This window comes from Sarcophilus harrisii, chromosome 4, assembly GCF_902635505.1.
Source record: "Sarcophilus harrisii chromosome 4, mSarHar1.11, whole genome shotgun sequence".
NCBI classification, from domain to species: domain Eukaryota; kingdom Metazoa; phylum Chordata; class Mammalia; order Dasyuromorphia; family Dasyuridae; genus Sarcophilus; species Sarcophilus harrisii.
Window position 1 is genome coordinate 331794475 of NC_045429.1, and position 139726 is coordinate 331934200.

General features: G+C 43.8%; 9 protein-coding genes, 1 long non-coding RNA gene, 1 other non-coding gene and 1 pseudogene across 14 annotated transcripts; 10 read left to right on the forward strand and 2 right to left on the reverse strand.

Moving 5' to 3' along the window:
* Positions 1-8885: 8885 nt before the first annotated feature.
* Positions 8886-14731, forward strand: HOXB9 (homeobox B9). The gene is made up of 2 exons (XM_003768337.2): positions 8886-9510; positions 12655-14731. The coding sequence occupies exons 1-2, from the start codon at positions 9000-9002 to the stop codon at positions 12888-12890; spliced, it is 747 nt and encodes a 248-aa protein (XP_003768385.1). The 5' UTR covers positions 8886-8999; the 3' UTR covers positions 12891-14731.
* Positions 14732-21576: 6845 nt separating this feature from the next.
* On the forward strand, positions 21577-24679 carry HOXB8 (homeobox B8). 2 transcript variants are annotated; one of them, XM_003768335.2, is made up of 2 exons: positions 21577-22552; positions 23356-24679. In XM_003768335.2, the coding sequence occupies exons 1-2, from the start codon at positions 22129-22131 to the stop codon at positions 23661-23663; spliced, it is 732 nt and encodes a 243-aa protein (XP_003768383.1). In that variant the 5' UTR covers positions 21577-22128; the 3' UTR covers positions 23664-24679. The 2 variants fall into 2 exon arrangements, with proteins under 2 accessions (XP_003768383.1, XP_031821964.1); XM_031966104.1 differs by having other exon boundaries at positions 23359-24679.
* A 1335-nt stretch (positions 24680-26014) lies between these two features.
* Positions 26015-29553, forward strand: HOXB7 (homeobox B7). The gene is made up of 2 exons (XM_003768336.4): positions 26015-26600; positions 29158-29553. The coding sequence occupies exons 1-2, from the start codon at positions 26201-26203 to the stop codon at positions 29409-29411; spliced, it is 654 nt and encodes a 217-aa protein (XP_003768384.1). The 5' UTR covers positions 26015-26200; the 3' UTR covers positions 29412-29553.
* Positions 29554-30605: 1052 nt separating this feature from the next.
* Positions 30606-49237, reverse strand: LOC116423300. The gene is made up of 3 exons (XR_004233852.1): positions 48884-49237; positions 33208-33408; positions 30606-31113 (listed from the first exon to the last, which is right to left on the reverse strand). It is a non-coding gene; the product is annotated as an uncharacterized LOC116423300 (long non-coding RNA).
* HOXB6 (homeobox B6) lies at positions 40092-44028 on the forward strand. The gene is made up of 2 exons (XM_003768358.3): positions 40092-40833; positions 41967-44028. Exons 1-2 carry the CDS (start codon positions 40422-40424, stop codon positions 42224-42226), a joined length of 672 nt encoding a protein of 223 aa, XP_003768406.1. The 5' UTR covers positions 40092-40421; the 3' UTR covers positions 42227-44028.
* On the forward strand, positions 44120-48110 carry HOXB5 (homeobox B5). Its single transcript, XM_003768334.2, has 2 exons — positions 44120-46058; positions 46795-48110. Exons 1-2 carry the CDS (start codon positions 45503-45505, stop codon positions 47040-47042), a joined length of 804 nt encoding a protein of 267 aa, XP_003768382.1. The 5' UTR covers positions 44120-45502; the 3' UTR covers positions 47043-48110.
* A 4591-nt stretch (positions 49238-53828) lies between the features above and the next one.
* HOXB3 (homeobox B3) lies at positions 53829-95326 on the forward strand. 3 transcript variants are annotated; one of them, XM_031966101.1, is made up of 4 exons: positions 53829-58252; positions 67428-67605; positions 91209-91797; positions 92771-95326. In XM_031966101.1, exons 3-4 carry the CDS (start codon positions 91353-91355, stop codon positions 93601-93603), a joined length of 1278 nt encoding a protein of 425 aa, XP_031821961.1. In that variant the 5' UTR covers positions 53829-58252; positions 67428-67605; positions 91209-91352; the 3' UTR covers positions 93604-95326. The 3 variants fall into 3 exon arrangements, with proteins under 3 accessions (XP_031821961.1, XP_031821960.1, XP_031821962.1); XM_031966100.1 differs by lacking the exon at positions 53829-58252 and having other exon boundaries at positions 65100-67605; XM_031966102.1 differs by lacking the exons at positions 53829-58252; positions 67428-67605 and adding an exon at positions 88010-88098.
* On the forward strand, positions 58252-65088 carry HOXB4 (homeobox B4). Its single transcript, XM_003768357.3, has 2 exons — positions 58252-63288; positions 64139-65088. The coding sequence occupies exons 1-2, from the start codon at positions 62862-62864 to the stop codon at positions 64432-64434; spliced, it is 723 nt and encodes a 240-aa protein (XP_003768405.1). The 5' UTR covers positions 58252-62861; the 3' UTR covers positions 64435-65088.
* On the forward strand, positions 61060-61209 carry MIR10A (microRNA mir-10a). Its single transcript, NR_105725.1, has one exon. It is a non-coding gene; the product is annotated as a microRNA mir-10a (primary transcript).
* Positions 82772-90342, reverse strand: LOC111720527 (annotated as a pseudogene).
* Positions 95327-98201: 2875 nt separating the features above from the next.
* Positions 98202-101832, forward strand: HOXB2 (homeobox B2). The gene is made up of 2 exons (XM_003768355.3): positions 98202-99926; positions 100913-101832. Exons 1-2 carry the CDS (start codon positions 99530-99532, stop codon positions 101608-101610), a joined length of 1095 nt encoding a protein of 364 aa, XP_003768403.1. The 5' UTR covers positions 98202-99529; the 3' UTR covers positions 101611-101832.
* A 12437-nt stretch (positions 101833-114269) lies between these two features.
* On the forward strand, positions 114270-115944 carry HOXB1 (homeobox B1). Its single transcript, XM_003768354.4, has 2 exons — positions 114270-114849; positions 115557-115944. The coding sequence occupies exons 1-2, from the start codon at positions 114285-114287 to the stop codon at positions 115886-115888; spliced, it is 897 nt and encodes a 298-aa protein (XP_003768402.1). The 5' UTR covers positions 114270-114284; the 3' UTR covers positions 115889-115944.
* Positions 115945-139726: the final 23782 nt, after the last annotated feature.

A 139726-nucleotide genomic window follows, 5' to 3' on the forward strand; every position in this document is an offset into this window, starting at 1 on the left:
CCTAATTGGTCTCCGGCTGGAGTTTGACTCAGGAGTTTGGCCCGGAATTGACGGTTTTCTCCTGTTTTCCCCATTATTTCACTAACCAAAGATCTAGCCCTAAAGTTCCATCGATCTGTCTCCTATTTCTTCCTCCTCTCATTCCCTGCATCTCTGGTCAGGACTGAGTCAAACCTCTTTTGGAAACATTTAGCAGAGCCAAAAAGGTGGGGGCGGTGGGGGACGTAAAGTCAATATTCTAAAAGGGGCCAGAGCTGGTTTTCTCTCTCAGTACAAAGTACTATCTTCAGAGAAGAAAGGGACCTAGGCTGGTCCTTCTATTTCCCGCTCGTAAATTTGTTTCCCCTTCTTTTTAGCTTGCCCTACCCCCCCAACTCCCAACCCCCAGTTGCTTTTCTTTTCTCCGCTCGAGGGGATGTAAACTGTTGGAAGTTCATCAACACGGTGAACTTTTATTGTATTTCCGGTACCTTAGATTTATACTTCGGCCCCACCCGGGCAGGGGGAGTTGAGGGGGAAGATTGAGACGTTAAGTTAGGCCCGGCCATGTCTCCCTGTGGACTTCCTTGACTAGGCATTGCCCTTCACTCCCTCAGAGTGCTACCCTTTCTCAAAAACTTGAGTTTGGAGGTGGAGAGCTGGGAGGTGGATTTAATTCCTATACTCTTAGTCATTTTTTAATAACTCGACCCCTCCTCTCCCCAACTCTCCACCAACGAATCAGCTTCTCAGGTAAGTCGAGTACTTTCTTGAGCAGAGTTTAGCTACCCAATTTGTGTTGTGTTTGGGTGGAGGAGGGAAGATAAGTCTATGTGAGAATGCATTGTGAGTTTGGAGAGAGGATCAGTGGGAGAGCAGTGTCTGAAAATTGAGATCAGGAAGCAAATGGACGTTATTTTCGATGTCCCATTTTCCAAAGTCCAAAGATCCTGTTGGAGATGTTGCTTTTAATATTCGACCCCAGTTGTCCTTCCTCCCCTAAAAGAAACTGCTACCTCATCCCGTCCCTAATCCAAGCTAGCTCACTAAACTTCATTCCTTTACATGTTTTTTAATCCACCCTCTCTCTCTCCTTGTGAATCTTCTCTCTGTACCTGTCTCTCTCTTTGTGTGTTTCTCGGTCTTTTGACTTAACCTGACTGATCTCATTGAAGAAGACGGGCTGGAGATTTGGGGGATTGGGCTGTCTCCACATGGATTTTCATCATTTAAAACGGATTGTCCTTATAGCTCAGAAACTTGGGGCAAAAGTTAAGCCAGATGGCAAGTGCAGACACCTTCTCTCGCGTTCACCTAAAAATTTTTTTTGAAAGTCCTTTTATCTGTTGAGATCAAAAGCCGCTAGTTGGGAAGAGTGGATGCGAAGACAATGTGGGGAACCATCATACTGAAGGGAAAATAAGGGATCCCTCTCTCTGCCAAGTTGCTTCTGCTGTTTCACTTCAATCTAGCTGAGAATCTTTGAGAGAAAGAAGGGCGGAGGGTGATGCCCCCGGCAAATATGAAATCATTTCGCTTCTGATTTCCTGTCTCAAAATCGATTCTTTTGTTGCTTTTGTTTCCTAGCAACTGTTTTCTATTAAGAAAGAGGACTGAGGGGGAAAAGTTTTAACTCGCAACTGATGTCAGACAAAATGGCCCCGGAGGCCTCGCCTTGGATCAGTCAAGTCCCTGACCCAGAGCGCGGATGAGACTGCTCAGTGGGTTAGGTAGTTTCCTGTTGTTGGGCCTAGATTTCTAAACGCAAGAACATTAAACCACCTGATTCACTGCAGTTACTGCTCCTCGGTCAGCCTGGCAGGGTCTGGGAGCCGGCAGGCACAAGGCGAAAGAGGGAAAGAACAGAGAACTCTGGAACCAGTCAAAGTTGGGGGAAGAACATGCTGGAAGAGAGCAGAATTAAGCACAAACTCCCTCTGATTTCTCTCTGTCTCTTGTCTCTCTGTCTCTCTCTTTCTCTCTGTCTTTCTCTCCTTCAAGTGGAGCTGGAGGTGGTGTCAAGAAAGAACAGTGGTGGCTCTTGGACTTGTCAAGCCCCAATAATGAAATTCTTAACGGATTCGGACTCACCAAACTATATCGCTATGTTGCTGGAGATGATATCGATATATCTCGACCCTCAGGGAGTTGGTGACTGAAGAACTCGTTTGGGGCATCAGTGAAAGTTCTCGTTCTCTCTTAGCCTTCCAAAAGCTACATAAGCCCCAAATCTCCAAATTTCAGGGTCAAGTATGCTGAAGAAATGTGATTCCCCAATTTTCAAATCCATTATTGATCCTCCTGAAGAAGCCCCAAATACTTTAGGCCGATAGGCTGGACTCAGAGTCCAGAAGGTGCTCTTTTCCCTTCCTAGGGGGTTACTTTATCCTAAACTCGTAGCTAGTCAATCTAGTTGTTCTGTCTCTTTGGCAAGCAGGGAACCCATGTCTCTACCTTTGCAAATGGGGGAAGGGAAGAGTTTTCAGAGCTACCCCAAGGTGAAGCAGGATGACTGGGACTCTGAAAATTTTAGTATTGTGAGATATTCTGGGATTCCCAATAGAGGAGAAACATGGAAGGCTTCTGACTTTTCCTTTCCTAAGGAGCAACCCACATTTTCGGATTAATCCCTTGCTATGGGCAGTGGGATACAAAACTTTCGAACTGGTCAACTATTGCAGGAATTCATCAGTTATAAGTTATAACTCATTTTCATAAGTTATATCGAAAACTTGGTTACAAAATGTATCTCAGAGAAGGGAAACTACTAAGAGAGACGGATAGTTTCTTAAAAGACTGTTGCATGGGGCTCAGCCCACTTCTGGATGAGAGATTTCAGATGGCAAGGCAGAGAATCGCGCTTAAATTTGTAAATTTGTAAGGCACTCACAAATTTTAGGATTTTTCAAGTTACTGTAGCTCTCTGCCTATGGGGTTGTTAAATTGTAAGGTGCTGAACTAATGGGGATGGAAGAAGAGATAGAGGAAGTAAGAAAGCATAAGGGACTTTTGTTTCCAGCACTTAGTCTTCAACTGCCCCAGGCGGGGAGATCAAGCTAAGAGAGTAGGCAGTTCGGACAAACAACTAATAGAGATCTCCAGCCCAGGGTGCGACATGTGGGAATTTCTGATCTCTAGTTAAAGAACCCCAACAATTAAAAAAAATCAAACCCGCCCTTTTCAGAAGGTACGAGATAAATCTTCCCCTAGATTTCTCCAAAGACCAATTCTCTTCCAGCTTTGAGACTCAAGGATTGGGAAAAGCGGTCAGAGTTTTTCATTTTCTTAGACCTTATCTGACTTTTCTTTTGCACCATTTCAGCTCGTGTAAAGTTTTAGTTTGGCTCAGTGATTGCCTTCCACCCTCAACGGCCTTCGCCCCTCCACCCCCACACAATCCCTCCTGGAAAAGCATTGAAAGGAAAAAAAAAAAAAAAAGGGGGTGGGGAGGGAGAGAAATAAAGAATCTTTGGAAAGCAGAGAGGTTTACGACAGCCACAGGTTTTATGGAAGTCATTCTGTAACAACCTTTTACCTGGAGCGGATCCTTCCCCGCCCAGTCTCCCGTCTTCCCTTCCCAGTCTCCGTTTGGTTCCTCTAATCCCTCACTCAAAAATACAATGGTTCACCCTTCATCTTCTCACCCAGATGCTGGTTGAGGCACAAAGTTGGTAAAAGTATCTGGAAGTCTCTGCAAAGGGATTCTACACACACCGGGGTACATTCTCTGCTACATGCAAGTATGCAATAGTCCAACTTTGGAGCATATCTCTTTGAGACCACAAAATTTTTTTGGTGTCTTTCTGTGCTTCTCTGGAGAAATGTCTTCTCTGCTTTTTGGGTCTCCCAACAATACTAGTACCGGAGCAGAGCCTAGACAGAAAAACCCGGACCATCTGAAGAAGTGTGTGCACGCGCGTAAGTGATACATCAGGAGCTTCTAGGTATAGACCTACCTAAATGACTAGTACACACACACACACACACACACACGTGTACCCATATGTATATATGTGATTGTTGATTTTAAAAAGGGCAATTAAGGTCCGTTCCTGCCCATAGATTAAAATAAATTTCTCTACTCTTTGTGTGTGCAAGAGTTGTAAAGAAGAGAAATACAAAATCCCCAGTCTCATGAGCCCATTTGTGTGTATTTCATTTATTTATAAAGGAAGGTCTGTGGATCTGAATTCTATTAAGAGCTAAGACGGATATACATAGAAACACAGTACATATGTATGCAATACATATGTGTGTGTAATATCGATTTTAGAGGCTTGCAACCAGGTCCAGACTACTGAGACTGGTTTCTGATTTTTTTTTTTTTTTTTTTGTATTCTGTAGGAATCCTCTCAGTACTTCATAATTAAACTGTAAACATAAATTTGCATCTCTTTTCACCAGCATATATTGTTTACACACGGGGAAGCTCAGAAGTTAGACACATTCAGCTACCCAGTACAGCTTTATTAAGCATCTTCTATAGGAAGGGTACAAACACATGCATATAGAATTTTATGACACGTTTATAAAATAGAATATTGGAAGACACATATAAAAAGGTACAAGTTTCATTGTTATACATACAAGTCACTATCTGTTCTATAGTTGTACTCTTATTTGCATGCACATATTTCATAGATGCATATCTATACAGAAATATAGTCAGTCAGAATATCTATCATAAGCATACACACTTCTTATATTCTCATGCATTATATATAATGTATGTATTACAGTACATACAGAAATAGGAGGCATTAGACAAATGCTTGTTGCTTATGTGACACATAAAATATATGATATGCTTGCACTTTTTGTTTCCCTTTTTCTTCCTTTCTTGTTTTACCCACCCTCCTTCCCTTTTTTCTTTTCTTTTTTTTCTTTTCCTTTCCTTTTCTATTCTATTTCTTTTTGGTCATTCTGTCTCACTGTCTCTTTCTCTCCCTGGACGTTAACAAGGGAATCTTCCAGCACTCAGTCAAGAGATCCTAGCACGAACTCACCCGAGATCCTTTGCCCCAGTATCTCAGACTCCATTCTTCTCAAGAATTCCAGTCCATGGGCCCGCAAAGGGATGGATAGAGTCAAATGGGAGGATGTTCTGGTTTCATTAGGGGCTTTCTCCTCGCTTCCAATACCAGCTGACTGTGTTCAACCATAGATTCTATGCAGAAAATAGCAAGAGGCTGAGAGAGAGATGGATCTTCTGCCTATAAAATAAAAGATATTTTGCTTTTTAGTATTCTTTTGCTATTTTGAAGGGGGGAAGGAAAGGAAATGTTTGATCACTTTCTTAGGATAATTCAGGACTCAAATTACTTTCTAGAAAAAGCCTTTCAGAGTCCATTTCTGGGCTTCTGAAGCCATATTTAACAGTAGCAAAAACAATTATGATTGATCTCATTGGAAGAGAAATAAGATTTCTGCTCTGCATCCCGGGCTCCTCAGTATTAGAATCCCTTCTTGCATAGAAATTTATAACAAATTTATAATGGTTTATAGTTATATAATATACAATTTTTTTAAGGAGCTTTCTGGGTCTAGATTTCACTTTATATTAATTTTTTTTTTTGGTCTGAACCCACTCCCCAATTTAAATGAAAATAGTGGAGGGCTTTAGAACACAGGAGTCCCTATTTGGAGAACTGGGGTTTCCATAAGATTTTGCCCTGGATTTCTCTCTCCCTTAAAAACTCTGTGGGGTGAGTTCAGTCGCAAACCTTCAGTGGGAGAAAATTTTACACACACACACACACACACACACACACACACACACACATACAAACTGAAGTGGAAGCTCCAGATCCCCTCCAAAAGGGGGAAAATGGTAGATAAGCTGCAGTCCTCCAAATAATTGCCTCCCATTGTTAGGGTTCCCATGTAGAATTTCTCTAGAACACCAGGGCAAGAGTCCCTCTAACCCACGCTGATCACCCTAACTCAGACACCAAACTAGAAAAGAAATCTTTATCTCTCGGGACTTCTTCAGATTTGCCCCAATTTTTCTGGGAGTAAGAAACACAGAGGTCCTAACCCTTACAATCCTCTTTCCTCTGCCCCCGTTAAATCCTAAATGACAACCTCCTTTTTGAGCACTTAAAAAAAAATTTAAATGAGGTTTGCCAGTTGAAATAGATTACCCGGACTCTGAGTCCTGAAAGCAGAACAGAGACTATCAACCGACTGAGAAAAGAAAGGCTAAGGAGCCTCAGGAGGAAATAGCCTAGCCGACCAGCTCGGATTCGGGTGTGTGTATATATCTATATATGTGTGTGTATTATATACATACATTTATATGTACATGTATATTTATACACATGCACACCTGGATATATATACACACATATGCATATTATATGTATGTGTGTATTATATACTTATATCTTAGCTTCCAGCCTCTACGTCCGTTTGTGTTCTAATTTATATACTACAGAAAATTATATACTCAGCTCTGCCATGGTTCATAACGCGGTTATTTATGGTAGGGGAGGAGAGCTTTTTTTTCCTTGGGAATATATTACAGGTAAGCCGACAGAAGGCTCCATCCGTCTCGCAAATAGAGAACAGGTGTTTTAAGTTTAATATTGATTCAGGGCTGCGCTTTGCTCGCTTTCTCCCCCTCTCCCTCTCTTTCTGCTCCAGCCTTGCTGCTTCTTTTCCGGGCTCTGCCAAGCATCCCCGAGCCAGTTAGGGGCAAACCACACTACCCGAAGGCGTCTGGGGAAAAACCCAGCGGATCCTGATGTTCTTGGGCCCTGGATCCATTGAACTGTTGCCCTCGGGAGAGCTAAGTTCGAGGAGAAGGAGATGGAGATGGAGATGGTGGGGCAGTACTAGATGCCAGGATTGATCTTTAAAAAATCATTTTGGAATCGCCATCATGGAAAGAAATATGGCGCTTCGCCCTCGTATTTCACATGTAATGACACAAGATGGCTTCATTTGGAAAGAAAAAGGGGGAGGAAGGGGGGAGGAAGGGAAGAGTCGCTCCCCCCAAAGATGACCCGAAGGCAGAGAAAAATCGAAAAATCATAAGTTGGAATGACCCTATATCCTTTTGTTAAGGGAGCCTGAGATAACAGGGCTACTAGAGAGTTGGAACTGGAGACAGCTTGCTCTAATCCCCCCGGCCTCCTCAAGACTCTTCTTGCTGCAGAGGGATTAAGCTTTTCAAGACATTTGCTCAGGCCACTGAGACTTTCAACACCTCACTTTGAAAACACCCCACATCAGCAACCCCGAAAAAAAAAAAAAAACCTCCATCCTGATCCAAAGTAATCATATTCCAATAAAGTTCTCTCCCTTTCTTCCACACCACACTTTCCTAGAGTGGATCCCAAACGTCTTGTGGCTCCCCAACTAAGGAGCAGACCACTGAGGGTTTTCCTAGAAGGAGGAGGAGAGGAAGCTTAGTGAGATGGGAGATGAACCAAGGTGTTGGTCGGGCCTCTCAAGTGCCCGCGAAGTTTATCTCAATTAAACCCGCGCTTCGGAAGCGCCGGCTAGGCTACCAGGGAGGTGGGAGGCCATTTCTTCAACCTTTTCTCGGCTGCCTCATGATTGCCTTCCGGAAGGAGATTGTGGTAACCTGCCTTAGAGAAGCTGATTCAGGAAGAAAAGAGAGGAGAGGACCTGTTCCTCCCTCATTCTCCATTGCAATCTCAAATTGTGAGACTGGGGGCCTCAAGGATAAGTGGGAAATTGTAAATTGCTACTTTTCCAATCCAAAGGTCCAGCACACATCGAGGGTCCATGTTCCTAGCCCTTCCCTTCTCCAACTGAAGTGATACCCAAAATACTGACCAATAGCTCTTCCTATGACGGGATCCGATTAACTTTGTGGGCTGGGGGGGGGGGGCACAGAGAGATAGAAACTACAGGAAAGTTCTCTGCATTCTCGTCTAGATCACTCAGCCTCCACTTCTTCAGGACAAAATCAGAGACATCTCGAGTTAAGTTTTTATTGAACTCTACCCGGCGCTAGTTTCCCGTGTCCTGTTTACTTATTTTACTAACCCATTAAACTCAGGATGAGCTCTGATTTCAAGCGGGGGAGCTGCTGGATTGGTCCCTCATTCTCTCCCGTTGTTGTTATTTATTTTCATTTTTTTGGTGGGGAGAGGATTTTTCTTCACTTATTAAGGAAACAAGGGAGGCCGAGCTTTGGGTACTGTCAATCCCGCTCCATCCAAAATAAGCGCAGTAAATATTTTAAAAGCCAGGTCACTCATTTTCCCCTCCCCAAACTCCTCACTTTGTATCTCTGTATATGCCTCTATCTCCTCTTTCATTAGCTCATCCAGTTTTTCTTCAATCTCAAACCATTCAGCTTTTAAACAAAAATAAATTCATATTTGAGTAGCTTGGGGAAAGGAAAGGAGGCCTTGACAGGGTGGGAGAGTGAGGAGTGGGAGTGTGAAGGAGCGGAAACCATCTATTTTTTAATTATTCCTTAGGATCTCTCCGCTGCTCTCCAGGCTGGGGTCCTTTCCCTTTGCGACCCGCCAGGGGAGAGTGCTGAGCAGTCAGAGTCCCTCCAACGAAGCTCACAGCTCTCTCCGCCCGTTCCCCCACCCCCGCCCATGTTGAGAGTTTAAACCCCCCTTCCTCCAAACGGGGGGGACCCCGGGCGGCCGGCGGCTCGGGCTGAGGTTACGTGGTCGCTGGAGCCCTGACGTGTTGCCACATTGCATAAAACAATTCATCCTTGATATGGAATGCAGCGCGGATGACAGCGGGAGCGCAGCCCCCTCGCTCGATTGATTTACGTCGAAGCTGACGCTTTATCAGGCAGTCGGAAAAACTTTGACCAATCATTTTGCAAGAAGCGCCGAGCCCGGCTGCTCAACTGTACTTTGTTGGCTGAGAAGTTGAGCAGGGGGTGGGGGTGGGTGGGTGGGGGGTTGGGGGGTCGCGTCCAAACCCTCAGACCTGTCCTGTAGCCACCTCTCCCGATATAGGGCGCCTCCGCGCTAGCGCTTCCCTTCCCTGAAAACGCTCCTGTATAATGTCTGAGAATGTCCATTTCTGGGACGCTTAGCAGTTATTATGTTGACTCGATCATAAGTCACGAGAGTGAAGACGCGCCTCCAGCCAAGTTTCCTTCCGGCCAATACACGAGTCCTCGCCAAGCCGGCCACGCGGAGCATCTCGAATTCCCCTCCTGTAGTTTCCAGCCCAAAGCTCCTGTCTTCAGCGCCTCGTGGACGCCTCTGAGCCCTCACTCGTCGGGGAGCCTCCCTTCTGTCTACCACCCGTATATTCAACACCAGAGCGTCCCGCCTTCGGAGAGCAGGTATCTCCGCACCTGGTTGGAGCCGGTGCCCAGGAGCGAGGGGGGGCCGGGGCAGCCCCTGGTGAAAGCCGAGCCGCTGCTGGGGGGCTCAGGGGAGCTCCTTAAGCAGGGCACCCCGGAGTACAATTTAGAAACTTCGTCCGGAAGGGAAGCTATCCTATCTAATCAAAGACCCGGCTACGGAGACAATAAACTTTGTGAAGGAAGCGAAGACAAAGAGAGGCCTGATCAAAGTAAGTTATAAAAAGTGAGGAAATGCCAAGGCAGCTAGAGAGCGAAGGGTGGGAGGGAAGAGGTGGGGAGTTGGGAGGGAGGTAATAAACCCCGGACAATGTAAAGTTACTACGGTGTCGGGCGGAGAGAGTGAGAAGGAAGGAGGGCGGGATACTCGGAAGTGGGGTAGGCCAACTACCCCGGGAGGCGGGTAAGGGGGTAGATGTGGCAGTCCCCTTAAAATTCTAGGAGGAGCTTTGTCCAGGCTATTAAGCACAAGCTGGACCAGTTTTCCGAGTTTTCTCTTCCCTTTCTTTTCTCTTCCCATTCTCTCCCGTGCTTGAAGGCGGGGAGCTGCTGGCTGGATTGGAGCGAAGTTGGAGGGGAGAGGGCCACTGAACTGCCAAGGAGAGAGTCAGGGACCAGGGGGAGCAAAACAAGGCGTAAGGGGAACCTGGGAAGCTTCGAAGAGATCCCTGACCCCGAGACTTAAGCTGTTAAGTTCGCTCGGATTGTGAAAGTGTGTGTATGGGAGGTTCTAGGGACAACTAGAGCGCTCGTATTTCTTAAATTAAATTCACTGTCGGTGAAATTAATATTTCTGAGCTGCGCGCAAACAGTAAAAACAAATAGCTAAGAGGGGAAGGACTGGAAGGAGGGTGGGGCGCCTCATTAGGGTTTTATTTGAGATGCAACAGCTTGGTGAATTGTTCAAACTGGATCACGCGCCGCTTCCGTCCCCTGTTTGGGGGAGGGAAGGAAGAAAAGATGAAGGAAAAGGATAAAAACACAAGCAATAATAGTCCCAAGACTTCCGCCCTCCTCTCGTTCCAGTCTTTCCACAGTCTTTCCAGCTCCGCCTCGCCAGCTCCCCCTCCGGGCCGGGAGTTAATGTGGGCACGGGCGCAGCAAGCCTGGAAAGCCAGAAAGGAAGCCTCGCGCCTCCTGGATGTCTTCCTGGTCCCTCTGCGCTTGAGCCAGTCCACATAGTCCGTGCTTCTTTTTCAGCTAAGCATGATTCACTTTATCCAGCCCTAAACTTTTCCCTCAGGGGTGCCCCCGCCCAGTGCCTCTGTGGGTTGTATCATTACGTTTTATTTGGAACGCTTTGACACCTCAGGGAGCTTTTCTAAACTTCCCGGGATCTATAGCTCCTGGTACGCAGGTCGAAATCCCAAATTTAGATTAAAGAGCTGATGGAGTTGACTGCGTGTGAAGAGGCTCAAGGGTAGCTCAACTTTTCTGAATATAACTTGTCTTGCATTGCTCTTCTTTCTCCCCCCCCCAAAAAAAAAGCCCTCCAGGAATACTCCTTTCCGAATTCTCCAGTCTTTCAGAAGTAGCAAATCCCCTGGTATTGCCTGCCTGTCCCCGTTTTTTAATCGAATAGGGGAAGTAAGGTAGGAGGTACTTGGGCAAAAACCATGCCTCTAAACAATAAACAAAGCGGAGACAAGACGTGACAAGATTCTCTCTCTCTCTCTCTCTCTCTCTCTCTCTCTCTCTCTCTCTCTCTCTCTCTCTCTCTCTCTCTCTCTCTCTCTCTCTCTCTCTCTCTCTCTCTCTCTCTCTCCCTTCCTTCCTCCTCCCTCCCTTTTCTCTCTGTCTCTGTCTTTCCGTTGGGAATAAGTATACAATTTACAGTTCTGGCTCCCCTCTGTCTGATTCCCCATGGTTTTTCCACGCCACAGTGGTCTGGAGAGGGATGGCAATAAGGGGTGGGGGCTCAGGAGGTGGCTCAGCAGGGTTAGAGTTGGGGTCAATTCTGTTGGAAAAGACGACTCCCCCCCCCCCAGCCCTCTCTACTGAACAAATGTCCCCCTCGAATTGGCGAGACTGAAAGGGAAATAGTTCGTATTTTAGGACACCCACACTGCCTCCCCCAAAGCCTCAAACTCGGCCTCGAAATCCCATTAAAGAGAGGGAGCAGCTTCGCCAGCATCAATTATTAACAGCTTTCTTCCTCTTTAATATTTAATGTTGCTCCATGTCCCAGCCCAGTCAATCACATTAAGGAAATAGCGCAGCAAATTGGTGAGACACGGTACTTATAGCGTCAGATTAACCGGATTATTTTAAAATATTCAGGGCATTCCATTTCGGGAGAGGAAACCAACCCAGATCGGCTGTTGTTCTCCACTGGTTCATCTTTAATTTTCAAAAATTCGAAAAGAATCATAGGGAGAAGGGGACAGAGAAGAGGGTTGTCGCTTAATTTTTGTTTTGTTTCTTTTCCTCCTGATTCTTCTCCCCTTCTCTCCCATCTTTGCGCACAGTATGGCCTTGGGCAAAGTAGGTGTTCATGGGGGATGGGATAGGGAGAGAGTTGAGACTAGGGCTCTGGCTTCCCCGCCCCACCCCTCCTCAATTTCCCTGAATATTTTCTCTGAACCTTGGCTTAACCAAACTCAGAGGCCTAGAGAGGCCAAGGTGAGAATATTGCAATCATAAGTTATTTCAGAGCCACCGGCAAAGTCGGGTGGGCTGGAGTTGACAAATGGTTGCAATTGGAATGTGTGTGTCCATGTACTCGTGTGCCCCTGTGCTTGTGAATTTGGGTGTTCCTGTGTATGTTTTGACACTGGCACACAAGTCCCCTGAGACTTGGCGGGGGCTCGGGGCAATTTCCATAAGTTGGTATTGAAGAGAACTCAGTCCGACCCCTTGTCAAGCATATTCCCTTTATTTCTTTCATCTTGCCATGTCCTTTTACAGTTTTCTAATCCTGAGCAATATAGAAGAGAGCTTTTTAGCTCTATCCGGTTTAGAAAAGAGCTGTACTCTCTTGGGAAGTGTTTGAGATTTGGGTTGGAGGAGGAAGAGGTGAGAGCTCCTTACCAGTCAGGAAAATCTGAACCTGATAAGTGTCATAAAGCACTATATAATCGTAGGCCTTCATTATTTATTATTAATTTCTTAGTGGTCCGTTTTAGGTGAATTCCCACTTCTAGGTGATGACTTGGAGTGAGGGGGGGAGGACAGATGAACAAAGTGGGTATTTATTGTCCCCTTGAACTACTAAGGCCCTGAATGCATGTGAAGTACTGACAGAAGTGGGACAGGCCAGGGGCCATATCCTGAAACTATAAAGGTTGGGGGATTGAGACTCTTCCTGGCCATCTTTCTCTTCCTCTCTTTTGATTCTATCGCTCCTTCTCTTTCAGCCAACCCCTCTGCCAACTGGTTGCATGCCCGCTCCTCCAGGAAAAAGCGATGCCCTTACACCAAATACCAGACGCTGGAATTAGAGAAGGAGTTTCTATTCAATATGTACCTCACGAGGGACCGTAGGCACGAGGTGGCCAGACTCCTCAACTTGAGTGAGAGACAAGTCAAAATCTGGTTTCAAAACCGACGGATGAAAATGAAGAAAATGAATAAGGAACAAGGCAAAGAATAGACAGCTCGAGCCTCTCCACCCCCTTCCCGTGCCCTCACCTAGCCCCTCACTTCCATCGAATCTTATTTATAAGAGATGGTTCGCAACACAATGTTATCAGAGTTTCAATCATGTATGCGGGGAGGGGGTTCCTTTCTATTGCAGATTTTATCTGTGCCCCAAACCTTTTTTCCTCCCTTCTCCTCCTTCTCCTTCGGGTTCTCCAGCTTCCTAGCTGAAGATGCTTTGGGGAACTCCAAGATGGAGCAGTAAAATTGGAGATAAGGAGCGTATTTGGTTTAGAAAGTAGATGTAACCAGCTCAGATATTTTTAGCAGATGGGAAAATATGTCCCAAATCAGTCTGGCCGCCTCCCTCCATCCCTGCATTGAGTTAGACCACCAATTTTGCTGGCCACACAGAAACCCTCCCTTGGAGAACCTTTAATACATAAGCCCGATAGATGCCTGTATAACACACGAGTGAACACGAATGAAAACACCGATCACATAATTCGAATTGCGGACTGCTCACAAACACACACTGTTCATACATAAAATACATAATCTACATATATAACTCAACATCCCTAAACAAGCTTCCCTCAAATTGAACAAACGTAGGCATAGGGACGCACAATTATATTTAATATCCTTGAAGGCTCTCCTTCCAGGATACAGCTCTGCAAAAAGATCTGGTGCAACCCCTGCCTTCTCGCGCCTCCCCTCCCTCCCCCAGGTACATCCTAAGAGTTGTTCTTAGAGTCGAAGACTCATTCTCTTCATACTTGTCCACAGAAGATCGTTAGTTTATTAGAACAAACACATATACCTACCAGAAAACGCTGCACAGAGCTAGAAGCTGAGGTGGGGTGTGGTAAGAGCAAAGTGGGTCTTGTTCGAATTCACTGTCTCCAGATCCTTTACCTAGATCCCTTCCTGACACACTCCTGGTATTTTTATGGTAAAGCTAGAATTATTACCCGATCCTTTCCTTCCATCTTCTTCTCCATACCTTCATTTTTGTTTTTGTTCTGTATTGCGAAATGCCAGACCCTGCCCTGCAGCCTTCTCAGTTCGGAGCACTTCCCTAGGCCTGACCCTTGGAATACTCCAGTCCCAGCCCGGACAAACCGTCTAATTAATACCTTGGAGAGTAAACTCAGCTCCCTCTAGTCACTTCACCCGGCGCTCTATTCACCAAGGCAAGGCGGGAGACTCAGATTTGTAATTTATTGTGAATCGATTCCTTCCTCTCTCCCTTCCAAGAGGAACTGTGAATAACAAAACTCAGTTGTGACTTCAGTAAGGACCTGCAAAGGTCTTCTCTTTTCCCTTCATATCGTTTTGTTTCTGGTCCAACATGCCCTCAAAAAGCCAGTGGAATCTGTGGACTCCCGAAGTTTCCTCTCGGAAGGAAATGGTTGGTCCCGCTGTGTTCCATCTCGCCCTGGAGAAAGAATCCCGAGACCCTCTGGGCGGCGCAGAGGATCCGGACTCGGTCTCAAACTTGGGACCACCCGTGTACCAAGACGACTTCCCCTGGACCTAGTCCCGAGTGGAAAGGACAAATGGAAGTCTTCATAGAGACAAACTAATGCTTTTTTCCCGTCCCTCTTCCGTCCCTCTACGTACTCGCATTCCCCAAACCGGGGTTTGGAGGAACCATCTCTCCTTGTCCCCCGGCTGCTCGAAGGGGAAACTCGCTTAGAACTTTTTGCTATGTCGGTGGGTGTTGTAATGTTGTGTCAGTGTTTGTGCTTTTTTGGGGGGTGACCATGCCTCCGGATTTCGGTTGCCACTTATTTTGGGGAGGGGGGAGGGGAAGAAGACGGGAAGGGAGGGGGTGGGTATAGCTCTCAGAGTGTTCGTTTTGGAAGAAAAAAGAGGAAAGAATCCCCCCAAAATATATATATATATCTCAAAATAAATCTCTTTTGCGTGTATCTCTTGTTTCTCCTCTCACCCGCCTAAGACACTGCCTTGTTTCCAGAAAGACTGTTTGGGAATATTATCAGATTTCTCTGAGATTGAATTCCCTTAACCGTATAGAAGAAGAGAGGGGGATCTACCTCTTCATTTCCGCTCCCACCATTCCCATTCCTAGAAACGGTGGGTTCTATGTTTGCTTTCAGGAACTGAGCTTCTAAATTGGGAAGCCCGAGTCCTAATCCAGTAAAGGAGAGAAAGGAAAAGATATGAAAGAAATGGTCATGAGTTTGGGGGAGAGTTGAGTTCTCTCTCTCTCTCTCTCTCTCTCTCTCTCTCTCTCTCTCTCTCTCTCTCTCTCTCTCTCTCATATTCTCCAAACCCACTCATATTCTGGCTCCAGGCATCCCTGCTGCTTCTTCCCAGTCTAAAACGTTTTACTGGGACTAAAACAACTGCCTAATTACTGACTTCCCTCTTTTTTCCGGTTTCCTTCTTGTCTTGAACAAATCATGCCCGCGATAAAGAATGTCACCTTAGGTAATCATAGGTAAATAATTGCGGAGTAAATACTTAGGGCCCAGTAAAATTATTACCCTTTCAATGTAGAATCCTCATCCATAGGATCAGCTGAGATCAGCTTTCCTTAACTGGTTTGCTGTAAGCGGGAATTCCTAGAGTCGGAAGAGGATTGTTTTTTCCAGATTTCCCTAGGAGGAGAACCATACTCTTCAGAAGGTCTGTGGAATTATTCCAGTGCCCCATCTCTGTTCTCTAGGGAGAAAAAAATGAGGTCCCTACCAGACCAAGGGTTTCTCATTTGGATTCATTTGGAAAAGTCCTCTCCTCGATCTGTCTTTCCTGTATCCTTTCTTCACTTAGCCGGCTTAGCCTTTTCAGAACATGGGATTTGTGGGGTGCTTTCTAAGGATACCTTCTTTAAGATTTTTATTTTCCTTTGCTTTACCTCAACCACAAGCAGCAGTCAGGAGGTGTACTCTTAGAAAGTATGAAAGACTGTGCTGGGGACTCCAAAGATCTATTTTTCTTTTCAGGACCCCTTTCGAGAACCATGAGTTTGGTTTCTTGAGGTTCTGTGTCTCCCCTTTCTGCTGGATGTAGATCATCTCTCAGCCTTGGAGCAATCACCACACCCATTCTAGCTAAAAGTTTGTAATTATTTTTGGTGTTGCTTCACTGACTGGGTTGGTCTGACTTGGGTGTACCAGAGTCTTGCATCTGACCTTAGTCCAAGCTGCTAGTCGATCTGCTGATGCCAGCTCCTTTCTTTCTTTCTTTCTTTCTTTCTTTCTTTCTTTCTTTCTTTCTTTCTTTCTTTCTTTCTTTCTTTCTTTCTTTTCTTTTCTTTTCTTTTTTTTTTTTTTAACTCTCTAAGGGTTGTAAGGGGAGAGAAATAGCCCAGGAATAAAGAGTCCAGAAAATTAAATGCCGGCCTACTCCCCTCAAAGTAAGAAAAATAAATAAATGGGAATGAGAACTATATTAAGAGAGAGAAATCTGGAAGTCTGTGTTAAGGGATTTCCTTCACACCCTGTAGATATTCTAAGTAATAGAAAATACAGGCTTTTATTATATATCGTAGAAAATATATTACATGCATAGTAATTGGCCCCGGTCCTGCTGATGCGGCTCTGTGGTCGGCAGATAGCGCTGAGCTCTTCTCCACTGCGAGAAGAGCGGACATCAGCAGGAAACAGAGCTAGGGAACCAGAGAAAAGGGACTTCTCTGCAGTGGCGCCGGGGTCTCACGGATGGGAGGTGGCTACTTTGAAGGGGAAAACAAAGAGGGGAGAGATGACTTGTGAAGAGAAGAGATTGGGAAGTCACTTGTCACTGAAGAGAAGGAAAATACAGGGAGAGAGAGAGGGACGCAAAGAGACCCCGAGAGCGAATTCAATGCAGTGTGCGCTGCAGTAAAAGAATATGACCGCTATAAAACTTTATAGCGTAGAAATTTCTGAAGGTTAAGAAACTAAATAGCAGCAAAGCAAACAGTGAGCGGAAACTTTCCGGTTCTCCCAAATTAGCGCTGGGACTGAGGCAGGGGGGTGGGGATGGGTAGGGGCAAAGACTACATCTGTGGATACCTCGAAGTTTCACACACACACATACTCAGGGTGGCGTAGGATGTAGGGTGAGAGGAGGGGGAAGGGAAAAGGGGCAACAAGGGGAAAAGAAAGGGGGGGAGGAGAGAAGGGGACTGTTGTCACAGACGCTTTAGATATAGCATTCCGGACTCATCTCTTTGTTCTTCTCCCCCCCCCCCCCCCCCCCCCCCCCCCCCCCACTCCACCTCCCACCCCTCTATCCCTTAGCAATTGCAGGCTCCTAGAATTGGGAGTCATAAACGGATACACATACACACACACACAAAGTTAAGGCGAGACGTCTGGATCGGGACAGGCTCTGATCTATTTACAGCCCCTCTCCCCTCTCGTCCTCTCCGTCCCTTCTTCCCTATAGAAAGCCCAATTGTTTAGTCTCAGGGTCCGAAACAATTGTGTGGCTTTTCAAAAGCGTTCATTCCACACCGCCCACCCCCACACCCCCAACCCTCAATCCTCGTATGGTCCATAAACGCTGCAGCACTGGATGCTTCCAGGCAGAAGGGGCGGGGGAGAGGATGAAGAGAAAATAGCTTATGTCTTCTTTTATTCTCTCTCTCTCTCTCTCTTTTTTTTTTTTTTTTTTTTGCTTATCCTCAAAACCTTATGAACCGTTTCCTGATTTCAACACTTTCTCTTCCTTTCTCATTCCTCCTCCCTTTGCTGATAACGAAAGATTGTGGGTTTGTTTGTTTGTTTGTTTTCCTCCCCTTCCTTTCCCTTCTTTCTCCCGGCAACCAGGTTGGACTGCTGCCCCAGGTCGGACCTTGTCGAGGACAGACCGCTAGATGGAGCCCTTGCTCCATGCTAAAATCCCCGGAGCGCTGGCTCTAGGGCACCGAGGCTTTACCCAATACCTTAGTCGCCCCAGAAGCTAGTAAATTGTATATTTACTGAAAGTCATGAATCATTTGAACATAATGAAAATATCAGGTTAATTGTGATCTTTCCCAATTTTGTGTGTATATGTAACATATATACATAGATATATATATATATATAATATATAATATAAATATTTGTTCCTACCTTTCGTAGAAAATAAGGAATTACAATCCCACTAAGAGGAGAAATCTATCCCTGTTCTCCAAGAAGAAGGCTTGATAGGGGTCGATCAAATGTGTTTAAAATGGGCATTAAACCACTAATAATGTGTTCAGATAAATGTGAGACAGCAGTTCTGAAGTACAGGATTTCTTAGGGGTATAAGTGAATGGTCCTTCTATATGAAGTAGAACAGGTGAAAATCAGTAGAGATAGGAGGAAGGTCCAGAGGTGTTAGAGAGAAGGCAGCTTCAGGGTAAAGCTTGCCCTCTAGGATTCGGATGTGAGGCCTCGGGGCTGGCTGCAGGAGAGACAGGCTGAGAAGGAAAAAGGCTGAGCAATGACCTTTTCTTGAGGATCAGAGCAAAGGTGTTTGTGGGATACGCTCTGGAATTTTGTTCCTCTTGCCACAATGAAATTAGAGGAATGAGTCTCTGGAATACAATGGATTTGAAATGTTTGTCTATTTTTGTACACTGTTGGGACACCTACCTACTTACCTGCCTGCCTACCCACTTATCTATATAGATATTATAAGGTTTCTGAGGGCTTCAAATGGCTTTTCTTCCTGAAGCTGAGGGGCAATCTAGACTTCTCTAATTCATATTTTGATGATGGGAACATAGGTGTTTGAAAATGTCCCTTTCCTTGTGGTGTTTCTGGTTTTCTTAAAGGTCTGAGTCTGTCAGATTTCATCAAGAAGAAATACTGAGTTACCTAGCTATTTGGGATACTTGGGAGGGATGGAGGAGAGGAAGCTATTGCTATTTGGTACTTTAAGGCGAGAGTTCTTGATTTGGAGAGATCTGGGTTGGAGATATCCTCTGGGGTTACTCTCCTCCTTGACTCCGCACGATCAGGCTTGCCCGGCAATTCTGTTGCCCTTCCCCAATTCCAGTTCTATCCTACCCTTCCCCGAGAGCGAAATGAGAAGGCTTTGACCGTACAGCATTGATTAGCACAGGAATTCCCGTGTCTCACTGCCCGAGAGAGGACACGGACTGCAAATTCAGTTTTTCCCTCAGCTTTACACCTCCCTAATAAATCTAGCCTCCATTGGGTGTTTATAAATTCTCTTCTCTCATTCTTCCTTGTTTTCTCTTATAATAGAAACATTTTCTTTTCTTCGGGAATCTCTGGTACAGTAGTGAGATGATTTAGGAGGAGCCTTCCCCGCTCATAGTGAATTCCTGCCTTGCTGGTGAGTTCACTCCATGCCATAACCATAAAAAGCTTCCGAACTTGAAAAAAAAAAAAAAAAAAACGCTAACTTCTTATAACAGCTCTACTCTCAGCCTTTGCCCCCTAGTTTTCCCTGGCTCCCTTCTTTATCTGAGCCCTCTTTGTCTCCTCTCCTTTTCTCTGCTCTTTTTTTGCCTCTCTCCCCCTTTCTCTTGTTCCTTTCTCCCATTCTCCAGAATTCACTATTGAGTTTCTTTTGGAAATTCTGCAGCAGCTGAAGTAGTAGGGGTATAGACATTTAGAATGAGATTAGCTGGGGCGGGGGGGAGGAGAAGAGAGGCTCTACTCAAAGATGAGAGTAGCACTTCTTATTTAAAACAAAGCGATAAGTCGGGAAAGGGAAGAATGTCCGAAAGGCTCTGGAAAAAATAGAGGCCTAAGCTAAGTTTGGAGAAGTGTACAAGAAGATATTTCATTTCAATTAAAACAAAAACGAAAAAGCTAATGTCTTGAATACAAATCCATTTATTTTACACCCCCCGCCCCCCACCAAGGCAAACGATCTCAAGAAAGAAATGGACCGTCTAGTGTCCAGGGCCAGGGCACCCCATGGTAGTCAGGGAGGAGGCAGAAAAAAGGCATATTGAATGCCAATAGATCCTGGCCATTAGAACTGCACCCAGGCCTCCTTATGATGCCTTTCGCAGAGCCCGGTTTTCTGGGTCAAGTGGAACCCGGCTGCAAACTTAAGATTAGAAGAATGTCCAAACTTCCTTCCTCTTTGCTTCCCAAACACACACCTTTCTTACCTCTAGGTCAGGAGGTGGCAGTGGCCTAGTTGATCTGACTATTTTCAGGCCCCCTCCTAAATAAACCATCCCCTCTGCTTTACAGTCCGAGCTCAAAGACGCCCCTAGTATTGGGTAACCGAGGTATAAGCTGGTAGCCAGCTCGACATCAAAGCTGGATGAGAAGCTAGTACCCCGAAAGATAGCTGGTCCTTTCTTGCCTTTGATATGTTGCTTTTGATTGGGGAGGGCTCCATTTCGGTTGGGGTAGGAATGTAATACGCATTATAAGAAAAGCCAAAGGTGGGGTGCATTTGAGAGAGGCAAAAACAGTTCGGGAGATATGGGTGCCGGCCCTTGGTTCTTTTAGGGACTGGTGACAGCCCGATTGTGGCATCTCAAACACGAAAAATACGTCCCCTAAAAACGCTGACTGGATCGGGGGAATCTGTACCCCCCCCCACCACGCACACCCCTCTCTCTCCCCCAGCCCATCCCCTCCTTATTTCCCCAACTCGGTGCTGAAATTGTGCAAAACTGCGGTGTCTGCAGTCGTGGGCGAACTCTGCTCCGTGCTCCAGCGTCGGTAAAGTTTCTCCTTCTTTTTCCCACCTTCCCTCTCTCTTCTACCCTCTTCCAGCCCCTCCCATAGTTTGCCCTCTCTTGAGTATTTTGTATTTTAAAAAAGAAAGAAGGAAAGAAAGAAAAAGAGAGAAAAGCTGGGGGGGGGAATCTGTGGTGTTGGGGGGAAGCGCAGTCCTGGGGCTGGAGGGAAGACCCCCCCGGCTCCTGCAACGGGAAGGGGGCAAATCCCCTGCCAAAGTTGCGGATCGTGCCGGAAAAGCCATAATCATTTTAATTTCGCCATTGACACCCCCAACATCTAGCAATAAGGCGGAGGGGGCCGATCGAACCCACGATTTTATAGCTGTAGAGGAAGGAACTCGTAAAATGCTAACAGCTTTTATGCGCTGTGGTATAAACAACAACAACAGCCTCGGCTTTATGGCGTTTTATAGTTTGTTAAAGAGTTTACAGCCGTTTTTGGGGGCCCTATTACAAAGCCAATTCCCTCCATATGATAGTTAAACCTTTATCAATAATAAGGAAATTGATCATTAAAACCTTAAATATGACGACCTCGTTTGTTTTAAAATATGTTTAGGAGAAGAAGCTGTATGATTTGATAACTTGTATTAAAATACCAATTACATTTATAGGACCTTTTAAAACTCGGCGCAATTAAACCGTGTTCTTTTACAGTTTTCCAAAGCGACCCTGACATTTAGAAAGACTCCAACTGCCTCGTTAAAATCACGAAATTAACAGCGGGCCCTGACGGCTCCCAGTTTTTTTCCCCTTTCCCTTTTCACGACTCCCCCACATCATTCTTTGGGGGTGGTCCTCGAAGGTATTTGATTTGTTGTGAGGCTAGATATATCTCATTAATGTAGGTAGTTAAACATATTTAATCCGTATTCTCTCTCTCTCTCTCTCTCTCTCTCTCTCTCTCTCTCTCTCTCTCCCTCTCTCCATCTTCTCCTTTTCTCTTCCTCTCTTTAAGTGTTTTTCCTCTCTCTCTCTCTCTCTCTCTCTCTCTCTCTCTCTCTCTCTCTCTCTCTCACCCTCCCTCCCTCCCTCCCTCTCTCTCGCTCTCGCCACCGCGCCGCGCTCGCTCGCTCGCTCAGTCCGGGAGGAGTACGGAGAAGCCAATAGGATGAGGGGTCTCTAATGGATGCAAATGATCATGAAAAGACAGTGCAAAATATGAAAGAACTCATTTGCAGGGAAGTAAATCACCGAAAACTGTTTATGAACTGCCGTCCCTTCTCCGAAATGTAAAGCGAGGAACTCTTTAAGTGGCGGTATATTTTTGTTTGGGGGGTGGGGGGGTGGGGGGGAGGGAGGGTGAGTCTTCGCTACCATGCAAGCTTAGATTTTTTTTTGACGATTATCCTGTCCTTTTATATTCCTGGAAATCACAACAAAGTGTTGCGGCTTCGAGATCTTCTTCGCCTTTTCTTTTTTTTTTTTTTTTTCCCTCTTTTCTTCCTTTCCCTCTCCTTGCCTGGTGAGGGGCACTAGAGCCGGTGATTCGTGGTTTTTTTTTCTTTCTCTCCCTCCCTTTCCCCCTCCCCACCCCCTCCCCAATAACCCCCAACACCGACGCCGCCACCAAAAATTCAATAAAATGAGCTCCTATTTCGTCAACTCACTGTTCTCCAAATACAAAACTGGGGAGTCCCTGCGCCCCAACTATTATGACTGCGGGTTCGCCCAGGATCTGGGCGGAAGACCCACCGTGGTGTATGGACCCAGTACCGGAGGCAGCTTCCAGCATCCGACGCAAATTCAGGAATTCTATCACGGGGCGTCTTCTCTCTCCACATCCCCGTATCAGCAGAACCCGTGCGCGGTGGCTTGTCATGGGGATCCGAGCAACTTCTACGGTTACGACCCGCTGCAGAGACAGACGCTCTTCGGGGCCCAGGACTCGGACCTGGTGCAGTATGCCGACTGCAAGCTCGCCGCCGCCAACGGCCTGGGGGAGGAAGCGGAGGGCTCGGAGCAGAGTCCTTCTCCTACGCAGCTTTTTCCTTGGATGCGACCGCAAGGTGAGGCTGCGGAAGAAGCAAAGAGTGAGGCGAGTGGGGAGGCAAGAAGGTCGGGCCGGCACACGGTGGAGAGTTGGGAAAAACAGCCAGTCAAGGGGTACCAAGCCGGGGAAGGGGAGATTTTGTGAGTGCATGCGTGTGTTTTTACTAAAGAGGAGAGTTAAAAGACATTTCCTGAATCCATAAACCCCCCAACCTTTCTACTGCTTTTCTTCTTCCATCTATTTTTGTAAACTGTTTTATGGGGCTAATGGAGACAGGGTGATGGGAGTGGGGCTTAGGGGTGTGTGTGTGGAGGACTCTCAACTTTTGCACTTGTAAATTGCTTTATAGTTTAATTACCCTGAAGAAACTTTTCTTCTCAGGGTAGAGGCTCTGGGGGCTTTTCAAGGTGGGTCTATTACCCCCCTTTTTTTTTATTCTCTCCTCTCCACCTCCTTTTTCCCAAGGTTTATGACGCATTTAAATGATTAGAACCCCCATAGTCCTGCCCGAAGAGGGCTCTGGGCAGTGTGTATGGAGAGATGTCCCCCTTTTTTCTCCCACTTCTTTTGACTCCGTTGTATCTGACCCCCCCTGCCCTCACCCCAGATGCATCTCCTACTCCCCTCTGCTGACCGTTGCCTCCACCCCTTTCCCCCTGCCCATCTCCCCCCACCCCTTGTCGAGTGTAAGATTGTCTTTATTGTACCCTTCTCCTAGCCTGTTTCACGTATCTTTCAACCTTCTCTTCCTCTCTCCCCCCTCCCATCCTCCATTTCCACCTCCCCTCCCCTTTCTCTCCGCTCTTTCCCCACTCCCAGCAGCCGCCGGACGCAGGCGAGGCAGACAAACCTACAGTCGCTACCAGACACTGGAGCTCGAGAAGGAGTTTCTGTTTAATCCCTATCTGACTCGCAAGCGGCGGATCGAGGTGTCGCATGCCCTGGGACTGACAGAAAGACAAGTCAAAATCTGGTTCCAGAACCGGAGAATGAAGTGGAAAAAGGAGAACAACAAAGATAAGTTTCCCAGCAGCAAGTGCGAGCAGGAAGAGTTGGAAAAACAGAAAATGGAACGGGCCCAGGAGGCGGAGGAAGAGGGGGAAGGACAGAAAGCAGACAAAAAATAGGCTTTGCCGACAGACTGCGAGAGACGGTGGATGAAATGGTCGTGCGACACCTCCTTCCCTTCCTTTCCTTTCCCTTCCTTAGCGGCGCCAGGGAGCCAGCAAGCCCAACTACACCATTCTGTCCCCCACCCCCACCCCGTTCCTAGTCACCCCGCTCTGGCTGTAACCAGGCTGTATGCATCACCTTTCCTGATCGACCTTTGATACAAGCGAACTATATGCAAAGAGCAAGTTATTATAAGCAGGTTAGCAGTGAGGCAGCTTTCTCCGCCTATGCCCGTTGTTTCTAGTGGTAGTGTATCGTACTAGCTTCTGTATACCATAACTGTGAGTTCTCTTTAAGTTTCTTCCTTTTCTCTAAACGGGGCCAAAAAAATTATTAGAAAAAATAACACAAAGGCCTCCCCCCGCTTTCAATGCTAGAGTCCCTTCTGTAAAAATTGGCATTGTGCAATTATGATTTTTTCTTTTCGTGGTTCTTTGTATTGACTGAGGTATCTATTTCTGATAAGTCATCCCAACAACATGAAACTGCCTATTTATGCTGTAGTTATCTCTGTCTTTCTATCCCCATCTCTCCCCGTCTTCATTGCCTCGATCCTTCTTTCTCCCCCTCCTCTTTCCCCCTTCCCCGCCTCCTTCTCGCTCGCTTTCTTTATTTCTCCCTTTGGTTGACAATTTCGTCTTAAGTGTTTCTCAAAAGAGGTTACTTTAGTTAGCATGCGCACAGTGGAACAATTGTTAAAGTGTTCTTAGGTTTACTGTGAAGAGAATGTATCCTGTATCCGTGAATTGCTTTATGGGGGGGAGGGGGGACTAATTATATATTTTGTTGTGCCTCTATACTTTGTTCTGTTGTCTGCGCCTGAAAAGGGCGGAAGAGTTACAATAAAGTTTACAAGCGAGAACCCGTGACAAGACGGGGGCTGCTCTGTATCATTCGCTCCAGGATGCCTCAGAGAGCTAGGGGGACCCAGGCAGGGGGCTTGGCCAGCGGCGCCCAGTCCCAGGAACAGAGGAGGCGGGGGAAGTGGGGGAGGGTGAAAGGGGGACTGGAGGCAGGTGGTAGGAGCCTTGGGGCCTGAGGGGGATTTGGGGTGAGGGAATCGTTCTGTTTGATTGGAAAGCTGTGGGACTTTTGGGAAAGGGTGTATGGTGTGAGCCAAGGGAATTCTTCTCCCTGTTTCCTCTTAGGCCCCCGGGTTTGCCCTCCTGCCCCCTGAGAAGGAGGCTACTGGGATGGCCTGTGGAACATTGGGGATTGTATCTGCGGTGTCCCCCCCCCCTCTTTGTCTAAGTATTTGTCCTCTGTGTCTATGTGTCTGTATAGCCAGAGGGCCAAGAAGGTGGCAGAGAGGGAGGCCCCAGATACCCAGAGATATTTCCATTTTCCGAGAATTGAGGAAGACAGTTGTGGAGGGAGAGAGACAAACAAGGGAGATATTTCCCCACTTCTCCTTCTCAGGGAACAGGTACCTTCCTAAGGCTCGGAGATCTGTGCCCTACGCTCAGAGCAGCAGCTGGCTGGCCTCTTCCCTTCAGCTCTAATGTTCCTGAGAAAAGAGCCTTCCTGCATGCCTTGTGGAACAAGGGGATCAGTATGTTCAGGACTTCCCTCCTCACTTCCCCCCACCCCGCTTTTCTTTTTCTTCTTCTCTCTCTTTTTTACATTTTCTACATGAAAACCGAGAACTGGTGCTTTAACTCAGCCCAGTGCCCGTGGCCCGGAATACATAAATATTGCCTTGAATGGCATTTAAAAAAAAAAAAAAAGAAAGAAAGAATGAAATATTGGTTATCAATGGACTCATTTGTCTGGAGGGAAGATGGAAGAATGGGGAGGGGGACGCTCCGAGATGGCCTTCCCCTTGGCCCCCCCTCTCCTTCCCCTCCCAAGCTTCGGAGGGAGGAGAATCGGTACCAACTCCCCTAAAGACAGAGAGATTTTCGTCGGGATCAATAAAGATCTAAGAGTTGCTTTTCGCGTCCATTCTTCTTTCTCTGCTTTCTGTTCCTAACCGGTGGTCGGGGAAGGGAGGGATGGATAGCTCCCCGTCCTGTGTGCGTGAGTGTGCATGAAGGTGCCTCCGTGTGTGTGTGTGTGTGTGTGTGTGTGTGTGACTGTGTGTGTGGGGATGTCTGGGTCTCTCCCCAGTTCAGCTTGGGCTCGCACCCCATCTTCGGGGGCTCCCGAGAGCCCTCACCTTGTCCCCGGAACCCGGCCGGCGGCCCCCGCGCGCCCCCTCCCGGGGCCCCTTCGGCCGGGCCCGGGTGCAGAGGGCTAGGGCCCTCCATTCATTATTGATCATATTTTATAAACCCAACGCCACCACAATTTTTTCCACATTACCGGGAGCCGTGGGGAGGCTGGCCGGCCATTGGAGGAGGCCCCGTCACGTGGGCGGGAGTCACGTGGCCCACCGAGGAAAAAGGGGGTCCTTTTTGGTGTAAATCTGGACTCTAATTCCGTAATATATCAAGGAATCTCGTAAAACCGACACTAAAACGTCCCTGCCTACAAATCATCCGGCCAAATTATGAGTTCATTGTATTATGCGAATGCTTTATTTTCTAAATATCCAGCCGCAAGTTCGGTTTTCCCTCCCGGAGTCTTCCCCGAACAAACTTCTTGCGCTTTCGCACCCAACGCCCAGCGCCCGGGCTATGGAGCGGGCTCGGGCGCCTCCTTCGCAGCCTCCATGCCGGGCTTGTACCCCAACGGGGGGGGGATGGCAGGGCAGAGCACGGCTGGCGTCTACACGGCCGGCTACGGGCTGGAAACGGGTTCCTTCAACATGCACTGCGCGCCCTTTGAGCAAAACCTCTCGGTGATGTGTCCCGGCGATTCTGCCAAGGCAGGCGGCGGCAAGGACCAGAGGGAGTCCGACTTGGCCGCGGAAAGTAATTTCCGGATCTACCCGTGGATGCGGAGCACAGGTAAACCTCCAATGCAAGGAATCAGAATGAAATAAGGAAAAAAAAAATAACCACCCCAATTCCCAACCCATCCCTGGACCCCCACCCTCCTTTTCCTCTCCCTTTCTCCCCCCCCCCCCCAAAGAGAGGTTGTCTTCTTACACCTCCAACCACCCCATTCACCGCCCTCCCTGTCCTGTTGTCTACTGGAGCCTGGGCTGCTTTTCTTCGGCTGCAGGATAGATCCTTCTAAGAGTCCCTCAAATCTCGACCCTGGACTGAACTTCCAATTCCTATATATCTCCCTCACCGTTTAGGGCCTTTTGCCCTTCCAAAAGGACCGCTCTCCTCTCCATGGTTCCCGAGCCCCTTAGCTCACCGCCTCCCCCCCACCCCCATTCCTGCCTTTTAAGCTTTAAATATTAATCAGCTGCGCCAGGACTGGCTCGGGGGAGGCAGTTTGTCTGGGTGAGAAAGACTGGGGTTTGTAGAAATAATAGCCATTAGGTTCCCCCTCCCCTCAGCAGTCCCAGTCTCCCACCCACCCCATTTCCCTGTTGGTGATTTCATCTTTCTGGGTGTGTCGCTCACCCCCTATCTTGAAAGGGTCGGGGGAGGGGAGGGGAAAGGAGAATGGAAAGCTCAGAGACAAGCCCCCCCCCCCTTTCCAGCCAACCATTCTCACCCATTATTCTAATTTGGGTGGGCGTCAGGGTAATTAGAGGTGGGTTCCCTAAACCGTGATAGAGGAAGTTAAGGAAGGCCCAGGACGAGGAGGAATAGGAAAAGGAGGCTTAGATCCACTTGGGGACCAGGCAGTTTGAGAGGAAGAGGGAAAATGAGAAACATAAGGAGGGGCCACCCTCCATGAATTTGGGGCAGAAGGGAAATTAGAAGCCTCCCAGAGTCAACTCTCATCCTTGAAGTCTCAGGTGTATTTCTGCCCTGTCTCATTCATTCCGGCCTGGGAGGTACTGTCAATTACAGCGAAGAAATAAATGGCCAACAAGTTTGCCACTTTCATTAAAAGAAAGAAACCTGCCAGCTATAAGAGGCTAAAGTCAATGAACAAAACTGGTCCCCAGGAAAATTTCCAACAACAGACCAAGTGAGGAGGATAGCCCCAGGGGGCTGAGGGGAGCTCATTCATTCCTGGAAAGCTCAATTCTTGGAGGGTCTTGCTCAATCATCCTCTCCCTAGCCCCACACTACTCAGAAAAGGTCAGTGTTGGAAACTTCATTGACTTTCTTTGCTGGGGAGAGCTTGGGTTCTTGATTATCTTGTTTTTGAGGGGCTACCAGGGGCCGAACCTAAGAGTATGTTGGGGGTAAGATTGGGAAGCTTAGAAGCTGGCCACTTTGACATCACTGCTCCCTGTTTGGTCAAACTTGCAATTCCTAGATAATTATTGGTGGTCAGATTCTCCATTACCTGCTCTATAATTCATCTGTTTTTTACAGCTGATTTATCAAAGCCTGAATTTTTCTGCTCATAAACATTTCAGCTGGCTTTTATCTGACTTTAAATTAGGGCTTCTTGGTCCCTTCTATTACCCCCTACATCCTTTGCAAATTCCTGGCCCAAAGACCTCCCTTAACCCAACCCCAACTACACCTCCCTCAAAGGGACTGAAATCTTTAGGATAACTGGGTATGTATACTGGGGAGAGGAACTCTGCCTAGACTTGTAAGATCTCCCCTATCTTGTCCATTCACCTTCCAAAAAGAATACTTAACTGTTCTAGGCTGCTCTCCCTGTCACTCCATCTTCCCCAGGCTCAGCTCACAACAGTGATTTCTTTGGAGTGCTCCACTGGGAGAGTTGGCATGTGGGGAGAGTGAGGCCTGGCAAGACCTTTCCCTGAAATAGCTACTGGAAAATAATCATAATAAACCCAATGCAAACCAATTCCAGTCCTCCATCTGTCATTCTTTCCTTCTGAACTCAGCTTTCATCTCTCTCCTCAACAAACTGCAGGGCTGAGAAATAAGCCCGGGAAACTTTGGACTCCTTTTGTCTACTCTTGTCCTCAAGGAGAAAGAAATACATATTGTAAACTTGTAGTTTCCTTTCCTAGAAACTCCATTTCTGAGGATGCTTCCTCTGGCCTTTTAGGTTTCTCCTAAAACTGCAGATTGCAGGAAAAATCGAGGCCTCTGAATCCCAGAGAGAGGAGAAAGAATCTGGAAAAGAATTCTTATTTCCAAGTGTTGATGGACTCCCCATAAAAAGAGGGGTTTGTGCAAAATAAATCCCTTCCCTGGGATAAATTAGGCTTTCCCAGACTGTCTCTGGGAGAAAGATTCACCGATTATCTGAATAAAATAGGAGTCTTTCCTTGCCTCATTTGTGGTCTGTAGAAATGCCTATGTGCCTTTGGTAATAGAGGGAAATTTGGAGGAAATTAACTGGAGTTTTCAGAAAGTGGATTTTAGTGCAGGAGAGTCAGATCTGAATTCTGCCCCATTATGAATTAAAAGTTCGAGTTTTCTGGTGGGGTGGGTTTAGGTATAAAAGAAGCACCTGAGCAGTTTCCATAGCTGATCTCCCCCCTTTTTCCCCCCACGATTGTCTTAGGGACAGACCGAAAAAGAGGCCGACAGACATATACCCGATACCAGACCCTGGAGCTGGAGAAGGAATTTCACTACAATCGTTACCTAACCCGGAGGAGACGCATCGAGATCGCCCACGCCCTCTGTCTGACCGAGAGACAGATCAAAATCTGGTTCCAGAACCGACGGATGAAATGGAAAAAGGAGAACAAGACCACCTGCCCTAGCTCCAATAACCAGGATAAACCAGAGGCTGAGGAAGATGAGGAGGAGTGAGTGAGAGAGAGAGAGAGAGAGAGAGAGAGAGAGAGAGAGAGAGAGAGAATTCACTTCATAAAATGAACCAGGAAAAAAAATTGATGAAGAAAAAAAAAGACTATTTAAAGGGAGAATGTAAGAGAGAGTGTGAAAGAGAGAGGTCAACCTTCATGGTTTCTTAACACTGAAAAAAATACTACCTATATTAAAGTCCATTCGGGGTTTGTTTTGTACATTAGGAGAGTAATATCTACCTACCTGTTATGTAGCTTTTCGGAATATACCGTTTCTTTTCTATTGTGGGTCTATTGTAAGGTCTTTGTAAAACTTCCTGTTTGTATTTACCCTTTAACGGTATCTTTGTGGACTTTGGGTCTGGCGTAATACGTGGTTCTTACCCTTCCTCCCCAAAATCCCAGTCTTGCCCTTCCCGAAACTGTGCCCATTCCTTTCAGAGTAGAGGACTCTGAAAAAGCTGTTTAGAGACTCTGTGTATATAATACTTAGCAAACGGGAAGAAAAGCAATTTCTCTTACCTGTTTCTCTTATCCCATTTTCCCGCGGGCCCCCCCCCCCTTCCCCCATTCCGTACTTGTTCGTGGCAGTGCCGTGATCGTCTGTAAATTCTACGTGTTTGGAAGGGATTAAAAATATAATAAAAAATAAAACAAAACGAAATAAAATAAAATAAAAACAAGGGGCCATTTTTCTGCGACTCTTTACAAATATGCATAGGCTGCAAAATGGCTGGACCGTTCAGCCTTCTCAGCCTCCACCTCTCCTGAAGCTGGCTTGGTATTTATATTTTAAAAAATACCTTTCTCTTTGAATCTGAGGCCTAAGAAGCAACTATTTGTCTTTACAAGGAATTCCTCCTACATTTTCCCTTTTTCTTTTACTAAATGCTAACCCTCCCGCTCTCCCTTCCAGACATTCGATATTTTATCTCAGTTGCTATTTGCTTTTTTTCTGACTTTAAACAAAGTCTGAGGATGGTGATGATAATAGTAATAAAATAATAAATTGCAACAATAGCAATACACAAAAAAGAAAGGACAAACTAAATTCTAGGCCTCGGAAAGCATTAAAGGAAAGAAGGGAGAGACTGAAAAGTGCGGCAGTAAGAGAATAAAAATATGTTGGGTTTTTTCTCCCCAAGTCACTTTTGAGAGGATGATTCAGGGAAGGAAACTTGGTTGGTTTTGTGTGGAGATGAGTTTATTGCAGACCGAAAGTCCTTATTTTATTAGCACCAAATCCTGTTCCACATCAAAGTAAGGAAAACCAATGAAGGCAATTAGACGGGGAAATCAAGTACCTCAAACCAGCTTTCTTTTATTAACCGCCTTCCTGAGCAAGCTCTGTTTCAGCCTTAATTTCTTTTATTTGATTTCATTATGTTTCCATTGGCAAGGGTGTGTGTGTGTGTGTGTGGAGGAGGGTGTGGGGGGGGGGGCGGAGGAGGAATGGGTAGAAACAAGAAAAAAAGAAAGAAGAAAATAAAAGGAGGAATGAGAGTAAGGAAAGAGGAAGCAAATACTAAGTGGGAATTAGTAGACTTGGGTTTTTAGGAGGAGGTCAGTTAGAGCCTGGATTCCTTAGACCAAGGAGACAACCGCAATGCGTCAGTCAGGGAGGGCCTCCGTGCTCCTAGTGGCTCCCCATTTCCTCAGCTCTGTTTCTGATGGTCCCCAACGCGGTTGTATTCTCTTAAATCTATCTGAAAAAAGAGAAGAGAAATAAGGTCTTTGTTTTCCTCCTGGTCTAAATCCTGAAAAAAATCCCTGAGTATTGGGGAGGCCTTCCACATGAAGATATTTAGAGATATACATATAATATATACACATATATGTTTATTCTTAATAAGAAATGTAATTATTCTCAAGCAGAGGTCTCCAGCAGTGCTCTACGTGTCGGGCATCTATGCGAATTGTAAGGTGTGTTAATAAGTTGTATAGATTTTTAAATATCAGCTTCACAAAAGCACCAAAAGAAGAGAAAGGAAAAGCAGGGAAGAATAGAAGAAAGAATATTTGAATGCACTTGTTTTAAATCATCCTTTTTAAAATTGCCTTTTCTTTTAAAGGAATCTTCCATTTTATCTCTTAAATCTCCCAAATCTCACTTGCAGGCCTGAATTTCTTCCCGAAATCTTGTCTTTTCACTGCTGCCTGAATGCCATCCTGCCTAGTCTATGTCCCACCTCCTAAAGGGAATTTCAGGGGTTCATATGAAATAATTTTGGGGTATCAGGCCTAAGCCGCTATATATCTCTATACCGATCCCTGGTATTCCTTTTCCTGCAGGGGAGAATTTGGGTTAAAATTGAGAGAACAGGGTCTTTGGGGTACTCACTCTGTCATCTGTTTTCATCCTGTTGGCTAGCATTCCATAACCAGAATTTGGGGTGAGGACAAGAGAAAGGGGGATTTAGAATACTGTGCGGTGGCCCTTTGAAGCTTTCACTATCCTCCAGAATTGTAAACTCGAACAATGTACACAAATGGGTGTGTGCACATATATGTATATACACACACATATATGAGAAAGAATTGGGTGTGTATTGTAGTGTATTTTATTTTGTTTTTAATTTGGTAATGGGGGTGGATCCATAGGGAACATGAACAGGCAGAAGAGACTTCCTTTCACATCTCGCCCCCCTGGTGTTCCCTTACTCTAAATCCCTTCCCCCAAATCCTCGCCCCTTTTTTTATTGGGGGTGACCCAAAAAAGAAGAAGGAGAAAAGAAGATGGCGACGGAGAAAAGGACTGCTGTTGGAGCAGCCATGAAGAAATGCAATAAATTCCTTGTTGTTTTATGAAAATTTACAACTTTGTGATAGAAGTTTATGAGTGGTTGAATCCAGCGATTGGCCAGCGCCGGTCATGTGGACGGGCAATCGCGAACATGAACTTTTATCATTTCCCTGGTGGTTATAATGCAGTATTCTTTTGGACACCACACCTTGGGTCGGAGCAGTGTCGTCCTTTAGGGCTCTCGTCTCTTTATATATATTTTTTTACTTCGAATATCAGCTCAATGGGCTAAAGGAGAGAGAAAAAGGGGGAGAGAGAGAGAGAGAGAGAGAGAGAGAGAGAGAAAAGGGGGAGAGAGGGAGAGAAGGGGGGTGATTATTACACAAAAGACAGAGAACCAAAATAATTTAAATTTCTCAGCTAATTTGCTTGCTGATTTGGGATTTTTAGTAGCCATGGAGGGGAAATGGAAAATCTGCCCGGACCGCAGCCTGATACCATTTTTCAAAGCGAGAACTTACTCCATTTTCTATGCAAATGACAGAAACGCAAGGAGCTCTCTCCCAAGTCACAGAGAGGGAAGCGACGGCTCTCAGGTTGGGACAATATTATCTAGAAGCTGAACGATAAACTGAACGCTTCTCCCCCCCTCCCCACACCCCTTTTATCCCAGGGAAAAAAAAAATATGCGGTCGTCAAAGGTAAGGGAATGCTCTACGTTTTGATTTTCTACCTTTCGTTTCTAATGATTTTTTTTTCTTTGAACTTGTTGATGTGCCCAACCCCATCCCCTCACCTCCACTCCTCTTTACGAAGGTGGATCTGAACCCCCATGCTCAGGGTAAATGGAGCACACAATTTCCGGGGATTTTTTTTTTTTTCAGAGAGAGGGAATGGTCGATTCTAGATTGGAAGGCGGATATCAAAGAAGGAAGGAGCAAAAATAAAGATAGTGAAAGGAAGAAGAGGGGGAATTTTTTTTTAATCGTCGAAAAAAATAATATGGGGAAAGAATATAAAGAGGGTTAAGTGGGAGATTTGCGCTGCCAGTTCTTACCTCAATAGCTTGTGAGGGTTCAAATCCCCCTTCACCCCCTCCTCAATTGTACTAGTAGAGTTTTCTTTTCTGAAGCTGGGTTTTCAAAGCGTCCAGGTGGACTTGGCACGGGAAACAGGCTGGATTGGGGAAGATCCCTGGAGGCCCTGATTCGGAAAAGGGCGGCAGGAGCTGGAACCCTCTCTAAGGGTGGGGAACTTGCTGAAGAGAGACAGAAACAAGGGGGAAATAAACAGTTCACATTAATAGCTTCATTATTTCCTTTCTGGGAAGATTCTGACATTAAAGGTGATGGGGGAAGGGCAGTAAGGAGGTACCTGAACTGAAAGAAAATCGAACACAGTATTCCAAAGGTTTTGACTATCTCCAGTTATTCTGTGATCTATGCCGTGTACTTTATTGCTTATATGATGCTTGTCTTATTTATTATATGGTATTTTGTTGATATTTGTTGCGGGTGTGTGTGTATATGTATGTGGAAAATATTGATTTTTAGTCTTCTAAGCCATTAAGTTCTAAAATTTTCATGCGCTTGAACGTTATGTTTGGTTGTTTTTTAAAAACTGTTTCTATAGCTAAAGTAGCTAGAGACATAAATGCTCGGTTTGCCAAAGTGAAGTCTGTTAACCTCTGAGGCAGGAAATCAGGGTGGATTCCGACTTTTCCGTCTGTCTCTCAGTTTTAGGCAGGAATACTGTCTTTGTAGCTTTTGATTTCGATTTTTCGAAATACGTCTTTCGTCATGGAATAGGGAGATCAGATTAAGTGAAGGGGGTTCTGAAAATAGCTCTGGGGTCGAGGGAGGTGTGACTCGAGGCTTGAGGCATTAAAAAAAATGGCATCTGGGGGCTCTTAGTACGGAAGCTAGAGAGAACCGTGCCATGTGACGTGTGAGTCTGGAGGCCAGGATGAATTGGAAGTTAGTGTGGTCTTTGGGTGTGCGGTATGCACTCCCTCCTCCCAACCTCATCACCTCATTCCTCAAGACTAGACACAGGGTATTTCCCTGGCTACCTTGAGTTTCTTGTTCAATTGGGGAGAAAGAAAATGAGAAAAGACGAGAATATTTGTGTCCCGATCGCACTTCAGGGAACCCCCAAAAAGAGAGCTGCGGGTAGCCACTTGTGGCAGCAGAGATATTAAAGAGTGGGATTGGTCAGCCTGAGGTGCGCCTCTATGCTGCTCTGGTGGCCCAGGTCGACTGAATGTTTGTCCGATAAGCAGGGTAAGTGGTTGGCACAGGAACTCTCGGCTTATAAGCACAGTATTTGTTGTATATTTTAAAGAAGGAAAAAAAAAAAAAAAAAACAGCGCAACGGAAGGTCTTTTTCTCTGGAAGCCCTGGTGGGTTATAAATCGCTCTTTTAACAGTTCGCTTTGGCCCAAATTATGCAGTTTGCTGCCATCTACTGTCCAGAAAGAGACAGTTTCCCGCTATTTAAGATAGTTTGCCTTCCCTAAATTCCGTTGAAACTATTGGACTCAAGTGGAAGCTGCTACGGGTGTTGAGATTTCCGCTTCTTCCCTTTTCTGTTTATTTTCTTCACAAAACAAACTAAGTCTCTCTCTCTCTCTTTCTCTCTCTCTCTCTCTCTCCTTCCTTTCCTCCCTCCCCCCTCTCTTTCCGTCACATTCTTTCCCCCTCTTCATTTATTTACGATGCCCCCATCTATTTATTTCCTAATGCAAAGGGATCTCTTCCTTCCTTCTGGCCTTTACCTCAGTACAATCCAAATTACGACTGTCTATGAAATTCATTTCCTTGACACGGGTTAATTAGGGGAATAATGTTAGATTGAGGAGGGGATGAGAGAGTGCTAGAGAGTATGTGTTTGTGTGTATATGTGTGTGTGTGTGTGTGTGTGTGAGAGAGAGAGACAGAGAGAGAGAGAGAGAGAGAAAGACAGAGAGAGAGAGAGAAAAAGAGAGAGACAGAGAGAGACACACAGAGAGAGACAGAGAGAGAGAGAGAGAGAAAGACAGAGAGACAGAGGAGTTTGAAAATTAAGGACAGAAGAACTGGAATGTTACTGGATGGAAGTTAGTATTGGTGCAGGTTGAGAGGAGAGGGGTAATCAGAGGTTGACTGATATTCAGTTGCTGAAGGTTTATTTAATTTTCGTGCTGGCCAAGTGGGCCAAAACCAGGAAGAAGGGAGCTCCTCTGAAGGTTACTGGCCCAGGGCAGTTACAGTTGGTTGTCAAAAGATAGACTGGGTTTTTTTTTTTTTTCCCCTTGGTTGGTTCTTGGGGGGGGGGGGCGGGCGGGCAGAATAACACATAGTTTCCTGGCAATTGTTGGTGTTTAAAATGGTGCATCGCTGTCTACAGCCTCCACTCATCCCTCATATCCCTCTAGAAGTCGAAATGAATGCAAATTGTGTTTAAGAAAAATGCATTTGGTATATGTGTGTATAGTTGCTTGTATGAGGGGAGAAATTTATAATAAATAACTTGCTCATCCCCTCCCTCCCATAGAAACTTGTTCCCCTTAACTGAGAAGTATTTTTGCCAAAGGCATTATTAGGGTGAGGGGAAGCAATGTTTATATGAGCACTTTTGGATTTTTGCTCCAATCTCTTGAGTTACTGATTAGCTCAGGCCTTTCACAACTGCCACAGAGCAAGCTTTGCCTGCTTCCTTTCAAGGTGCAATCTGCCCCTTAGTACTTGGCCAGGGCCTTAGCTCTGGGGGATGAGGGGTGGGTGGTAGCTGTGATAAATTCTTTTCCCCCAAACTTCAAGGGTTAGAGAATATCAGTAATACTTCAGAATAAAGTAATTTAGGATCTCAATTATCTTAACCAAGAGGAGCCAAAATAACAGAGAAGAAGAGGAAGAAATTGTAGGAATTTTCCATGTATGAACTGTTGGAAGGGGTACCCTTGTTGTTCTTCGGTTGTCCAGGGCTCTCTAACTAGAGCCTCTGCTCTTTCAAGAGCCTTGTTCATATGAGTAGTCTTTATGGCCTCAATAAGTCCCCTGATTTAAGGACACCGCTGTGTTCTCACTTGAGGGGGCTGAGGGACTTTAGCAGACTTAAAAGCCCCATTCCTTTTCTTCTGGAAAGGAAAATTCAGATTATACTTCCAGGATTAGTCTGGGATGAAGGTGAGAATGAGAGTGAGAGTGAAGAAGAGGATGAGATTGAAGGTCAGGAGGTGAAGAAGGCCTCATAGCTGTGACTTTGGGGTTTGGAACAATCTGGAAGAGGGGAGAAAAAAGAGAGAAAGGGATGAGCATCACATAAGAACCCCCAGGAAAATAAGACTCTTACTACCAATTTCCATAATGCAAATTAGGCCATTTTCCATTTTGGGCAATCTTATGGAAAACTCTTATCTGATATTTTTCTGTGCTATTCTGTTTTCTCATTCCAAAAATTTACATATTCTATTGTAATCTAGAGTTACCCTTGAGTTTAAAAGTAGTATTGGGGGATGGGATGGGTGACTAAAAATCTAATTAAAGTCCCTCAAGAAAGGTTAGATATCCTGGAGAAATCTAGTGACTCAAGAGGAGGTGACTGGCAGTCTTTTCAATTTCAATATATACTTTCCTCCTTTTCTAAAGGGCAAGAAATTTATACCAAAGAAGCCCAATCAGGAGAAACTAACAGGAGACACAAATGCTTGATCATAGTATACTAGATTCAAAATTAACCCTGAACATTTCTAGATAGCACAATTAGGTAAATGATAATATTATAAGATTATAAAATAGATTAGATATTAGATAGATATTATAAGATAGACTAGAGGTTTTAAATCTTTTTCTGCCAATTCTTTGGCAGTTTGGGGAAGCCTATGGACTCCTTCGCATAATAATGGTTTTAAATAATTGTAGGAAATGCGAAATTAGAGATTAATAATAATGATGGATTTTCCCTGACCAAAGTTCATAGACCCCCTGAAATCTACTTATGTTCCCTTAAAAGGTCAACGGACTCCAATAAGATACCCTCCTCCTCCCCCCCCCCCCCCCCCCCCCCCCCCCCCCCCAGGTGCATGTATGCAGCCTGTGTGTATACTTTAGATTTTGACACACACATTTATTGTTTTGTACACGTTTGTAGACTGAGCTACAGACTCGTAGAGATACTCTCAACAGGCGCAAATGTATGTTCTTGTCTATTTACTTATGCATTCGAATCTACAGACAGATCGACACAGCTACAAACAGATCCACTAAGATTTGGCTCCAGAGCCTATTGCGGCTCAGACCAAGCACTCCCGGCCTGGTCTTTATCCCAAACAAATGGATCAGACGAATAAACGCCCATAAATACCTCTCGGCTTAGATAAGAGCAATGAGCCGCAATTTTCTTTCATGGCCGGCTCCAGGCGCCCCTGGACCCCGGCAGTTGCGGCTGACAGCCCGACAGGCAACTGGCGAGAGTCGTGGGGAAACTTAAAGATTATTGCTGTTGTTAATGTTAGAATTTTCCCGGCTCTTCCTCCCTCTTCCTCCAGTCCTCACAACTCCCAGAAAACAAGCCATTACCTCCCAACAAGCTGCGGAGACCGAACCTCAATGCTTTCGAACGATAATAAATTAAGAGAGAAAAGGCTAGAGAGAGGGCTGCAGTCGGTGGAACTGTCCTCAATCCCAGGTGGTCTTTGCAAGGAGAGGGGAAGAAGAACATACAGCATCTTCTTCTGACTCTCCAGAAACTCAAATAGTTCTCATCACTCTCAAGTAGAAAAATCAGTTTAGGTTAGTTTCTCACTTTATCTAAATTATCAGGAACTTACTGTCCAGTACTGATGGGGCTGTCAGATCGATAACTATCTTCTAAGTCCCTCCCCCCTCCACCTTTCGACAAATCTTGTTTTGTTTTTTCCCTTAAAATTTCTAACTCTTATAAAAATGATAAACTGGAGCTGGGGACCAAAAAACTAGAGAGCGTGGTGGTGGTGGTGGGGAATCGGGTTTAGAAGCCTGGAAGTTCTCTAGTTCTTTGATATCTCTGCTGCCGCTTTTCTTCTGATTAACTTTTCCACCTATTCTACACCTTCCCTCCACCTCCCACACACTAAATCAGCCCTGTGGTCCATGGTTTTCTCCGGTGTCCTCTGCCACCCCATTCCTTGCCTAAACGTTTGCTTTTACTTGGGTGAAGGTCCGGTTTCCACACAAAGCGAGACCGTGACGAGAGGCGAACTAGAGGCTAGGCAGTTAAGCAAAGATAAGCTGAGTTCACTCTCTGCTATCTAGGCTTCTTTTCCCGGATTGTCTAGGGTGGCCCGTACGCCCGAAGAGCTGTTGTCTGTGACAAGAGTGACATTCTTCGGGTAACCACAATGTTTTAAAATTTATTAATTTCTGTAATATATGTCCAGATTTACAAATTCTCAGCTTCTCTGAAGAGAAGGAGAGGAGATAGGGATGGGACACAATATTCAATGTCTAGAGGTAGGGGAGCAAGCTTTTGGGGTTTCATACCCTAAAGGGCATGGAGGAGAATTTGAGAGAGGCAGATAGACCCAAAAGGGATTTGAAATTGCTGGGGATAGATAACTTGGGGTGGCTAGGGAGGGGAAATTCAAAAGTTTATTTTCTCGCTTAGTCCTCATAAGATTAGTCCAAATTGCGGACCCTACCTCTCCTCCTTCACCATAAACAATCAAAACGCCAGAGGACAGATTTTCTAAAATTTATACCAGTCCTCCGAGAAAACTGGAGGCGGAGGAGGAGGAGGAGGAGGAGGTTTGGTTGCAGCAATTCCCTGTCCCCTAGGAGCACGGAAGAATTTGAGGAGACAAGACCAAGTGGCGGGAAATTGTGAGCATTTTATTGACCTTTTAAAAAAAATTCTAATGCCCTGAGCTTTTTCAAAGCACTTTTTTGGGGGGTAAGAATTTATGGGCCAAATATATAACTTTCTTGAGAGGTAGGAAGGAACGACGAAGGACAGAATCTGGAACAGAAAGATAAAATCCAGGAAAGGGTTCCCTGCTTGCCTTCTAATTCCAGACTATGGAAAGGGGAAAATCGAACACTACTACTTCCAGTCCCCCTACCTTTGCTAAAAAGGACAGTGAAACATATCTCTGTGAGACTCCCACCACTTTAGGGTGATGGGAGACTGCGACTCAGAGGGCATAGTAAAAACTCGAAAAGGTACAGTTCAGGACGGGGTACCCTTTGGTGTTTTACATTCCCCTACCCCCACCGAGCGCATCTTCTTCACCCTTTCGTCTCTCCCTTCCCACCCCCAGCATCTGGGCTCCAACTGGCTGTCTCCACTCCCCCAGCCCCCCAACACACAAAGAGTTGGGGAGAAGCAGGAATTCGAGACCAGAGCTAGGTTGAGAGCTGGCGATCAGATAAACAGGAAAGACGATTTTTGAAACCAGGGCCGTGGTTTTCCCCCCCTCCTCTTTCTTTTCCTGAGAGCGAAGCTAATTAGACAGCTGAGAACTCCGCTCTCTCCTATCTCCATTAAAAAAAAAAAAAAAGAAGAAGAAGAAAGAGAAAAAAGAATAAAACCTTTTCTCTTCAGTCCATCTCAACGGGGTACTCAAACCTTTCCTCCCCACATATTCCCCTTGGGGGGACGTGGGTCAGGAGGACCTCAGGGATTAACTTTTCTTAGAACAATTAACTTTTCCCCATCTCGCCTGGTGGAGAGGAAGGGGAGGAACAGGAGCAAGAATATATTTATTTCATCATTCTGAAATGGGGGGGTAGTCTCTGTTCCAAGCCCCCCTTCCTTATACCTCCTCCCCACCCCCCACCTCTTAGCGGCAACAGACGTCTCTTTCGCAGCTCCTACGTAGGTGGGGAAGGGTGCGTTCTGTTTCTGTTGTTGAGTGAGAGCAAAAGGGAGAGTGACAGAGAGAGAGGAAGAGAGAGAGAGAGAGAGAGAGAGAGAGAGAGAGAGAGAGAGAGAGAGAGAGAGAGAGGAGAAGGAGGAGGAAGAGGAGGAGGAGAAGGAGAAGAAGAAGAAAAAAGAGGTTGATAGGTTTGTGCGCCGGGGTCCCTCGTGCGAGCCCTGCTCCTCATGGGTGCTATTTGGCAATTCCTGCTTCTGCTATTGGTCAGTGTTTGATCATATGGTTGTATTTCCTTCTGTCCCTCACTGGCACCTCGCCATCCCCCTTCAGCTAAAACCCAATCTCGGATATACTACTAATAGCTAAGGCGCTCGGACTATAAAACACAACAAATCATAAAAGCCCGCTCAGCAGCACCAGCCGCGCCTCCCCTCCCAATGAGTTCCTATTTTGTGAACTCCACCTTCCCGGTTACTCTGTCCAACGGACAGGAGTCGTTCCTGGGTCAGCTACCGCTGTACTCCTCGGGCTATGCGGATCCTTTAAGACACTACCCCGCAGCATATGGAACCGGGGCGGTCCAGGACAAGGGCTTTGCCTCTTCTTCCTACTACCCACCGGCGAGCGGAGGCTACGCTCGGACTACGACTTGCGACTACGGGCCAGCCGGCTTCTATAGGGAGAAAGAGTCGGCTTGCGCCCTCTCCAACGGCGAAGAGCCTGCCCCTTTCCACCCCGAGCCGAGGAAGTCCGACTGCGCCCAAGACAAAAATGTTTTCGGAGAGAGTGAGGAGCAGAAGTGTTCCACGCCTGTCTATCCCTGGATGCAGCGGATGAATTCATGCAACAGTGAGTGAGGCTTTTCAATACTTTTCTCCCTCCCTCTGACCCTTTAGCCTGATTAGGCCTGTCGAGTCCTGTCCCTCCCCACAGGAACAGGAAACAACCCGGGGCTCTTATCAAGGATTCACCACTACCCCCTCCCTCTTGGGCCAGGGGATTACCACTGAAAGGTGTGTTTTGAGGGGGAGGGGTTCCAGGTAGACAGTGAAGATGGGTCTCTCTCTCCCTCTTCTCATAGTTGGAGTTCTAAAGTTTGTACTCTCTCCCTTCCTAGGCAGCTAGAGAGACAGTGGGTCAGGGTCGGGGGGAGTCGCAGAGTAGAGAAGGGAAGATTACCATTGAGGAGGAAAGGGGAAAGGGTCCCTGCTACCTGCCTTTCTCATCTTCACCTTTGTCACTACCCTCTTCTCTTACTTCCACATAAGCCGGCCCCAATAGAAATGGAATGAGCGGGAGGGAGGCAATCAGTGAAAACTGAAGAAGAGAAGCTTGAGGCTAGGGGATCTGTGCTCCATAGAGTGTAGCAGTAATTCTAGAGAGCAAAGGTAGAGGAGGTGTATCAGAAAGTCTGTCTCCTCATCATCAAGGGATAAGGAGAGACACAAGAGAGATCTGTATCAGATCAGATTATTTGTTGTCTTTAAGTCTCAAATTGATGTCCATTAGCAGGACACGAAAGTGTTGGACCATTAATGCAGAGTATCACGGATCGATTCACGTCATTGTGGATTAAATAGTCAAATCTATCACCAGTTGGGAGGGGGAGAGGCTAGCCATCTGGAAGTGAAATGGAAGAGGTGGAGGGATGGAAGAGGTGCAAACACCTGGCTAGCGCGTATCTAATTCTCCCCGTCCCTCCTCAGCAGCCTTGTAACCTTAGATAGGATCCCCCCACGGCCACCAAAGTGACAAACTTCCTAAAGTGAGGGGAGGAAGAAGAAACGGAGAGCAAACCAATGAGTCTAGAAGGTTAGAGGGTAGGTGGAGAGGGAGATGACCTGAGGAAGGAGGAGGAAACATGTCAGGGCCAGCGGAGAAGGCAACTCCACTTCTCTGAAGTCAGGGTCCCCAGAGAGGACTGGGGGGAAGAGAATGGAGAGAGGGTGCCCGTGTCCTAATTTTGTTTTTCCACGTAACAGGTTCTTCTTTTGGTCCCAGCGGGCGACGAGGTCGTCAGACGTACACCCGCTACCAGACCCTGGAGCTAGAGAAGGAGTTCCACTATAATCGTTACCTAACCCGGAGGAGACGCATCGAGATCGCCCACGCCCTTTGCCTGACGGAGAGACAGATCAAAATCTGGTTCCAGAACCGTCGAATGAAGTGGAAAAAGGAGAATAAGATGCTCAATTCTTCCCAGCTCAGCCCAGAGGCAGAGGAAGAAAAGCCCACAGAGTGATCTCCAGGAAGGACTGGGACGGAGGGAGGGAGGGAGGGAAGGAAAGTGAAGAGGAATGGCAGGGGAGGTGGCTGAAGTGGGGGAAACGAAAATAAGCATCATGTTATCAGATGCCTTCGTGGGAGGGAGCAGGAAGGGGGTGGTTGAGAGATTCTTAAGCACCTCAGAGAGAAGCCGGACTAATTCCATTCCCTGTGGAACTCCCGCCCTGAAGATTCTCCCGTCAGCTGCTAGCCACTAGAGCCACAGATAGGCCCCCCCCCCCATTCCACAGCTTCCTCTCCATCTTTTACATCTCTAACCCTCCCACGAAAGCTACCTGGGGTTCCTAGTTTGTGTATTCGGCTGAGGACCGAAAGGAACTAGCTCATATTGTGTTTCCCGGAAGCAAAGCAAATCGCTGTTTTCCGTGTCTTGTCTTCATTTTGTACAGTGTCTCATGCACGGTTGAATTAGAGATTTGGTTTCCTTTTTGAGAGGGGAGGTCTTTGGGGGGGGCCTCCCCCTGTTCCCCAGACCTGTCGTCTCTTCCCTTCCCCCCTTAATCCACTGGAAGGAGCACAGACTACCTAGGAGGAAGAAGAGGAGCAGCCGCAGAAGAAAAACAAAGTTCTATTTTATTAATTTTTCTATGTGTTGTGTTTGTAGTTTTGTCTTAGCTCTCCGACGTGAAATACTGCGATCATAATAATAATAATATTATTAATATTAATGATAATAATAAAAATGTGAAAACTCGGCCGGTCTTTGATCCCCACCCCACCCTTCCCACTTCTTTCTTTCCGGGGAAAAATAGCCCTCAAACCGTTTGAAGACAGTCTCAGTGGGCCGCCGACTGGTTGCAAATAAACCCCGATGTAACGCCCAGATTCTCCTGCGGGGTCACTCATTTGGCTTGTATCAGGCCGGTAATCTGGGCAAGACAGAATTCGGAAATTACAGTTGAAACAGATATATTCAGTTCCATTCCCTGAACCTCCTTTCAATGACCCGTTTCTTCTAGTCACATTTCACATCAGCTCCAAGATAATCCCGGACTCGGGGTGGAATTCACAACCTGAAGTCCCGCTATCTCCTTTCTTTTTTGCTCCCCTATTTTATCTCCATCCGGACAATTGAGTTAAGGAACCCTCCCATTTACATTACAAATCCGAGGAGCAAGGGGGATGATTCCCCCAAGACTTCGAGGAAGGCTCGCCAATGCTGGAGCTACATCTTTATAACATCTGTTCTCTTTCGCTTTCTCAAACCTCGGGGCCTCTGTCAATGACTGTCCAACCTCACTCCCTACATTCGCCCTCCTCGTCTTCTCTCTTCTTACTTACTTTTTTGTTACGAACCCAGGGGCAGATTCAGAACCCTGAAATCTGGGCGGAGAGGATCAGGGCCCTCGTAATAAAAACAGCTTCGTGAGTTGAGTTGTTCTTTTTCCACCCACTCTCCTCCTTCTTCCCCAGTCTGAGGACGCACAGAGAAGACATGGAAAGGCTGATTTCTTGCCTGCCTGGCCCTGAGGTTTGGTGTAGGGGCTTTGGTTTCTGCTTTTCTCCTGAGTTCCCGGTCAGAGCAGTCAATTTAGCTACGAACTGCAAACAGGAAGCTCGGGTGGCTGGGAGAGCTTCACTATGATTTTTCTACCCGTGTCTTAGAGAAGAGGGTGAACAGGGAAGGTGATAGGAAAGAGAGAAGAAAAAAATTGTCCTCTGATCCCTCATAAAACACTTAGTCATTTTCTTCCTGCCCCCAAATGGAAATGGTTCATTCCCTTTCTCCTTCTCTTCCTTTCTCCCTTCCTTCTTTCCTTCCTTCCTTCCTTCCTTCCTTCCTTCCTTCCTTCCTTCCTTCCTTCCTTCCTTCCTTCCTTCCTTCCTTCCTTCCTTCCTTCTCCTCCCCTCATTCTCTTCTCTCTCTCTTCTTCCCCCAGTCTTTCTTTCTTTCTTCCTTTCGCAATCTAGGCAGGAAGGAGTTGCCCCAGCTTTAGGGCATTTTTGTGATCGCTGGAGCTCTTTTCAGAGTCCCTAATTATTATAATTGTGTCACTTTCAATTTGGCATGTGATTACTATTTGCAGGCAAGCTCTGAAAATCCAAAACTGTCTGGAAATTCAACAAAGCATTGCAGGAGTCCACAAGCTCAATTCTGCCAAGCTCCTGGATTGTGGGTAGATAGGAAAGGAAAGATAGTCCTGGAACCATTTTTAGGCCTAAAAGTGGGGTTCAATCTTCAGCCCTTCTTTTCTCTTCCAATTTACCCTCTAGAGGTTCCACCAGCATTTATATTTTGAAATCGTTATTCTTCCATCCAAATTCATTCTCATTTACTTCTCTCACTATTCTCCAACCTCTCCCTGCCATCTTCTTCACAAATGACTCGACCTGCTTCTTTATTTAACCTTTTCCCTTCCCCTGGACAGGATTGGAGTTTCGGGTAAGAATAGAGGACAAGAGTCAAGTCCCAGGTTTTCCTGGGACGTAAAAGGGCTTGCTTGCTCTTCTGAAAATCCCTTCTATAGACTCCAGATCATTTTCCATGTCTACGCTAATACTTGAGATTTCGAACCAAGACCAAGTCTGTGTTTTCCCACTCTTGGAGTCTTATGGAAAATCGGTTGAAATAGTTATTTCACGCACATTTCCCCTTCCCCCACTGGGAAAAAAAAGCACGGGAGTTAGGGGACTAAGAGACAAGAATGAGTTAGCATTTTGAGCTTCATACATTTTAAAAGGGGGAGATAACATAAGATGGGGTAATGCCCTCCTGTAGGAAGGGTCAACTCAACACCACTCTCAAATGATTGTATTTCCCCATCTTTGCTCTTTTTCTCAGTCCCTTTTCCTCTTTCCTCAAGGGAGGAAGGCAGCCGCCATCGCTGCCGCTGACTGCACTTCCGACTATCGCCGGGAGGTGGCGCGCTATGCTAAGAGGCTGCCTCGAACCTTCTCCCTGTTTCTCTCTTCGGTTTTTTTTTTTTTTTTTTTTTTTTTGGGGGAAGGCTTGCATTGAATCGGCCCTAACGATTCTCAGATCGTCATTATTTGTAACCATAGAGCATGAATTACCTCTTGAGGTCATCAGCGAGAATTTACGACTGGTCAACAAAAGCACGTGATTCCCCAACGCCCCCCCATCCCCCCTTCTTACCCCCCCCATATTTGGCCGCATACATAGCAAAACGAAGTACAGTGCATTGCTATAATTCATTAATACATCATAAATCGTGAAGCACAGGGTTATAACGACCACGATCCACAAATCAAGCCCTCCAAAATAACCCAAATGAGCTCTTACTTTGTAAACTCGTTCTCGGGGCGCTATCCAAATGGCCCGGACTATCAGTTGCTAAATTATGGCAGTAGCAGCTCTTTGAACGGTTCTTACAGGGATTCTGCTACCATGCATACCAGCTCTTACGGCTACAATTACAATGGGATGGATCTCAGCATCAACCGCTCCTCAGCCTCCTCCAGCCACTTTGGGGCGGTGGGGGAGACCTCGCGTGCCTTCCCCTCGCCGGGCCAGGAGTCCCGGTTCAGGCAGGCTTCAAGCTGCTCCCTGTCCTCTCCTGAGTCCCTGCCCTGCTCCAACAGCGACAACCACGGAGGCAAGCCCTCCGCCTCGTCCCCCTCTGACCAGGCGACCTCTGCCAGTTCCAACACCAATTTTACAGAAATAGACGAGACCAGCGCGTCCTCGGAGCCCGAAGAAGCAAACCAGTTAAATAACAGCAATTTAAGCCGAGCCCAGACAGAACCCATCGCGACCTCCACAGCGACAACGGAGGGACAGACTCCACAAATCTTTCCCTGGATGAGGAAGCTGCACATTAGCCACGGTATATTTTCGCTTTTTTGTTTTTCCTTGAGGGGTGGGAAGAAAATCTTGTTTGTTGTCTGGCTCTTATGTTTGAGGGAAAATGAGATAATATTAATTTAATATATAGGTATATGTTTTAAATATATTTTAAAGGAGTAAGGATTCGAGGACATCCCTGTAGCCTGGGGGAGAGAATCAGACGAGGTTCTCCTGGGGAAGAGTGTATTTTAAAAAAAATTATTTTCATAGGTTGGGTTCCTCTTTTCTTCTGGCCATATTTTCTTGGTGTAGAGGAGTGGGGGTGATGCTGCCTATGAAATCATCTCATACCGTTCCCCCCCCCCAATATTAGGTGAATTGTTGCCCGGTGAGAAAGACGGAGTCAAGGGAGGGGGGAGGAAGGGATAAAATGGCACTATCAAGGCAAAAGTACGGCTGTCTCCTGTCTTCGGGGCCAGCTGAGGACGAAAACCCAGGCAAAAGGCGAGGCAGAGAGAGGGGAGTGAGGCAGTAGACAAAGCAAGCTTAATTCGCCTGCAGAAATGGATACTGGAGTGGGGGGAGCGGCGCTGAAAACAAGCCAGGATTTCGGCGTCTGGGGGGGGGGGAGGAAGAAGGAGTTTCGAGGTATTAGTGAGCTGGGGTGCAGGGCACACTAGGGCTAGTCTGTCTCACTCCCCCCCACCCCAAGATATCTCCTCCCCTAAACCGGAATAACCTTGTAGTCTCGCTGCCCTGTTGTCTGTCTGCTCCAGATATGACCGGCCCGGATGGGAAAAGGGCACGGACCGCTTACACTCGCTACCAGACCCTGGAGTTGGAGAAAGAGTTTCACTTCAATAGGTATCTCACCCGCCGGCGGAGGATAGAAATCGCCCACGCTCTCTGCCTCTCCGAGCGGCAGATTAAGATCTGGTTTCAGAACCGCCGGATGAAATGGAAGAAAGATAACAAACTGAAGAGCATGAGTTTGGCTACGGCCGGCAGCGCCTTCCAGCCCTAAATTCTGGAGGAGCCCAAACCCACAGCCAATACCCCCACCTCCTAATCCCTCCACACACAGTCAGTCTCCAGGCGCCGGCCTCTTCCTTTCTGTCGCTCTCTGTGGATTTAGAACCGATTCCTAACGCGGTAGAAGCGAACGCGCCACAGCGTTGCTATGGCTTGAGATTTTTCGTTCGGTTTTAGGTCCTCCCGTCCCTTCCTTATCTTTCCACAAGCTCCTTGGACTGGTTATTATTGTTATTATAATTAATAATTATTATTTCCCACCCACGCCCTCCTCTACCCTATCAGTGTTTCTGAATGTTCGTGTCCGTGATTGCTTCTCCCCCCCAAAAGGAAAGAAACTCGCATGTTTAAATGTGAATACCCCTCCCCCTTCTGTGTTCTAACTTATTTATAAAAGGAGGATGGATGCATTTGCGTTTATAACTTGAAATCTCTGTACTTGAACTGCAGTTGGGTCTAGGTGGGGGCCTGGGATGGGAGAGAGACGTTCAATGGGGATCAGAGGAAAATAATCTTAAATTAACTGCCAATTTAGGGGGGGAAAGATATATATATAGATATCTGTCTCTATATAGATAGATATCTATATATATATTTCTTGATTCTCTCCCTTCCTCCTCCCCTTTCCAGGCCTGGGTCTCACTCTCTGCCTAATCCTGGGTAGGACAGAGACAGAGGGATAGGCCTAGGATTGGTGAGAAGACGGATATTAAGGTGCAAGTCTTAGTCTCAGCAGAAAAAACCCGGGCCTACGACTTTGAGAGGAGACAAAAAAAAAAAAAAAAAAAAAAAAAAAAAATAAGGGAGGGGGAGAAGTCTGATCAAATGGAAAATCTAGGTGTATATTAGGCCAATCTTCAAGACCCCAGGGTGTGTAAATATTGGAAAATTTAGGTTCGGGTGCACCTCTCTCCAATCCTTCTGCCCCCAAAACCATTTGTAGTCAGGCGAGTGGATGTGTTCTGTGTGAAATCTGTCTTTGCCGGACCGTCTCAGTGATAAGCTTTTTGTATTTGTTTGTAGCTTTTCTTGAAGTCGAATAAATGTCTCTCCTACTCCACCTCCCTCATCCTTGTCTTTTCTTGTCTGGGCCTCTCTTTTTGGCTCCAGAAAAATAAAAACCAAAACCCACCAAAATGGTCCCCAAATACTCTTTCTCTGGTTTGGTGTGAGAAGGGTTTTTTCCCTTGTCCCTTTCCTCAACCCCAAACACTGTCCCCCACTTATTTATGCTCAGTACCAATCTCTTCCCTCTCTGATAGCTGAAAGACAGATTTATTCCCTGCTTGACTATTGAAAGGCACCCAAAAGACAAACCCAATCTACTAGCAAGAATGAGGGTCAGGAGTGTCCCTCTGGATTCTTTCACTAACTTATCTCCAAAAAGTCCTCTTTGAATATCCTCAGGAAACTCAATTTAGGCCTAAATCTTCTGACTTGAGGCCCTGCTCCTTTTTGGGGTTGACTTGGGAAAAGGGGTAACAAAATGTGGTCGAATATTAATCCCCAAATCCCATGATCATTTGCCATCCACCAAATGAAATTACATTAGGTTTAAATGGTGATCTCTTCGTTGTTCCCATCTCTCCTACCCTTACCTTAATTCTCTCTCTCTCTCTCTCTCTCTCTCTCTCTCTCTCTCTCTCTCTCTCTCTCCCTCCTCTCCCCACCAAGGTACCTTACATAGTACCCTCACTCCTGATGAGTAGGGGGTACCCCTCTTATCCCTCCCATACCCTGCCACAGCCTTGGCTGGCCCAGAGCCAGTGCTGTCTCAAGCTTCCAAACGACAGCCTCCTCCCGCCGCAAGTAAAGTCGAGTCAGATCACTTACCCAGCTCAATCTCTCCCTTCTTAGCCAAACTTCTTACAGGACTTGGGAGGAGGGGGGAGGGAGAGCTAGGGAGGCGACCGGTCGAGAGTCCAGGAGCGTCTGTTCGCCCCCCTTTTCCCTCCCCCCCTTTATTTTTTTTTCCTTTATCGTTAGCAAACTATCCCAAAAGTCGCTATGACATTTAGATGTCAAATGGATAGGGGTTTTATCTCGAAGTTAGATCGTAAAAATCGCCGAGAAGTCAGACAGATACCCCTCACTGGCTCGAGAAAGTCACGTGAGGTCCATAAAGTTAGTTTTATGGTTTTGGGGAGTTGACACCGCGCGGTATATTTCACATTCTCGAGAATGTAAGTGACACTTTAACTGCTCGCAGTGGCGGGGAAGGGGGCAGAGGTAGGTGAGCTCTCTCCCAGCTGAGAGGAGCTGAGGGCCCGGCCTCAGCAGCAGCGGCGGCGGCAGCAGAGGGAGGCCCGAGGCCCAACGTTCGCCAAAGTAAGTCCAGTTCCTTTCCCTCTCTCCCTGGTGTTTTAGGGCAACTGGGGCTTGGGGGTTGGATGAGAAGAGGGTGGGGGAAGGGTAGCTTTCACGGCTGTTGAGTGTTATTGCGGGGCAGTTTGGCCTTGTTCTGCCCCCACTCCTAACTGGTAGGCGAGCCAGAGGAGGGAGGGGGCCTCTGTGAAGATCCAAAATCTGGGGCGTTGTCAATTGTTTGTTTGGGGGAGTGTCTTTCGATCGCTTGGGGGGAGCTTTTCCCTCGCCACGTCAACTTTGAGAGTGAAATACTCGGCTAGCTTTTAAATAGGGACAGAAACAGCAAAGTTCCCGCAAACTTGGGGAGCAAGTTCGAATGAGATTGACGGTGGAAGACTCTAGGCTAGGGATTATCGCAAATTTATGTGCTAGAAATTTAGGGTCAGTCCTCTTCCTCAAAGTAAAGAAATTTGTGTAGTTCGTCGGCCTAGAGCATGGGAAGAGGAAAGTTATTTCCCCCATGCTTAACCTAGATGAATGACCTGGGAGAAAATGCTCTATTTTAGAGTTCCGCAGCAACTTGGCCCTGGGCGCTATTAGAGGTTAGTTTCGTGTGGTTCAACTTTCGGCCTTAAGAGTTCTATTGCTTCAACCTATATACTCCTGCCCAAATCTACTTCTGTTCCTTCAGGGTCACTCCCAGTGACTTTTCAGGCTTGGAAGCACAGACTTTCTGATTCTGAACGAACCCCTCTGGTCCTCGGGCCCAGTGGGGCTGGGGAAGCGGGAAACGCAAGGGAAGGAGGAAAACCTTTCGGTTCAGGGAGAACCTGTCCAATAGTCTTATGTCCGAGTGCTAAGTAGGAATAGGTGGTTATGTTTTAAATTGGAAATCTGGGAGAAAATGGAACAAACTCCCTGAAAGTCCTTCAAGGAAAGTGAACATGAGTTTTCCAGAGGGTGAAAGGACAGATAGTTAAGAAGAGAAAATCAGGCGAAATGTTTCTTTCTTTTCTTCATTCCTTTCTTTTCTAACTTCCTTCACCCAAAAGGTTCTTTTATTTTTCTGCCAGAGAGTGGGAGAATATAAAATCTCTGAAATTTTGATTTCTCATTCAGTCACGTTCCAAAGGACAGTTGTCTTTACCTGGAAGGCCTTTGCTCTGCCTGAACCCTTTCCCTCAGTTCTCCCGCTCTGCCCCACCCCACCACCCACCTATTCCTCACACCATCATTGTACTGTTATTTCAAGTTTCTATCACTCTGATCTCTTTCTATTGATGGAGGGATTTAGGGGATCTAGATAGCTCAGTTCTCTGAGATACTCAAATTCCTTGGACAGGGAAGCAGGTCTAACAATCTCTTTTCTCATCTTTCTCCCATCTCTCTTTCATTCCCTTCTTGGTTTCCACAAATGAGATGTTCTTAAACTTTTGTATGGTAAAAGGTAAAATGGAAGGTAAGACAGGAATAGGTTTTGAGGTGGTTATAGTCATTCTTATCTCTCACTTCAAAGAAAAATCTCACCCCAAACACACTGGTCTCTGTGCTAAGTAAAAGTAGAATCATAGACAATTATGTTTTAAAATAATTAACTCTATCTCTTACTTCCATTATGACTTTTTTCACCATAATTATTTAAATCCCAAATAGTTCCACCCCCATCCCAATCCCGCCCTGAGGATCTGCCTTTTTTTTTTTTTTTTTTTTTTAAAGATACCTTTCTGTAACTCCTCCCTTCCCCCATCAAGAATTTTAGAGCATTTGGGGGAGAAATCTAGAGAAATGGAAGTGAACACTCCTCCCCCCCCCAATCTAGCTGATTGAGCTTCTCAGAAGAATACTGATTTCTTGTGTACACCCCACCCCCAATACTGCCCCTGAAAACATGCCCTCTCTATAATACTCCCTATTATCCATCCCTGCCAGAGGTTTCTCATGAGCCACAAGACAGAGAGCCTGAGGCCAGCAGTGAAGACAATTTTTTCTCTGAAGCATAAGTTCTGCAAACTCTGATAAAGAGCTGTTGAGCAGGGCATCTCAGGGACATCTGCTGGAGATATCAGGACAGATTTCCCGGAATGGTCAAGAGCAGCCTAGTACCTACTTCCTCCTGTGAGGTCCAGATAGAGACCAATAATGTCACACTCTGCTTTCAATCTCTCAGAAGATTCATCTAAAGTTCTTTTATAGCTATTTCTTTCATTCTTTCTCCTTTTCTTTCCTCACATTATTAATCCTACATTATGTGGTAAGCCTCCTCTTTGCTTCCCTCACCATAATTAGGATGTGTTTTAAGAGAGGGAGGTTTTTAAGTTAAGAGCTCTTCACTTCAATTGACCCCACTCCAAGCCAGGTGCTCTCCTCTAACTCCCTCAAATTGTCTTATTAGATTGTTATCTTGACCCCCTTTTAGAGTTTTCCTGGTTTCCCTTCCCTTTTGCAATTTCCTTTTCATCTCCTCTTTAGATTGGGCCTCTTTCCTTGATCCAGGCCTAGAACTATTTTGCTTACTTTGTGCAGTGGAGAGTCTAACTCTTCTTTCAAGTGACTTCATTACAGGGATCAGGATTCATCATCTTTCCTAGATGAGAAGGAATGAAAAAGGAAGCAAATCAGATACTAAAGTTTCATTTTCCCTCTGAGTTCATCCTAACACTCAACCTTCAGCAGTTCCAATTTTGTTATTTTTATTTTATTTTATTTATTTCCTTCCCATTGGCATAGGTGGGGAAGTAAGAAGTGTAAACAGGAAAGAGAACTCCTGAACAGGGTTTGGATATGCCTCTAGTTTATTGTTTCCTCTCCTTAATAGAAAACAGACACAACACTTCAGTAGCTGAAGGACACAGTAGAGAGCCTCGAGTTGTTCCTGAAGAGGGTTATTTATTGGCAAAGAGTTGGGGAACATAGTATGACTCCCATAGAAACACCATTTCCTTCCATTTCCTCCACACATCTTCTTCCTTGTTCCTTCGGGTCTGAATTTTTGTCTGAGGAAGGAAGCTGGAGATTCCGGGAGGGGAATAGATTCAAAATAAGGGAGACTATGTGGTTCAGCCTTACCCAGCTAAAACTCTTTCTTGCTGTGGGAGGAAGGAGGTAGAGGAACTGAAAGAATGAGCCCTGGACCTGAGTTGAGTAAACTGACCTTCCTTGGGAAGGCCGAGTTTGCTGGCTGCAGTCTAGTAAACAAAAGATGGGAGACAGAGATCAGAGAACTACTTGGACTATCTGGATAGAATTTCCCCTCCCCTCTTCTTTCTTGGTATAATCAGATTTCTAGGCCCTAGGAATCTTTCTACTGAGGTGTTCATCGATTGGTGAAGCACTGTTACACATTTATATTAATTAAGCCAGATAAGAGCCTGGAACTGGAGGGGTTTAGGGTGAGAATTCCAGCACCCCAAGGGGAATTAGTCTTTCCTAATATCCCCACAAATTTAGAGACACTAAATCGGATCCCGAAATAATGGAGCTAACTCATCCTAAAATTCTGAGTCTCCCTGAATGTTCCCTCCACATATGCATTTCAGTGCTGAATTAAATTCCATTTCCTCTGTCCAATCTCTCTTCCTTCCCACAGGCTCCTCTTAAATTGTCATCTCCTTTAGCTCGAAAAGGAAAGATTCAGTAGTCTTTCTATCAGACAGAATAGTCTTTCCTTTTGGGGTGTGTCTCCACGAAAAATTCATTCTCTCTCCCATTTCTGTGGACACTATACCACTGTCTCTCGGCTTACAGACACATCTTCCCTGAAACCACAAACTTCCTGAAGGTAAAACACAGGTTTGATAGCTGTTGGGTGTTGCTCCTTTTTTTTTTTTTTAAATAGCCCTCCCTCCAAAAGTGATTAAAATCTGTTAAAGGATTTAATTAAGAGAATTAAATGAAAAGGAAGGAGACACAAATGAGTTGGAAAAAAAACACACCAAAGCTATTCTGAACGATTAAATCGCCATTTTAACACTATAATGGAGTTTGCATCCTGAAAGGGGAAATCAACGCTCATATCTCATCAATAATTCATAGAGTCCGGGATCACTCGGAGGTCAGCAGACGGGGCAGGAGAAGCTGGCTACGTGGGGCTCCAAGCCTAGCTCTCTGAATACATTAGCCGTAGCCACTCGCTTTAGCCCTGGCTGCGGGGTCAGCGCCGGCACAACCTCCTAGCCTGGTGCAGAGGCCGGTGGGTATGGAGTAGGGAGAGGGGGCAGGGCTTTTTTCCCCTTGGGGGTGTGATTTCGTCCCCTTCCCCCCATTCTCTGTGATTGTATGATGGAGATAGGAGCCAGATCTGGATCAGAGCCGGTTTGGGGGGAAATGCGTCTTAAAGAGGGACCTTAGATGTATGTGAGCGTCCAGTTGATTTTGGAAAAAGAGCTAAAATATCCGTTACAATTTGTTGATTTCTCTCCCCTTCCTCCTTTCATTTTATCTTCTCTTTCTCTTCTCTTTTTCACCTTTTCTCCTTCCTTCATAGGTTTTCTGTCTTTGAAGTAAACTCTACCATTTTCCTTAAATTTCTTTCTTAAGAACTCGTGTTTTTAGGTTCTTTTTCTAAGAAACAACAAAGTAGAGGTGGAAAGAAAGGACCTTGAACTGTTAATACTGCCCAATTATCTATACATTCTAATCCTTCTGAATAGGCATGGTTTCCTCCTCTGCCCCCAAGTCCATTTTAACACCGCTCTGCGCACACTGGCCAGGTCTGACTGTGGAGTCCGAAGCTTTTGTACCTCTTGGACCTCAAACTCTAGAGGAGGGGAAAGGAGCATGCCCTCGCATTCTTCTTCAAATCGTCTCCTGGTGTTCTGAGCTTTGTATTTATGGGCTAGGAAGCAAAGAGATCCTTGCTTGTAGGGAATGGACCTTATTTTCCTGAAGCCAGTTCACCCCCAAGGAAGAAAATAGCTCCCTGGAAGAGAACTAGTTGAGAAGGGAGGAAGCAGTTGTTAGATTTATTTTGGAAGAAAAGCGAAAGAAGAGCCTGTTGAATATGTGGACCTCTTCCCTTTTCTTTTTTCCTAGTGAGGGGCAAAAACTCAGTCTCCGTCATTTTGGTCTTCCTGGGACCTCTCCTTTAGAACACTTCAAATCTGGATTAAAGGGATCAGAATTTGGGTGATGATTTCTAGGAACCCAGAAGGAAAAAAAGGAAATTTTATTTTCCTTCTCTGGAGGGAGGAAGAGGGGTGTGGAAAGATCGATAGCAAGATGTTCTTTGAGGAGAAAAAAAAAAAATCGAAAGCTGTGATTTCCTAATACTGTTGATCTGAGTAGAGATTTTTACCCGAAGCAGAAGCTGTAACGTCCTGGAGCTACCAGTAGAGTCCGCCTCAGACCAAGTTCACAGCCAGACAGAATTAGAGGCTGCGTTAAGGGCCCGCAAAATGCTGCCTCCTGTTTCTCTCCCCTGTTTTCTTGTCTTTACAACCCAGGCAAGAATTTCAGAACTCTCTTCCAGTATATTTCCCACCCCTAGCCATAATCCCAGAAGAAATTAGCACCCTCCCACTTCCAATAGTGCCTCTTGCCACTCTTCATCCTCCAAAGAAGTAAATTCCCAAATCACCTCAGTGCTTTATGAATTCTCAGTGAAATAAAATAAAAATGTAAATCTCCCAAATCTCTTTTAGGAAGCAATTTGACAGTGTTCAGGAGAGACCATAGGTGGAAGAGATACACTAGGTGAAAGTAGCAATATCATAACCTTTCTATCATCACAACCAGAGATTTGATGCAATAGGCAGGAATATCAGTTATTGTCTTCAGGAAATCAATAAATCTCACAAGGAAAATTTAAGTCACGAATTCTTCCCCTATCAATATTTGGGAATCAGAGTCAGGTGATTAGAGAGGAGGAAGGGGATGGAGAGAAAAATATTCAATTTGGGTTTGTGGGGTAGGCAGAGGAGAATTCGACCTTGGGGTTCTTGTTAAGTTGGCGTTATTTCTGAAAAGGTCACGAAGTTGGAGGGTCAAAAGTTTATGCTCGTCATGAAACTGGAGCTGAGAATGTGTCTAGCTCAAGAGATTATGTAAAGGGTAGGGGGAGATGTAGACTTGGAGGAAGAGGGGGCGCTATTTATGGAAAAGAAATAAAACAAACAGCTAGTGAGGATGAGTAAGAAAAACTGAGTGGAGGCGCGCTTGGAAAGACCACAGCAGGAGACAAGGAGAGATAGGAAGTGGAAGAAATGGGGTAGTTGAAGAGGTAGTAGCCAGGAGTAGAGGAAGATCAAGAATAGTGATCTTTTTCTGAAAATAGTGCTGGAAGAGGTATATGTTTTGATAGAAGTAAAAGTGAGAAATGGGGTAAGAGGAAGCGAATTGAATTTTTATATTAGAAAGGACCTCGAGCATCAAATATCAATTCCTATTCCCTTCCTCTTGATAATCTTTGCTATACTGTAAGAGAATCTAATTAAAACTTAGTTACACACATTTATTAAATCCAATTAGAGAGAAGTCCCTGTAGGACAGTAAAAAGAGCCAAACGAAGTCTTCAAAGGTGAAGACCCAAAATATGTTGATGGCGATGATGATGACAACGGTCATCATCATTATTAACATTGTTTTGGCCCTGGTGGAGGACTAGCTTAACAACTCCCTCCTGTTAATTTCCCAGACACTACAATCTCCTGAAAGGGAATCCTGGGGACGTACAGTTAAAGTGGAGACTGAGGTTGTGGAAAGAGAGGAGATGGGTATTATGTCCTCAACCCGACAGGCATCAAAACCCCTCCCTTGTATTTTCGTTTTCCTTCTTTGATCTCCTGAAACTTTGAAGCTCCCGCTAATTTCTTTACTTCCCCCCAATTTCTGCTCACAGTCAAATTCCCAACCTAATTCCACATTTGCAAAGAGGCTAAGCAAGAAGGAAGATTATCCTCCAGACATTTATCTCTTGCTCTTGTAACAAGCTAACAGAAATTCATCTTCGACACACCCTATAGAATTTAATTTATAGGTCAAACGATGATATATATACTTAGAGAAGGGCTGTAATTATAACATCGACGCATGTGCTTCTTGTAGGCATAGAAATGAATGTCTATTACATTATACTATGTCATCACATTATTATATGAGTATTTAATATATGAAAGCCTGGAGTGTGTGCATAGATAACGATAATCCTAGTTTTTCGGCTTTATACTACACTCTAAGTTGGAGATAAGGCAAGGAGTAGAGAGAAAGGAGCAAGGATGATGTTAAAATACAACTTGACTCTGTCTTTTGATTAAACTGCTGGCCTCCATTCCTTCTCCACTTCTTTTTCTCATTCTCCCGGGTGTCTCAGAAGGAACGGGGCTAGCTTTTTTGGAATTCGGGAAACGGGAAACGAGAAAGCAACCTCTATGAAGAGGTGGCAGGCTCAGTATCTCTTTTCCCTTCTCCCTTTTTTGCCGAACTTCAGGGTTTCCGTGAATTTCAGAGTTGGAAATAAGAAGAGAAGGCCACCCATAGATAAGTAGAAATGAATTTGAGTGTTACAGTATTTCTGAAATGACCGGTCTACTCCTGGTCAGTCAAGAAGAATGTGACACAAATCTCTTATTTATCTGGTCCCCGAGTACTGCTACTGAAAATTCTGCATTCCGAAACTCGTGCTCGATCTGGGAGGAACAGGTAGCTCTCACTTCGCGTAGCCGGCCTGAATCTGATTCCGTCAGAATCAGAGAAGAGGGAGAGCAGAAGAGGTTCTCTATTTAAAATATATCTCAACAATATTACAAGAAAGAAAGGAATTATCTTCTTACAATTGGAATGTTTCCACCATCTGCTCCCTGGTCTAAAGAATGAGAACAGATTTATAAAAAGGAAAAGAAAAAATCCAATTTCTTTAAGACCCAATGCATTTTCTGTAATTAATGTAACTAAAAAACTACTCTCCAATGCTCCTGAATTTTCCCACCCCATTTGGCCTAATACCTTTGTAATTTTCGCAAATGCCCCAGGAATCCGACTTGCCGGAGGACCGGAGAAATAGGGAATACGTTTCCCTAGCGCCTAAGAAAGAACCTGTGGCCTTAAACACTACTAAGAAGTTAGGTGCGTGTGGTACTCTTTCAGGGAAGGAAGGATGTCCTGGAAATGAAAGGGCAGAAGTCGGGGCGGAGGGAGCAAAGAGAGGTGCATTAGTTAGTCAATAGTTCTTCGCTGGATTCCTTCGGGTCCAAACACCCTCGTATTTTTGACTTCCCTTTACCCTTCCCTATTCTTCATCCCGACTCTGTCTGGGAGAACCAGCCCTGAGAGAAAATGCCCAGGCTCCCAATCTCTAGTGCCCTCTTTGGAAACAAGTCTCAGGGCCAAAAAATAGATTTGATTACTCGAAAATCCCAGCGGCTGCTGCGGTAGCCTATAGGGTAGGGCGGGTTTGTATCCAAATGTGAGTGTTAAAGAAGGAATTGGGGGGGAGTGCAAGACGGAGGATTGGAAGTGACCGACTCTGGAGAAAATTCAAGGCAGCGAGGAAGAGCTGAATAAAATTCCTGCCATGTCATTTTTCTCCCAAGTAATGACCTGAGTAAAATTCAATATGACCGAGCGAACTATGTGAGCGTATTATAGAAACGGCCTGCTAGTGGGAGAGACCGGGAGAGGGGTGAAACGTAGGTCACGGCGTCTAACAGATATTAAAATGTTCAGGAGACTCGTGACACGCCTAGCTGTTTAACAAAGACTGCCAAAGTATGAGATTAATACGAAAACTTGCGGCTTCAAAAACAAAACACACCCCAAAAAAAGTCCTATTCTAGTCTTGGAGGGGGCCTGGGACTGACTGGTTTTCCTCGCAGTCGCGGTTCCGTCTATCTCTCCTACAATAGTGGAAAAGGAGAGCTTATCTTATCGAGAAAAACGAAGGGAGGACCTAACCCGACAGCTGTGAGTATTTTTGACTCTTCCCCTCCAGCCTTTATTCTGTCCCTTCCCTCTGATCCCCTTTTCCTGCCTCTTTCTCCTCCACCCCCATGAGTTGGTCTGTGGAGGGGTGCTGTAACGGTTCCAGGGAGATAGAATGACTCGCACCGCTTGGCCCCACTCTCTAGTTGACATAACGTACATCTACGGGAGGAGGCGGAGAAGCAGGAAAGAGGTCACGCTCTCAACCTGTGGCTTTCCGAAAGAGGTGCTAGCGAAGAAGCGCGAGGGGACGCGCTCCGAGGCGGAGGGAGAAGGGCACTGGCCTTTTAATAAGATTATGCTTATTTTCTGAAGTGAGTCTGTGTCAGACAAAATAGGTTCTAAAAGTTACTGAAGAATCTTTCGTTCCTTCATTGCACCCGTATTGGGATTGTGCGTTGGGGGGCATGTTTAGGGTAGGGGTGAGGGGAAGTCTGGGAATCATCCTGGCAGGTGTCTAGTCCTTGGAAGAAGTATAGCAGACTCTATGGGCTTTATGGTCAGGCCCTAAATTCCCTTTACCCCACTCGGTTTTATTCTTACTGTGCGGTTGTCACCACTAAAAAGCGGAGGTTGGGTCTCAGTCCCTATGCTCCCTGGAGTGAAACCGGAGGGGATGCAAACTCCCCCGCTTCTCTAGCCGGTTCCCCTTTTGAAATGTAGAGCATTAGAGATACCCCAGCTGCAAATCCGTCTTCTTAAACTTCCGAAATGCCGACGGGTTTATGAGCAAAGGGCCTAGTTGTAAAGGAAAGGAGATACGGGGTGTGGGGAATGGACCAGAGAAGGTGAGGATTGAGGACCAGGATTGGTGGGGGCTTTGCAGCCCAGTAAAAGACAGAGCACAGCTTCTCGTAAGATTTTGAAAGGACCAAGCTAGACGCTAGGGGTGCTGGAGATGTTCCTATCATTACCCTTTTGTCTGCTGCCCAGGGAAAACTCAAATATCTCGGCTTCTTCCGGAGCAAATTGTTACCTAAATAATACTAGTTTTAAAAAAAGCAATCACAATCACTACCTTCGTAGCCATTGGTGTTAAATTAATCTAAGGAAAAGCAGGATTTACATAATGTTCCTATGATGATGTCACATGGGGAGGAAAAGGACAAGAGAACTGCAAACTCTTGGATATGAAATTAAGTGTCTAAAATGGGAGAGGGGAATGATCAAATTTCAATTTTTTCTTATGTGAATCTCTCAGTATACCAAACCAGAGCTTTTGGCCTTCTGAAAACACAGAGTTCCCTGACTATTTATTGAGGAGGGTTATTATTGTTATTGTTGTTGCTGTCCTCATTTGAAGAACACAGCATTTTCCCAGGCTCAGGGACTGTGTAGAGAATGTAGTATTACTTATGAATGTTACTCATATGATTTTAGGCAATAGAGAGGGCTTCCATACCTACAAATCCCCATACCTAGTAAAAAAAAAACTACAGGGAAATTTGAAAATCATCTGGGAAGTAAGGATGGGAAAAAATAGTATTAAATATCTCGTAATGAATGGATTCTTAATTTTTTCTGTTATGGGCCCTTTGTCACTCTGCTGAAACCAAATAGACCAACTTTCAGAATAATGTTTTTAAATAGTTAAATGAAATAATAAATTCTAGTTAGACGTTAATGAAAATAAAGATGTGTTTTTTTCCCATCCCAGTTCACAGAGCCCCTGAAATCTAACCATTCATTATTTAGGGATTTGTGGACTCCAGGTTTAGAACCTCATCTCTAATTAGACTCAGCCCCTTGACTCTCTTCGCTTTGGAGTCCATCCTCTTAGCAGAGTATGGAGAAAAGTTGAAGACAATTTGCAGATCATTCCAGCGACTGCTTTACTCCTCCCTGTTTTTTCCTCTTTTCTGGATCTCTTTTTTTGCCAAGCAGCCAGGTGGCTTGAATGTATGGTAGTTTAGACATCAGTGACGGGATGGGGTGCGGGCCTGAAACTGAGGAATCAGAGAACCATCTCTCTTTTCTCATAGAATATTCTCTTTTCACTCAGTTCTTTTCCAAATAGAGAAGAGTGGGGCTGCTGCATCATTTGGATGAATATTTTATTGTTTTACATCACCCCTCGTTCGGAAATGGAACGCCTTTGATCTTTTTCTCAGGTTGTAAACGGAATTGCCCATCATTAAATACCCTCGGCCCCATCTGCTTCACCTCCTTGCCTTTTTCTTTACAGCTGTTTCTCTCTTTTTACAATAGACTTTTTAAAAAGGACTTTTATGACACCCTCTCCCTTCCACTCCGTCGCCCTTTCGTTCCTCTGAGAAGCTCCAGAGAAAATAACTATCGAGATATTCGTTTGTTTGAGAGCTAAAGGATAAAGCGGGAGAAGGGAGCCGTAGTTGTTCTATATGTTTTGGGTGGGTTTTTGTTGTTGTTGTTGTTAGGTTTGAGTTTTTTGGTTTTGTTTTGTTTTGTTTTTTGGTCTTCTGTTTTCCTTTTTTGAAATGAAAAGTTCTTTGGGGGCGGAGGACGAGAGAGAGAGGGAAGCCAGAGGGTATAAATTTTGACTTTTGCTCCTCAGCCTTTGGGTGACCCTTCCTTCTTTTGTACTTAGCCAATGTTTACGTCTCATAATTCATGTGCCTGGGAGTTGAACAGCTTACGGTTTTAGCTCGCGAGCATTTTCGAAATCATCCGCATCTATTTCCAGGGGTTGGAAGAGCAGTGACACCTCAAAATACAGGCTAAGCTAACCGCCCTGCCGGGTCCTCACAGCGCCCTGCTCTTTCTTCACCTCTCAAACAAACAGGCAAAAAACCAAACCAAACCAAACCAAACCAATCACTATTCCCCCCCCCCCCTCAATCCACGAAGACTGTGCTCAGAGTAAACGAACTGAAGGATTTGTATGCCAAGAAGATCTCTCTGTCTTCTGTATATACCCTGTAGATCCGAATTTGTGTAAGGAATTTTGTGGTCACAAATTCGTATCTAGGGGAATATGTAGTTGACATAAACACTCCGTTCATTTTGTTTTTCCCAGAAGAGAAAATAGAGGATAGAATAAAAAGGATCCAGTGATGTAACCAGAAGGGCGCTCTTTTCTTTAAATTCTGAGTGTCTACATATCTGTCTTTCTCAATATCTCCTTATTGGAGGAGATTTTTATCTACCTGAGATTTCAGCTCCTAGCCCTAGGGAACCCACAATAGCCTGGCTCCTTCTCTCATTTTACCTCTTTTTAGCTCTTTCTCAAGAGACCAGAGTTACAAAAAACAAAAAACAACAACAACAAAAAACCTCTTCCCCCCTCCCCCGTCTCTGTCTCTCTGTCTCTCTTTCTCTGTCTTACACAAGTATATATTATATATGTGGGAGGGGGCGGAATCAGGGATAAAAAATACCAAATGACGGAGGCTGTTGAGTTGGAAAAGGAAAGAGATGGAAGCCGGTCTCCTCAAATATGTATTTCTTTCTAAAGAGAGCGTAGGGTGAGGGAGTAAGTGTTTCTTCAACTTTCAGTTCAGAATAAGATGCTATTTAAACACAATTGATATAAACAATTACAAAAGACTGGGAGGGTGTCACCCTTGGGGCTTCAACAGATCACATTAGACACAATATTAGCATTCCTGTCCACACTAGCAATAGTACTTCTCTGACTTAGTATCTCTCAGATGTATCTGATATTAACAAATTATTGCTCGTTTAATGCTCAAAGATCCTGATTTTCATATCCAGACTCCCTCTTTTTTTTTCTCTCTCTCTCAAAAAAAAAAAAAAAAAAAAAAAGGGCGCTTCTTGACGCTGGAGTAAGGTGGGGGAGTGAGGAGTGGGAGGAGTGGGTATTGAGGGACAGACTGACAAGATCAGCTTAATAGAGCAGCTAAATGCGATTTGGAAGTCAAGGTATCCCCGAATTAGTGGATGAATTTTCTATCGATCCGCAACCAGTTCAATTCATCTCTGCCAGCCCCTTCAGCACACCCGGGCGGCTCCGACGTCTTGTCTCTCCCACCATCACCCCCACCCCTTTCCTACACCCACTAGAGAAAGAAGAGAACTCAGCCGGAGAGACACCTTCCCAATTCCCTTTCCCATCTCCTGACTGAACTGCCCTCTCCAGAAAGAAGCTAGGGCTCCCCTTTCTACTCTTGGATTTCAAAAAAGCCTTCCTGCTCCTTAAGGTGAAAGACAGTGGGCGAAGATGATGAGGGCAAAGATTGAACCCCCCCATCTTGGAGTGGAAGCTTCAGTGGGGGTACTCCCTTCGTCACCCCCAAATTTTTCCTGTTTGCTCCCAGTCCCCAGAGACCCTGAATACGGAGAGAAAGAAGGGGGGTAGATCGCACAGGCATTGGCCCTATGTAAATACTGATGATGGGGGTGAGGGTGGGGGGAGAGCAGAAGGGGGGAGAAAAAACCCTCTCAATGCTGCAGCTCTTTGGCTAGAGTAGGGTCCGGGTGAACAGATTTCCTTATCCGGGAATCGCCGCCGGAGCGGCTATTGGCTCGGGGGATCACGTGGCCCCCTAACTTAGTTCACTTGACAGTAAGTAGGTGGGCTTTCGGAAACAGGAAAACGAGTCAGGGATCGGAATAAATTTTAGTATATTTTGTGGGCAATTCCCAGAAATTAATGGCTATGAGTTCTTTTTTGATCAACTCCAACTATGTGGATCCCAAGTTCCCTCCCTGCGAGGAATATTCACAGAGCGATTACCTACCCAGCAACCACTCGTCTGGGTACTACGGCAGCGGCCAGAGGCGAGAGAGCAGCTTCCAGCACGAGGCGGGGTACGGGCGGCGGGCGGCTTGCACCGTGCAGACCTATGCGTCCTGTCAAGAGCCCGGCCACCCGCCGCCGACCGTGCTTTCCCCGAGGGCTCCAGTCCAGCCGCAGGCAGGGGCCCTTCTCCCTGAACCGGGCCAGCGCTGCGAGGCGGTCAGCCCCAGCCCCCCGCCACCGCCCTGTGGTCAAAACCCTCTTCACCCCAGCCCATCCCATTCCTCTTGCAAAGAGCCCGTAGTCTATCCCTGGATGCGGAAAGTTCACGTGAGCACCGGTAAGTGACTAAAATGCACTTTCCTTTCCACACCCCTTTCCCCCCCACCAACACTTCTTTAGCTTTATACTGAGGGGAACCTCCAAGTCATAAAGAGGGGGAGAAGAAGGGGGAAAGCCAATTGCCCCCGTTGTAAAATCGCCATTCCGGGAGATTTACTGTCGCCTATTTTCAGAGCCATATAATTACATCCCCCATAAATTTTTATGGCCTGCTTGGCCCCGAGCCTTTGAAGTCAGTTCCTCATCCTCTACGCGATTCTCACCAGCGACTTTTTCTCCTGCGAGGAGCAGCTTTAAGTGAAGTTTGATGTTGGGGGTGGGGGCTATGGGTGGGAGGAAGGGGGGGACCTAGTAATTTGTATTTAAGTAGTGGGTTGAGTCAACTCGGTGTATTTATTTTTCCCCTTCCTCTCCTCGCTTCCCGTCTCCTTGGTCCCGGGAACTAGGCAAAAGTTTCTCCCCAGTCAGGCGCCGCCTGGAATCTGGGAGCTCGGAAAGAGGAGGGGGGGAAATTTAGAGAAACTTCTAGACACCCCCTCCCCCGTCCCCGCCTTGGTCATACTCCTTCAACCAGGGGCAGCTAGACTAGAAGAGAAGGGTACGGATTGGAGCCAAGTGAAGATACTTCCTCACTCTTCCCCACAAAACTTCGAGGTTCCGCCTCCCCTTCTTCCTATGGGAACACTCTTACTTCTCTTTTACGGAGGTTTCCCTCCTCCCATTTCCCCATGGTTGGGTGGGGTGGGAAGGATGGGAGATGGTGTGTGTTTGTGTGTTCAGAAGGGACTTTACCCCTCCCCTCCAGGATAATAAAACTTTCTTTTTCTTCCTTTTTCTTGTCCGTCCAGTAAATCCCAATTACAACGGAGGGGAGCCAAAGCGCTCCCGGACAGCTTACACCCGCCAGCAAGTCTTGGAGCTGGAGAAGGAGTTTCACTATAACCGCTACCTGACCCGGAGGCGGAGGGTGGAAATCGCTCACTCCCTCTGTCTCTCTGAGCGCCAGATAAAGATCTGGTTCCAGAACCGCCGGATGAAATGGAAAAAAGACCACAAATTACCCAACACGAAGATCCGATCAAGCACATCGGGGTCCTCCGGAGGGGCCCAGAGTCGAGCCAATGCAACCCCCACCTCACTATAACGCTCCCTCTCAGGGAGGGGAGACTTTGGATTTATTGGGGTGGGAGTGGAGATCAGTGGGAGGGTGAGGGGGGAGGAGAAAAAGTGGGAGGGCAGTGGTGCTTAGGACCAGGAAATTTTGTCTCTGCAGAAAATAATAATAATAATAAAGAAAAGGAGGGGAGGGGAATTTTATTTATAGCAAGAAACAGAAGAGGGGGCAAAAGTGGCCCCCAGAAGCACAGAGTTCGTGGCTCTTGTTTTCTTCCATTTTTTCTTTTTCTTTTTCTTTTTCTTTTTTTTTTTTTTGAGAAAAAAAAAGAGAGGTGGAGACGAAGGCTACAGATACTAGTTTTCAGATTTGGCGAAGATGGATCCATGTTTCATCTTTAATCACGCCAACCTCAGGCCCATTTGTCATGCTCAGTCTGCCGGAGAGAGGACGGACTCTCTGCCTGCCATTACCTCGACAACCAGCGCTCCCGCTAACAAATGAGGCTCTCTTTCTTGAAGACTGACTGGATTTTCGGTCCCCCCCTTCCCCACCCCTCCCTATCCCAACCCAGGCATCCAACCTGAGCATATTCAGACAACCAGATAGAGCAGTTTTTTGTTTTGTTTTGTTTTGCGATGGTTAAAGAAAAAAAATTCTGACTCATTTAGAAGTGTGTCTCTTCCCCCCCCCCCCCCCCCCCCCCCCCCTAGCCACTATTGCTCAGTATGATGTCTGGAAACTCTCCTTCCTACGTGTTGCATAGGGATGTGTTCTGAGAGTGCTGAAGGGAGGGAGGAAAGAGAAAGTAGAAAGACCAGGGATGAGGGTAGGGGTGCCTGGCACCATTGTATCAAGAAAGAAAATTGAGGCTGAGAGGGGGGGAAAGGAGACTAAGAGAATGTAAAGTACGTTTGTATCCCCTGCTAATGAAGACACTGGCAGGTTAATTACCTTGCTTGTGAATGCTAGGAACCTGTTTAGCACAGCAACGTTGCCCTAAGACACAAGGACCCTGGAACTCTGATTTCTCTCTTTCTGAGAGGCTCTTCCTGAGGCAGGGGCCTCCACTTACGAACAGTCAGTCCGTTTTCCGACCGAGAATGTGATCCAGCAACCAGAACTGTGTGCCCCGGTCTGTTTGGAAGAAGGTGCTCTGGGCCTTCGGACCGTTTGTTGTTGTTTTTCTCGACTTACTTTTTTTTTTTTTTTAATTATGATGATGATTAAGACTATGAACATTTTATTTTATTTTGTGTGCGTCCTCTCCGTGTGCTCTTCCTGACATTCCAAATAATTCCTGTTGCAAAGCCAACTTGCTCCTTTCAGGAGCAGAAAGATACCTCTCTGGCAGTCAGTGTGAAATTTCCCATGACATGTTCATAGTGAAAATAGAAATAAATTTTGGTTCCCTTGTGACTAGTTCGACTGTGTTTTTGTTAAAGCTTTGATGTAAATCTAAGGATACAGGTGATGTTGATGTGACATGCTAGAAATAGTATGGTATATGTATTATTAGAATAGGTCAAAGAGTTTTCAAGATGCCTGATAAAAAGCAATCTTTCTAGTTCAGTTGAACCTAAATAATAGTAGCCAGTTTTGGTGGTTGTTTGGTGGTGGTGATCGGTGGGTGTGCACTCCTGTTTTGTTTGAGTTTTATTTCCTTACCCAGAAATTGATCAGGAGGGTCAAATCATCTCCCCAATTGGTTTGAAAAAGGATTAATGGTACAGCGCAAGAAACCTAAATCCTGCTAAGACTTGGATACTGTGATTTATTTGTTCTAAGCACAGAGAATGCTGTTCTGTGGATTCCCAGTAATCTTCACTTTAGAGACTAAAGTTTAGTTTCTAAGGTAGTGAGACAATTCCCCAGAGGCAGGCCTTCTTTCTTGCGACTTGGGAAAGTACTTCTCTGGTACCATTCTCCTCAGAGGTGTTTAACGCCTTAATGAGTCTAATTTTTTGCACAGATGTTTCTCGGTGTTTGCAGGTTTTTGGAGGATTTTTATATTACAAAGGAGCCGGCCGGTGCCATAGCTCAAACTCTGACAAGCAAATAGATAATCAAGAAGACGAATGGCCTCTTTTGTGAAGCTCCTCTCTTGTATTAATTTTCATTTTCTTTCTCATAGAAAGTATCGAAACAGAGACTGGGGGACCAAATAGCACTGGGGCTTTGAAGGTCCACTTGCCCCCAGAGTGTGTGTGTGTGTGTGTGTGTGTGTGTGTGTGTGTGTGTTTTAGGGGGGAGAGTTCTTTATGGAAAAGAACAGCAATTGATTTTCTGGCTTAATGTCCGAGTACACAGCCTTGACTTACAAAGGAGGTTAATTCCTATAGTCAGTCCTTACTATGACCTCCCATCCCTTGCTGTATCTAAAGTAGCCTACTGTTCCCAAAGAGGAAGTTAGCTCTTTTAAATAGCGTTGTTACTTTGTGACATCTTCCTTAGTCGAAAAAACACTAACTTCCTCCCCTTATGTGGTGTGTATGACAATGAATCTTCAGGAATACGCTGGGTATGGGAGTCAGTGGGCAAGAGGGCCAACTAACGTCAACCAGGCTTAGGAGATAGAGAGAGGGGTTCAGAGGCCCCCATTTGGTGGCCTAGGGGACTAAGTGTTCGAACTGGCCCAGCTCTCACTCGCTAATGAAATGCTCCACTGAGACAAAAAGGAAACTTTTCTCCTTGCTAGCGATTAAAGGAGAAGGCTTTGTTTCGACTAGAAACGAAATGCTGGGTTTAGATGCTCGGAGATGCAGCCCTTAATGCTAAAAAAAAAAAATAGTTCTTAAAAAGCATATGCCCCCCAGGAATGCTCCTCTATAGAAGCGAATCAAAGCTGTCCCCTGAAAGGTATGAATAGGATCGTAGGGGAAAAAAGGATTTCTATGGGACCTAAAGTTCACAGCCATTCTGTGTAGACAAGAGCTAAGAAAAATGCGAGAATTATACAGAAAACCATTAATCACTTCTTTTCTTTAAATACGTATCCTCTCTCCTTTGTTATTATTCCACAGCAAATCTCCGCAGACCGTCTGTTGGGGGAAAAAAGTGTTAGCCGCCTCTCCAGGATCTGCGAGGGGGAAAAAATTTGGAACCATAAAGTTGAAAACTTTTTTCTCTCAGTTTGGAAGAAGGCGGTCATCATGAATAGGATCCGTGGAGCCCAGGCGAGAAGAGAAGAGAGACCCAAAGGTAACAATGTGGTGTTTGGGGCTGGCCGCTTTCTGATGGTTTTATGAGCCCTTTTAAGAAACCAGTTGAAATAAGAATTACTCTCCTGCTTCTGCTCCTCTTTCTTTTAAAAGCATCTGATATATATATGTATACATATATATGTATGTATGTATACATTCATTTATTATTTTTTTTATGGTGACGGTTTTAGTAACAGTTTGGGTTTTTTTTTTTTTTTTTGACGGATACTTTGGAAGAGCAAAACTTGACAACTGGAGATTGTTTGAACAGACTGGGGGCTGTGATGTCAGTCAGATTGAAAAATCAGAGAGAGAGAGAAAGTGATATGAGGTTGTTTCAGAAGTTTTCAGGTTTGGCTCATATAATACACGTATGAATTTATATCATATATGTATATATACATTTCACACGGAGAAACATAAGTATGTATATATACATACATATATATCCATACATACCTTTTAGAAATCTACCCAGAGCCATGCATATATATATATATATATATATATATATATATATATATATATGATTTTTCCTCTATTTACCTTTTGAAAACAGAATCTTAACTGTTCTGCCATTGATTCCTTAATATGGATTTGAGTCATACTGTTAATTTGGTGCTTTGTGCATGTGTCTGTTTTGGTATTTAAATAAATATATGTTCATCTCTAGGGGAAAAAAAAGAAACTTTAGTACACAGTAGAGGCTGTTATCTGACAGTTGAATATTCTTTCTTTCTTGAAAAAAAAGGAAACGAAAGAGCATTTATTAAGTTCTAAAAATACAAACAAAAAATAAAGACAGTCACTGTCCTCAAGAAGCTTACATTCCAATAGGATTCCCACCCTACCTTACATCCCTTTCTTTCCTTCTCTTTTTATTACTTTCTCCTCTTTTCCCCTCGAGGTTCAGAATTATTTTGGGAGATAAGACTCCCTGGGGAGGGAGAAATAAACAAGTTGACCAGTCAAAATTTGGGGCAGCTTTATCAGTTTGTATGAGTAAAGGGGGAGAGAAAAGGAGAGGGATGAAAGAGAGAGAGAGAGAGAGAGAGAGAGAGAGAGAGAGAGAGAGAAAGAGAGAGAGAGTGAGTTCATGGAGAGGCCACGTTTTCTAGGCGATTAGCTAAGTATTATAACCAGAGAATGACCTCGGAAGCCCCTTGACCTCTGAGACTGGACATTGTGCTGTGTAACATCTCCAATCCAGGACAGGGAGGAATAGAGGGAGATTCACCCCTCCAGATGGAGAGAGGAGGCTTCTGTGGGAGTATAGAACAGCTTTCCCTACCCTTGCTAGGTCCCATCTTCATTTCTACTATTTTTTAAATCCTCTGGTATTATCCCTTGGCTATTTTTCTTCACTGAGGAAAATGGTTAAGATTTTTAGCTGGAGGAGTAGAGGCGGAGGAAGGGAGAAAGAGGAATCTGTTCATATTCCTTCACTATATCCTTTTGCTTTAGCATCTTTGCTCCAGAGGGTCTGTCTCCGGCCCTCTATGCAATCCCCCCTCCCCATTTCTCTGTGCTTTGCATGAAAGAAGAGCTGGGAGGAAACACAAAGACAAAGGGAGGAGAGATCAGGAGAGGTGCAGGCAGGCCTCATAGGACCAAGTGATAAGGAACACCTGGGTTCCTATCCTGATCACAATACTGCAGGTCTTTCCCACAACACACAAAACAGTGTCAGTAATTCTTTTGTTCAGAAGCTATGCCCTTTCTTATCCATTGGATTTTGTTTTTTCTGCATCCTCTCTTTTCATAGACATCACCTTATACACAATTAATATCTCTCCATCCCTTGCTTTGGGAAGGAAACTTTGAGGGAAAGATAGAAAGGGAGGCCTTCTCTTTGTGCCAAGTTGTTCTAGGTAGGTCTTCAGCTCAGCTGAAGATTTTTCTAACAGAGAAGTCATACATCATCAGAAAATAACCAAGCCACAGAAACAGGAATATATCCCCTCAGAATGGCAACTCCTGGGTGTGAATGTGCTCAGAAGCCACCAGAAATAAACTGACTCCTTAGAGACAGAGACAAAGACTAGTTTAGGTACAGAGACAATGATAAAGATTGGAAGCTCAAATGGACTGGGGACCATTTGTCTTAGTTGTGATGGTAGGAATTTGATGGTAGATATTCTATGTTTTGGGGAGTCTGCTGTCAATGCTTCTCTGCACCCACATGGGAAGGAAGCGTGACAGCAATCTTTATTTAGCAATCCCTCCCCAAAGGGGCTATTTTAGACCTCCTCAGAGCTTCAGATCAGCAAACGGTGTTTGGAGGGTAGGGTGATTGTGGGAATCAAAGAACAGGCTCCCTGTGTAGACTGTAACTCCTCTGATCTAGGCCTCACCAGCAACAAATTACAGATATGATTAAAGACAAAATCCACAAAGAGGCTCACACAGAAGCAATGGAGGCAGAGAGGGAGACCTGCAGTTATACAAAGTAATAAAAAAAATCACATGAGAGATGGAGAGAGGATTTAGGGGTCAAAAAAAAAAACCCTAAGTAGTCATGATTTGGAAGTCCAAAATCAGGAATAATAATAATAATAAAAAGAACCAATATGGTTGCAGAGATTTGAAATTCGTGGCAATCTTAGAGTGACCAGGTTTCTTTTTTTTTTCTTAGCCTGGCCTCCCCCCAGGTTGGGATAATGATAACCTCCCCCTCATCTCACACCCTCACTCAGTTTCTTTCCCCAGTTGGAAAGGACGAGCTGCGCTGAAGTCTCAGGCTTGGAACCATCCTTTCTCAGAACACTTCCCACTTCAGATCCAGGCAGGGATTTCAGCACTTTCTCGGGGTTCCTCCAGATTTCTTCTTTTTTAAAAAAATCTCTTTACCCCCCCTTCTTCCCCTAACCCAAATTCTTCTTCATTGCTAACACCTCCCCCACGATAGTCCCTCTACGCCAACCTGGGCAATCCAGGGGAAAATAAACCGAGATTGCAGAAAGAAAGGTAATGGGGGTCGGGGTCAGGAAGCACTCTGGATTTGGGTTAAAAGCGGGAAAAACTGATCAGGCCAGGGCAAAAGGTCTGGGTAATTCTCCCTGAAAATCTTCGGTTTCGAGTAGGATCTGCCTGGAACACAGAGTTGGGAAGTTTCCCAGCGTGAGTTGAGCGCTGACGGATTTGTGATAGCCCATAAAACCGGCGCGTTCAGATGCGTAAATCAATCTCTCCCCTCAGCTATATAATCGTCCGTTTTATCGGCCGGGAGAAACCGCCCAGCTTGGAGCTGGGCCGGTTGTTTATTTTGATCGCCGCCTTTCCCATTCTTGGAACTGAGTGTGGGCTTTTTAACCAAGGCCGCCGGGAAGGCTTGTCTTTCCTTTTATTGAATATTTCTTCCCTGCTTTGCCGTCTCGCAGGATATGCCAGATATCAACCAATATTGCTTTCCTTCTCCTCGAAATGCCATAGACGTTTTGGAATTCGATGGGGGTGCTTTTCTTTTTGGGGGCAAGGGAATGGATCAATTTTGGGGGTTGATTTCAAGAAACTTGGAAAGTGTTTTAGTAGGGGCTGGGGTGGTATTGACTTTACATACACATACATTTTTATTGTATATTGTTGTCAGTGGGTTCGAATATGTGTGAGTAAGTAGATTGCCCTAATCCAATAATTTAGGTGTTTATAATTAGGACAATAAAGTCTGTTCCCCATTTGCTATTCCTCTAGTTTGGTGTACTAATCGGACACCTTCAAAAATTGATAGGTTTGAAGAGGGAGATGGTTGATGGCTGAAAGAATACTGTTCTGGCTATCTGCGAAGCGTGACTGCAGCTTGTTAGAATTTTCGGTTTGGAGGGTAGTTGACATTTAGAGTGTAGTTTGTTAAGTGTAACTTGTGTTTGTGGAAGTCTTCCCTTGCTTTGATTTTTGTCCAAGACCCCAAACAAAACAAAGAGGAGGGAGACACCTTATCCTTTCAAATTCCTCTCATCGGGGTTCGTGTTTTAAGATTTCCCCTTCCCTTCTGTAATGAAGCTGTGCTTAGGCAGTACTCAGAGTTAAAATCTGAAGATAAGAAAGGGAATGTTAGCCAAGTATGGTCTTTTTCTTCAGTGCCCCCATTTTTCTGTGTTTTTGTTTATGTTTTATTCTATGCTTTGTTGTTTGTTTCTATCCCTCGCACAGAGGATGAATTTTACCTGGGTAAAAGGGAAGACTTTTAATTGACTTTTTCTTGCTTACCTATTTTAAAGTTTTCGAGTTTGCTCTCTCTCTCTCTCTCTCTCTCTCTCTCTCTCTCTCTCTCTCTCTCTCTCTGTGTGTGTGTGTGCATATGTGTCCCTTGAAAAAATTTCTCCTTCTTTGACCTTATTATTATTTCCTTCTTTCTCTTTTACATTTGAGCGGACTCCTTTGTGTTGGAAGGGCTCTCTGTCTCTCTCTGTGTCTCTGTCTCTCTGTGTCTCTGTCGTTCTTCCTTTCTCTCCAACTCACACTTTGTCTTCCTCTAACACCTGAGAAATAGGGAAGATGAAGACTCTGGACTTCAAAGTCTCTTTCTTGTCCCTCACCCTCCCAAGAATTTCAGATCTGCAGCTGTCCCGTGTTCTGGTGTCGGGGTGTCAGGAGGGGGCGGGGTGGGATAGAGACAGAAGTTCGATATAGGTAGAGAGATTGTGTGTCTGTGTCCTTTGTGCTGAGGTTCCTGTACTGCTCTTTGTCTCTAGAACGTGCTAATGTCCAGTTATTTGGTTTAGATTCCCTTAGTAACTATGAAAACATAAAGTTTTCGTGTTGGAAGACTGTTGTGGAAATGCCTGTAGCACTGCCCTACACCCTTAGAAACTTCAGTAAAGGAGGCTTTAAAAAAAAACCCAAAAAAATAAAAAAAGGCGGGGAGCCCCCAGCCAGTCATGGATTAGTCTCTTTAAAATGTGGAACTTGAGAGATTTTTTCTCTTGAGGTGATCCCTTTAGTCATGTTGTTTATGGAAGAGAGAATGACAAAATACAGAGGGATGGTAAAAGTATTAGAGAGACATTATTTCTAAAATATGTAAAATGGAAGTCTGAGAAACTCTTTTGCATTGCACTGGGTTCCGGCCCCCACTCCTATCCAACTAGGCACCTAGCCAGATTATTTTTTATACCTCTTCAGAGGCAGAATAGGGAAAGTAGGAGATATGGGTTCCGCTTTGATTGTTAGACATCTATAGGTGAATTTAGAGAAGAGGAGAGAACTCAGCTAAGGTTCTATTGGTGGGGTTTTTTTTTCCCCCGTCGGGAGGGTGGGGGAGACCTATTTTGGAGGAAAAAAAATCCTTCTCCTGAAAGGGGAAGGTCATAGTGGTCCTTTGAGCCTGAAATCGAAAGACCCCCTTCCCCCCTCCTGGTCACGTGATTCATTAAATAATTAATGCAGAGGTTGCAGAATAGATATGTATTCGTCAGGAAAATCGCAGACATGGTCTCCCTGTTTCTGACGTGCAATTCAACTGTCCTTTAAAAAACAAGCCTATATCCCGAGAAAAAAGAGAGAGGGAGAGAGAGAGAGAGAAAAAGAGAGGGAGACAGCAATAAAAGAGCCCCGAGAGCCGGAGCCACAACGTGGGCTGGGTTATTGTAAGTAGAAGGGATTTCTCACTACCTACCGTGTCTTATATGTCCATGTAAATTTATTGTTTGTTATTAATGTTATTGTCGTAAAATGTGACAAATAGCCATCTTCATTTCCTGCCATTTCTCTTCACATGGTGCTATGTGTATTTATACCCATTGAGGCATCGCATAGATATTTTAGGACTATTTCTCTCTCTCTCTCTCTCTCTCTCTCTCTCTCTCTCTCTCTCTCTCTCTCCAATCTTTTCTTGATTTATTGCAATATGGGTGTCAGTTCTCTACCGGTATGCCCTGCCATTGTGTGTATGCGCGCCTGTGTGTGTTTGTGATGGAGTTGTGGTGTTTATGGCCGTGTCTCCGATAAATCATTTCTCACAGAAAATGATGTGGAAGCGGTACTGTTTCAGCGGGAGAGAGAGAGAGAGAGAGAGAGAGAGAGAGAGAGAGAGAGAGAGAGAGAGTTTTTTTCTGAGTCGCTTCCACCCTGTCTGCCCTGCTTCCCAGAGTTGATTATTTCAGAAAATTTACAGTAATATATCAACAGTTAATATGAAAGCTCTATAGCTGGAGGTCTTAAATTACAGCATTTGTGATTCTCAATTAAGGCAAAATATGTATAAGTTTGGTAAACTAGGAATTCCTCATTGGCATATAAACCCAGTAAAAGATCACGACCTAATATAAAAATTACATCTTCGAGTCCGATATTACCAGCATCCCTTCACTAGACTCAGCCCCATTTTTCATTGTTTTTCCAATAGAAGTATGGATCAGAGAGCCAAGGGCATCTGCACCCAGCTCTCCTAGAAAAAGGAGCTGTTGGGCAAAAGGGATTTAGGGGCTGGGGAAGAGAGGTTATTTTATGCAGTTTTTTTTTTAGAATTAATTTAGCCAAAGTAGAAGTTTTCTATAGCTGTTTGTGTGGGATCCCTAGAAGGAAACCAAGTTGTGGTTATTGTGTGATTGTGTGTTTATGAATGAGTGTTGGAGAGAGTCTGCTTAGTAGAGGGAAAGACAATAGAAGTGGAGAGAGAAGTGTCCTGAGAGGAGTCGAGTCCAGCAGGAGGTTGATGCCCTAGGCTCCCCCTACCTCCTTGGTAACAAAACAAGGAAATGAATTCACAGCCCATCAGCCTTCCTCCAACCTCCTGAAACAAAGGAAGTTCCCTTAATAGTTAGTTTGCTGCCGGACCCTGATTAGCAGGCGCTGAATGGTGAAGTAGGATTTGGGGACAGTTTCCAAAGTTTCTCCTAGAATGAGTGAAGGTGTCTTTGAACAGAGAGAGAGAGAGAGAGAGAGAGAGAGAGAGAGCGCATTTGAAATGTTCAGATTGGGATGGATGAATGGAATCCTCTTCACGTTTAAGAAAGGCTGAGCTCATTGCCCTTACTCCCCTTAGCACAGTGGGGTTCAGCCTTTGTCAGGTGGGAAGTCTGGTAGGAAGTTGACCACTTTTACTCAATCATCCAAGCCTGTTGGTATTCCTACAAAAAGGAGTAGAGCTGCCATAGAGAAAAACAAGGGATCCTGATCATCTTGGCCACTTCTTTGAGTTTCAGAAAGTTGGACTAAGTTAGAACTGGAGGTTTAAATCATTCTGACACGTCCCTATTTCTAAAGGTCCCCAACTTTTAACTTCCCACTTCACCACTCCCACTTCCTCTAGCCTTTCCCATTTGCCTCCTCTGTCTCCTCACTCCTCCCTGGCCTTTCGCCAACCAACTTTACCACCACTATTAGTGGGATATTTAACTCTTTCTGCCAGCATAAACCTTTATGTAGTAAAATCAGAACAACTGAGCAACTAACCTTTAATTATTCATGGCTTAAACTGGACTGAGAGTAGCTCCTGGCAGCATCCTTCCTACCCCTATCCTTCTCTGTCATATCCCATGTTCCTTTCCACATTCACCTCCAAATTGATTTTGACCATTTTATTTTTAGGGGGAGATTCGGAGGATGAAAAATTAACCCAGGGAGGCATCACTCCTGTCGATCTGAATTTGGTAGTCTTGTAGGGTGGTAGAGTGGGTGAGAAGAAGATGGCTGGGACCCAGGAAGTGGGGGTGAAGTTGGCAACTTGAGTACTCCCCGGCTCAAGATCACTGATTCCAATGTGGGGTTGGAGTATCTATTTCCATATTGATCTTTTAGGAAATGGTAACAGAGGAAACGATGGAATCCTTAGCTGGGGAAGGTTGTAAAAGCCAGAGTGTGGAGGGGAAAAAATGGCCCTTCCACCTTTTTCCTCCCTTACTTTTTTCTTCCTTACAGAAAGTCTGACCTCGGTATCTTTGGATTAAAGTTTTGGGAAGCGGAGCGGGGGAGAGAGAGAGAGAAGAGAGAGAGAGAGAAGAGAGAGAGAGAGAGAGAGAGAGAGAGAGAGAGAGAGAGAGAGAGAGAGAGAGAGAGAGAGAGAGAGAGAGAGAGAGATTGAGCATACATGCATGCACATACAGGCACCAGTGAGTACACACACACCATGTTGATAGAACACAGCACCCTCCTTTCTACATTCTCTTCTTATCCTGACTCTCTAGAGGGTTTGGGGAAAATGTGGGAGGCCACCTCCAATTTAGGGCACTCTATTATGCAGGTCAATGACCAAAGTCAGGCTTGAGATCTCTGAAAAGAAGAATAGATTGTGTTATTTTGAGAGAAGGGAGAGGAAAGAAAAAGAAAAAGAACTGTATAACATTGTTTCAATGATTTAATTCAATTGATTTCAAATGGATAAAAAATAGAATTAGACTGTGAGACAGTTTTGCGTGAGAAACTCCAAAAGTAGGATCCAGGCAATTCTGAAGGCACCTGTAGCAGAAAGCCTCTTCTCGAGTCCTTGCCAAACAATCTCCTCTGAACTGCATCAACCCCCATAACATAAGGGTGTATTCTATTCCTCAATTTTCCTTTGGTACCCCCTCAACCCAGCTCTGGCCTTTGTTATTCTCCCTCAAACCTGGGTAGGCTAAGGCTCCTACACCTCCTCCTTTATCTAAAATAAAGGCATATAATTCCACAAGACACAATGACCATGAATGCCATGCCATTCTTCTCACCATGATCTCTTCATCTCACTGAATGGCTTGAATCTCATTTATTTTTTGGTTTAGAGGTGTAACAACCAATACAAGCACTTAGCTCTAGGTTGCTTTCACAAAATAGTGCAACTAAAAGCCTCTCTCCTTCTTTTCCCTTGATTCGTTGAGGTGAGTTAAAGATGAACCATATCTGCCCCTGAAAAAGTTTTCCCCATGTCTTCTAAGTTGTCCAAGACAAAGATTTGGGTCTACTGGGAACAATTCATGAAAACACAACATTCCACCATTAATTTACTTCAGTTCTCTTCTCTTAAATAAAATCTATTTTAATCTTAGGATTACTTAGAAGGTCTTAAGGTATGAGTTCTGTGAGATTTTAAATAAGGAAGAATTTTTATGGGGAAGAAAGAGGGAGAAAAATCTGACTAATTTTCCCTACAAAAGAAATTGTAGGACTAAGCCCAAGGTGAGGAAAAGGAGAAGGGACAAAGAGAGGATAGAGAAGAATGTAAATTACAGACTAACACACAAATACATATTTCAGAGCCCACTCCCAAGTGCATATAAAAATAACTTGAACATTTCTCTCCTTTCAAGAACATATATGCTAAGACAGTGCTGGAATTCAGACACTCTCTCCCTCCCTTTCTCTCTCTCTCTCTCTCTCTCTCTCTCTCTCTCTCTCTCTCACACACACACACACACACACACACACACAGAGTCAAAAAGAGACATAAAGACAGAGGGAAACAGAGCAATCTAAATCTCTTAGGTTTTCTTTAGTGCATCATGGGAAAAATATAAAGGAGGTTGTTAGATTTTGGAAGTGTTCAACACAAATAATATTTCCTTTTCCTTCTCCCTGCCTTCCATTTAGGCAATTGTTGAAAAGAGGAGGGAGACATTTCAGAATCAAAAATCATAAATCGATTATGGAACTAGAAACTGGAAAAGGGGGTGACAAATGGATTCAGAACACAGGCTGGGGGCAAAAATTGAAGTGTCAGAGAATAATGTGAACTGATTCAGGACACATCTTACAATATTAAAAACCATAACAATAACACTAATAAAGGTTTTGATAAAAACAGAACTAGTATTCTAACTCTTAATTCCACTTCACAGCTTTCTTTGTGAAAAGCCTTCTGACTCCAAAATAAAGGGGGGGGGAGGAAATCTCTGTCTTCTCACTTTTATCCTTCTAAAAAGCCAAACCCACCTTCTCATTTTGGACCAGAAGAGCAGGGGCATATCCATAACAAAATCTTCCTTTTCAATTCCAGTATGTATTACACTGTTTTATTCTCTTCCCTCAAACTACACAGGATGAAGTAACTGAGGTGCTGAACTCCATCCTTCCTTCCTTTTTATTCTAATTTTCCTAGACTAAAATTAATCTCTCTCTCATCTCTTTCTCCCTTTATGCTTTTCTCTTCTCTCTCTCTGCTCTTTTTTCCCTATTCTCTCTATCCCTCCCTCCCCCCTCTCTCGTCTCTCTGTTTTCTGTCAATCTGTCTTTTTCTTTATCTTTTTTTACTTTGTTTCTGCTCTCTTTCTCCCTATCTTTCTGTATCTGTCTTTCCACGCCTTCCTCTATGTCTCCCTTACACTCCAACCTCCTTTTCCTTTCTTTGGTACACAGAGAGAAAGAGACAGACAGACAGACAGAGATTTAGATATTTAGAACACCCCATCTCAATTCCAGAAAAGTAAAAGAAAAAACCGAGACTTTTTTTACCCTTATACATCCCCCCATCATAGACACACACACACACACACACACACACACACACACACACACACACACCGTTTGACTTTTTTCAGCTTTTCCCGCCCCCTTTCCCTCCATGTGGACTGGACGGACATATGGAACCTATTCGGCCTGGTGACATTGAAGAGGGGCCAGCCTGGGCCTGCCCTCAACTATGGCGCCCCGTTTGGTTCCCCTCTCCTTTCCGTGCCCCTTGTCAGTCACCATTATCCTTTTCTTGCGACATTTAGGTCTTTATAAAGAGCAGCGGTTCGTTCTCCGTGCCATGCTGGGCCAGGAGCGCATGAGTCTCGGAGTCCCGAGCTCCTTCAGTAGCGCTCTCCAACCTGCGCAGCCAAAGTTAGGGGAGCTTGCTGTGGACAAAGAGGAACCCGGGAGAAAAGAGGGCAGGCGGGATCCTTTCTTTCTTTTATTATTTTTTTCTTTTAAGATTTTTGCCTAAATCGGTGTGTCTCATTCCAAGTTTCTCCGAAAAAACCAAACAAAGCAAGGGAGAGGGTTGGGGGTGGGGTAAGGGGTGAAATTGCATCCGGGACTCTTTCTCCCAACTCCGCTGGAAGTATCTGAGTTGATTTGGTTTTAATGATGATGATGATGGTGGCGGCAACGATCCTGAAGGGTTGGGGCCCCGCAGTCGCCGCCATCGCCCCTCAAGTGCTCGCCTCCTCCGCGATACTCCTTCTCCTTTGGAGGCCCTAGTGAGAAGTCACCCAGGTAAGTGACTGCAGTGCCTGAAGTTATAAGAACCTAGTCTCGGAATTCGTCCCTGACTCAGTGTATCACTCGGGGCTGGGAATTCTAAGAGCGTATCTCTCAGTGCCCACGGGAAACCCACCCGTGAAACAGCCACTTGGCCTTTTGTCTGTCAACAGTAACTAACCTGCAGGACAGCGAACTCTGGGAGTTAGAGACCTGGGTAATCGAGTATCTATGTGCGTTGCATTTGTGTCCCGGGAATGCTGGGGTCGGGGGTCGCGTTCTGGCTCTTTGGTTTTTCCCACGAATTTAACAGATCTCCGGGAACAAACCTCTGGGTTTTGTTCCGAAGGCGTTAGTTGAGACTTTTCGCACCTCTCTGGCTAACAGAAAACGAAACTACAATCCCAGCCGCCCAGCCTGGGTGTTAAGACAAGAAGGTAGGGGATCGGTTGATTTATGGCTCTGCCGAAACTGTGTTTACTCGCTTCCTGCTTTGGGAACCCAAAACCAAACAGAACACAGGCAAAAAAAAAAAAAAAAAAGAAAGAAAGAAAGAAAGAAAGAAAAAGAAAAAAGAAAGAAAGAAAAGAAAAGAAAAGAAAAAGAGAAAGAAAAAAAGAAAAGAAAAAGAAAGGGGAAAAGACTCCCTTCTCCCCAAAGTGGGCGGCGGCAAGGCCCCCTTTATTGCTTTCGGACTTATTTTTACCAGATGTGGAGATATGTGGCAACTCCTCTCTTTCCAAAGATGAATGGATGGTAGTAATAGTAGTCTCTGTGTATGTATGTATCTAGGGAGAAGAAGAGGATTTGTCACTCTTCCCCTAATCGATTGGAAATTTATTGTTGGACATTGGTTCCAGGTTTCCTTGCAGGTTTTTTCCCTGTGGGTATGTTTTTTCGCTTGCAGCATAGTTACTATCCTGTTTTAGACAACCACAATATGTTACAAAACAACACACTAAACTTAGGTAGTTACAACTATCTATATAGCTATTTCCCCTTTTCCCCCCCCCGATACATACTGAAAATACCTGGCCCTAGTCAGAATACAACGCTGGGATCTTAACTCTTATCTTTCTGTTCCCCTTCTCTCTGTCTCACTCTACTGATTCTGATCTTCACTTTGAATCTTTAACCCTGGCGTGGGCGTCGGAGCAGAGGGATTTGGAAGATCTTTTGACTAGAAGGGAAAATCATGGGGGGAGGTTGGTAGAAAAAAGAATATAACTGATGGGTTTGAAGATGTGTTCTTTCTCTGTGTATATTTTTCCAAGAGGTTAACTCACCATGTCCCTTCTTCCTATGAGGGAGTGAGAGGGAGAAGAAAGAAAAAGAGAGGGAGCGGGAGAGGGAGAAGGAGAAGGAAAAAACGAGGGAGAAGAGGGAGGAGGAAAAGAGACAGAAAGAGGAGAGAGACACACAAAGAGGGAGATAGAGATAGACAGCTACAGAGACAGTGATAGAAAGAGATGAAGATAGAGACAGAAAGTTTTGCCCCTCCAGTTGCCCATCTCCTCAAGCGAAGTAGTGGCTATTGGTCCTGGTCTAGACACCCGGCTTTGGTTAGAAATTGCTTTGCATTAAATTTTCTCAGCCGCAGAATTATCTTTCCTCGCCTCCAGCTAAACTTGCAAATTTTTTTTTTAAACCAGAATGTGCACCAATGAAATCCGAGAGGAAGCCACCCGGTCCTAAGTGGCCGTAATTTAATTGATTTTATCATAAATCATCAACTTGATGAAGAACCCGAGGTTTCATTGAAGTAAATTGATATTAATGGGAGTTTCTAGAAATTCAAACTCCCAGCATTGTTGAGGGATCTTGGGCTGGGTAGGCGAATCGCATATTTCCCAAGAAGCTTCGGGAACCGGTCTCAAGCTAATACATTACAGTTTGGCAGAGACCAAACCCCTGAAGAGGGGGGAAAGGGCAGGAAAGCAGGGGGAGAGGTATGTCCACTCTCAGCTTGCTTTCCAGTGATGTTAGTGGAAATGAGGAATAGACAGTGGAGAGTTTCTGAGAGACCTTTCAGCTCAGACTAGAGAGAGAGAAGAAGGGAGCAATGAGGAAGAAAACAGGGAGATGGGTCCTAAATCAGCTTGAAGATTGCTTGTTTTGGGCAGGAAGGGGGTTAATATGACGGATTACAGGAGAAAGTGGTGGTTTAGGGGGAGGAGATTGGAAGGGGGAGAGAAAAAAAGGTCCTGGATAGACACAATAGGAGCATTGATTTCCTGTTAAAAATTGCCAGTTCGGAGGTTTTCTCCTCCAATTAAAAATTAATTATTTACAGAGTGAGGATGCTACTTGCACTGAATGGTGCTTTTGATATGGTGATGAGCTTGGGAAATCAGTACCCTTTGCAGTAGAGCAATAAGACCAAAGCCCACCCAAAACTTGTATGTGTTTGTAATTAGGTAGTTGTGTGGCACAGACGTTTTCGAGGAACTCTTGATGGGATATATTCTATAACTAGTCAAAATATTCTCATTTCCTTTTTATTAAATAGATTTGGTTCTATTATTCTTTATTAACTACTATTTGCACTAACACAAATATTGTAGATTTATGCAACAAGCCTTTATTACATATATATATACATACAACATATAACTACACTATAAATATTATTTATGTTGTGTGTGTATATATATATATAGTTTAATGAATTTGGATATGCTTCATGAATGCATATGGCTAGACATAGGTCAATAGGTATATATACAGGGTGTTCTAAAAGTCTTGCTGAAGTTTTAAGCCATTAAAGCTTAACATTAAATTAAGAATTTTGGGACACTGTGTGTGTGTGTGTGTGTGTGTGTGTGTGTGTGTACATACACACATCTTTAATATATGCATATAGAGATTGTGTATCATTTTCATAGAAAATATTAAATACTAAACTCTAATGGGTTATATTATATAAATTCTGCAAATGGAGCATGGTTCCTTATGTAAATTCAGGCCATTTCATATAATTTGAATCCCAAACTCCAGCTCTTTCTTCCTTGCTTGTTCTCTCAAGTTTCATTTTTAGCCACCATCGTGGATGTTCTTGGAGCAGGATGGATATTGACTATAAGGTGTAGGCAATAGAGACAGGGATAGTCAGAAGAGGGCCAAGCAAATTGAATGAGGTTGGAAGTCTCATTGGATCTTGGATGAAGCGCTAGGCCTTCTAAAGGGTGAGCAACCTCTCACAAGAGAGTTTCCTGTGCTGTAATTTCACCTCCTACGCACTCAATAGAGGGAAGCTTTCAGTGTAATCTAGTAAATCTGTGGGAAAAGATGCTTAGAATAGAATGAAGTTATTCCAAGAGATGCCGTCAGCTAACTGCCATTGCTTTAGACAGGCTCAAACCTGAGAGGGGGAAAAGTCTGGGTGCTTAGAGTGGCGTGTATCTCCCCTCCATCTTTTTTTTTATTTTTTAAAACTTCCTAAAATACCTCTCTGGGCCAGAGTTGAGGGGAAATACCAGATGAAAGGAAAGGCTACTTTCCTAAAGCTAACCATAGGGTTAGAGAATAGAGTGATTATAAAGCTGGGAGTTAGGGATGTGGAGGAAGAGAAGGGAAATGGAGATTTTAAATTTGATACTTGGGGAAGTTTAGAGAGAGAGGTCACTGAAAAATGTTGGAAGAATCTCTAGGGGTAATGTGGCCAAAGAAGTGATATAGTTGATTTTCCTCCTTCCTTTCTCTTTACCATCTACACCCCACTTCCAATTGTCAGGTGAACAGAGCTCAAACCATCCTTAGAGGTTCCAAAGAACCCAAGATTTCTGCATTTGCAAAGGCAAATCATCCATTTTCGAAATTACTACCCCTGATTCCCCCCCTCCCCCAATAATTCACTGGGGGAAAATAAGAAAGGATCAGAGACAGAAATACACATAGAGATAGAGGCAGCCAGTCTATGGGCGGGAAGGGAGAGAAGGCAGGTCGATTGGGACCCAGTAATTTGCCCTAAGCGAATTGTCATAGTATCCCAGGCTTTTTGGTTTTATATTTGGAGGCAATTCAAAAGTACTTCCGTTGATTGGTCATTAATCCGGTGAGTTATTGTCTGCTAAACAGAGGTCACTGGGAGAGAGACATCTAATATGTCAGAAGTCTGACTCAAAACACTTTCCTGAGATAGGCTCCTGTTTCTACCTTCTTTCCATTTCTACGTTTACTCTTTCTTCTTCCTAGTATGGTACGTGTTTGTTTTAATGTATTTTCTCTTCACCTTGTCTTCTTCACAAGAAGGAGATTGGACTGGACTGCCTCTTCCCTCTTAGCTCTATGCCCCTTTGTCTTGGGGGTCTCAAGACTTAGGGTTGGGGGAGGGGTTACTGAGGCTTTAGATGGACTGTCTTCACCCTTCCCACTTTTCATACACTCTATCCCACATAACCCAAGTATAAAGAAGAACATCTCCCATTTAAAGAGGCATTCATTCTCTAATACTCGTTTCCATCTTCCAAACCTCCGAATAAAGAGCAGCAGAACTCAAAATGTCATTGTTGAAAAGAGCAGTTCTTTTGGTTTTGGCTGATCCCTTCCGTATCTCAAGATATTTTATATAATTTGGAACAATAAGGCCTTACCCAGATATTGTATAATTTTTTTGTTTGTTTTGTTTCGTTTCTACTGCCCTGGGCAAGAGAGATTGCAATGTTTTTAGCACATGGCTGGAATTCTTTCTCTACTTGGAGATTACTTGTTTCTGCTCTTGCCTCCCGTTTCTGTGTGGTCAGGTCCCCGCTGTCCTTTGGTTTTGAGGGAGCTCGGGGAGAACTTCAGAAGTAAAGTTTCATCTATTCTTGTGTTCTTTTGTTCCAGATCACGCAGTAGCTGAGATGATTTTCCCCCCCAGAGGAGGGGAAAGTAAGTTAATGCCTAGAACTATTTTTCGGTGCCAAGTCCTCCCTGCCCACTCCCCCCACTCCCTCCCTTCCCATTGCAGGCTTGGAGATCTTTATTCATTCGGAAAAGGGGATTATTACTAATTTTTTAAAAATAGGAACTTGGATAACCCGAGGCCAGTGGAGCAAGGAGAGGGGAAGCTGCGTGTGCGCCTAATAAATTTTTTAAAATTATTGCAAAAGGTCTGCGGCTCCTCAGCTCTGCTTGCCATCTCAACTTTAGGAGGGGCTTTCCCAATTTGGCCACGGGCCTGCTTTGGATCAAGAGAGGTGGCAGATCCCGCCTCAGCGGTTCCCAGGGAGAGGCCTGGAGCCCAGGAACGAAAACACAGATTTAAAGAAGAAATTTTAGGGTTTTATTGATTTTTTTCCCACTTCCTCTCCTCTGGTCTGTTTACTTGAATAGGAGGTGGGAGAGGGATTTGTTGATATCTGGAAATTTCTTGAACTCATATTGTTATCTCAAAAAGTCTCAATTGTGACTGTGGGGTGGGAAAAGTATATGATAGGCAGAAATTGGTCATTGTCCTCTCCTAGTGAATGAATCTGGAGCTACATATGAGATTAAAGGAAAGGGTCGTGCCTTTTGGTTCAATCTGGTTGCTGTTTAATACTGAGAAAGATTTTTTTTTAAGGGAGAGGGAGTATAGATTTTTGGATTAAAAATATTAATCACTTTCTTTTTCTCTCTCAATATCTCTTCTCCCCAATTAAAAAAAAATAAACCAAAGTTTTATCTGTTAAAAACCTGTTCCCTCTTTCCTGAAACTAAGCAGTGAGTTGTTTTCTTTCAATACTGTGCTGTGTCGATTCCCCGTGGAAGCACTTTTCCTTTTTACATCTCTTCTCCCCCTTTTCTCCACCTCCTGACGGACTTTAAGCTTATAAAGTGCCTGATTTGCCACTTCTCTCTTCCAGTTTTTCCCCATCAACTTTCCACTTGGTTTTGAGAGATGGGGTTAAGAGAAGTTTAAAAGGGACCTGGGAAACAGAAACTAGAAACTTCAATTAAATGGGCACTATCCCAGGTTGGATGTTCTCTCCCTAGGATACCATTGCCTCCACTAACTCTCCATCTTTGATAGCAATGGAATTTAGAAGGATCTTCTAGAATTTCATTTAAAAACCTATTAAATTTCAACATTTCTATTAACTTTTAGACACTGTAAAATACATTATTCCCTGCATCCCCTTCATAGGTCCTCAAAAAATGAACTTAATACCAGCTATACTATACGATTAAGGAAGTCTAATAGTCTTTTCAAACCAAGTGTAGCCTTTAATACTGATTAATTTTTTTCTTGTAGTTAATTTCCCCTTTCCTAGCCCCTTCCTTCATCTTCCTTTTCTGACAAAAAGAAGTTGTAAGTTGTTGAGTGCCTTTTATCACAACACCAAAGGATAAGGTATCTGACATAGGCTTCTTAAGAACTTTTCTCAGCATCCACAACCTTAGACATAGATCATCTCCCTGTTCTTATTCGGTAGTAGCTCTAGACAGTAACTCAGAAGATCACAGGACCTCTTTAAAAAACATTAAATAATGAATAGAGACTTGCCCAAATCAACCTAGCATCCCTGTGTGCACCTTTCTTCTGAAAAATAGGAAAAAAACCCTTTTTTTTGGGAGGGGGAGGTAACAAGAACAAAAAAAAAAAAAGTACCTTACCAGCTCAAGTCAGAGCTGGACGTCCTTAAGTTCAGAGATTCTTTTATCGTTGTTGTTACAATAACAATAAGTAGTAGCAGTTGTTTTAGTATTTTAGAGAGTGAATCAAAAGTGGGATATTTTAAGGACCTCTTTTTTTTTTAGTTTCTTAAAATTACCTAGCCCCTCATCTTCTTTCCTTAAGTAGCTCCTTATGTGCAAATGGAGTTTAAGATGGGGAGGGCCTTTGTGGGGGCAATTGCATTTCCTCTAGTTAACCCAAAGAATATTTGCTTCTTCCTAGACCCAGGATACGAGTTGACTCTAACAGTCTATTTTAGAGGTCACTGCTTTCTGTGTATTGGAGAAGACTGAGGGAGATCACTAATTTTTTTTTAAAAGTTGAAATGGTTTCCATCCCAACAATATCTTCTTTTCCCAACTCTTCCTCCCCCTTCCCCTCCCTTTCCCTCTCCCAACTACCACCTTTTTAATAAGTCGAAGGGAATCCACCTGGCCTTATGTCCAAACGTTTCCGATCTTGCTATAGTTGCTTTTGTTGTCGTTGATGCTGACTCTTTTTCTACCCCTTGGGAGGTAGAGAAGATGACCCAAAAGAAAGTCCACAGGAGTTGCCAGAGCTAATGGAACACTAAAAGCAGGAGTAGTCCTTCCCAAAATGTTCTGGGCCAGAAATTCAGTCTGGATTTGTTGCCTGATGTTCTTGCCTGGAGAGATAAGTATGGGGTAGGAGTGGACTTGGCACCCTCCTGAGGGAGATGAAGTTGCCCACAGTCAAAAGTAGAGGCTCTAATGAGTGAGAGGAGGAGGATGGGATCTTGCATAAATCTTATCAAGCTCAGTGGGGGGAAGGAACAATAACTGTAAAGAGTCCCTCTTCTGGGTTACCAGTCTTCCCAAGTGGTGCTTTCAAAGGGGATAAGTCAAATGCAGAGGATAAGGGGGGGAATATAAGGAGGGAGGCGGAAGAAGGGAAAGAAGGAGGAAATGAAGGAAGGAGAGAGACAGAGAGAGGCATTTCATTCTTTCACTCAATCCTAAATTCAGAGTCAGCAGTTTGGCAAAGCCTGAAACGCCTTTTTTTGTATTCTGGTTTTTTTTTTCCCCCTAAAGGAATTAGTCCTCAGTTGGGAACCCCTGTCCCCCCCTCCCCAGTCCCTAAATCTGCAGACACCTACATTCTTGGCTCCTGTCCTCCTCCTACGCAGCTCCAGCCTCGGCTTCTTTTCCTGCCCTTACACGAAATCCATCGTCAGAGAAAGTTTCGCTTTTGCAGTTACTCTGGTTTACCGAGAAAACCATAAATCTTGGGTGGCCTGGAGAAACAAGCAGGTCTGTCCTTATTAATAGTCGTCGTCCTAGTAGTAATAATAAAACTCTCTCCTTTGCTCTTTCCTAAGTCATTTTACTGTCTTCTTCTGTCCTTGGAAGTGTAAATGTGCTCTCCCTTTCCCTTCACTTTCTTTTCTACCCTGTGCCAGTCAGAAGGTGAGAATATTAACAGACTCAACTTCAGAGCGAAGTTCCTCAAGTCTTCAGTCTCCCTACCTCATCCCGGCGCTATAATCTCCTCCTTTTGTCCCCCTTGTTTCGACCCCCTTCCCCCAACCTCATATTGCTGTGTGTGCTTGCGCGTCTGTGTTTAAATCATCAGTCACTCGCTTGCTGTCTGTTCGAAAAAGAAAAAAAAAAAAAAAGGAGGGGGGAGTTATGCTTTAAAAAAAAAATCCTCGTGCTCCCCCTTTCCCCTTAGTTGGAGTTGGAAAGAGAGTCTACCTAGAGATGGGGGGGGGGCGGGGAAGCGTGTAGGGAAAGAACGGATGATTGAAGGAAGAGATAGGAAAAAGAAGGAAGAGAGGCAGAGCTAGATAGGGAGATGTAGGCAAGACCCAAAGAGGATCCCAACTATTTAAAAAAAAAAAAAACAGCAATAATAAAACTCGATATGTTCAGATTAATGAGGATTCTCACCCAATAGTCACACCCACGAACCCAGAGCCAGCTCTGGCTAGGCCTCAGTTCACTACAGTGTCTAATTAGCATAATGTTTCACTAGTGACGCTGCGTTTGGGTGGGGGGTGTCGGAAGAAGCATGAGAACTCACTCTACCCATTTTGCCCGGGGCTTCTCCCTTTTCACCCTCCCCCCCCCCCCCATCTTGCACACACATATATTTTTATCACCTGTATTCTGTTTTCTTTTAACCCTACACTCTCCTCCCTTCCCCACTTTTTTTTTAGGGGGGAGAGAGGAAACAAAAACATGCCCCCCACCACCATCACCTTTCTTCCGTATCAGGCATCTAAGCTTGGGAAGGGGAGAGGTGGGGGGGGTGTGTATGTAGGCTTGTGTGTGTGTCTGTGTGGTTTTTTTTTTTTTTTTTCCCTGTGCAAAAGCAGAGGCCATTGTTATCGGAGAGTAGGGCGTACCAGTCTTATAGGGCAACCAGATTGTGGAGACTTGTCCGTTCGCGAGCCTGGAACCGGATTCTCCGGGAGCTGCCGAACCACCTTTCGCCTCTTCTATTTTTTTCCTATTCCCCCACCCCCTCCCTCTTTCGCACCCCCCCCCCCAAGCGGAGTGAATTGAAACGGACGCACCGCGGCTCCTGCGACCGGCCCCTCTGGCTCCCCAGCCGGGGTTCCTCTTTTGGGTGGGGGTGGGGGGGGAGGGGGATGTAGCTAAAGAGTGGCTTTTTTTTTTTTTTTTTTTTTTTTTTTTGCCTTCAAGCTGGGGAGATTTCTCGCCTACCGCTCGCGTTGGGGCTCGATGTGAATATATATTATGTCTGCCTGTTCTCCCCTCGTCGGTGGCTAAGGTAAGCTGGACTGAAATAGGCTATCAGTTTGTGAATGGCGGAGAGTATGTCTCAATGATTTATGGCCCATATGACTGCGATCTCGGTTCAAGAAGAGTTCACAAGCTTTAGGCTTCCTTCCACGCAGCGACTCTCTCTCTCTCTCTCTCTCTCTCTCTCTCTCTCTCCTCTTTTCTCTCTTCTTTTTCTTTTTGTACCCATCTCTTGGCTTGATTTTTTTTTTGCCTGTCTTCTTGGAAAACTGGAATCTCTCTCTCTCTCTCTCTCTCTCTCTCTCTCTCTCTCTCTCTCTCTCTCTCCGCTTCTCTCTCCCTCTCTCCTTTTTTCTTTGCTTTCTTTCTTTTCTTCCTTCCTCCTCCCCCCAAATCCTATCTTTTTTTCCCCAGGTTGCCAATCGGCCTATGCCTTCTCGAGGGGGGCCCCTGCTCTCTCCTAAGCTATTGTTAAATCTCCAGACTCCGGTGGCAAAGGGGATTGCGCCTAGCGGAATGGTTTTCTTGAGGGGGGTTGGTTCCTTCCCTTCTTATCGAGGCCCTGGGGGGAAGCTGAGAGAGACCTGTCACCTTCCTGAAGAACCAGATGGAGAATTGAATTTTTCCAACATGGAGGAAGGGGAAAAAAATACACATTTGGCTCTCGATAGAGATGGCTTACTCCCCGCACTTCCCCCGCCCTCCCCCCAATCCCTTTACCCTCCTCCCTCTCCCAGCTTTTTTCTAGGTTTTTCCTACCTATCTTCCCTAAACTACGATCCCTTCGGAGGTCCTCTCTCTGGCTGACCAGGCCTCGGCGCTCCCTGGCGGAGAGACAATCTCAGAAAAGCACAGCAGCTGAGTTGCAAAGCCGCTTTTTAATTCGGTTAGCTCTGGAAGCCGAACTTGAAACAGAGGAAAGCACCCGAGCCTGATCAGCATAGCCCAAGTCTGTAGCCAGGGTAGACTCCTTGGAAGAGGCCTCCACTGACTAGTTATGATCCTGGACATTTTTCTATTCTCCTACTCCGGCGATGATCCTGATTCCTGCACGGCGGCACTGGAGACAGGAACTTCCCTGGAGGCGGGTGGAGAGCTGAATTTCTCAAACATCTCAGTTTTTCTTTGCCTCTGGTTTACTCTCTCTCTCTCTCTCTCTCTCTCTCTCTCTCTCTCTCTCTCTCTCTCTCTCCCCGCTTTTTCTTTTTGTTCTATCTCCCTTCTTCCTCAGCTAAAACACACTTCAGGCCTTGCTGCTTCCAGGTTGCTGATTCTTTTGGGAGAAAGGGTGGTCAAGGGGTTTTGGAAGTGTCCAAAGTGTTGATCGGTTTTAGGCTTCCAGCCAAATTATTATGATTATTGATATTATTGTTATTACTGTAATAATAATCTAGACAACATAAAACTCCGACCAGCACCAGCTCCCTCCTTTTCAGTTTGTATTCAGTTTCCCTCTCCGATCTATTAATAACAAACTCAGCTGATGCGTGTTAATTAATTCACCCTTCAGCCAGGGCTGCTCCAAAGCTCATTTAGGCTAAATCAAAATAATAATAGCGGTGTTAACAATAAGACCTGCGTTATCCGGGTAAGAAGAACCCCTCTCTCGGAGAGCCCGCTTCTTTCCAGACCTGTGTCTTTTCCAGAAAAGAAACTTACCCCTAGAATTTAATCCAGATTTTGGGATTAAATGTTTATTCGTTATATGCTATTGAGGACACTCTTGATGGAGGAGCTAGGGAAAGTTGGAAGGTTCTTTTTCTTTTTCCCTTAAGGGTTTTTTCTTTTAAGATATGTATCACTTAAAATTATTTCATCCACAACAAATACACGTGTAATAAAAGGTCAACTTGCAGAATTTTATCATGTCTAAGAGCAGCAGTTAAGGAAGGAGAAAAGAAAACAGAGCCAAAACGAAGATTTTTTTTCCTCAAAAAAAAAAAAAAAAAAAAAAAAAAAAAAGGCAACGTCCTCAGCGGCTTGTAACTTTATTTTGCTGTCATTTTCTCCAAAAACACAATTAAGAATAGGGATTTTATTTGGTTGTTTTTGGGAAAAGAGATGGACTTCTTTGGATTGTTAAAATCAGCTATCAGGAAGAACTCAACTTTTAGTATCAGGAGTCACTGCTTTGTTGATATTCTTTAGCAAGTCATTTGCTGTTTAAGTAAGAGCCTTTTATCGAAGTAGAGAACTCCAGCAGTTGTACAATTTTCTTCTTCTTTTTCTCTTTTATCTTCTATTTTTCTCCCCTTCCTATGAAAACAAGGGAGGAAAAGAAAGAGGGTAGGAAAACACAAAAGGACAGAGGGAAGAAAACAAGAGGTGGAGAAAACCTGTACCAAATGGTGGAGGCACCAACTGGAAGGGAGAAGGTGAATGAACTATCCAGCAGGGATCAGGGGTCTCCGAAAGAGACTGGTTGGCCGTGGTCCTCCGTACAGTCTTGACTGAGTAAAGAATTTGGTCAGATTCGAAAGAAAATATAAAGAAAAGGAAAAAATTGGAGACGGAGAAGGCTAAAACTTGAGAGTTTTATGTCATGCGGGTTTGAGCGGCTTTGCTTCAGGAGATTGCTTGCTGATCTTGCTTCTCCATTCTGCCCAACTTGGCAGGTTAATTCTGTTTGGCTGAAGGAGATTTGGAAATGGACAAGAAGACAGAGAGATAGGGGAACCTGGGATGATGATAGTGATGATGAAGATGATGACCCTTTTATTTCAGTCTTCTTGCTCTCTTACTCCCCCCTCCTCCCCCCCCTCACCCCGATACAGATTAATACCCTATCCTACACTTGGGAGGAGGAGTAAGAGGAGGAGGAAGGTCAAAGGCTATTTTATAGGAAAAGGGAGAGACGTCACTTGAAGTTAGTCGAGTGTTAGATCTAGGACGTTCCAAAATCACCATTCTCACCGTTTTTTAATAGGGATGAAATTTGTTTTTTCTGTATTAAAATAAAATCCTCCACAAAATTCAGTATCAGGTCAGGAAGGCAGCCTCAGCATTTGCTTCGGGGAAGTGTGTGTGTGGGGGGGGGGCTGAGAGAAAAAACCCTATTGATGTCAGCTCGCTTTTCAGCGCCTAAGATGGATTCGAGACCCAGTCTTCTTCCCTTGTTTCTCCTTTCTCGCCCCGCAGGTCAGCCGCTTCCAAGAGACCACGGGAGGAGGGGGGCGGAGGGGGGGGGTCCGGCACATCACGTGACCCCGGGGTGCCAATGTCCAGTCCTGAGGGTATCAGGCCCTTGCAAGTTGCCACCCGCCATCCAGGGCTTGTCCAGCGATGCAGAAAGCGACCTACTACGACAACACAACAGCTCTGTTCGGAGGTTATTCCTACCCTGGCAGCAATGGCTTCGGTTACGACGGGCCAACTCAGCCCCCCTTCCAATCAGCCACGCATTTGGAAGGAGACTACCAGCGTTCGGCCTGCTCACTCCAGGCCCTGGGCAATACGGCCCCCCATGGCAAAAGCAAAGAGTTGAACGGCAGCTGTATGAGGCCTGGCTTGGCCCCGGACCACCACTCGGCCCCCCCTCCGGGTTCACCCCCTCCCAATGCTGTCCCAACCAGCACCAGTAGCAACAGCAATAATGCCAGTGGGCCCAGCAAAAACGCTCCCCCCAAATGCGGCCCCAGCTCCAACTCCACCCTCAGCAAACAGATTTTTCCCTGGATGAAAGAGTCGAGGCAAAACTCCAAACTGAAAAACAGCTCCCCCAGCACAGGTATTGCCCCTCCCTCTCTCTGCCTTATTTTGATTTCTATTATTGTGATTATTAGTCTTGCTAGGGTCCACCCAGAACTTTCCACGTGGCAAAATACACTGGGAGGGAAAAGAGCGGGAAGAAGGGTCAGGTAACAGGGGGCTACTGCCTTGGTAAGAGTAGATTACCCCTTCAACTTAACTGACACCTGCATCCGCCTATATTCTTATCTAAGAACCCTTAGCCCACCTTCCCCCTCTCTCCAGTCTCCAAACACACATTTGCTCTTTGCATTAAAAGCCACAGACTTAGGAGCATCAGGCCTAGGAGCTTGAGTCTGTGGTACTCTATAGAAAAACAGTCCAACAGCCCCTGAGCGGCCCCCAAGCGGATTGATTATTATTAAGTATGATTATTGTGGGTATTAATCACCATCACTGAGGTGTCCCTGCCGTGTGCCAGAACTCATCTATCCTGCACTGTGACCCTGGGTCTGTGCCTCCTGGCTTTGAGACCCCCAGATTCCAAATGTGGCCTTCACTCCTAGACCCTTCATTAGTACTCTCCGATATTTTATTTTTCAGAATTGGAGAAGGGAGGAAGGGAAGATCTGAGATCGGGAGGAGAAGAGAAAAGCTAGAGAAGGGGAGGGGGGGGGGGCGAGGAGAGAATAATCCAGTCATAAATAAATGGCCGTACAGCTTGTGTCTGTGTGACATGATCAAATTTTCATAAGCTAGGGCATCGAGTGGAGAACAGGTCTCTTAATAAATGCCACTATTATGGAGTGTCCGCTAATGCGACGGGTAGCGGGGTTTGGGGGGGGCGACAACACAACAGCTCTGGGGGGGGGAGAAGGGGGAGGGCGAGAGAAGGCTCAGAGCCCAGGCCTGGATTTATTAAGAAACGATGCATTCAATTTCGGCGTGTACAGTAATTATCTTTTATTTCATTTTCTCTCCTTCCACCTCCCCCCCCCCCCCCAATCCGGCAGAAAGCTGTGGCGGCGGCGGCGGCAGTGGTGGAGGCGGCGGAGGCGGAGGGGGTGGGGGCGGCGGGGGAGGGGACAAGAGCCCGCCGGGATCCTCGGCCTCCAAAAGAGCCCGGACAGCCTACACCAGTGCTCAGCTGGTGGAGCTGGAGAAGGAGTTTCATTTCAATCGCTACCTGTGCCGGCCTCGCCGGGTGGAGATGGCCAATTTACTTAATCTGAGCGAGCGCCAGATCAAGATTTGGTTCCAGAACCGGCGGATGAAGTACAAGAAGGACCAGAAGTCCAAGGGGCTGGGCTCTTCGTCCGGAGGCCCCTCTCCAGCCGGCAGCCCCCCTCAGCCCATGCAATCTACAGCGGGCTTCATGAACGCCTTACACACCATGACCTCCAGCTACGAGACCCCGTCCCCTCCTGCCTTCGGCAAACCCCACCAGAATGCCTATGCTTTGCCGTCGAACTACCAGCCGCCACTCAAGGGCTGTGCCGCCCCGCAGAAGTACACGCCCAACCCAGCGCCTCCCGAGTACGAACCCCACGTTCTCCAAGGCAATGGGGGAGCCTACGCTACACCGAGCATGCAAAGCAGCCCTGTGTACGTCGGGGGAGGCGGGTACGTGGATCCGCTACCGCCCCCTGCTGGTCCCTCCCTGTATGGCCTCAACCACCTGTCCCACCACCCGTCGGGGAACCTGGACTACAACGGGGCGCCCCCAATGGCCCCCAACCAGCATCACGGACCTTGCGACCCACACCCCACTTACACAGACCTTTCTTCTCACCATGCGCCTCCTCAGGGTAGAATCCAAGAAGCGCCCAAATTGACACACCTGTGATGGGAGAAGTGAGGGAGAAGTGGCGTGGAGGAGCACAAGGAGGAAAGAGGGTGTGGGAAAGAGCCAGCAAGACTGAGATTGTCCAGAAGTGATGGGAAAAAACAGGAGGGAGGATTACAGGGAGTTTCTCTTCGAAGAAAGGGCCTGGTGGGAGCTGGGGTGAGAGGAGGGCTTTAAGAGTATTAAATACACCCTTCCTCTCCTACTCTCCCACATCCCTGCATTGCAAAATTGGTATTCAAACTTTCACTCCCGAATCCAAACCAGGCTAGAGATCTTGTCCCTCTCCATCCCCATTACCTGCCCCCATTTCCCCTGGTAATTCCAAAGCTCCAATACAACTTTTAATTTTACTGCCTGGGGGGTGGGGGTGGGGAAGTTGGAGAAAGATGAAGCTCAGAAAATTGAAGTGGGGATTGTGGAGAAGCACATTTTAAAAGAGAGAATAGAATGATTTAGCAAAAGGCAACCAAACTACTCACCTCCTACCTTTTCTTGGCTATTCCAGATAACTTCTTAATTCGCCATCTTGTTAGAAAGAAAACATTTACAAATATGTCAACCCCCACGGCACAGAAGGGGCATTAACTTCTCCATTCTCTAGCACCTTCAAAATCTAAATCTTTCTCCCTTTCATTTGGGCTTTATCTAAGGCCACCCTCACTCCCCCTTCTCCTTTTCCCCTCCCCCCCCCATTCACTTCATTTGTTAGCCCTACATCCTTTTTCCAGGATTTTAAGATCTGTATACCTGGTGATTCCTCCTCCCCTCCACCCCCATTCAATTTTCAGTGGGCTCAGGGATGCTGAGAGATCCTGAAAGTCATAGCTGCCTATATTATAAAGATATAGCTATATATATTTTTTCCTTTGAAAAATGACTGAGGAGCAGAGGTAGGCCTGGGGCAAGCAAGTTGTCAGGTCTAAATATTTGCCTGTCTTCCCCTGCCCCCACTTTCTCATTCTCCAGTCCAATCACCACATCCTCCCTCCTCTCTTTAGGGCTCATCACAAAAAGCAATCCAGACACAAGGGGTTAGAAGCTTTTTTTATTATTATTATTATTATTATTTGATTATTCTCTTGACTTAACGTGAAAACAGGGTATATTTGAACAAACTGTATGTCCCAGGGCCTGAGCTGATGCCAGAGCCTTTGGTATGTGCTGGCCTAATGCTCCTAACTGGGATACCATTGTTGCACTTAGAGTTTACATTTTAATGGATATAAAAACAACTGTGAGAGATGCTTGGGCCCGAAGAATCCAGGCGTTGCTCTAAAAGCGTGTGTTCTAGTGAACATTTTCATATATATTTATTGGTTATAGCCTGTTAAAATATTTTCTTTTTTTGTATTATTTATCCCCCTACCCAACATTATGTATTTATATGAAGTACAAAAGAAAATTGTACTTTTTTCTTTTAGTATTTACTTGTTATAAAGGACATTGTGTTTCCTGTCGTAAAACCTTTTCAATTTTAGTTATTACTGTACTCTAGGAAAGAGCCGTAGATTTATGTTATCCTCGTACTTATGAGCAATTGTAATTAGTTCTCTTAAAGGCATGAATTCAGCTCCTAATCGTCTCTGTATAGTCCTGAATTTGTAGATTTAGAGTTACTCCCTCTTGGAAATCTTTATTTGTTCTTAGGAGTTACTTTTTCCTTACTAAAAAGGGTTGTCTGTCAAGCAATTCTTGAATAAACTTTCTGTTATCAATTTTACCTTGTCTCTTTGGTCCAATTGGTCAGGCAACAATCAAGCTGTCCAGTGTTTCCAAATTTAAGAAGGGGATTGAAGATACCATTCTGGCTTTCTTTCCCACTCCTCACTTTAGCATCTTCCCCTTACTCCCTGAATCTCTCCTTTGAATTCTGTTTGTTTCCTGTCGTAACATTTTGCCAACTTATCAAGTTGGTGCTTACTTAACAAGCTCTTGTGCTCTTCCTGCATTTACCCAGCTACACCACCTCCCTCTCTTTGGCTTCCTAGTTCTGTCTCTCTGTCTTTCCTCTCTCTGCTCTGGATAACAGCTCCATCTCCCTTTCACCAGCCTAAACTTCACAAGCCTTTTCCGCCGCTACAAAGAAGCCATCACGTGACCCTGGAGCCCAACCACCATTGGGTCTAGAATGAAAACAAAGGAAAATGATTAATCTTTTTTTTTTTTAATTAAATAAATAAATTCTAAGGCCTAGAGTTTTCAGGTCAGAACGTTGCAACCGAAGTTAAATTAAATCTAATAAAAACGGTGAAAGCAACCAATCCGGAAAGGAGAGGAGCAGTTGATGCAGCTGCGAGGAGTCGAGGAAGGGGATAGGAGGAGACATTTGGGTCAGGAGAATAAATAAAATAATTCTTAGACTTGTGGGCCTCTCGGTTTTCCCAATCCCGGCAAAAACTTAATTTATTAGTCGCGGTTCCATAAAAGTTTTATGATGTGGGAGCGAGGATAGAAAGCGTCTGTCAAAGATGAAATGTCAGCGCTGAATCGCCGGAGCCGATAAGAGAGAGAAAGGACAGGGAGTCTGAAATATGGGGCTAATTCGTTGAAAAAAGAAGCGATGGTGGATTTGCTGAAGAGTTGCATAATTCTAATTGTAAGCGATGTGCTCGCACTGCTTAATTAGAAGCATATATTTAGTGTGTATATGTATGCTCGGGGTGGGAAGGGGTAAAGGAGAACCACGTTTGATTCCCAGCCCCCAGTCTTAAAGCGAGGGCTAATTTTCATTTTTATGTTGCATCCAGACAGTCCAAGGTTAGTAATTACAATCTTTATGCAACGATAAATAACAATAAAAAAGCAACCTGATTTTCCCCCCGTTCGATGTGAGATTTTAACTGGACTCGGTTCATCCAAGCAGCAAGCAATTTGCCATTGGGTCACACTATAATCTAAAAGCGGGAGAGCGTGCAAAGTTTGATTGGGATCAAATAATGCTCAAGGGTTTCCCCACCCACCCCAATTCTCTCTCACTCTTTCTTCCTCTTCTGTGAATAGCATTTTCTGGATGATGTAACGGGATGAAGCGCCATGTTAGGGATTGAAGGGGGTGGAGTAGGGGGGACGATGGATGGACTATTTATCTAGCAAGAGTGAGGGTAGAAGGCAGAGATTTTTTTAGCGAGAGTTTGCAAACAAGAGTAAGAGACGAATAGAATTGAGGAAAGATAAGGGAGTATTTTGGCTGGCTGTCTACTTGCCCTGCCCTTTTGGAGATTTCAGAAGCTCAGATATCTATCCAGAGACTGAGATTAAGCTAAAATATCTCTGCTCTATGACTCCCAGCTAGAAAATATGTCTCTGGTAATCTAGCTCTTCTTTTGCTAAAGGCCCACTTCTACCTCTTTAATAAACAAGTGTTACATTACTCTTTAATCTAGCCGTAAAACCTGTAAGGAGGAGTTAGAGGCAGCTATCCACTTCTTCATCATCTTCATCTTCCTCTTCCTCACCCTCCTCTTCCTCCAAGAGCTCTCTGAGGTGCAGAGAGAAAGCTGCCAAACTCACTAGGCCAACCCTAGAGAGCCTTCTAGGTCAACATCGCAAGTTTTTCTTGTTTACTATCTTTTATTGAGGGATTGGCTGGCTGTCGAACCTCTGCAAGTTGTCTCTGAGTGTCGGGAACCCCATCTTCCAAAAATGATAAACATTCAGGGAAGATTTTTTTTTAAAGAATCCTAATCTTTACCCCTCCTTTCTAAGAAAAAAAATTCCAAAGACGAAAAACTAATTCACTGACTTGAGCTCGAACTCCAGCTGGTTTCTTCAAAATCAAGCAACATACTCTTTTAGAGATTCTGTAGTTCCAATAGCTCCCCCAAACTCCAAACTCTCCTCCACCCCATACACAAATTCTCCGGGAGGCCTCACTGTTCCTCTATTTCTCTCTCTCCCCCCCCCATCTTTGTGTCTATTCTTCAGTCAGGGCTCTCCCTCCTCCCCCCGATTCCAACTCTGTGCCTCTCTTAAAATACTCACCGCCCACACGAATGTCTAATTGACAGAAAGTAAGTTCCTAGATCGAGCAGCCCCAGCCGAGTAGCCATTTCTCCCCTAGCCATCTCTTTCTCTTTCTCCAGCTTGCTGCTTGAAGTAATGGGGGAGGAGAGGAAGGGGGGAAAGCCTGGGGAGTTTTCCAGACTAACTTTCCCCTTAAGTTGGTGGCGTTTTCTCTTTTCTCATTTCCCATCTGCTACCCCTGGGTCTCCCTGATTCACCTTTCTCCTTTACATCCTCTCCCCCCCCCCCCCCTTGGCCTTTAAGAGATCATGATTTTAGGAGACTCCCTCTCCCTTTCCCAAAGAGCCAAATTCTTTGATGCAATAGGAGGGAGCTGTCAGAGGGCTAAGATTGATAGCCTCCTCTACTCTCTGGTCCCTCTGACCTACTTATTTAAAAATCTTCCCAAGAACTGATTTTTCAGTTTCTGTAGTGGCTTATTATTTACAATCAAATATTTTGGATCCAGCAACCACGCCCAATCCACCTTCAGCTACACACACACACACACACACACACACACACACACACACCATATTCTTAAGTTTTAATTAGTTCTCCAGAATTTAAAAATCTTCCTTTCAAAAATGAGCAAGAGAATATGAATTCAGTTGTCCTCAATTTCCTCCTTCAAAATAGTTAAAGTAGACTTGGAAAAGGAAAATTCCAAGAGAAGATTCTGTCTTGGGAAGAAATGTAAGCTTTCTCCAAAACAAATGTCTTCATACTTCTAATCAAGACCCTTAAGTGTGTGGGTCTCTATGTTTGCTGTTACTCTTTGATGAATAATAGGTAAAATAGAGTTCTGGGCATTTATGACTAGTATGGTTTTCTTTTAAAAGATGGAGATATATAGATGTACAATATACATACATTTGGAATATAAATAAGGATACAGAAATTAAATACAAGTATATCAAATCTAATTATCTATTGGAACTTTTGTACAACCACAGAATTTGAAAGGACTTTAGGAATGACTTAATCATATAACCCAATCCCTTTATTTTACAGAAGAGGAAAATGAGACCTAGGGAGGTGCAATCAGTTGCTCAAAATCACACACAGCAACTTAGCAGCAAGACCTTGATTGGAACCTAGGTCTTTTAATACCCAGTCCAGTATTAATTTTCCCTTACATCATTCTGCCTTCCCTGCAATGTCTCTATGTCTCAGTGCTAAGTGTCAGAATTGAAAACTATTGATCTTTGCAAGATTTAGCCTTTGGCTTTATGGGGTGGGTAGGGAAAAGAGTGATATTTGCTCCCCAGGGTGGAAACTTTCAAGAGAAATAACGTCCATTTCAAATTTCTCTTCCCGCCAGGTTTTGCTTTGCAATCTGCTCTGCTATTCTGAAAAGGTTAATTTATTCTTGTTATTTATTCTTATGTATTTATTTGGATGGGGGAGGAAGACTTCTCCTATAGGTGACCTCCTCATCATTCCTCCCTACATGTCTTTCCATTGACAGGAATAATGTTTCAGTATCAGTTTAGGAAAGGGGGGAAATGGGGTGAGGAAGACATGAGGCATCTCGGGGGATTGACAGTGTCCACATCGCGGTCCTCTGGAGTTTTTGAATCAATTAAAGAAAAGAATGCTCTCTGTTTTCTACCAGGCCCTGGTGAGCGATTGGCCAAGGCCGGTCCCGTGACCGAGTATTGCCTGCAATTTCGGCCGAGTCTCGGGTTTAATAGAGAGAGTCCCCATACGCCTGTATTTATCAGCAATATACAATTATAAAGACCCGAAATAAAAAAAGGGGGAGGGAGAAAGAGAGAGAGCAAAATCTCCCTCCCCCTCCAATAATACTCCATCTAAAACTTGGGGGGGGAGGGGGGGTCCTTCCGATCCTCCCTTCCTGACATTCCCCCCCCCGTAGCCCCCCTCCCCCACCCTGAGGCTGGGACCATTGAAAGCCATGAATTTTGAATTTGAGAGGGAGATTGGGTTTATAAACAGCCAGCCATCGCTCGCCGAGTGCCTGACTTCCTTCCCCGCTGTCTTGGAGACATTTCAAACTTCATCAATCAAGGAGTCGACATTAATTCCTCCTCCTCCTCCTTTCGAGCAAACCATCCCCAACCTCCAGCCGGGCGCCTCCACCCTTCAGAGACCCCGGAGCCAAAGGCGAACCGAGGATGGGCCGGCTCCGCCACTGCCACCGCCTCCACCGCAGTCTCTTCTCGCAGCTCCCTTGGCCCCCGAATTCCCCTGGATGAAAGAGAAGAAATCGACCAAGAAACCCAACCAATCGGCCTCATCCCCTGCCCCAGCTTCCTCCACGGTGCCGGCCTCAGGGGCTGGATCACCCACAGGTCAGTATAGTGGACTGGGGGCGTGGGCTAAGCATTTTGAGGAGACTGGGGAGAAGCAGAAGGGTAGACACAGATTAGGGTAGGTCTCCGGAGCGGGAAAGAGCTGTTGGATTCTCTCCGCCCAGTCCCTATCTTTTCACAAACCAAAGAGTAGAATGAAAAGTCGGGGCCTGGACGATTAGTCCCCCCCATCTCAACCCCAGGAGATTTTTGGAAGATGATTTTAAGATTACCTTTTCATTTGAATGTCTTTGGTTTTTTTGTCTGTCTGTTTGTTTGTTTGTTTGTTTACCCCCTGATAAACGGTTAAAAAGAGATTTTATTGCCTTTTTCATTTCTCAGTGCAGGGACGTGAGTATGTTGGGGTATGGGCATGGGAGAACTGCTGGAATTAAGTCTGGGGGAGGGGAAAGGAGAACTTCTCTCCCCTCCCCCTCTAGGTCCCTAAGAGCAGCTGAAGAATTTTAGAGCGTCGGCAGAACTGTCTGTGGGGGATGGGGATAGTGGGGTGTCTCGAAGTCGGATAGGGTAAGTTAAGAGAGGGATCTCGCTTTTTCTGCGTGTGAGAATTCTGTATGAATTGTGGGCACAACAGATCTTGTTGGAAGGGATCAGGATTTGCTTTTCTCTCCTTCCTGAAGTGTGGGGGTGGGATAGGGGCATGAGACGTTTTCCAGGCGTTGAGTTCCTTTCCCATGATTTTGCTGAGGACCTGAGATTCTGGCTGGGTTCAGTTCGAGGTTCGAGAAGAGAAGAGGAATGGAATACTGTACAAAAGCAGAGGCCCTCCTTTTTAAAAAGGAAAGGGAGTGGGAGGGTTCCACTGAATTTCCTCTATATCAGGGGAGGAGGGCTTCATGCCGGCTGGATTAGTGGGAGACTTGGTGGAGGAGCGGAGCTGTATCCCCAATTTAATACTTATATTATTTTTGCATTTCTCTCCCGCCTTCCCCACTCCACCTTTTTCCTCTCCCCCCACCCCCCAGATACCCCTGGACTTCAGGATGGAAGCAGCAGCGGGGCCAGGAGACTGAGAACAGCCTACACAAACACGCAGCTGTTGGAGCTGGAGAAGGAATTCCATTTTAACAAATACCTGTGCCGGCCTCGCCGGGTGGAAATCGCCGCGTTGCTAGACTTGACAGAGAGGCAGGTCAAAGTGTGGTTTCAGAACCGGCGAATGAAACATAAACGACAGAACCAGCATAAGGAACCTCTGGATGGCGAAGCTTACCCTGGGGCTCTAGAGGAAGGCAGTGATCCAGCGGAGGAGTCCGAGGATAGCCCGGCTCTGGGTCAAGCTCTGGATGCTCCATTGGGGTCCCGAGAGGATAAAGAGGCCTGTTCTCTCCCCACTAAGCCCTCCCTAGGCCAGCTAGGATCTCGGCTGTTGTCGGCTCCATCAGAGAATTCGAATTCAGAGAGTCCTCAGTACTCGGAGGACAGGCCAGGGACGATGGAACCAGAGACCCTCTTGGACGACTCATTCCCAGAGAGGCAAGATTCTCCTTTCTTGCCAGATCTCAACTTCTTTGCTTCAGATTCCTGCCTCCAGCTCTCGGGGGGGCTTTCCCCTACCCTGCAGGGCTCCCTGGACAGTCCAGTTCGATTCTCTGAGGAAGATCTGGATTTCTTCACCAGCACGCTCCGAACCATAGACTTAGAACATCTACAATTCCAATAACAACCCTCCCCCAAACACACCTAACACTCTTCCTGACCTCTTCACTTCGTAACGGGGAGTCCTCTTTGTAGGTTAAAGTACTCCTTTCTCCTTCCCTTCCCTTTCCTCATACTCCTAGAATCCTTATAAGTTTTACTAAAAATTCAGGTATTATCGAATTAGAATCTTATCCGTTTTCCTCTCTCTCTCTCTCTCTCTCTCTCTCTCTCTCTCTCTCTCTCTCTCTCTCTCTCTCTCCCTCATTCCTTCCCTCCCTCATTTTTTCTCTCTTCTTTCCTCTGTCTCTGTTTCTCTTTCTCCCTAATTTATTAGACATTTATACTTTTCTTAAAAAAAACACTACAGAAATCTTTTTGGTAAACAATGAAATCTCAGGAATAATAAAACTGGGGGGGGGGTTCCTAAGAAATAAACAGAGGGACCTATTTTCCTCTTTTTTAAGTTTTAGACAGTAGACTATTTATTAAAATTCTTTAATAGGAAAAAGGGGAAAGTATTTATTGTATATTATTTTCATAGAGTAAATAAATGTTTTATTATATGAAAACGAGTGAGCGTTTGGATTTGCGAGTAGGCGTTTTCTGAAGCTTCATAACTTAGTTTAACTCTAATGGATTCCATTTACTTAGCTTCTAACTCCTTTTCCAAGTTCTATTAAGGGTGTCTGTAATACCATTACTCTCCCCGGGTTAAAGTGAGTGAGGCAGATCTCTGTAGCAAAGTGTATGAATTAACGTATGAAGTCCGGGTGCTACAAATCAGGCGCTGTGGATTCAATTCTGCACTGTACTCTTTCGACTCTCAGGCTACAAAGAAAAATCCGAGAGAGCCAAATAGAATGCTTTGGTTTCCCATCATCGCCCCATCTTCTTCATCAAGATCCTCAGTTTATTGCCGGGTTGGTTTGGTTTAATTTCGTTTTGGTTTTGTTTATATTTAGAGAAATTTAGAGAAATCTTCTCCTTAGACACAAAACAGAAAGAAGCAGATGAAAATAGGGTCTGTTGGAGAAAGAAGAGACTCTGTGATCTTCTTTTATGAGATTTGCAATAAGTGGGCGGCATAGGTGAATTGAAAGACCTTCCCCAGGCAGATCGAAGGGGCACCAAAAGAGAAAGCGGGGGAAGAGTAGCTGTAGTTAACCCTAGATAATGGTTTCTATTATTTCTTTCTGAGTCTCCACAGAATGAAACCCACGTATCTTCCTTCTCTCAAAGCTTTAAACAGAAAGAATGCAAAAAAAAAAAAACAAAAACAAAAAAACTCCAAACAAAACCAAAAACAAACCAAACAAAAAACAAAAAAACCCTAGGAGAAATGGGAAGGCATCTTCTGCGGAGGATGGAGGAAGGATGAAGAGGGAAAAATGTAGGAGCTATAAGCCTAGACCCAGGGACTGGAGAAAATGTATGTGGCGGTGTGGGGGTGGAGTTGCAGGGGATTTTCTCGGTGATGGGCCCACGTGCTCCCAGACAGGAGCGATCTTTTCCAACATGGAATTTTACACATGAAACTCATATATCAAGCGGGAGGAGGGAAGGGTGAGGATGGTTATGAATGAAAAAGGGTCAGCGAAGGAATTCATCGCGGTGGACACGGAAAAAATAAATTATTTCTAAGGCACCGGGGGCTCCTGAGCCAAATGGACCCTGTCAGAGGTTAGGGAAGCGATAGAAGATACTGTGTGAGAGAAAGAGAGACAGTTGGATGGACGGAGAACTGGATGAGGGGGACACCCAGAGGGTGGGAGCAGGCAGCGAGGCTGGTGGCACTGGAGGGGAGAAGGTGGCAGCTAGCGAAGGCGGGTGGCGGGTGAGTTTGGGAGGGGGGAAGGGAGATGGTTAAGACAGGGATGCTCAAAATGGCGCTGAAGCTTGGGCCTGGAAAAGCAAGCGAAGGGACGCTCTAGCCGCCATGACAGCAGCCTCAGGATTCCCAGACTCCTGCTAGGGGGAGGAGGAAGAATGAGTGATCCTGTCTTCCAGCACCACCAGCTCTCCTTCCGCCAGCCTTCTCAGTTCCCCAAGCTGGAAGGCAGCTAAATGGGGGCCGGGATTTTTTCTCTTGCTTGTTTTGCATTTTGTTTTAAATGAGCTCAGAAAATGTAAAGAGTGTATGCAATAAGTCACGTGTATGTATGTTTGTATATCGGTAGATGAGTATCCTGTGTACTTTTACATTCGCATGTTTTTATTGCTTCAGGTTGTGGGACCCACAAAATATTAAACCAGGTCAGAACTCTCTGACTGTATGCCCCAAGTATCATTTTATCTAAAACATCTTTCTCTACACATCTATCCCTTTCCCTACAAACTTCAAGTTACTGGGAAGAGGTTAGAACCAAATCCTCACTTATCTCACTCCTCTCTTGGTATGGAGAGAAGGTGCATATTTAAAGCACCCCAGAAAAATCATTGTATGTTCAAGTTTACTTAATATTTTCTCTGCTTGAAAATTTGCTCAGTTTGGCTACTGGTCCTGTTAGACCTAGTCTCGAAAAGAAGCGTCTGTTTCCTGGGCCTCCTAGAGTTAGGTCTGGAGAGGAAAGGACAGTCCTAGGCAAGAAGCCTGTTTGGAACATGCTGTGTTTTCTGTGCGTACCACGCAGTGGGAGACCTCAATCATCACCGCAACTCAGGAGACTGTAAGTCAGGATATATCTATGCATTTTGGGGGGGGGGACTGATTGGCTAGGGGGAAAGATGTGCATATCTTCTTCAGCTAGAATTTTACCTCTGGAAAAAAACTGTACTGATGTAGAATCCATGTCATACATTAAATAATATTATGTGCCATATTCCATTGCATTTACTGCTCTCATAAATAAATTAATATAGAACAATTAAATATGCTATTATAATAATAGTGTATCTTATTAGCCCATGCGTTTATTTTCCCTCATAAAATATAAAGATATGAAATAAATTCAATATATTAAAGTAATAATACATATCTTATTGGGTTGTGTGTTTATTTTCCCCATAAATATAGGAACATACAATATATTAAAACAACACTTTATCTCTCAATGGGCTGGATGTTTATTTCCCCATAAAATATACCCACAGGCAGTCATTATATGTTTAGTGTCTTGAAATCACAGCACATAAGCCTTTTCTATCCTGGCAAAATGAAGTCAACAATGAGCTGACACAATCGTAGACACCCAAACCAGATAATTCAAACAGGTTTAAAAAATGTTTCTTTTCTCATATTCTTTATTTTCTTAGCAATAAATAGGGGGTAAGACTAAGAGGTACTTAGATACTCTGGAGCAGTAAATTCTATGATCCTTTTACTTTGGAGAAGTGAGGTACCTTCTAGCAACTTTTGAATTGATCCCACTTTCTTCCTTCCTTTGACTATATAGACATAGCTCAGATCTACACTTCTCTCATTCGCATAATTCAGACTCTGGAACTTCTGGTTTGACCTGAATTATTTGGATTATAGAAATTTAAACAAAAACTACTTCTAGCCACATAGAGGACACCTCCTTACTAGAGTTCTCTACCTGGATAAGCAGGTTGGTATCCTCTAACACTTGTCTGATCCTATCATTGGTCCCCCACAGAGACTAAAGGTCTCCAAATGAAACCATGTTCTCTCCACTGGCTTAGCTAGGTTCCGTTTGTCTTAAGTCAATATTAGAGCCAATGTGGGGATTAGAGAACAAGGCATTGTCAAAGGGTTCCATGACTAAGGGAGTTTTTGATATGTGATGGGTTTAAAAGTTATTTGGTTACTGGGGGATGGCTGCTTTGGAATTTTGCTGCCATGATTCTTTAGTCCCCACTCAGTTTCACTATCTTCATTTTTTGAGGCTATCATAGTAGAAATGGGGAGAAAAGAGCAACTCAAAAGCAATAGCTTCCTTCCTTCCTTCCTTCCTTCCTTCCTTCCTTCCTTCCTTCCTTCCTTCCTTCCTTCCTTCCTTCCTTCTCTCTCTCTCTCTCTCTCTCTCTCTCTCTCTCTCTCTCTCTCTCTCTCTCTCTCTCTCTCTCTCTCTCTCTCTCTCTGTCTCTCTCTTTCAACAATAACAACAATAACAACTTTAGGATTAGGCATATATAGAGGAAGAGGAGAAACCACAAGTATTAGAGAATTTGATTTAAAAAACAAACACTAAATCATTAATTACCATGGAAACCCAGAAGTTAAGAGAGAGAGAGAGAATCCACATTGAAAGATTCACAACATAGCTCCATGTTCACTTAACACTTTATAGACACAGCCTAGCTAGGACCAGTGGGGACAACAACTATTAGTTGCAATGAACTAAATTTCTGGAATTGCATTAAACTGCTACTGGTCTTAAAAAGAAGTACTTTGAGTTTGTTGAGTCAGAATGGAATTTGTCATGGACAGAGTGTTAAGTTTGGAATCAGGAAGGTCCAAGTTTGAATTCTACCTTTGACACTAACTGTGAGACACTTAATCTCTATGAGCCTCAGGCAACTCCGTGGAACTAGTGTATTGAATCATAGCTGGTTGCCACCCATGCAGTAGAATGAATTATACTATTTCCCTTTGGAGAATGCCCTATTCTGATAAGATCATAGCTTTTATATGTACTCCACTTCAATGAAAGGCAAAAGGACTCCTGCTAAGAAGACCAAGTCTGCTCGTTGATCTTGTTTTTCTTTTAAGCTGTGGACAAGTCAGTGTGAAACCACCAGGTAGTCACACACAAATGGGAGAAGAGCTGAGACTTCAGTGTCACTCCTGCTAAATTCCTGATCTTACCCCATCTTCTTATTGTCTAAAGCAATTGTTTTCAAACTTTTTGATCTCAGAACCTCTTACTTTCTTACAAATTATAGAGGATCCCATAGAGCTTTTGTTTATGTGGGTTATATTTATTAATATTTGCAGTATTCAAAATTAAAATATATTAATACTGTTATAAAAATTGTTTTGTCCTTGCAAACTCCCTGAAAGGGAGTCCACATTGGACCCTGAAGGGTCCCTGGATTAGACTTCGTATTAGAAGGATTGCTTAATATTATTCTTGAAGCTGTAAAGAAACCTTCAGAGAAGCTAGGGAACTTAGTGCAAGAAGTTTTAACATTTTGGGTGGTCATAGACCCTTTTGATAATCTAGTGAAATCTGATGCCCTTCTCAGAATAATGCCTTTAAATGTGTAAAATAAAGTAAACAGAATCATCAAAGAAACCAAATATATTAAAATATGATTATTAATGAATTTTAAGAAACAAGTCCACAGAACTCAGGTTAAGAACTCCTAATTCTAGTACAATTCCCTTATTAGACAGAATAGGAAATTGCAAGTCAAAGAGATTTCACTGGCCCAAGGTCACACAGCTAATAATAAAACAGAACTAAAACCAAAGTGTACTGCCTTCCAGTTCAGGTTTCTTTCCAGTATAGCACACTGCCTCTAAAAACAGTTTCCACGTTAAAGCAGTCGCAGTCCCTCATTCATTTTAATGAGAATAAACCAGTCCTAAATGGGGCATTTCATGTCCTATTTGTATTTACTCCTGTTAAGAAGATGACTCAATGTTCCCACACTCTTTTAACCACAGCTCTTCATATCTGATGCCCTTCCCTTTCTGAGCCTGTCACTTTTATTAATATCAACAGATGTTTTTGTGTGTTAATAACTATAATTAAATAACTACTTAAATGAATAATGAGGCAAATGAACAGCATTTCACACACGTGGTACAATGATAAGAGCATTGGATTTGGAATCAGATTGGAAGTCAGGAACTGGGTTCAAATGCTAACACTTACCCTTATGTATTATGGTCCTTAACCTCACCTGACTTCAGTTTCCTCATCTGGGCTAGCACCCCTTAGGAATTCAATTTCTCTTTCTGAAAAATGAGGGAGTAGGACTAGATAATTTCTAATGTTCTTTCTAACTCTAACAGTTTTAGGTTCTTAACTTTCCCAACTTGAAGTTTTTCCTTAACTTGAAGTTTTGTCTGAACACTAAGTCCTAACAATTCTGGCATAAGCATAAAAAAGGAAGTTGTCTTTATCTTTTGCAATTTAACTAGTCCTTGTTAACTTTGTGTAAATACCCCTTCAGTGTTCCTATAACCAACCGTGCCCCAGACAACATTTCTAGGACCCCTTTGGTCACTAGCATCTTATCTCTGCCACTCATCATTCACAGATTTACTTATAGGTAAATGCACCCATGTGCTAAGTAAGAACACCTTTGCATGAGATAACCAGATAATTAAAGCTAAAATCAATCCGTCTTAACAGTCCAAAGTCAGATAGAGATCTGGAAACTCTCCAAGTAACTTGATCTGCATAAACTTGTAACCAGGATAATTCAGCACTCTAAAGTGGATTATTTGCAAGAGATCTCTCCATTCCCATATTTAAACATCTTTTCTCTTGCTCCACCCCATAACAGCCAGTGACATCAAGCCCTTCTTCAGCCTGATATCCTCCTCCTTTTCAACATCTCCAATTCAACTGATAAAAATCTATTGAGGGAAAGAAATCAGCTAAGCAGTCTTTCAGAGAAGCTGGGAGGCAGGAATGCCTAACCTCTGTTTTAACCAAGGGGTTAAAGGAAAGTCATGATCTGAGGAGATTTTAAGATAAAAATCCTCTCTCTCTCTCTCTCTCTCTCTCTCTCTCTCTCTCTCTCTCTCTCTCTCTCTCTCTTTCTGTCTTTTTCTCTCTTCTCTCTCTGTCTCTTTCTCTCTTCTCTGTCTCTCTCTGTCTCTGTCTCTTTCTTCTCTCTCTCTCTCTCTCTGTCTCTGTGTCTCTTTGTCTCTCTCTCTCTCTCTCTCTCTCTCTCTCTCTCTCTCTCTCTCTCTCTCTCTCTCTCTCTCTCTCTTCTCTCTCTCTCTCTCTCTCTCTCTCTCTCTCTCTGTCTCTGTCTCTGTCTCTCTCTCCCCCTCTGTGGATGTGTGTGTTAAATAAGGACACCTTTGTGTAATATAACAAAATAATTAAGGTTTCGATGAATCTGGCACAGCAGCTCAAAATAAACCAGAAACATGGCAACTCTCCAAGTAACTTGGTCTGAATAGATGTGTAGCCAGAACAGTTTAGACTTCCAAAGTGTATTGTTTGTCTCAAATTATTCCATTCAGTTATCTATGACAATCACATTCACCAAAGAAAATCTTCAATTCTTCAATTACCTTAAAACTTTACTACAGGCAAATGGTCAGCTCTCAGTCCTGAAGAAATTTTCTTTCCAATTTTATTCTGTCTCAGAGAAGTCACTACTCCTAGGAAAGACTGATCCTATTTGTCTTGTTTTTAAAGATCTGTAAGAAAGGAGTCACTATGCCCCTAAAATGCCCTTACAAATACTGAACAGCATGGAGCTAACAAGTTGCTTCTGCTGTCTTACTTGAATCCATACTTCTTTGCCTGCAACTATAGTACTCAGATATTTTAAAACATAGTTGCTAGTCTTTTTTCCCATATTCTCTGGGAAACAATTTTTAGTTTTTCTTTACCAAATCAACTTTTTCAATTAAGTTTTCATATACCAAAATGTGAGCTGAATAATGTAAGATGCTGAGACACTATATTTCATATGCCATATGTGTAGCATATACATATTTTAAATTCTCCAGTAGAAGAAAAACAGAACAATCCAATACTATGATGCAGAACACACTTGAATGATCCCCACTAGATTAATGATAGTTCAATTAACTTGATTTGACAAGATCATTAAGAATTCAGGTTCAGAAAAAAATACCAACCCTTAGATAGAGGAAAGCTGCAAACTTGAAGGAAAATATTAAACTTTGACCTTGGTTTTTCAAAGGATCCTTGGGATGTGGTCTTGGGAGGATGTTGAGTAAAGAACAGTTCTAAGTACATCAGTAAAGGAAGTATTTCAGAATCTTTTATCTTTCAAACATGACCATCCTCCTCCTTCTCTCCAAACGGGGACTGGTTCTGAGACTAAGGTCCAGTTAAATTCCCATTTTAATTAGAATAGACCTTCAATCTAGGTTTCCGGTTGATCCAGAAGATGATTACTTGAGATAAGTTCAATATCAAAAGTGAATTTTTTTCTGATGATAGGAAATTATGAATGTTTTGATTTGGCTATCTGTATGGATTAAATGTACTAGAAAATTCGATCCACTTCATTTTTGCTTTCTTCACATAGAGATAGAGGTAGAAAAGAAAGTGTACCCAAAGTATACTCAAATTGTAATCTCTGATTAATTAGAGTGAATTTTGAATTCTGTGAGGCTTGGTCTATATAACAAAATGGAAATCTAATCCAATCCCTGGTGACTTGGTCACTATTTGAATTGTCATTCAGAGAATTCAGACCAAAGGAGAGTCAGGACTGGAATCCCCGTGGCGGGATAACTGCAGCTTGTGTCAGTAATATTTGATAAATTAATAGAATCTCAAAGGCTATTACTTTATAGTTCTCACAGAATTCCAAATGTAGAAGTGACTTTAGAACTGCCTAATCTAAAACTCTTTATTTCAGAGAGAAGAGAACCAAGGCCCAGAGAAATAACTTTTTCCCTTAATGTAAGAACCATCACCAAAATTCAGGATTCTGGAATTCCAACTCAGGCCAATCTCCACTGTCCCATGATGCATAAGGATTGAAATCATCTACTTTCTATTACTATTGTCACTCTCTTGATTCAGGGCCTCTACACTTATCACTTAGACTGTCCTAATAGCCTGCTAACTAGTAACTTTGCCTTTAGACTCCCTCAATTCATCTTTTACATTACTGTGTAGTTAATTTTTTTTCTCATTAATTGCTATCGAGAGAGTTTTTTTTCCATGTTCAAGTCCCCAAGCTATCTCCTGTAGTGTTATGTGATGACCTGGCCTATAATACCCTCACTGAAAAAAGCCTTCTCACTTGGGAAAGGAAGAGAGCGAGGGCAAAACATTAGTGTTATATTTATTTGATTTACTCAAATTGTTATTTTTTTTTTATTTAATAGTCTTTTATTTACAGGTTATATGTATGGGTAACTTTACAGCATTGACAATTGCCAAACCTCTTGTTCCATTTTTTCCCCTCTTTCCCCCACCCCCTCCCCCAGATGGCAAGATGACCAGTAGATGTTAAATATATTAAAATATAAGTTAGATACACAATAAGTATACATGACCAAACCGTTATCAAATTATTATTTCTAACTTCTTTCTCCTGAACTGCAGGACCCTATTTTCAAAAGTTTGCTGGACATCTATTCAGATGTGACACAAGCAACCTCAATTCAAAATGTCTAAAAACAATACATTTAATCTCTCCTCTATTTCCAATTCATACTGCACATTGCCAGTAGATATAACATACTCTTCCTCAGAATCTTTTAGTGACTTTCAAGAGGATTGCCTATATGCAACTATGAAGTCTTCAGCCTAGCATTCAACAGTGCTACAATTTGGTTCCCATCTATCTTTCCAGTCTTATCTCACACTACTCTTTTCCATGTATTCTTTTCTCATGTCAGACTGGACATAACCTTACTCTGTTCTCACCCTTCCCTTTTCTGTTTTTGCTTAAGGAGTCTTCCCAGCTTAGAATAGACGCCCTTCTATTACTCAAATGCATTTCCAATTGAAATTCAACCCTTAATTCAAATGTCTCTGCTTCTCTCCCCAGAATCATTGCCCACACCCCTTGATGAAGCCTTTTCTAATTTCTCCCAAAAGGAAGTGAACTTTCCTATATTGTTTCTACTTCTTTTATGTACTTGTATATTATAATTATTTGTATCTTTGCCTACCTACATTTCAATGGGATTACAAAGTCTTTGAGAGTAGACATCACTTATTGTTTTATTTTTTCATCCCCTATGCTTACCCCAATGACTTGAAGAAATAAGTTTGTTTAATTGTTTCGAGGAAGGTGCTAGAGCTTCCCAGAAACTAGGTTCAGCAAAGACAAAATGAAGCTTAGGCAGAAGGGCAATAATGTGGAATGAGAAGAGATATCAGAACTGTTCTCCATCCATTCTAAGAAGAGTACTAAAATGGGAGAAATCTTTAGAATATCATAAAACCGAACGAGTTATTTTAGGGAGAAAAGTGCTGCTTCTGCACTCTACCTTACTATTTTTCTCTATTTCTTCTTCTGATTCTTCTCTTTGCTCCATTCTCCTTTTCTTTTGTTCCTTCATTTCCCTCTCTCCCTATTTCCACTGCAGTGACCACTGTCCTCCCTCCCCCATCACATCTCCCTCTTTAGCAAAGTTCCCAGCTGTGTCCTCCCTTCCCCCACAATCCTATGTCCTGGAGCTTAAAATTGTGTTATGTTTCTTTGGGGCCAGGGGGTGTATATGAGGAAAATATAAAGCCCCTTCTGAATTCTTTAATGGTCTCTACTCTCTTCAAGGCTACAGCAATGAGTTTCACTGTGATTAGTGAAGAGTCTAACAAGAATAAGAAACGCTCAGATTTGATGAAATATGAAGGGATTCTATTCATTCAACTACACACACGCGCACTTTAACCAGGACAAACTGATGATAACCTAAGGGCAATTATTTTAGAATGACTTCAGGGAATGAGCTAGGTCCCCTTTCCCACCCCAGAGCTGACTTATCGGTACAGCAGAAAATATTAATTTTGTCCAAATATCACCCCCCCCAGTTTTTTTTTGAGTAGTGGAAGGTAGAGGTAAGCAATAGATTCTTAGCTGCATTTAAGAAGGCACCATATAAACAAAGAGGAACTGTTTTTCCCCCCAGACAAAAAACAACAACAACAACAACAACAACAACAACAAAAAACCCTCAGATTTCTTTGCAAATCTTTCTTCACCTTTCTTTTTGATTCCATTGAGTTAAGTATTCTATTTAGTTATGAGTTTATGACCTTTAAATACATCCAGGAAAATATTGTGAGTCTATAAATGATGATCCAACTTAGAACCTCAGTATATATAGTTAAATTGGACTTATGATGAGAAAGAAGCTAACAGGAACTGGGTACTTTCCAGGGAGATGTCATCCTTACCTCCCTTTCTCTCCTGGGAGAGACACACTTGGCACTTTTTGTGGCTGCTGGGTTAATGTGCTTGTTTACTGAGTATCTCCCTGAACTCTTGGCCTCCCAAGACTGACTCAGTCCCAACTGCAGGCCGGCAGACACCCTGACAAGTAACAAATGAATGTAGGCGGTGGATTGTTCTGAGTCTTGTTCGCCTTGTCCGGAGGAGGAGAATCAATGGAATCTACCTGAGAAGGCTTATTCTAGCCCTATAGTGGTAAGTGCAAAGTCTGCTGATTGTTCCCCAAACCCAAGTCTAAAAAAGATATCAGAAAATCAAGATGGCTGGTCCCTCCATCAAACATGGGTAAGAGTTCCAGGGATTGTTAGGATGCCAGACCTCAATCCTAGTGATCTTTCTTTCCCCATCTTTTTCCTCTCTTTTTCTGCTCTGAAAATGAGTAATTGATGGCCAGAAACTCCCCTATTAATTGAGTTTGGTAAGTGCACTTGTGGGTGGTTTGTTGTTTTGTTTGGGGGTTGAAGACATAGAAGGCATGATCAGCAGTCGACATGGACTTTGTTCCCCACACACTGACTCAACAGTACCAATTCACTTTGCTCCATGTTCACACAACCTCAGTCTTCATATTCAAAGAGAGTGAGACGGGAAGAGTTATTTCAGTCTGAAAAGTCAGCAAGATCAGTGCAGCTATGGATGGCTAGCTAAAGTATAAATATATCTAGAAAGATGAATTGATGGAGAGGTAAAGAGAGACTATAAATATGAAGAGAGATGGACGAATAGAGAGATGGATTGAGACAGAGAAGATATAAAGAGAGGCTGCAAAAGGAATGGATGGGTGGATGACAAGGGAGAGAACATCTATATGTAGAGAGGAAAAGTAAAATGACTCTACTAGTAGCTCATTTCTAATAGTCTTTATATCTGTAATATTCTATCACTAAAAAGTCCTGTGCTTCTACCTGATTTAATGAACTCTTCCTGACATGAGACCTTGCCTCTCCCTCTCAATCTGTTTCTACATTCTCCCAGTCCCCAGGGTTCCCCCCTTTTGACCCTAGATAATCACAATAATTCACCCACCTACCCACCCACTCACCCACACACCCTCACCCTGATCATCCAGTGACAAATTGGGAGAACTGGGTGGGATAGTCAGAAACGATGTTGTATTCCCTACCTCTCTTCCTGCAGTTCCAGAATGAAACCTCCTTTTGGGGGCTGGGGGGAAGGGCTGGGGGGCAGCTGGGAACGGAGTTAGCCAAATCTAATAACTCAGGGTCTCTTTAAGACTTGGGGGGTGGGGTGAGAAGGGGGAGACTCTTGAATATTCTTGGAACTTTCCTCCCCCCTTTCTCTGGCTCCTTCTTTCCCAAAGTCTTTGAAGAAAGATGTTTTTGACGCTTTGGTGTCCCGCTCAGATGGATGGTTCCGGGCTTGATTGAAGTGTCTTTGTCATGCTAATGCCAAGGGGGTGATGGATGGGCGCCAGGGGCTGCCAAACTCTGGCCAGTCGCTGCCCATTGGCCTGGGAGGGATCACATGTACCCTCCCCCATTCCCCTACCATTTCCCCTAGGGGAGCTCTGGGCCGGGAGAACCCGGGGACAGCCATGGACGGAAGTCTCAGCGCTTTGACATACTGCCTAAAGGTTGTAGGGCAAGAGGGTGTCTCCCCCAAAACGGGCTGACCCTCCTCCATCCTCAACGCATGGACTATAATAGGATGAATTCTTTCTTGGAGTATGCACTCTGTAACCGGGGTCCTGGAGCCTACAGCTCCCCTACCTCTTACCCTCCTTGTTCAAGTTCTCCCGGTGACAGCTATGGTGGGGAACCTCGCTATAGCGGGGGTCTCCCCAGCCCTGTTCTCCAGCAGAATCCAGGCTACCCCACACAGACTCCATCAACATTGGGGGTCCCCTTCACCAGCTCATCACCCTCCGGGTACACTGCACCTACCTGCAGCCCTGGCTATGGCCCCTCCCAGTACTATACCTTGGGCCAACATGATGGGGATGGAGTCTATTTTCAGCAGTCGGGGTATGGGGCCCAGCTGGGGGGCTTATCCGACAACTTTGCCATTGGAGGAACTGGGGCAGGGCCCTACCCTCCACTGCAGCCCACTTATGGGATCGAGCAATCTTCCACCTTTGGGCCGCCCTATGGGGATCTTTTAGCGGAGGATAAAGAATCATCCTGTCCGACGGAGCTGAGCACGCCCACCACCCAAACCTTCGATTGGATGAAAGTCAAGAGGAACCCTCCAAAGACAGGTAAGTTAGGGTTCTGGGGACTGTAGTGAGTGTTCAGGCAAGGAAAAGCAACTTCCCAACCAAGTTCTGAGGACTTTGAGAGAGTATGATGTTCTGAGGTAATTATGTTCTTTCCTGACACAATTCTACTTTTCAGATCTGCAGGTAGACTTTAATATCCCTCTTTCTCACCCCAGTCCAATTTAGTTCGGGTTTAAGTGGGGAGAAAAATTGAAGGCCCCAATCTGCACACACCCCCCCCCTGCATTTTCCTCATCCTCTACTATTTTCCACTTTACTCTTCGTGGTAGGTGCCTCCCCACCCCAACACTGGCCTACATCTCAATTCTGGCCAAAGCAGAGAGACCTAGATGGACTCTATTGTTTCCCAGGACTAAGGGTTTTGGTGGAGTAGATGAGATGATTTGGTGTAAGAAGGAAGACTAGGGACTGATTTGGGGAGAAGGCTATGGGGAATCTTGGGCTGTAAATCTGGAAAAGAGAAAGGTTCAAGATGGTGACCTGGAGGTGGAAGCCTGGAGCTAGAGGTGGAGATGGATGGATGGGGCAGAGGAAACGAAGGGCAGAAGGAAAAGAAGAGTTGAGGGAGAAGATGAGAATTAAGAAAAGGAGAGGAGATGGAAAAGAAGAAGTTAATGGTGATGGATGGTGAGGTGGGATTACAATTATTCTGACTATTTCGTGTACATCATCCACTTTTCCCACAGCAAAGGTTTCTGATATGGGCCTAGGACCAGCCGGCGGCATTCGCACCAACTTCACAACGCGGCAGCTGACCGAGCTGGAGAAGGAGTTCCACTTCAACAAGTACCTGAGCCGGGCCCGACGGGTGGAAATTGCCGCCACGCTGGAGCTCAATGAGACTCAGGTCAAAATTTGGTTCCAGAATCGGCGAATGAAACAGAAGAAGCGAGAGCGGGAGGGAGGACTAGCCTCTGCAGTGCCCCCGGGCTCCAACAAGGAAGCGGCAGGAGATGGCTCCTCGGATCAGTCCGCTTGCACTTCTCCAGAAGCCTCACCCAACTCGGTCAACTCTTGAACTAACCACAGAACCCAAGGAATTGTCTCTGGTTGGCTTCACCCTTCCCTCATCCAGAACCCGTAAAATATCCCCTAACGGGGTCTATGCCTCATGAGGGTCCAGGGCATCCCCCCCCTCCCAACCCCCGAATGCCCACGACAGCATGATACTCTGTAGGAAGCCTCGACTGTTCTCTCTGGGGATTTGTGTATATGTATAGGGGTACGAGATACCAGGATTGGGGTGCCTGTGCTGGAATTCCTGGCACCTTTTATTAGTACTGTCAGGGTTGGGGACAGTCAGAGATCCATTTTTGCCGGGGAATTAGAATCGATCAGATGATCTATCCCTAGTCTCACTGCCCTTTTTTCGCCTTCAATTTTTTTCCTTGGTTCCGTTTCTTCAGATCAGTGCCTTTGAGCTCCAAGGACTGTCTCTCTCCTTTTCTTTCTTCTCTCCCCACTTGATTGCCACTCACTACACAGCAGAATATTTGCGTATCTTGGGGCCGATTTGGGGCTGTAGGCTAGTATTCTTGTGAGTATCTCTCAAGTTAGTTGCCTTATGACATGCCAAAAAAAAAAAATCATCTTTCGGACCTAATTGATAACCCTCTTCCAGTTCAAGTCCTTGCCTCCCTCCCTCACGCTCCCTCACGCTTTGCACTAACGTTGCAGATACTGGCTCCCTCTTTTTCTCATCTTCAACCCTCGGCCCCTGCTTGACCCAATTCCCTTTGTACCTTTTCCCGAACTTAAGACTGAAAAGAATTGTGGAGCGCACGATCAGGGCCTGGACTTGGATCTGTCCCTCCATTTGCAACTAGAAAAGTGACTCTGCCTTTCAAAGCAAGTAGAAGCCTGCAGCGCTCCTTTCCTTATTTATTGAGTACTCTAACCCCAGGACGTTTTTTTTTTTTTCTTTCTCGGGACTTTGGAAGGCTAAGGGGAAACAAGGGGTATGGTGTCATTACTTGAAAAAGACTTACAAAGACACCCCTAACTCAGAATCTGAAAGGAAAAAGACCAGATTCAAAGCGGATGTTATTTTAGGTTTGAAATTAACTTTGTAAAGAAACCAGGAGTTTCTGCCCTGCTGGAAACATTGGATCCTAAACAAGTTAATTCCCTATCTGTATTTCCAACTACCTCATTCCAATAAAAGTTCCCCCCACCCCTTCTCACCTCCTCATTCTGCTGCTCCTCCAACTCCGAAGAGCAATAATGAATTCATCAGGAAATCCTTGCTGAAAGGGAGCCAGAGAAGAGGAGGATAGAGAAAAGGAAAGGTAGTTGGTTAAAACCTATACCTAGATAAAATTTAGACCCAAACCAGACTATCACCAAGTAGGCGGAACCCAAAGTCATGTCTAGCACTCTGGTGTCCTAATTCACAGAATACTGATCTGCCCTCGCAAGAGCAGGGAGAGAAAGGACAAAAAGTGGGGAGGGAGAAACTGGGATTGGGACAGCAGATTTAAAAAAGGGGAATAAGGAATGGAGAGGGCTAGAAAGAAAGGGTTATTAGAAAAATGGAGAATAGGAGAAAATTGAAGGATTCAGTGCTATGAGAAAAAGGCAGAGAGGACAGAGAAAAGGAATTTGAGGTTATTGTTCCCTCTTTAAATTATTGGTGACCTAGGAAAGTTTTTAAAGGAAATACTGACAAGCCCAGAATGATAGAGATATCGCTTGGTGCCCTGCTTTTTCCTCTGAGCATCCTCCTCCCCAGGCAACGGAAAGGAGGAAGGAGCATGAACCTGGAGGGCCATGGAAGGCCAGATCTGGGGTTGTTTATCTGAGCTCCAACCTTTTCCTGAGCTTCCAACTCTGATTCTGAAAATGTCTCCAGGAAAGTGATCATTTTCCTGCCTTTTCTCAGTCCAATATGTTTCTTCTCCCCAATTTCAAACCGTAAATGGGAAATGAAGAAAAGGGAGACCAGGAAAGACAAAGAATCAGAAAAAGAGAAAGGGGAATAAATAAGAAGAGGAGAAAAAGACTAGAAGAGGGTAAGAGGGAGGGGAGAGGCGCGAATTTAGGGTTAGGAATAGAGGGCATCATTTGAGAGTCCAAGGAGGGCCTGAGATTCTAGGGATTGGGTGAATTTGGTTAAAGGCAGCAGAAATAACCTCCGGATACAGAACTGACCTTTTTACCTCAAGGCGCCTCTGGGATTTTTAAACATGTAAACAGAGTAGCTTCAGGAACCACTATTGTCTTCTCAGCGGTCAAATTTACAAACCTTTGGTTGAAGTAGGTAGGGGGAAGGGACTCAGGAAGCTACCTGTCGGGATAACAAATCTCCATCGCTCATTTGGCCCCAAAGTGCTGTCCAGATGGTGTGGGTTCCTCATTCTATAAATTCCAATTTTTTAAAAAATATCAGCTGTTCTGGGAAGCACAACTCACCCATGGATAGGACCTCTAGTTGAAGTGCCCAGATGCCTGGTCTCAGGCTTCTTATCTGCCAAAAAGACAATTCAAATAGTTTGTTTTGGAATAAAAAGGAAAATGATGCAAAGGCCTGAGTTTATACACACATGCACAATACAAATATACATATATGTGTGTATGCATATATGTACACATATGTGTATATGTGTAACAGATATAAAATATACTTTTAAAGGAACCAATAATATTTTATTATTATTAACATTTGTTAGTGGCTATTATCAATAGTTACACAATTTCAGGTAATGGAAGCTCAATGTTTTAAGAGATGTTTTTTAAAAGTTTGCTTTCAAGTCCATTTTATGTACTCTAATTTTATTTGCTCACTACAAAGGTTGGCATCTAAAGTAACTCATTCACCACCACCATCTCTACCCCCCAGCAGAGGCCAGAGAGTCAGGGAAGCCCCCTGACAACTCTCCTCTCCAGCCCTCTCACAGGGCCTTGGGTCACTAAAAGATCAGGTCAGAGAGAGTTGAGATTTCCAGTAAGATTATTTGTAAGAACTCTAGGCCTTAGAAATTATTGAGAAAATGGGCTAGGAGAAGTGAATCTTCCAGAGGAAAGGATGAATGATTCTGTGGGGATCAGCTGGTGGACCCAGAAAATGAAAGGGGAAGGGCTGCAAGCAGGTTTGATTTCCCTTTACAACAGAAGGGACAGAGTCAGATTCCCCTTGGGGGCTGGGGACAGGAGCTCTCTATTGGCAACATAGGGGCTATGAAAAAAATCTGACCTCTCCTCTCTCCCTCTCTTATTCAGATAGGGTTTTAAGAAAAGATCCTGGATACTAATGACACTGGACTGCTTCCTTTCTTACTCAGCTCCCTCATCTCCATCTCATTGGTTTGGAGATCCCTGAAGCATCCTTTACCTCCATTCTTCAATTTAAATCTCAATTTCCCACTGAAGATTCTAAGGCTCAAAGCCATCTATTCAGTCTGCATTATCCAGTAAGGGATAGAGAATACGGTCTTTCCTTCCTTCTCCCAAAATAAAGAAAAAAACATAGAGTTTTTATTCTTCATTGTGGAAAACATAGGATTTATTTAACCCAAATAATCTGGACTATCTGCCTACACTTTGAGACTTTCTCCAGATAGATGGTTATTCACTTGGTTCTATAAGTAAGACTTACATTTCAGTTTTGATGAAGGGACTGGAAAGGGGAGGAAGGTCTTGGGATATATGAGAGTATGTGTGTGTGTGTGTGTGTGTGTGTTTCCTGCTGTCCAAGTTGGGGAAAAATAAGTTGTAGGGTTTATTTTTTAAGCTTGAAAAGATTATTTCTGTATCAAAGCCCTCTCTTTTTTCAAATCCCCACTCTACTTCCATCATCTAGAGTTCCATGAAAAATGTGTCCTAAGTTAGAAGAAAAATAAATTCTAATTCAGAGTGAACATTTGTTTCTTGGTTTGTTTGTATTTTCCCCTTCTCTGCACCCTCCTAGGAGAGATTCTTACTCACTAGGGGAGGGTTGGAAGTTTGTGTATGAAGTTTCTCCCAGCATCTTGGAGGCCCTTGGGAGACATCCTGGGTAAGCAATAAGATGGGGTGGTTGAGCCCTCTCTTCTCAGGCGGCTGAGCACCATCTGTTCCTCACCCCACAGTGTGAACTTTTTCTCCCTTATTCTCCTTTCCCTATAGCGTTTGCTCTCCCTACATGAGGCCTTTTGATCTCTGGGAGAAGAGAAGGGGGGGGGGGAAAACATTGATGATTTTCTTACTTTTAACTCTGGGGTCTTTGTTAGGAACATCTCTTGAAACTGTCACTGCTAGGGGGCTGGGAATAGTGTAGAGCCGGGCTGATGGTGATGGGATACTGGGAGGAGGTGAGGGTGGAGACATTTGGAGGTCCTGGAGGAGAGTGAAGGTGAAGAGATTGGTAAATTGGAGAGGGCAGGAGGAATGAGGGGATAGGGAAAAGAGACCCTAACTGGGTGATCAAGAACAGCTGGCATTTAGCCAACAGCCCTTACTCCTCTCTCTGTTCCACCCCTAATTCACTTTGCCCTAAAGCTCTGTTCCAGAACTCATATTGCTTTCTGAACATCCTCTTCTCACAGACACAAATGCATATGTATGTGTATGTATATGCCTGCCTTGACAAGGAGATTCATTGTGAAGTGCCTAAATGGGTACTGTGTAGTATCTGTAGAACAGAGTGAGTCCCTGCCATTCTGCAAGGCTAGCAACGATGTCCAAAGTTAGTTTTGATTTTTTTTTTACTGCTAAAATCATCACAATGCCTCAGGAAGGAATGGAGGTGACTTTAGGATCTCCAAGGCTATTGAATTTGGCAAAGCCCAAACTGTTGTAGCTCCTGTCAAGTCAGAGAGGCTTTGAGTAGGGATTATTTGTTCTAGTGCTATTGGAAGTCTCAACATGGTTAGAGTGGTTCATCTTCAGGTTGGTCACAGGTTTGCTAATATTTTCTGTAGCAGCTTTGGAAGGTATTCTGTTACAAAAGCAGTGTGGTCTATGTGGGTGGAGGGGTACCTATAATGACAAAAGCACAGACCCTTGAAAATATTGACTAGTTATCAAAGACAGAAAATTCATTTGTTTTTCACTCTTTGCTTCTTTCTTCCTTTTATGACTTCCCCCATGCCCAAGAAAGATGTATTTTATATACTCCTTTTTTTTTTACTACTTAATTGTATTTATTTTTTCCAATTATATGAAAAGACAGTTTTCAACATTCATCTTTGTAAGATTTTGAACTCCAAATTTTTTTGTCCTTTCATTCCTCATCCCTCCCCAATAGAACAAACACTTGATCTGTTATACATGTATAATCATGTTAAACATATTTCCATGTTAGTCATGTTGTGGAAGAACACCCAGGAAAAATGTATTTAGGTGCTTAGTATTGCTTACACAAAGTTCCAGCATCTAGTCTCCATTCTAACCTAATAGAACCAGAGCTACCCATTGAATTTGGGAGGGTTGCTTTTGCCTTTCTTTCCCTTTTATTTCCTTTTTTCCTTTTCTCCTTTTGCCCTTCCTTTTACTTCCCATTAGAAGTCTAATTTTGGGCAACCAAAGACCTGAATTCTAGTCCTGACCTGTGTATCCTTGAGTAAGCCATCTAATCACTCTGGCCTTCAGTTCCTGGGGAAATTCCATGAGGAGATCATTCCTTGACCCTTCTTCTAAAAATAAAGGACAGAATTATAAAAATGCTTTGACTTCCTGGTCAAAGGAGGAAAAAAAAAACTTTGAATTAGGTGATGTCTCGAGGATGCTCTTAGAACAACTCTTCATTCCCTTTGTAGCTCTTTTATTTATTTGTTTGTTTGTCTTTTTTTTTACTGACCATTGGTCTTTGTCCAGGTGAAAGTCACCTTTGCAGTCTTTGGCTAATGGAGAGGATGAGGAAGAGCTATGAGGGGAGGGAAGGGGAGTCCCACAAGGTATGCGCCCTCTGCTCTTTGGGGGCCACATTTCTCCCTTTCGTTTACTCTGGCCTGACAGCTCCATTTCAACCCCTGCCTTGGGGATGAGGCAACTCAATATTTACACAGCCTGAGAGCCTTACCCAGAAACTCTGCCTCTCCTGGCCCTTCCCCTGCCCACTCTCCACCTCCCACCCCAATTCCTCCCCGGTTCATGGAGAGTTCAGTCTCAGAAATGACTTGCAACCCACCTCCCCCCATCAGCCCCAGGCAGAGTCCGGTTGTTCTGGGGACTCAGTGGCTGGAGGGGGGAGGGCTGAAGCTGGGGTCATGCCTGGGTCTCTGGCCTCCCTTGTCCAGTAGTTTAGTCCTGCAGGAGGGAGGCAGCTATGAAAAATGATTTTCTTTTTTTTGAAGGGTGGGGGGTAAAGATTGTATTTTGAAATAAAAACAACAACCATGCGGGAACTGTCTGGGACAGGGAGGTGAAAGGAAAGGAAAAGTTAATTGGCCACTTCTGCCATAGGATCTCAATAAGGCATTATGTTTATTATTATTAATATCAGTAATAACCATCATAAACAACTGTATAACAGATGAATAGACTTAACTCGTTATTATAAAGTGGTCCTTATTTCCATGCTCAGGACAAGAAGGGTGATTATAAAGCAGTGAAACTGGAATGGCTTTTGAAATTAATTCCATTACTTTATAGTCATACCTCCCAGATAATTAATTCTTGAAATAAAACTCTATTGACTAAAGCATCCTCTGAAATAGTGTCATGGTATAAGAAATCTTCATTTCTCTCACTTTGATACTATGAAAGATTCTTGATTTTGTTCACCTGGGTCTCTACCACCGGCATCAATAAGCACCCTTTCTTCTTCATTGCAAGGATGGCATGAGAATGAAAAAATCATCAGCTACGAGTCAAGGTACTGGTACGGAGACTCTCTGAATTTCACTACTCTGGTTCTCAGTGGAGAGACAGATGTAAAGTTGGTTTCCCAGGCAGACTGGAGGACTTTCTTGGGAAGACATAACAGAGAACCAAAGTCATTTCCTCTCTGTAATGAAGCATTCAGGATAGTATAATATTATTATAATTGATTTACAAACGATCTTTCATTCCACCAGGGTAAGGAACTCCCATATAAGAAGTTCCTCTTTCTAAGCAGATCACAATTCCTTAGCATAGTATGATTTAGTAGATAATTCCTACAGATTTGTTTGAGAATGATAGTTAAGGGACTTTCTTGTTCTTAAGTGTCTGAGGGTGGATTTGGAACCCAGTCTTTTGGATTTCTGATCAGCATATTATCAAAATCTCAGACTGCCCTTATCATCATTAATCCAATATCAATAATATAATAATAATGATGACAAGGGATCATTAGGGGCAGAAAATGTTAGATACTCTATTTCTCCTGCCTTCCAGGAAAAAGGCATGGGAACCATTCCAGAACAATAAGCATACATTTATTCTTAATGATGTAATTCCATATATTATAGTCTATAATGATGTAATAATCTTTAATAAAATGGTTTTCCCCACTAGCAAAATAGAAACAACAATACTAGTACTAACTTCCTCTCAAAGTGGTGAATAAAAATGCTTTGTAATGTCTTAAAACTTTAGAGAAATGTGTTATTTCTTATCTAGAAACTCAGTTATTTATTTAATAATTTTAATAACAGCTTTTAATTTTTTTCCAAAATACAAAAGTGAATAGTTTTTAACATTCACCTTTGCAAAACTTTGTGTTTCAAATTTTAGAAACTCATTTTTGAATAGAAAATCCTCAAGGAATTCAGCTCAATTTTTGAAAAATAGGGATCTCTGATTTGGGGATTTTCCTTGTATTTCCTTGGATTTTCCTGCATTGCCAATACACACACACACACACACACACACACACACACACACACTATTCTGAATTGACATCCAAGGAATAATTGCTCTTCAGTTCTTATACAGTTCCTTCTATCTTAGCTGAGGTCCAAGACATCTCCCTAGAAAATACTCAAAATGATTAGTCACTTATTTTATTTAAGTGAATTGAAACCAGGAAAGGGAATCCAGTTTGGGAATTCAGATATTTTGAAGCCAATTGGGAAGAGGGCCAGACTGAATGTGGAGGGAAACAAGAAAATTAACCCTAGGAAGGTTTCCCTTCTCCAAAAAGATTCTATAAGAAGATTCTGGAATTAATGCTCTGATGTCTTGCCATCCCTCCCAGTCTCCAACCCCACAAAAAGGATAGCCTTTCTTAGCCCATCAAAGGAAATGAGGTGGGAAAGATATATCTATATCTCTAGATATTTATATTATATATACACACACAGATATAATATAGATATACATAGTCATTTCCAAAAAGTTGGTGTGTTTTCTTTTTTCTAGTATGAATTAAAAATAAAATGTAGAGAGAAATTTTTAAAGAAATCATGTCAATCTCAATGGACCTTTATCTCTATAACAAAAAAAAAAATTGAAGGAAAAAAAAAAGACTTATAGAAGATCACTAAGATCTATTATCTTCCAGAGGTCTGCAAATGGGAATCCCTCCCAAGATATGAGAGCCATCCCTATTCTTCTTGTGGTAGGAAATGGGATCCAGGGAGAGCATTTTTAGGATATTCTATTGTGTTGCTTATATGTTATGTGGATATGTGGATTTTTCTTCACATATAGGTGCTTTGAGGCTTTCTTTCAACATTTAATGGCTAAAAAAAATTGTTCTGAGTTGGAGTTAGGGGAAGAAGAGGTCTTTCCCTATTGTGTTAGTGTAGTTGGGAAAATAGGGAAGCATCAGGAAAGGCTTAATGGAGGAGATAGCATTTGTTATCTGAATTTCTAGAGGATAAGGGATCTCCCCAGTCTGACTTTCTATCTTCCTTATTATATTTAAATTCCTTTATTCAACTTCATTCACCAACTTTCTTTTAATTCTTACTTCCCTTATCTCATCTCAATTTCCATATCTGTCTAAATGTCAATAAAGGACTCTTAGGCTATATAATTTTTTAGAAAGATAGCCAGGAAATGCATGGGATGATGAAAACGGAAGTGTCCTAGCCTTGGAGATAACCTACATTTCACCGTTTCAAAGGCTTGATATGGGAAGAGTGTATCCCTCATGGTGGATGTCTTGAGACCTCTCTGACATCCTGCTATTCTCAACAAGACAGTAGAATCCAACCCTGATAGGTCAGATTTTGGAAACAAACTTCAAGTTACTGGATGCAACTCATTACTGATGATGAAATCTTGATAATACAGCTAAACAGTTGAGTATGGATTCACACACAGATTCTGGGGAGAAAAACTAATAAGGCTAATAAGAAAGACAACTAAAGAAACACCAATCTTTGCTCTAGCCTCCTTCCCTAGCTCTTGCTTTCCATACTCAGGCTACAAAAGTTCCAAACTCCTCTTTCAGAACTCGGCTTCCTTTCTCTCTTTCTTAAATCACCTATTCTCATACCATCCCCCAGCTTTCAGTTTTCACTCACGAAGTCTAACATACTTGCTCCTGTTTTTCTATCACTTTCTTAGGGTCTATCCTCTAATCAGGGTTTATTTGAAGAGAACCACCCAGACATTTTAATCAGGTTAATACAAGTAGAAAGAGCTGGCAAGGACAAAGCTCTAGGGAGGGGAAAAGGCTCAAGATGGGAAGGGCACTTCCATTAGCTTGAGCTACATTTTAGGTCTGCAACTTCATTCGGAAGCTTAAAGCTCATGAGTTTCAAATGTAAATATATGCCTATAGAAAAAAGGGGTTTGTAAAGTGTAGAGAGCTATTTAAATGTAAGCTATTATTATTCCTAGCTACATCACAGTTAATTCCCCCCCCCCCCCAAACAAAGTACACATTTCCAAATACATTCACAAAATACACAAAAGTATTGAAAGTTCATTCTGATGTTTATATTCCTTATGGTGCAGGTTGAAAAGCATGCAAGATTTGGGAGCAGAGTATTTGAGTCTAACTCTTGGCTCCAGTGTTATTTATAAAATTAGACTAGAATATGTTTTATCTTATGCATTGACAGATTTTCTACTATTAGAAAGTACTTGGGAAATGGAGATTTGGATTAGACAGTTTTCAAGGTTTCCTCTATTTGCTTTTAAAAATATTTTGACAATTGTATTTCAATATAATTGTTTCCTTTTGTAAACTTATATTTTATTTTATGTATTAAAAACATTATTCTGAGGAGTCCACAGGCTTCCACCAGATTGCCTAAGAGATTCATGGCATAAAAATTTATTGTCATGCTCTAGATATATAATCTTCAGGAACAAATACCCAAATCTTCCACTTAAACCATTTTCCTGCTTTGTTTTGTTTAGTCATTTTCAATTATAACTGACTCTTCATGCTCTCCTTTTGGGATTTTCTTGGTAAAGACACTGGAGTGGTTTGCCATGTCCTTCTCTGGAACATTTTACAGATGAGGAAACTGAGACAGAAGGAGTTAAGAGATTTTCTCAGGATCAAAGAGCTCATAGAAGACTGAGGATGAAATTGAACTCCGGTCTTTTTGACTCCACACCAGGCACTCTATCCATAATACCACTTAGCTGCCTGTTTCCTTGCTTCTCTAACACAAAAATATAGATTAGTCATTTGGAGATATCTATTTTGTCTGCACACTCTGGAAAAAAAAAAACTAGGAAAAGCCTAGGCTAATACTAGAAGAAGGATTCTGGATGGCACAGAAACATGAAGGAGAAAGTGCTGAATATCAAACACTCTCATGAAAGGCATGTACAGTATTTTTGTGTTTTGAGAATGGGGAAGGTGGCAAGAAATCATTCAACTATCTTTACATTTGATTTTGTGTAGCCAAAGATTAAAGGGAAAAGTGGTGGTGGGCAACAGGAAGCTGAAGGAAAGAATCAAATAAATACAAGTGATTGTACACCTCTCCCATTTTCTAGTCTGCTATTTTGAGGTCCTATAGTTAGCTTCAGTTTGGTGAGTTGACATCGTTAAGACTGGAAGTCTTATTTGAAGCGAGGAAAAGGTTTTTCTTTGATTCTGAAATTAGATAGGCGTGCTTCTTAAAGAATAAGACAATAAATTTAGAGCTGTATCCCTTCATCTTACAGGTGAGGAAATTGAGACTCAGAGAAGCTAAGTTATTCTCTCCTCAAGGTCACTTGGCTAGAAAGTGAAATTCAAAGTCTTGTCCTTTGACTCCAAATTCAGTGCTCCTTCTAGGACTCTTTTAGGATGCCCCATTATCTCAAGAGACAAAGGTATGACCTTAATGGATCTCCTATCATTGAGATACTCCAATTTCCTAACTTAATTATAAAAAGAAGAATCTTCAAAGTGTTCCAGGAACTAATTTTCTTATAAACTGAAAAAGAGAAAAATAAATAAATAAACTGAAAAAGGCAGAGGTATTATATCTTCCAATATCCCCTATCCAATGAGGAAATTTAAGTGTTTTAAACATCTATTTCTAAATAGGAACTGAAGTTTACTTTTAATAGAATAGGGTATCCTTTTCTCTCTCTACCCTCTTTTTCCAAAGGACTGGAAAAATTAGAAATGAGAGAAATGTCACATCAAAAGCTGGTTTGCCCCTGTCTATCATCTCAGCTCCTAAATGGTTTTCAAAGATAGATCTGGGTCAAGAGCCCTTCTAATCAAAAAGCATTTATTGATCACCAATGATGCCCTTAGTCTTGATCTAGTTTTTCTCCCTTCTCTCTCAACAATTCCTCTCTTTCCAAGCCCATTCCTTGAAATCCCTTCCTACCCCCACACCCCTTCCTTTTTCAGTGGCAAGTGTAAATGTTTGCTCAGCCGCTCAGACATAATTCAGATTCTTGTTTTAGGTCTCCAAGAAGCATGGAAGAAGGCTCTCTAACCCAGATCTCCTTCTTTGCTTGTATTAGAAATGCCTCTACCCCAGCTTCTCTGAATGACTTTCCGGTACTAAACCTTTTACATTGTAGTGCTCTCCCTACCTCCTTCTCCAAAAAAAAAAAAATCCAATCTATTATCTCTTCTGCCCTGATTATCTATCTATCCACCTCTGTCTCTTTCTGTGTCTCTGTCTCTGTCTTTGTCTCTCTCTGTGTCTCTCTGTCTGTCTGTCTCTCCCTCTCTCTCAGCCCTCCCACTATTTGACACATCTCCCTCAGTTTTATCAAGGGGTTTGACCCTCAGGAGCAAATGATCAGAATAAAATATGAGTGTAGGTACATGAGAGGTTGCTAGCAAATCAGCCTCAAATGATTCCAATAATTTTTAGTTGAACGTTGGAGGACATTGCTCTCAGAAGAAAAGTCAGGAAAGGAGGAAGAGAGGACAGAAATTCTAGTTTATTCTTGGAGTTCAGCATCTTTTGAAAGTCAAAGATTTAGTTTGGCTGTGACATATAGACTACCAAGCTCGTAGTTGAGAAATTAAATTCATATTAAACACCTCTTGTGTACAATACCAGGAGTTGGGTAAGAGACATGAATTAGAGGAGACAGAGTATCTGTCCTAAAAGAGTATACAGTTTAGTAGGGGGATATAATGGAAGACTAATATAGAAAACTTCACATCAGAATTAAAGAATATTGGAATCACATAATCTTAAAAGGATTTACAAAGGCCCAATCTACTACCACAAGCAAGGACCCATTCTTAACCTGAGGTCATTCAACCTCTGCTTCAACACTTCCAAAAAATTCTTGCTATTGTCCCAGTTCTAATCCTTTAAAGTTCTTTCTTTTTTCATGGAAAAAATATTTGGCTCCATCCATTACTTCTGCCCACTGCCCCTGCTTCTATCCTCTAACTGTAAAAATAAGCATAATTCCTCTTTCCCTTGATGGTCTTTCAAATATTTGAAAGCAATTATCATATGCTACCCCCTCCTCAATCTTCCCTTCTTTTGGCTAAACATGCCTGCTATTTCTTTAATCGATTGTTCTTAGACTCTTCTCAAACCTAATCATTCTTTTCTGAATATACTCCAGTTTGGAAATATCCTTCATTTTAAAATACAATGATTAGAATGGCACTTCATACTCCGGATATGGTCTGAATAGCACCAAATACAGTAAGACTATTACCTCCTTTATCTGGAAGCTATATTTGTATTAAAACAGCCTTAATTGCTCACCAGAGCAGAGAGACAGGGAGAGATGATGAGGGGGGTGAAGAATTATATGATTCATCTTGCTATTGCAAATGCTATCTTTTATACATGGTCAAGACTCCAGGAATGCATCAGACACTCAGTCCAGGCAGAGAGGGATCTAAGACATGCATTCATTTTATATGAAATAAACATTGGCTGAATTGTTTGTGTACATAGTGAGGGAGGAAGAGGGATCTTTATCATAAATGTTGGTTAGTTGTTTTCAGTCATGTCCAACTCTTTGCTACCCCATTTGGGGTTTTCTTAGCAGAGATAATGAAGTAGTTTGCCATTTCCTTCTCTAGCTCATTTTACAGATAAGGAAACTGAGGCAAACAGGGTTAAGTGATTTATCCAGGATCATACAGTTTGGGAAGTATCTGAAGCTGGATTTGAACTCAGGAAGATAAATCTTCTTGATTTCAGGTCAAATATTCTATTACTATCCTATCTAGTTCTTCATCATAAATGGGAAATAGAAATAGGAGAAACCCCTTATCTCAAGAGTAAATTCCCTCTCAGTCACTAGCCATGTGATGGGAAAGTCACTTAACTTCTTTTCAACTTCCTCATCTGTAAAATGGGGGATTGATTTCCATGTCCTTAGCCTTGGTCTAGAAGTTTTGCTTCTCTGTGTCTCTCTCTAGAGACACTTTTATCTCTTTATCTCTTTTCCCTCTAGGAATATGATGACCTTTAAAACTCCTTCCAGAATTAAACCTATGATGCTATTGCTCTATGTGCAAAGTGGGGAGGGACATTATTATTCAGTTTGTTGCACTTGCTGGAAGATAGGTTTTCCTGTTATTTCACTAAGATAGGTTTACAACTCCTTTACAATGCTACACTCTGTCTTCTGGTTCTTCTGTATTTTTTTCTGGTCTTGAAGATTGTGAACATCCTTGAATATCTTTAAGAAACATTTTTCTTTCTTTCTTTTTTTTTCTTTTTTTACAAAAACGACAATTTTTTTTACTTAATAGTATTTTATTTTTCCCAATTATATGTAAAGACAATTTTCAATATTCTCTTTTATAAGATTTTGAGCTCCAAATTTTTACTCCTTCCTGACCAGCCTTTCTTCTCCCCTCCCTAAGACAGAAAGCATTCCAATATAGGCTATACATATACAATCATTTTAAACTTTTTTTTTTTTTTTTTTTTTTTTTTGCTGAGGCAATTGGGGTTAAGTGACTTGCCTAGAGTCACACAAATAGGAAGTGTTAAGTGCTGAGACCAGATTTGGACCCTCCTCCTGATTTCAGGGCTGTTGCTCTATCTATTACTAGATGTCCCAACTAGCTATCCAGCTAGCTGCCTCAACATTTTTCCATATTAGTCATGATGTGAAAGAAAAAGCTGAACAAAAGGAGAAAACCATGATCAAGAAAAATCAATAACAAAGTGAAAGGGATCTAACTTTGTTAAGAAGGTTGCCCTTTTCTCATTTAATAGAGCAAAGAAGGAGAGAACAGGAGATGATGTAGAGGGGATTGAGTACTGGATTGTGGAGTAGGGGAAGGAGTGAGCTCACTTGGTCTTCCCTCAGTTGTTTTGTTGTTCTTTTAATTGAAGTTGGTATGGTTAAGTTACTATGAGTGGTGAATGGCATAGAGTTTTTGAAGAGAGAAGAGGTTTGGAATAGCAGCTGTGGGAGTATGGTAGAAAATCATTAAGAGCAATGAGATTAGAGAACACATTTGTAGAGCCTTGGTCAACATAGTTGTGTGATTTTGTGCAGAAGTGTTCAGCATCTCACATGTAGAAGTAAACACATCAGATAGAATTTGGGAAACAGGGCAAGGGAGCCAAGGTATTTAAGGACAGAGGTTGGTGTACATTTGAATTTGTCGATAACAGGGTCAAGTCCATGAATGAGACAGGCCAGGGGGCAAGAGACTTAAAGATAATGTGCTGGTGGGTCTGTCTGCTGCAAGTCTATCCCACTCCACTATCCTTTACTCAGTTGTCAAAGTGATCTTCCCAAAGTTAAAGTCTTACCATGTCAAAGCCCTAGTCAAAAAATCCCAGTGGTTCCCTATCATCTCTAGGGTCAGTTTCTTTTTCAAAGTCTTTTATATCCCAACCCCATCTTCCTACACCTTTCCAGTCTTCCTACACAGATAAACCAAGAGTCAGTGCTACTGGCCTTCTTGCTGTTCCTTAAACAAGATACTCCCTCTGCTGACTGGGCATTTTCACTGGCTGTCTCCCATACCTGGAATGCCATCAGTCTTCACATATGCCTCCCACCTTCCTTGATTTCTTTCAAGTCCAAATGAAACCTCACCTACTATGAGAAACCTTTTATGATCCCTTTTAATTCTAGTATCTTCCCTCTATTGATTATTTCTAATTTATCCTGTATATAGGTTGTTTGTCCATAGTTGCTTACATCTTGTCTTCATCATTAGACTGTGAGCTTCTTGTAAGCAGAAATTATATTTTACCCTTCTTTATAGTACCTAGCAGGGTGTCTGGGACAAAGTAGGTGTTTAATAAATGTTTATTGTCTGTCTTCTTGATCCTGTCAGCAACTGAGTCAAAACCATGTAGGAAAAATGAGCAAGAAACCAAGGTTTGAATGTAATAGAAGAATATTCCATGTTAATTATTGTCTCAGACTGGAAAGATTTTGGATCATTAGATAAGACTGAATTTAATTAGACTGTTCCCATGGTAGCCAACCTTCAGAAGTGGTAGATGGTATCATTGACATTATAGGAAAAGGTGTGAACTAAATCAAGACCATATGAGTTTCTTGGATAACTCATGAGTCACCTATCAATAGTGACTAAAATCCTCTGATTTCTATCAAATGTAGGGAATTCATAATTCATACTTGAATACTCAAGAAGTATGAATCAAATGCTCTTGGAACATGTAGATCTTCTAATCCTCATGAGGTATCTATACACTGAAATAGGAAGGGACTTTGCCAAAGCATGTCCCAGCTATAGCTACAGTCCATTTCACTTTTTCTTGGTCATCCTTCTCTCTTCTTGGACAATGTGGTAAATAGGTTAGTCTGTTTTGATTACAGAGATTATTCAGGAGTCCAAAGTCCTAGAGTCTAATGGCTCATATGCATCCTCTCAGTCTTAAACCAGTGTCAGGAAGCAAATAGAAGGCAGAAATTCAGAGACTGTTATCCTAGAACTCAGTTCAGTTCTTCAAGCTTTGCAGAGTACTTGAATCAGTAGAGTTTATATGATGGGGATAGGGTTAATCAAGGGCAGGAAATCATTTCTGGCATCCACTCCCCCTCTGCTTTATGCAAATGTTACTTGAGCCCCAAAGAAACTACATTCCTTGGCCAGTTTGCTGTTTATTTTAAAACACACCGAGTCTGCAATCCGTCTGGAAAGCCCTGAAGGGCCCCCTGATAAGGGCATCTTCCTGCAACCCAGCAGCAGGGGCAGTAAATCGAAAACATACAGAAACATCAAAAAAAGCCTTGATCAGAGGCTGTAAAGAATTTGCCAAGTCTGCAAGATAACAGGATCACAAGCGCGTGTGTGAATCCCTTGGAGAAAGCCCATTTATTTTCTCCCCATCACCTCCTGTTCTCTGAATGCGCAAAACATATTTTGCAAAAAAGAAAGCAAAGAAGTCACCAATAATGAGAGCCATGCCAAATGTCACCTCCTAACCTAAGACTGCTTCTTTCAATGCATTGAGCAAGTGGTCAGGGAGTCTTTCTCTGTCTTATCAGTTTGAAAACACGGGTTTCAGAGGTTCTAATGCTCAGGAACAAAAAAGAGTATCACAGAGTAAATACCTGAATGGGAAAGACATATTTGAGAAAGCCCAGATAGCATTTTCAACATATTTAAAGATCCCAGCCCTCCCTCTGCTGACTTCAGGATCCTATCACCTGAAGCTCTGTTAGAAAAAAATGTTCCAAATAGATAAAAGAGTTTTTGAGAGGTCACGAGTTAGGGAGTTAGAGCTTTGGGGTCTCTCCATCATTTCCCACTTGGTGTGTTGGATCCTGGACTGGGGGTTGTAATTTTAAAGCAATGAGGACTTCAGTAAAAGTCTAAAGTGCTAGACTTAGAGCCAGGGAGAGTAGGCTTCGAATCCCACATCAGATGATTACTAGCTGTGTAACCAATGGCAAATCATTCATATTTTCCCAGCTTCAATTTCTCAGTCATTCATGACATAATAATCATCTTTTTCTCCCCTCCAGATTGAACTCTCTCTTATTATAATCCCTCTCCCTAGTAAAAAAGAAAACAAACAAACAACAGTGGTTTCCTATTACTTCTAAGATCAAATATAAAATCCTCTACTTGGCTTTTAAAAATTCTTCACATCCTAAAGCCTTCCAACAGCATTTAGAGTTTGGTCATATTTCGAAGATGGCAAGGTCATCCCATGCACCATGGGTCACTGAACTTGAATGACTCTGGCAGAGGAAGTAAGGCTGATAACTTTGTGCAACTCTGCCATACTTAAATTTAATTCATGAATACATCATTGATATCATTATGATATCATTGGTCCTCTTTGAAAATGAAAGACAAACAATATCAGCCACAACAACAACAGCAGCAGGACTAGAATTCAAATAAAAGCCTTCTTACCCCAAATCTAGGGTTCCTCCATTTGTATCACAAAGCATTATAAATGTTTTGTTGACATCATCATCTTTTAGTTCCAGACGTGATGGGATAGAACTCATGCCTGGAACACAGCAATAGAATGTTGTACGTTGCTCAAAAGAAATAGATATGATTGTGGGAATGGAGGAATCTAGGTACCATAAAAGTGCTATCTAGAAAGGTTTACATGAACTGATGCTGAATGAAGCAAGAAGAACTAGGAAAACATTGTACATAGCAACAAGATTGTGTGATGATCAACTGTGATAGATTTGGGTCTTCTCAGCCATTCAGCAATCTAAGGCAATCCCAATAAACTTTGGATGGAAAACTTCATTAGCATTTAGAGAGAGATCAATGGAGACTAAATGTGGATCAATGCACACTATTTTCACCTTTTTTCTGCCTTCTTTTTCTTTCTCGTGGTTTTTCCCTTTTGTTTTGATTTTTTCTCTCAATATGACTCATAGAAATATGTAAAAAAGAATGTATATGAATAATCTAAATTTTTTTATTAAAAAAAGAAAAAGGAATATCTGGAAATTCATAATCTTGAGGTAGAATCTTAGAGAAAAAAATAAAGGAAAAGCAAAAATGAACTTTTCTGTGGGGAATGAGATGCTGTCAGCACTGCCATCTGATACAGCTGCTTCCAATTCAGGAAGCAAAAGTTAGGAGCTGTCCACAGTTGCAGCTCATTAGGAAGAACAAAGTGGAGCAAGGTCCCTGGTTTAAAAACTCTCAGGTACTTTCAGGTCACTGAGCATGACCAAGAATGGGAAAGTGTTCAAACTCAGAGCCTCTGTCACATCACTTTGGCAACAGACTTTATTTAATACCCTAACTTCATGCTGCCTACTCTTTTACATCTCATTGATGCTTGCTTATCCTGCTCTTTCCTCGTACATAGACTTATGTCTTGATTCTGGCCCTTTTCCTAGACTGTCTGATTCCTAAGTGGTAACCAGCCTCTCTGATGCTTCATACAACTGACTTCCATTTCTTTATAGTACTTTACAGATTCAGATTGTATCCTGATACACCATCCAACCCTAGGTAATAGTCTTCATTAGATCACTGAAGACAAGTAGGAGATAAGGATATTTGCAGTTGTTGGGTCATAGAATTATTGTTGTTCAGTTATGGCTGACTCTTCATGCTCCCACTTGGGGCTTGCTTGGCAAAGGACTGAAATGGCTTGCCATTTTCTTTTCCAGGTTATTTTCTAGTTGAGGAAACTGAGGCAAATAGGATTCAGTGACTTGTTCAAGGTATATAGCTAATAAATATATGAGGCTGGATTTGAACTCAGGAAGATGAGTCTTTCCAACTCCAGACTCAACACTGTATGTGTTTCGCCATTGAGCTATCCCAGTGTTATAGAACTATGGGATTGTATGTGTTCATAAGTTTAGCATGACCCAATAAGTTCCATGTTAGCATGCTTAAGTTCCATGTTAGCATGGGTAGGGCATCTGCTAATGAAGGAAGGGATATCAAGTATATTTCTCAGTCTGAGGACCACATCCTTCTCCTGCAACTGTTTTGATCACTCAGTTCTGCTGGAGTAGAGTTAGAACATATCAGGATTAATAGGAGGGGAATGAGAATCAAGAGCCAGTTTTGAGAACTCCCTTGAGTGTGAAGACACCCAAACTTGGGAAACATGAGTTCCCAAATGGTCACTATAGCATATTAGCTCCTGAGGTGATTAGGTATTAGAGGGAGTATTGATGTCTGTACATTGGAGATTCAATAACCCAGCCTACATTCTGCTCACCCTTCTGTGAACCTTAACCTTTCTCTTCACCTCTGGATTCATTAAAAAATTTGAGCATCAGTGACCTGGATCCTGGTGCAGCTGATACCTCTCTTGTGCTCCTCTCATTCTTTGGTTTACTCCAGGGACAGGAAATACCCAGAGTCTGATGGTGAGAAAACAGCCGAAGAGGCTAGTCTGCCTGTCGGGACAGCAGACAAGAGCAGGAAAAGGGGGTAGGGGGTGCAGCTGGAAATATGAGTTTTTACCCTGCTGAGCAAGAAAATATTGTTCTGGAGGGCCACCAGGAGGCAGAGGTTGGGGCACAGATGAAATTCAGAAAAACTGTCCTCTTTCACGGTGGAAAAGTACAAGAGAAATGCTATCTCTTTGGCTATTTCAGCTATAGGCTTGAGTGAATCTTCCATTCACACTTCTTTTTCCAGTCACTGTTCCACAGCCTTGACTTCTGGCTTTTCCTCAATTCACATTTTAAAGAATTACTTTTGCTTCTTTTGAATTCAGTTTTCTTTTTGGAAATTTAATCTTGCAATGGAGTCCACTGTCCCCGGATGAACCCAAGAGGCAGGAGTTTCTTGCCATTTTCTGAAGCTCCTTTGTTGACCCTTTTTGAGCATCCATAATGAACCACATCAAAATTGTGTTCTGTGAGGAAGAAGATTCTCCTGTCCTAGAAACAGCAGAATATGCAATTTAAGTAGGAGTTGTAATTAGGGTAAAATGTCTAGAGTTTAGAGCAAATGACTGGCACAATGGTTAAAATACTGGAGTCAGTAAGACAAGTTCAAATCCAGTCTTAGACACTCACTAGCTGTGTGACCCTAAGCAAGTCACCTCAATTTCCCTCATCTGGAAAATGAACTGGAGAAGGAAATGGCAAAGCACTCCAATATTTCTGCCAAGAAAGCTCTCGAAAGGAATCACAAAGTCCCACAAGAGTAAAATAGCTAAATAAGAAGATTAAAGCTTTGCCCGGAGGGCTCTGAAATTTAGAGAATGATGAAAGAATTTGTATTCATTCAATGGATTAAAAAAAACTAACCTTAACACGTACTAAAACTGACTAGTTAAATTATGGATCTACTCTCTTTCTCCTTCATTCCCAGAAGCCTCAGCCAGATTGTCTTCTTGCCCTACATTGCTCCCTCTTTCAGTGAAGGCTTCCTCACTGTAGATTTTCTGGTAAACTAGGATCTTCTTTTTTCTCTCTGGGGTTTTCTCTGAGTCTTCCCTCTTTACTTATTTTATTTTTTTGTTATTTTGAACTTGACAAGCATCAATAAACATAAGCACTTCCATATGCAAAGAATAAAAAAAAAAGATTGCACATGAAATTTGAAATCTTTGTTATATACAACTTGTTTTTAAAACAAAAATAAATCCAAAGTATTCATTTTAAAACTGTCTTGTCTCCCAATTTCTTTGTGTTCTAGTTTTTTAAAATAAGTGCTTCAATGACCTTCTTTCTTTTCTATTTTTTGAAAACATGTTTATTAGTCCCCTTCTCCTTCCAAAATTCCACTCTCTCAATGAATTGCCCCCATCCTTTGTAATAAGACAGCATAATCAAACAAAATCAAATTAACACATTGATCATGTTCCAAAATGTAAGTCTCCTTTTACACCACGAATCTATCACCTGTCAGGTGATGGGTAACATACTTCCTCATACATCCTCTGGAATAGCAGTTGATCATTGTATTGCACAGAAGTTTTAAGTCTCTTAAAGTTGTTTTTCTTTACAATCTTTTTAATTGGTATATAAATTATCCTCTTGCTTCTCACTTCCATCTGTATCAGATCAGATAAGTCCAGGACTTATGAAAATGGAAAAAAAGACGGAATAAATACTTTTTATTCATAATTTTTACGGTCTAATTATATTCCATGATATTCCTATATCATAATTTGTACAACCATTCATCATTTGATGAACATCACCTCAATTTCCAATTCTTTGCTATAACAAAAAGCATTATTAAGAATATTTTTGTACATATGGGTCCTCTTCCTCTTTCTTTGCTCTCTTAGCTCATATAGGCCTAGTAATGATTTGAATAAAAAATTGGAATGAAAGTTGGCTTTTGTGCTTCTTTTTTTTCAGGATGCATTTTGTATTGCTTGTCTCAGTTACTAGAATTTTTCTTTACAACTCTACTTTAAGCTTATTTTTATTCAGAATGAGTTGTACTGAGCCATCCATTTTCCCAAGCTTGGTTTTTGTTGTGATCAAAGGTTTCTGCATTCAAGAAAGCAGTTGAATTTAAGGTTCTAATATATAGTCAACAGATAAATCTGTTGCTATGTTTTTAGTTTGTATATAGAAAATCTGGCACTTAACTGTTTAATACAAGTGAACAATAATAAGTTAATATAAGTTTAATATAAATTTTTGTGGTGGTTGTTTTTGTTTTTACAATCCTTGAAACACCTCTTTAAAGATCCCTTATGACTCAGCTGCACTTTCAGGAAATCTCATTTTACCTCTTATTTACATATTTTCTCTGAAGGACTGAAATTCTTTAAATCATTTAAAAAATTCTGTGATTAATAAGGACAAAAAATCTTATTGAATTTTCCTACATTCTCTTCTAGGAAACCCTGAACAAGGATCTGTGGGGGACCCTTCTCATTCCCACCATGTAGACATTTGACTTGTAAACAGAAAAGTACTTCCTTTCAGCCGTGGCCTGTCGGGTCCCTGCCTCCCTGAGGGGATTCAAGCACTTAACTTTGTTTTGTAACTTCAGAATGATGGATATCTAAGGTCCTTTGCAGTTCTAAATTCTTTGACTATGACTGTGACTGAACTGGCATCCATCTACCAACTGAGTCCATGGACCTGGGTTATTTTTGTAATGCCTGAAGTTTTCTTCATCTAAAGTGGATAAAAGGAGTTAGTTTGGGAGGAGATTCTTTTTTACCTTTGTGTATAGAGTCAACTTGTAGAGGGAAAAGTCATTGGTATTCCTGCCCAAGCTGACCATTCCTTCCTTCTTTCATTCATTCAATGAACATCTATTTAGTTTCTGCCTCATATAGAGAGGTGTGTGATGTGTCATGGAAGAGTCAAAGCTTTGATAGACATGATGGCTGCCTACATGAAGCTTGCATTCTGTTAGAAGATTAGCCACGAGGTATCATAACATATAAATCAAGATTCACGAAAGGCCTGGGGTAAACCAGCAGGGAGAGGGTGGATGGTGGAAGAAGAACTGACGGCAGAGCTGAGAAAGCCTAGATTGAAGTCTGATTTCTGATTCAGTCTGGCTAGGTGACTGGGAACAGGCCATCCCACTTCTCAGCGCTCTAGGCGCTGAGGCTCTAGGCAGCCTCTGAGATTACAAATTGCATGGAGGATGATGACCTACATTAGTAGAGGGAGTTTCCCATTCAGGGAGTTCCTTATGGAATGAAATCACTGGTACAGTTTCCAACCCTTCAAATGATAGAAATGAAACTAAGAACACTGATTCTGGTTTGGGGCAAAGGGTACCTAAATCATCCCTTTCACGATGTCACATTTTTACACACACACACCCCTCCAAAATTCTCCTTGGCTAAAGTTCCAGGCATCTCTCTGGCTTCCCATGACCTTGACTTTGCAGTTGTGAGTGAAGGCAAGAAGTTGTTGATTTCCATCCATCTACCCCAGTCATGCCCTTCAACTTCCAGCCACAGGGTTGGAATCGTGGGGATCCCAAAATACACTTCATTCAGGGCATGGATTCAACTAAGTCTGGTCCCGGCCAGAGCCCTTTCTTGTCTCTGTCAGCTGCCTTCTGGTACTAGTGGGAAGAGTTGAGCGTGCTTATCTGACACTGTATCAGATATTTAGCTTGAGAACTTTCAGAGTGCTTTGGGATACAGGGAACTGTTTAGATATCAGATTCTCTTCTGCCAGGTCAAGGGAACCCCTGTTGACGAATGACTGTGTTTCCTCAAGCATCATTCCCATCAAGCCTATTATCTCCTGTGCCCTTTAACTCTCTGTCCAGCTGAGTGGCCCCAGGCCTGCAGAAGCTGTTCTTCTAATCCCCAGCTCAGAATCAGGCTGTTGCAGCAGGCGAGGGAGATTGTTTACAGAAGACAAAGGCTAGTTGCTTTCCACCTGGTTTCTGTCTGGCCCACATCGATGGGGATGAAGGTTACTTCATTTATCTCAGCTCTTCACAGGCAGCTCCTGCTGTCATGGTGTGATTCAGGCCTGGAGGTTTTATTCCTCACTAAGTGGATGTTCCTAAGGGAAGGGGCTAGGGAGTTAGAGAGAATTCTAGATCCAGGCCTCTGGGGGCTTTTTGTCACTTAGTCACCGAATATCTGGGTATGTTCTGAAGTTGAAGGCAGGGCTCGCCATTAAATAGCATCATGCTTTTCTGGAAGTACTCAGCTTTCTGAACTGGCTCAAGACAGCTGATGGTTAAATTCTTGGTGGGAACATTTATACCTAG

Bases quoted from the DNA above. Each gene is read 5' to 3' on its own strand.
- HOXB4 (XM_003768357.3), top strand. From the start codon at position 62,862: ATGGCTATGAGTTCTTTTTTGATCAACTCCAACTATGTGGATCCCAAG. The intron at 63,289-64,138 runs GTAAGTGACTAA...TTGTCCGTCCAG, and splicing joins GAAAGTTCACGTGAGCACCG to TAAATCCCAATTACAACGGA.
- HOXB3 (XM_031966101.1), top strand. From the start codon at position 91,353: ATGCAGAAAGCGACCTACTACGACAACACAACAGCTCTGTTCGGAGGT. The intron at 91,798-92,770 runs GTATTGCCCCTC...CCAATCCGGCAG, and splicing joins AAACAGCTCCCCCAGCACAG to AAAGCTGTGGCGGCGGCGGC.
- HOXB5 (XM_003768334.2), top strand. From the start codon at position 45,503: ATGAGCTCTTACTTTGTAAACTCGTTCTCGGGGCGCTATCCAAATGGC. The intron at 46,059-46,794 runs GTATATTTTCGC...TGTCTGCTCCAG, and splicing joins GAAGCTGCACATTAGCCACG to ATATGACCGGCCCGGATGGG.
- HOXB9 (XM_003768337.2), top strand. From the start codon at position 9,000: ATGTCCATTTCTGGGACGCTTAGCAGTTATTATGTTGACTCGATCATA. The intron at 9,511-12,654 runs GTAAGTTATAAA...CTTCTCTTTCAG, and splicing joins CAAAGAGAGGCCTGATCAAA to CCAACCCCTCTGCCAACTGG.
- HOXB6 (XM_003768358.3), top strand. From the start codon at position 40,422: ATGAGTTCCTATTTTGTGAACTCCACCTTCCCGGTTACTCTGTCCAAC. The intron at 40,834-41,966 runs GTGAGTGAGGCT...TCCACGTAACAG, and splicing joins GCGGATGAATTCATGCAACA to GTTCTTCTTTTGGTCCCAGC.
- HOXB1 (XM_003768354.4), top strand. From the start codon at position 114,285: ATGGACTATAATAGGATGAATTCTTTCTTGGAGTATGCACTCTGTAAC. The intron at 114,850-115,556 runs GTAAGTTAGGGT...CTTTTCCCACAG, and splicing joins GAGGAACCCTCCAAAGACAG to CAAAGGTTTCTGATATGGGC.
- HOXB8 (XM_003768335.2), top strand. From the start codon at position 22,129: ATGAGCTCCTATTTCGTCAACTCACTGTTCTCCAAATACAAAACTGGG. The intron at 22,553-23,355 runs GTGAGGCTGCGG...CCCCACTCCCAG, and splicing joins TCCTTGGATGCGACCGCAAG to CAGCCGCCGGACGCAGGCGA.
- HOXB2 (XM_003768355.3), top strand. From the start codon at position 99,530: ATGAATTTTGAATTTGAGAGGGAGATTGGGTTTATAAACAGCCAGCCA. The intron at 99,927-100,912 runs GTCAGTATAGTG...CCCACCCCCCAG, and splicing joins AGGGGCTGGATCACCCACAG to ATACCCCTGGACTTCAGGAT.
- HOXB7 (XM_003768336.4), top strand. From the start codon at position 26,201: ATGAGTTCATTGTATTATGCGAATGCTTTATTTTCTAAATATCCAGCC. The intron at 26,601-29,157 runs GTAAACCTCCAA...CGATTGTCTTAG, and splicing joins CCCGTGGATGCGGAGCACAG to GGACAGACCGAAAAAGAGGC.